Below are 144179 nucleotides of genomic sequence, written 5' to 3' on the forward strand. Positions count from 1 at the left end.
ATGTTTTATATCACTGTTTTTTCTTTTTTTTTTTCACCAATGAGAGTGGAATAGAGAAAAATATTTAAGTGGAATATATGTCTTAGTGGAACGTTTTTTTTCTGGGTTTTTTTATAACAATGCTTCCACTCCTGCAAGTTTTCGAACCTCTTTCGCGTAACTTACTTTTATAATCCTGTAAGCGTGTTTATATCAGACACATATATGTTATTTGATGTGTTTCAGTTGTCTCTTCCCTACCAATTAAATTGTTCTGATTACGAGCAGATTGAAAATCCCACAGTAAGTTTACTCTTGTGTTGGTCCAACAAGTTCCATGTGATTATGCAGTGTTGATTTCCGAAACAGTTTCTCAGAGGTGGTGAATTTTTTTTTTTTTTCACTCCGGGTGTTCCTGTTTGTGAATAATCCCATCTCCAAAGCCTGCAGCAACCATCAGTTTGCCTGCCAGTCTCACCCACTTGAGAAAGAAAAAATGCAAACACCAATTCAAAGCTGTTGTTTATTAGAAGCCAAGTTTGGACCACAAAACAAGCTTGAAGAATGAAGAGATTCCCGGTTGATGTGATTGTAAGAGGCTATGAATAACTTCAGTTCACACCTTGGCTTTGGATTGTTTGGAAAACGAGGGCGCAAATAGCTGATCTCTCTCTAAGTGACCAAATATAACCACAGTATCTTGGCTGATTGCTGTTGTGGTGCAGGATTCACACTCTGTGGGAAGTTAGCAGGAGGAAGAGGAGGAGATTTGGGCATGTTGTGTAAAAGTCTGTTTCAGTTTTTCTTAAAATGAAAGAATTTTAAACGTTTGACTTCAGAAATGTGACTGATAATGTTTTTGGGGGGGGATTTCAGAGGGATGCACATAGAAAACGGAGAAGGTTGCAGCGCCTGCAGCTAACATCTCACGTCTGTCATAGCAGGGCAGTAGACTCTACCTGTGAGAGTCTGTGTATTATATTTCATTCATTTTTAGCAATCTAATTGCCATGTTATTCTATGTGTTCATATTTGATTGCTTCACCCCCAACGCACCAAACCGTCCACACCACCTCCTAACCCTGTGCAGATGTTTAGACCAGATCAGAACAGTGAGAGGAAGTAATGATGCTGATCTCCGATCTGCATCCTGGTTTGACTAATAGAAGGATTATGTTTGAGTCCGCCGAAGGCCAGAACTGCCAGGATTGATTCTGTTGTTTTTCTTGGGTATCTCCTGGGTTTCATTATGTGAGTGGCATTAACAGATGTGCAAATGTAAACATCGTCCAGGGAGACAATGTGGAGGAGGACAGATGCGTTTATAGGAAGAAAAAAAAGAAACTCGTCCTGGGAGTGCTCAAATCATTTCCGTACATCGAAACCAAAGTGGCGAGAACAGTTCCAATTTATTGATGTGGAAAATTTTTCACTCATGAATAAACCTGGTGATTTGCAAGGTGCCGAACGTTAATCTGCTTAGCATACATAAATTGTTGAGTAGCTTCCTTTGCTTATGGGAATCTTGAAATTCAAGTCAGGGAATCAGCAAATTGTCTACTCATTCACACACTGGAGACGAACCTGAGCTTGAAATGTAAAAATGAAATGTAAAAAAAAAAAATTGCCATTCTGTTTAAGCACAAGCAGTAGGATATGGGTGAGAAAGGTCATGGTAACAACAGCTGGAAGTGAATTTTAATCATACAGCAAACAAATGAAGGTACAGCACATTAAAAATGCCTTTAATGCCTTTTGGAAATGAACAATGCAGAGAGAAATGAAGCTGGGTCAGAGTGCAACCTCTGGTATGAATGTGCTTTCATAACACCAAGCTTGTGTTCACTCAGCAAAACATCTGCATATATTGGGATTCCTTGTCCCTTACTTTACTATTTATCACTGTTGATTTATTGTTATTCATGACCGTATTTATCTGCCAGCGCAACAGGAACCGACCGACGACCTTCAGGTCACAGCTTCTACACTTGGATTTGTGAACATGGTCTATTCATATTCTGTGTCCCCACCCTCCTTTGGAAATGAGAGAAATGAGTTAAAGATCACTCTAACACGTCCTCTGCCATCTATTGCCAGCTCACCTGCGTCACGTGTTTGGTTTGACCTTTTCTGTCTAGGAGCCGCCTATATCACCAACCCAAGTCATTACCAGTTGGTTGAAAGCTCTGCCCTTTTCTTCACCCAAGTATCCAAACTGATGCGATTTCAAAATGCTATTACAAAGTGCAACAACTGGCTCAAGGTTGCCAAGTACACTTCTGAACCTCTTTTTTGCTAGTCCATGCTGTTTATTAGATATTCTGTGCCTTGGACAGAACTCCTTTAACAAGTTTTATTTTATTTATTTTTTTTCTTTTCAAAATAATTCGCTGTGTCTTTATATTGACAAACTAAAAGTGAATGTATGAACAGCAACCAATTCCACAATCTCACCTTGTTGTTAAATATTCCCTGCATATGAGTGTCTTAAAACTGGGAAGAAAACAAACATGTGTGATAAATATGTTTCACCTCTGAGTCAACAAAATAGTCCAGGGACGACATTACATTACATTACATTAACTCTTCATTATAACTGAAGAGTTAATGTAGTGGTACCAAAGGGTATCACACCAAAATAGACCAGCCCTGCCCCAGTGTTCCTCCTTTCCTCCCACTCTGTTCCTCTCCAGCTGTTTTGAAGAATCAACCATCCATCACCAGCTGTTTGTGCAGTCGTTGTTTCTGTTTGTGTGTATGGATGCCAAGTGAACAGCCAGTGTCTGTTCTTTGTGTTTGTGTGTCAACCAGGTGACACATCACATCTCATCATCCCAGTGACTCGCATTTTGCTCTGGGCGGTCCGATACAGCAGTCCTAGAACATTCAAGATATCAAAAATGTTTAACTCTCCATTATTTAACTCCATTAAATCCAAACATAGGTTTGCTTTGGCAAGAGTGAAAGTATACATTTCCTCGGCCTGATCACATTAGCCCATCAAAGCGCATGCTTCGGAAAGACTGCAGTGTAATAATCCAGTGCAGGTGCACCCGTGATTAACTAGCTGGGTGTTATGAAAGGAAGCGGAACAATCAAAAAAAGAAAGGTCATAACACTGTTGGGAACAAGGCTCCGGTCCCCCCGGTGCTCCAGTTGAGCTCTACCGGAGTCTCAGTTTTGTTCTGGTGTGAGCTGGTGGCCCTGCAGGCTGACTTAAATGGGTCGGAGAGAGCCTGCAGAGCCCTAATCATTCTCAAGACCTGCAGCAGTTCTCTGCTGTCTAATCAGGTAAGAGGAATATGTTTTTTTAATTCACCATGGTTAATCTAGATTTTAAAATCTACTGATCTAATTAGAGTTATATATAGCTGCGGGTCAGTGTACTCTACCACTGAAGTGCAGTGTTTTGAATGTTTCTGTTTACATTCTGGATCCAAATGCTAATATGTAACTGTGCAGCCAGCCCAATGACTTCTTCACGTGTTAACCAAAATTTTAAATGTTCAGATGTTAAACTTTGGGTCAGGGCACCACACACGTCTTGCCAGGTTCAGACAGCAGCTGGAACACCGAGGCTGAGAAGTGAGGAAAAATATATGGTTCTGCGTCCTCCACCTCCAACACCACCAGCCTTACAAGAACAGCACAGTAATCAATTCCATTTAGTACAAGTCCAATGCACTTAAACTTCCAGCACGAATAACCAGAGGCTGCAGAGCAGAGGTACATTTATCGATAAAGCAATTAATTTAAACCCCTCCTCATCCACTGCTCAACCTGTCTGAGCAAAAGGGACAGTCTGGTAAACCCTGATAAAAACAAAGCAAAACTTTTATAGTTGTATAAATAAAAAAAAGAGACATGTATTTACTTATGTTGCTCAATTTATTTTGCAATAAGTTCTTATAAAGTTGTCTTGTGTCCAATTTCTGGATTTGGCAAAGCCAAATATGACCCCAAAAAACATAATGTAGAGAAGTTTTAAACATTAGGATGGCTGAAGAACAAAGCTAGGACGTTTCAGTTCTTGAGAAAACTTCAGCCAAAGTCCATCACAAAAGAAAAAACCTCTCAGGTTGTGTCCAAGATGTGCGACCTCAGTTCTGGAGCATTTTGTGGAATAGATTTTGTGTTTCTGCTCTGGCCTTCGTTCCTGGTGTGAAAATGGAGGAGGGAGAAAGGCTTATGTAGGAGAGTAAAAAAATGGAGACATTAAATTTACAAAAGTGAACATATTTATGTTAGATTTTACTTCTAGGCACAGGATATACTTTTACATTTCTACTGAAGTATTTAACCTCCAGAGCTTGGAAATAGCTATTTCGGAGTGGTGAGGAAGTTTTTCATTTTAACCATATGTAATGTCTGGTGATAACGACATTTATATCTCTGTAAAAACCAATATATATTCTCTTTAAAACAAGAAAGGTCGTAACAGTAACACCTCTGGGGATGTTTTGAGTATCGTCGAGAAGAATCCACGGTGAGATAATGGCGAATGGTTTTATATCTCTCAGTGAAAAATGTTCTTTCATCTACTTCTGTACTTATTGCTCTGACAGGTAAGGGCTTTCTTACATTCCGCTATGGCCGCATCAGCTATAAGTTAGTTTCGTAAGAGGTTGGTCCTGTGTTATCTAATTAGGCTATAGCTGCCATAATCTTAGTCTGAAATTGGTTAACTTTTAAATCAACCAAAATGAGAAAATACAAAGAAAGCATGCTTTTAATTTGCAAAAGATGTTTTTCACCAAAAACTTGCACTTTGTCTTCTCAAGGACTGTATTAACAAGTCAACTCTAATTCAGATTGACAACATGACACGAACTTGGCAATTTTAGACAGAAAATTGCTAACTTTTTTTCTCATTAGAAATACTAAATTATATTCCTGTGCTGTTCAATACTAAGCACGCGATGTACTTTGGTTTTTAACCATCACATTGCATAAGTTTGGCGATATTCAGCCGTCAGGGGCTGTTCCTCTTTTAGTTAATTGGGCTAGCTGCCGCCATCTTGGAGACGAACTGAGTAACTTGGTCTCCAGAAAGAAAATGCAGCCAACATCAGAGAGTAAAAAACTTACTTCAAAATGTGTGTGATATTCGCTGACTATACATCAGATTATTACGTCGAGCTTTTGCGGCTTTTATTCATTCGGTGTGGACATAACAGAGGTAACGCCATTTATGACTACACAATGCTGACTTGGCCGGCCGTTACAATTTTAATAGGGCCGGGGGGTTAAGCTCCCCCTTATCCGGAGAGGAGGGTGACAGGGTGTATGAGGAGGAGGGACCTCCACAGCATCCCCTGCTTGTTCCGCCAAGCTGGACAGTCAAAGCCAGAAAGCGCCCGGAACTGTCGACCTCTTCAACGTTAAAAGCGGCACTTCAGCGGACATCGGCTCTGTGAGTACGAGGCTAAAAACTTGAAAATATATCTAAATAAAAAACACTCCCTGGATATAATAAGTGTATTCATTGCTTACGTACTTAATTTTCTATAGTTTAATAGTAAAAACGAGACGTTTGTAGGACATTTCTGAGCACATTGGGGTTTATTTTGAAGGTGTCAACCGGAAGTGGTGCGTTAACGTCTGCGGGATTTACGCGCTCTCTCTCTCCTCCCGGCGCTCTCTCTGAGCGCGGAACAGTGGGTTCGCAGAAACACAGCAGGATGCCACGGGGAGCACTCCGACTCTCGGCGCCCGTTCCACCGCCTCCAGACGTCTCGCGTCGGTCACGGCCACTCTGATGGGCGTTTTTGCCCCCTTCTTGTCGCCCTCGACGCTTGGACGTTTTCAGAAGCCGCGAAATGAAGCGAATGAACGTGAGCAACAAGAAGTGCATCCTTGCTGTTGTGCCTGTCTCCAGCATCACTAGTAGAGATCACCACTCTCTGTGGATGCGGTGCCTCTGTGCTCTCACTATTCTGAGTCCTTGTATTTGAGGATTTAATGTAGACTTGGACTACTTGATTTCTTCTTTTCTTTCTTTCTTTTTTTATTACTGTTGTCTTTTTCTCGAGGTTTTCCGTCTGTGAAACAAAAAAGATTTCAAGATAGGCTACAGAAACTCCGGAAAACCAGCGACCACCTCACTTGGCATCTGGAATAACCTTTCTTAGCGGTTATTCGCCTCCACAAGCATCTTCTTTCTCTGGGGTGGGGAGCCCGACTGATGCTTGCCTTTTGCCCGTCTGTTCGACTTCTGTCTCGTCTCGTTCTGTTTGTCTGTTTGTCCCCACAGTGGCATGACAATTCATGAATGCGTCCAAGGACATGTTTGCACATTACGCATGCACCGTGGCGGTATAGTAGGCTGTGCGTAAGCTCCTTTTATTTTTATTTATTTATTTTTATGAATGCCTCAACAGATTCATTCAGTAGCTATCGTTGCTGTGTTTCAGGATAGATTTGGCAGATTCATTCTAACTTGGCGGACGTGTTTGTGCGTGGTGCGTGCGTGTTAGTGGGAGTTGCATCTGTGGCATATCGCATTGTTTCACCAATAGGTTTTATTTAAAAAAATAAAAAAAGAATAAAAAAATTACAGCATTGTAATTTGAATTGTTTCCAAAAAAGTTCAATAACATGAGATGTGAGGTTTGCCACGTTTCAACGCCCCGTGAAATGTGTGTGCGTGGATGGGTCAGAGGGGATCTGCGCGCAAATGTATGTTAAATATTAGAAACTAAATTTTTTTAAAAAATACTGGCTGCGTTAACACGATCCCCTTCATGCGTGTGTCTGTGTGTCTGCAGCCACGCTGGAAGTCTCCTCCCATGTGGCCATCGGGAGTGGGGAGCAGGCAGACGTGCCCGCGGGACTCGGCGCTGCGCAGGGCGGCCATCAGCGGCAATATCAACGCCCTGCCGCCGCACCATGTTCCTACCGGGCGCAGCGTCCGGGTCTTCATCTGCGCCAACCCCGATGGTAAGACTTGAGAGCGTGACGCCTGCTTGACACAGAGCTCAACCCCGTGGAGTCCACAGCCCAGGGTCATCACCCACAGTGTCTTGCAAAGCTGTTCAGACTTCCTGAAGGCACAGGCATGAACGTTTTGAGCAGTTAGTGCTTAATGCAAAGTGAAATATGAAAAGACGACCGAGCTCCCCGAAAACACCCTCCTTACATCATGTAGAGTGAAGATTACAACAGACACATCAGTGGTAAGAAAGAGATAAGCTTAAAACAGGGTTAGATCATGCAGCAATAGCCAAAGCTGAAATAATATCACAAGTTTTTAATATATCACAGAGAGCTGTCCAGGCCTTCCAGGCAAAGAAAAAGATACAAAGTTCAAATGTCTGTGACAACTACAAAAATATAGCATCAATGGAAGACAATTATTGTTCAAAAGAAGTTCAAAGAAGTACTGTTTGCCTCAAATCCCAAAACGTTTGATGAAGGTTTGGGTTAAGATGCAGATGATACTTTTGGTCTACACACAAAACACAGTGTGTGGCAGAAAACCAGCATTGCACTTCATCCTGAATACACCGTCCTGAAGCATCACCGAAGCATGGTGATGGTGGCATTATGCTGTGTGGATGCTTCAGGAGGGACAGGGAAGCTGAGGGGGAAATGGATGGAGGTTAGTAGCTGGAGAAGACTTGAGACCGTTTCCAGCAGAGAGAAAACACCAGAATGAGCTGGTTTGAGTCGAGACTCTGTGGCAAGACTTGAAAATTGATGTTTTTACAAACAATCTTCAACCGGTCTCACCCACTTGCTCCACTTTTCAAATGATCATTTCTAAAATATAGTGAAAACCATGCAGACTTGTCTTTCTAATTCACAAATATGCATCACCTTGCCTTTACTCTCTATTTTCAAGGCACTTTTTTTCGCAAAGGTTTGCGGAGCTTTGAGGAGCCTTTGCGGTGTGTCATCAAATGTCAAAGCAACTAGATCCCGAGCGCGTGTATACGCTTTTATTTCCTGCACATATCACAAATGAGGAGACATTATCACCACATTCCCAGCATTTATGTCTTTGGCTTGCTGCTACAAATGTGGCTCTTTGATTTACATGGCACTGAGGTGTTCACTTACCCACTTATTCTAATTGTAGCTCAGCAAAGGAAGCTGGGAAGGAAAAAAAAAACGTGAGCCTTTTCCAATAAAGCATGTGACACAACAGATTGCTTTCAGCACAGATTGCATGGTGCGAGCAGAGTGTAAGACAGTCGGGTCGCAGAGGAGACACCCAGTTGCAGCTCTGGATTTGAATATGCCCTTTGGGCGAGGGTGTAAAAATAGTCTCGGTAAAACTGGAGTAAACAAGCCAGGAGAAGCAGAGTAAGAGAGATGAGAGAGAGCGACGGACAGAACGGAAGGATGGTGGTCGCTGTCATCGATGTGTCTCCGCCACTTCCTTTCTTTCCTCTGGTCAGAACGAAGCCTGCGTCGAAGGAACACGTGGGCTCGCCTTAGATTATTGGACTGTAAAGAGCCGGCTATTGTTTGGCCACCTGTGGCCCGCTCAGTCGGGGGCAGCTTCCTGTGTCGACGGGGATTTTAACGCTCCCGTCTGCGCGTGGATGGAAAAAACGATGAGAGGACATGCGAGCCGTGCTCGGAGCGAATCTTTAAACAGCATCAGCACAAATGGAAAGATACACATGTCCATCGAAAACACAAAGACCTCTAATTACAAACCTCTGTTTTCAGAGAGGTGAGGCGCAAGTAACCAGTGCAACACGCTGGTGTATTCAATCACCAGGTAGCAGATTCTACTGTAATTTTAACTATTTACCTGCAAGCTAATGCTCATGGCATTAACTTTGATTGTATTATTCACTCCCTCAGTTAGATAAAAACTCCCCAGAGAGCTTTACTAAGCAACAAATCTGCCTTGTTGGTAGTAGATTTAATTGATATCCAACAAAGACCTTCATCCCTGATTAATAAAATAACCTTTCTTTGACCATGAGCCCTGCTGCAGAGCGAGCTTCTTTATGTTCACTAGAGGGGGCTATCCATGCACTTATTTAGCACGGTACAGTACGTCTCAGTGAAAAGATGCTCCAATCTAAGGTCAGTGACCTGAATCAGAGGAATCGGTTCACATTCTGAGCAGCTCAGCCTCTTTTCTCCTCATTACTGCGATTCAAATCCCAAAAGCAACAAAAAAGCTATTGATTGTAAAAGTCCTTCATGACAAACAAATCTGAAGTTATACTATAAAACAAATATTTGAAATATTTTCCTGAATGATTGAGAGTTGGACGCAATCACGAGCAGTGTTCAAGCACATTGGAGCGAAAGAGATCCCCTTATGCATACATATGTTTATGTATTTTAAACAAATGTTAAAAAATTAGGCAGCGTTTTCCGTCAGCTGCTCACTTACGCCCAAATTGTGTTGATTTGTCACATAACGTTGCAAACTGTGGTTTCTGTTTGTGATACAAAATGGGAACATTTTTGATGCGCGTTGCTACAAAGGAGTTTATACGCATGTGTGTGCGACCACAGCTGATCATTTAGAAACCCATTAGGTTTTGTTGCTACAGTACCCAGACAGCAGTAACAAACCAGAAAAAAAATCCTCGTGTGATTTGTTTTGGCACGTATCAGTGGATAGATTTTACAGCTCGTCGAATCGGTCGATTATCTGCGTGTGCCCACGGATCCGTACGGAGGCAGCCGCAGCACCCAGCTCAAGTCACCTCTGGGGATCTGGCGCCGAAGCCGTAGCCTGCTTTCAAACGGTGAGATGTCTCTTAAATTTGGTAAAAGCAAGAGACCTCAGAGGCAAGACGCATGAAATCCAGCCTCCAACGCGCCACAATCATTCCCACAGTTTTAATTTACTTTTTTTATTGTCATAAGGCTACTTCCCCAGAATTTCTTTTCAACTTTCTCAAGCTTCTTGGTTATCTGTTTCTTTCCATTGAGTCTGAGGGAAAACTATGTCAAATTGTGGCTGCTTTTTTATAAAAGAGCTTCATTGAGATGGTGCTGAATGTTGGACTTGTGGGGCTTTGCACGTCCCCATTCTGTGCTACCAAAATGTCAGTGTTTTCCGGATGATTTCTTCTCTCCTGAGGCTTCTTGCCTCTTCTTGCTCCCTGAAGGGACAGAGGAGGTTCCTTTGATAAGTCTGGCAGCAGCTCCTACTGACCTCTCCCCTAGTTTTGCAAAGCATCGCTACACAATCAGGAACTCGGAAGAGTTGGTCTTTGGTTCTAACTATGAGACTTTGAGGCTAAAAATGGAACAAGTTAAATTAAAAATATTTAATTAGAGTCAGATGGTGCTGCTTTTTGCAAATAATGACGGCCCAATTTTGGATAATCGGAAGACAATGCACTGTCTGTAAAAGGTGATAGTCATGATTACCTCCAGTTATATGTGTAAAAAAAGAAAACTCAGAAGTGCTAATATGAATATTTGGATTCATTCAGAAATCTGTCAATTGGGTTCATTTGTCGCTCATGTTACATCCGGTGTATCCTCTTTCTATTTAATTTTACATACTAAATTATTAGACGTAATAATTTAATATGCTAATTTAATTAAGCACCAATAATCTGGTGCATACTTTCTCAAACTTAACAATTGCCATCCAACAGTTTCAGTCACGTTTCCAGCCCCAACACAGTGAACAAATCATCAAATGATCAACAGATGTAATCTTACTCCTTGCTTCTTGATCAGAGACCTGCCTTTATTGCAGTTTCTCATTAAATTCTCCTCAGGAGATTCAAATCTTTTACCATCAGTGGCATCTCACAAATTCTGTCTTCCAGATCATAATTAATATGTACAGTGACAACATTTCAGGTTCACCATTTGTCACTTGATGTTCCCCAAGGTGCTGTTCAATTTCCCCTTCTTTTTATTTATTATTCTTCTGTACCTTTTGGTCTAAGTATTTTTTTAAAATAAGGCAGGGTTTATTTTTTGTCTTATGTCGATGTCATATTGGGGGAATTTGATTCTAGCCCATATGCAGAACACAACACTAGGATACGGTGGGTGAAAATATAGTGAATTTATTTGAGAAAGAAACGGAACACAGTGGCAGGGAATGAAAACTCTGGTCTGGTCCACGGGAAGGGAAGGATCAGGAAGCGATCGGCTCACTAGGAGTACAGAGCAGGAAAGGTGAGTTCGAAGGCTGTGGGAAAGTGGAGTGTCGATAACACTGGACAGATCTTACTTGAGTAGAGCAGGGAAAAGCTAGCGGCGGGTGGCTGCAGGGTCCAGGGTCCGGTCTCTCTGGGGGTTTGGGTGGGGCGTGTGCGCGCTGGAGGGCAGACAGGTAGGCTCGGGATCCGCGAGGAGCGAGAAACGGCGCGTCTTCCAGTCGAGGAAATCCAAGGGGACTGCGGAGGTGAGTAGACAAAGGAATCACTGATGGCTCAGACAGCGAGAAAAACACAGAGTACAACTCGAGGTAGCTAGGAGGTACCAAAACTGGGCAACACTCAGGCGCCGAAGGACTGGTAGACCGCTCCTCAAAACCTGTCGCTGATGAGCTAATCCGAGGCCGGTGTGGGAGATGACGTCATCCACGCCCTCCGTCAAACTGATGGTGCCATCTGGTGAGGAAACAAAGGTGGTGCATGCACCCAAAACCCCTACAGCGAGAACCTAACAACCCTGGATCCTGACAGTACCCCCCCCCCTAATGGCCGCCACCTGGCGGCCTAGACGAGCTGGAGGGAAGCGACGCACGATAATTCGAGACAAGTGACGGGTCCAATATAAATGAACCCGGAACCCAAGAACGGTCCTCCGGACCGTAGCCCTCCCAGTCAACAAGATATTGCCAACCCCGACCTCGTCGACGGGAGTCCACGATCCGGCGGACGGAATAGGCGGGATGACCAGCAATGTCACGGGGAGGCGGAGGGGGTTCGGCTGGAGGGCAGAGCGGGCTGGTCCGGACGGGCTTTATCCGAGAGACGTGGAAGGTGGGATGGACGCGGAGGGAAGTGGGTAGACGGAGGCGAACAGCGGATGGGTTGATTATAGTTTCAATTTCAAAAGGGCCAATGTAACGGGGAGAGAGCTTCTTAGACACAGATTTGAGCGGGATGTCCTGGGACGACAACCAGACTTGTTGACCGGGTGAGTAAACAGGGGCAGGACGCCTCTTACGATCCGCCTGCCGCTTGATTTGTTCTGTGGTGAGGTTAAGATTGTGGATGGTGGAATTCCAAACCTTGTGGCAGCGACGGATGTGGTGACGGACAGAAGTGACTGAGATGTCTTCCTCATCGGACGGCAACAGGGGTGGTTGGTAGCCAATGGATGCTTCGAATGGCGATAAGCCTGTGGAGGATGAGACGTGATAATTGTGAGCATACTCTACCCAAGGAAGACTGGAACCAGTCGGAAGGATTGGAGGATGTGAAACAGCGGAGAGTGGCTTCAAGGTCCTGATTGAGGCGTTCAGTCTGCCCATTGGACTGGGGATGAAAACCTGAAGTTAGTGAAACCCTTGCATTTAATGCTGAACAAAAATTGCGCCAAACCTGAGAGGTGAATTGTGGACCTCTGTCTGACAGTATGTCCACCGGGATGCCATGAAGCCGGAATACATGTTTCACTAGAAGTTGAGCCGTTTGGAAGGCAGAAGGAAGTTTGTGAAGAGGAACGAGATGGCAGGCCTTGGAGAACCGGTCGACTATGGAGAGGATGGCTGTCATGCCCTTGGATGGAGGTAACCCAGTAACAAAGTCTATGGCGATGTGGGACCAGGGGCGTTTAGGAATGGGAAGAGGTTGGAGGAGACCAGGCGGAGGTTGATGGGAGGACTTGTTGCGTGAGCAGGTAGTGCAGGCCAGGACATACTCACGGACATCCTTGTGGACTGACGGCCACCAGAACCTTCTGTTGACTAAGGCGATAGTCCGGCTCACTCCAGGGTGTCCTGAAAATTTGGAGGCGTGGATCCATTGAAGAAAGCGGTGCGTACGGAGGACGGAACAAATATCTTGTTGGGTGGACAGGAGTCTGGTGTCAGTTCGTTTTGTTGTGCTTGCTTGATGATATCCTCAATCTCCCAAGTTACAGTTCCCACGGTACAGGGTGGCAGAATGGGGGCAGGAAGGTTGTCGGAATCATCGGAAGAATAGAGACGTGACAGGGCATCCGGTTTTATATTTCGGGAACCAGGACGATAGGATATGGACAGGTTGAAACGAGAGAAGAAAGACCAGCGTGACTGTCGGGCATTTAACCTTTTGGCTGACTGCAGATAGGAAAGGTTCTTGTGATCGGACCAGACCAGCACGGGGAGTTCCGCCCCCTCCAGCCAATGTCTCCATTCCTCCAAGGCCAGCTTTATGGCGAGCAGCTCTCGGTCCCCCACATCGTAGTTTCTCTCGGGGGGAGTTAACCTACGTGAAAAAAAGGCACAGGGGTGAGTTTTATTGTCGAGAGGTGAAATCTGAGACAAGACTGCTCCTACTCCCATATCTGATGCGTCGACCTCCACGATGAATTGTCTGGCTGGATCCGGCTGAATGAGAACTGGTGCATTTGCAAAGAGGTGCTTCAGACGAGTAAACGCGGCCTCTGCGTCAGAGGTCCAACGAAACGAGATCTTAGAAGAGGTCAGGGCTGTAAGGGGTGCAGCAGTCTGACTATAATTTCGAATGAATCTCCGGTAAAAGTTGGCAAAACCAAGAAAGCGCTGTAACTGCTTGCGGGTCTCAGGAGTCGGCCATTCCAGAACCGCCCGGATCTTCTCCTCCGTAGGCCTCACCTGTCCGCCCCCTAATATGAATCCGAGAAATGACACAGAGGTCTGATGAAAAGCACATTTCTCAGCCTTAACATATAATCTGTTCTCGAGCAGCCGCTGCAGCACTTGCCGGACATGATGTCTGTGTTCTTCTAAGGACTTGGAAAAAATCAAAATGTCATCGAGGTAAACAAACACAAACACATTCAAGAAATCTCGGAGAACATCATTGACCAGGGCCTGAAAAAAGCGGGGGCGTTAGACAGTCCGAATGGCATCACTAGATATTCAAAATGGCCAATAGGCGTTTTGAAAGCAGTCTTCCACTCATCTCCCTCACGGATGCGAAGCAGATGGTAGGCATTCCTTAAGTCCAACTTAGAAAAGATGGTGGCCTCATGAACGGGTTCGAACGCTGATGATAGTAAGGGCAACGGGTATTTGTTTTTCACAGTGATGTTGTTTAAGCCTCGGTAATCAATACAGGGCCTAAGGGACCCGTCCCTCTTTCCAACAAAGAAAAAACCCGCTCCTAAGGGTGATGAAGACGGGCGAATTATTCCAGCAGCCAAGGATTCTTTAATATATCTTTCCATGGCCTCTCTCTCCGGACGGGAAATGTTGTAAAGGCGACTGGACGGCAAAGGAGCTCCGGGGAGCAGATCGATGGAGCAATCGTAGGGACGGTGCGGTGGTAAAGAGAGCGCCTTAGACTTACTGAAAACGGCCGAAAGGTCATGGTAATCGGTAGGTATGGTAGACAGGTCTACGGGGTCAACCTCCTGCTGCTGAACGGGTGGTGGTCCTGGAGGTAGCGCTGAATGGAGACAAGAAGAGTGGCAACGGACGGACCAGGAGGTGATGCGCTTAGCTGACCAATCAATCTGAGGGTTGTGTTGCTGAAGCCACTGAAAACCGAGAACCATTGGAGAGTTGGAGGTGGGGAACACAAAAAATGAAATAAATTCAGTGTGATTGCCGGATATTATTAGGTGGATAGGTTTGGTCTGGTGAGTTATGGATTGTAAGGTTTTCCCATCCAAGGCGGTGACCTTGAACGGAACCGGCAACGGCACGGTTTCCACCCCCATTTGTTTGATTAAGGCCTCGTCCAATAAATTTTGTTCGCAACCTGAGTCAACTAGGGCAGATACGGAGAAAGACTGAGTCGCATATCTTAAAGTGGCAGGCAGTAAAAGCTGAGGAAGATTCTCACTATTCTGGTGGTCCGCCAGCTTCCTCACTTCTGCTGGCGGACCTGGGAGTTTAAACGGAGGGGACACGACGCACGGAAATGACCGGGGGAACCACAGTAAATGCAGAGTCGAGCAGAGAAACGGCGTTGTCGCTCCTCCGGTGTGAGCCGCGTTCCCCCTAACTGCATGGGCTCCGGTGCCGGAGGAGCACGAAGAGGAGGGGCGACCCGGCGATGCTAGCGCCACCCATTGTCTCTCTCCGGTGAGCTGCGTCGATCTCTGATTCTGGCTCGGGAGCGGAGACGGTTGTCGAGTCTGATCGCCAGGTTAATTAGCTCTTCTAGAGTCCCTGGTTCGTCCCGGTGGCTAGTTCGTCTTTTAGCGACTCATTAAGTGCATGGTAGAATGCGCTTTTTAACGCTGCTGTATTCCACTCTGTAGCAGCCGCTTTAATACGGAACTCTATGGCAAAGTCTGCCGCCGTCTGCTTGCCTTGCTTTAAGTCCCATATCTCTCGTGAGTTATGAGCCTTGTCGGAGTCAAGGCTAAAACCAGCTTAAACTCCTTGATGAAACTCTCGAAGGAACAACCATAATCAGTGGGATTAGGAAACGAGTCTCTGCCCATAATAAGGCCTGACCAGATAACTGAGACAGGACGTAAGATATTTTTAGCGCCATCGTGTGTAAAACTTTGCGGGGAATGATTGAATATTATTGAACATTGCAGGAGGAAACCATTGCATTTATTCCGGTCACCTGAAAATCTCTCCGGCCCAGGAAGTCGGACGTCGGAAAACACGGGCTGAACTGAGGGTGCCGGAGCCGGAGCGGGAGAGGGAGCAGGAGCTGTAGCCGGGATCTGCGGTAGAGAGTTTTGAAGGAAAGTTGTTAGATCTGCCAGACGCTGGTTGGTTTCTGTTTGTAGGGTGTGGAGTTGTCGTATTGCAGACTCGTGTGTTTGGATTACAGACTGCTGCTCTGTCAGCGTTTTCCGTATTGCGTCTGCGGGCTGAGTGGTTGGCCTGAGTGTTCTGTCATATTGGGGGAATTTGATTCTAGCCCATATGCAGAACACAACACTAGGATACGGTGGGTGAAAATATAGTGAATTTATTTGAGAAAGAAACGGAACACAGTGGCAGGGAATGAAACTCTGGTCTGGTCCACGGGAAGGGAAGGATCAGGAAGCGATCGGCTCACTAGGAGTACAGAGCAGGAAAGGTGAGTTCGAAGGCTGTGGGAAAGTGGAGTGTCGATAACACTGGACAGATCTTACTTGAGTAGAGCAGGGAAAAGCTAGCGGCGGGTGGCTGCAGGGTCCAGGGTCCGGTCTCTCTGGGGGTTTGGGTGGGGCGTGTGCGCGCTGGAGGGCAGACAGGTAGGCTCGGGATCCGCGAGGAGCGAGAAACGGCGCGTCTTCCAGTCGAGGAAATCCAAGGGGAGACTGCGGAGAGGTGAGTAGACAAAAGGAATCACTGATGGCTCAGACAGCGAGAAAAACACAGAGTACAAAACTCGAGGTAGCTAGGAGGTACCAAAACTGGGCAACACTCAGGCGCCGAAGGACTGGTAGACCGCTCCTCAAAACCTGTCGCTGATGAGCTAATCCGAGGCCGGTGTGGGATGACGTCATCCACGCCCTCCGTCAAACTGATGGTGCCATCTGGTGAGGAAACAAAGGTGGTGCATGCACCCAAAACCCCTACAGCGAGAACCTAACAACCCTGGATCCTGACAGTCGATGATACCCAGCTTTAGATATCTAAAAATAAAATAAAATAACAAAAACAATTCCATACTCCCAGCTTCTTTCTGATTGACCGTCAATCCAAAATTAAATCATGGTTATCTGCTAACTTTATTAACATAACCCAAATTTGTGAGGGATAATTTTCTTTCTGTTAAGAACGGTTTTTTTATGATATGCATCCACTTTGATTCAGTTCAACTCGGTTTATTTAATTTGTTACAATTTACATCAAATGCTGTCTCAGAGCACTTCACAAAAACCTGTAAACAGAAACACAACATGCATTTTATCCATTCATACAGACAGATTCAATATTAGTTTAATGTATTTCTATCCAATCCTAGTCAATGCGGTCAAGTTCAATTAATTATTGCAACTGATAAGAGTTTGTAAGAAAAGCCAGCTGACTGCAATGAGTCTTTGACTTTGCAGCAGTTAAGCCTATAACTTATGGCCAACTCTACTCCCATTTTTGTCTGTTTTCTGCCTTACTTTTACCCTATAACAATAAAATCGATGTTTTTCTTTGTTTACCAAAGGCCGTGTGTGTAAAATCTGTAGGATGCCCCTGATTTTTTTCATTTAGCTTGTAGTTAGCCAGATTTCCTAGTAAAAATTAAACTGGTCCTCATCGATAGTTCTTAAGTTGTTTTTTTGGTCTCAAAGTGGTTCTATGAAATTCGACTGCTTTTTCAAAGTTTGTTTCTCTCTGACATTTTGATCACATCTGTTCACAATTTGGGGGAATTGAGGTGTTTCCTTCAGTTTTGACAGTTTTAAAATGGAAAGCACTTTTTTGGCATATAAACTGATCATGCTATGACCTTTTATTACACCAGAGGCAGCTGCTGGAACATATGCATATTTCTGTCTAATCAAATATGAGGTCAATGGCCGTGAAGCAGGGGAAACTTCCACAATTATCCTCGACGCTGATCAAGCTGACGCAGGTAGTCTCACTGTAAGCTCCAGTGGGTTTTCTCCATCCTCATTAAATCTTGTTTACATAAGCTCTAAGGTCTCCTCATGATCGTTTAATGCAAGAACAACTCATCCTTTTGACTTCTCCGGGTCACTTGTTATTGATCACCATTCTGTTGACATGTTTCGGTTCAGTTCAGTGGAAGGGGTTGAACGCTACATTAACCCCTTTTGGTGAAGCAGCAAGTTCTTTCTCACAAGTTAAGTATGTGTGTTGATTATGGGGCTGTCATGCACAGTGTATGTTTTGGGGAAATAGTTGGAAAGTGTGTGACTTGAGACTGGACAGGTAAAGAACGAGTTACTTCTCAGTGGTGTCGACGCATGCTTTTAGTTTCTCAGGTATTTGGTTATTACCCGTCATGCTGTTGGTTTCTTTCAGTGATGTTCTCTGGATGTATATCATTTGTCATGCTTCATTTTGCAATGACAGGTGAAGTGACCGTCTTCATTGTTCATCTTAGCACTTTGTATTGCCTTGCTGCTGAAAATGAGCTATATATATATAAAATTACCTTTACTTTTACCTTAGCTCCATTTTTGTTTTGTTTTGTTTTACTTGAGCAGGTGCACAGCATCTCACGACAAGGACACTTTATATTTCCATTCCCATTAACCAACCAACCATCCTGGGCTGAATGCTCAATTATCCATCCATCCATTTTCTTATACCCTTGCCCCTAATGGTGTTAGGAGGAGTGCTGGACATTTTGGGCGAGAGGCGGGGTACACCCTGGATGGGTCGCCAGTCCATCACAGGGCAACACAGAGACAACCATCCACACACATACTCACACCTAAGGAGAATATAGAGAGACCAATTAACCTAACAGTCATGTATTTGGACTGTGGGAGGAAGCCGGAGTACCCGGAGAGAACCCACACATGCTCAGGGAGAGCTCCAATATCAGTACATTGTATATGAGCTCCCCCTAGTGGTCAAATAATGAGTAGCTGAGTAACTCAGCCAAAAGAGCAAGCTGCTTTCAGATAAGTTTGTCACTCTTCACTTTTACAGACAGAAGAATTTCTCTTTGTAGAATAAAATAGTTTAAAGTTATTACTATGGCTCTATTAAATAATTATTTGTTGCAAAGGAATACATGTTAGGCAGGATATTTGTATTATGGTACGCTAAAAATTTGTGTCAGCCTGCTGTCTTGTTTACGTCAGCTCTTTATGAGAGCTGATTCTGTAAAAATGTAACTGAATATTTGTCCTCTGGATTGTTTTGTCAGTAACTTTATAAGAAGACTTGCATAACAATGGAATTACTTCTTCTATAATACTTTTTAGCCAAATAGGAGAATAGTAGTTTTTAAAAAAATCTAGGCGTATTCTTAGACTCTTGGAGATCTCAGACTATTTTTGGATTTTAGTCCAAAAATAGTGACTCGGAAGGAAATTGTTAGGGACATGTGACTTATTTCTGCGTGCGTCCATTTCTTCTCCAGAATGAGGAGAAAGAAAGAGATGAAAATAAAGACTGTGACAGCATGAATAAAAAGGCCTGACAGCACATATAAGAATGGTGTATTGTTCATAGCTAGTCAAACAAAACAAATAGAAAAACTGAAGAGATGGACACACAGGGAGACGAAGCGGGCGGGTGTAGGATCCAGTCTTTGTTCTTCTGCATGCTGCTGTGCGGATGACGGACCACACATACGTCAGGTTGCCGTAACTCATCATCATCCCACCGAAAGAAAAGAGACAGTTCCTTGTTATGAGCACAACACAAATAACAACACAGTGGAGTGTGTTGAGACAGAGAAGAGCTCCAAACATCCCAAATGCCTTAACGGGGACAATCTGATTCCACAAACACTGTCACTTTTTGCAGATACATTCTCATTTCTGTCACCGAAATGTTTTGTTTATTGTACTAATGGGATGGGATGAGAGCACCCCCGATGCAACACCTGCTATATAACTCATGTGCATACAGTTACATGCATTTGGTTTCGGTTTGACATTTTGCCAGGGCTGCTGCGGGCAGATATCTGCTCTGTCACAGCCCCAAAGCCTTACTAAAGATAGACGAGAGATAGATACGCCAGAGTGGATTTCTGGACTCGTCCACTCACGCTGCGTATGACACGGTCAAGCAGCTGAAGGGCTGTTTGCTGCTCGCATATGTGTGAGCTTCTCTGCCACACAGGGCAGTCTCTGTGGGGCATGTTCTGTTTTTAACTTTCCATCCACACCCATCGCAGACAGACAGAGAGAAACCAAGACTGGGCCTGTCCAAATTCATCACAATAACCATTTGGAAGATAGTTAAAAAAAAAAAAAAAAAGTTGGGAAACGGAAAGTGGGACACATAAATAAGCAGTGGAGTTCCCACTCTGTAACATGGTAGGTAATGAACACTGTACGATATAAATGTACATATATGACACTGGTGCTGAGATATCATGATTTTATTTTCAGACATAAAATTCCAATTGTAAAAAATAGATTTAAGAAAAAAAATTGAATGAAGCAATTGTGCTTGCTGGTTACAATTTAGAAATTTAAAGAGAAGTTTTGGATTTTTTATGTGTTGACTGTGGCTGGTATAGCTTGTAATTGGAAGATTGTAGGTTTGATTCCAGCTCCTTCCTGTCACATGTTGTTGTGCTGTTGGGCAACACACATCAACAAGATGCCTACTGATCTGCATGTTGCTGTATAAATGCATGGATGGGTGAATGTTGCTCTATTGCAAAGTGTTTTGGATGGTCAAAATGACTGGAAAAGTCCATTCACCATTCATTTCTCTAATTTACCTGGTGTGATGATGAGTAATACTTTGTTTGTTTTAGTCACAAGCAAAATATTGTGATTTTTTTTTTTTTATCTCGTACAAACATACCAACATACCTCTAAAACCTCTAGGGCTGTTTTAATGTTTGCTGCTGAAACTCTACGGAGTCTTAAATTAGATTTTTCATAAATGCGCCTCTCACTGTGAAGCTTCATGTCTCGATTTTCCCTTTACTCACTTTTATCTTCAATTGTCGCGGCAATCAACGTCCTCTGAAGCCATTGGTGTAACTTATGCATTAACTCATCCCTTGCTAATTCTGCCCTGGAAATTGAGAGAACTCTGCATCAACTATTAAATCACAACCCTCCAGTGTACAGTTCCACCTCGCTGTCTCTACTGTTTGCATCAAGTGGCCAGGAAGTTCAATTTCCCCTTACAGTTACAGCAGACACCCACACCCAACTCTTCTGCAAAGACACAGGAGGAAGAGAGTGATAGGTGTCAGGAAGTAGGGAAGAGAGCATGACGAAAGGGGAAGAAATTGGATTTATCCGCTGCTTCAGAATTCACAAAGAATTTTTCCAACAGATGGGTTTTCTGCAATACTCTGCTTAAAGCGGCACAATAAAAAGATGGAAAGACTAAATATTTGACTTACCATGCGAAAAAAGTAAATGTAACTTAGTCCTTATTAGTCCATGATGCTTTAGATTATTAAAACGTTTATGATTAATCCAATTTTCTGATCTTTTCTTTGAAATGAAAAACATGTGAGTACATGCCACTAAAATAAGGCAGACATGTGTTGTACGCTGACATACTGAGTTTGCTGAAGAACTTGTAATGTTTTCTGTGTTACAGACACAGAAGCAGAGAGGAATGCACTGAAAGAGCATGTCTACCCTAAACTGCGAGACTTCTGCAGGGAGAACTATGGGATTGAATTCCAGGTAAGAGGCCGTCTTTGTCCTTTTTATAGTTTTTGCCTCCAAAGAATGAGAGCATTCAGGTTTTTTTTTCTCCAAGGTGCCTGCAAAGCTATGCGTACATTATGTCTTTTAGAGCTGTTTGGAGGAGTTACAGTTCCCCTCAGGCTGCAAGCGCAAGTTGGTTTCTTGTCAAGCGGACACAGAAGGGTAGCAGAGATAAGGCTCCCATTGGTGAAGTTTGGCACCATGTAGATGTGGATAAGGCAGTGCTATGCGAGGGCTTTCCTTTTGTTGTTGCTGTCGACAGAGAGCAGCCACGTCCTCTTTGCGGCATCCACTGATCCTGATCATTTGCATTTCAAATCAATGGATGCAAAGAGATGGCTATCAGAGTTTGTTTAGCAAATCCAGGAGAGTCCTGGAGGCACAGAAAGGGGGGAGATTTCCACCGTTTGGTAATTGGATCCTTGACAGCGTCGTGGCATTTCTGACGAAAGGGGAACCTCTGACTTGTTTCTGACGACAGTGATCACCTGATTCTCCTCTTAATGAGGTTGTTTGGATCAGGAGCCAAAGCTCGGCTCAGAGTGGCATATGGTTGTTGTGGCTCCTTACCTTACAGTTTGTAATAGTTGCAGCATCCAGTTTTACGCCCTGCATGTGCTATTTAATTGCCAATTCCAAAAACCTGTTGAGTGAAACGTTCAGCGAGTGTATTAATAAGCAAATTACAGATTGACTTAATCCAGCTGGTTTGCAATCGGAGCAATTGATTCATCCTGATTGTTTTGTTTCAGAGCATCTTCGTTGTAACGTTCACACTCTGCCCTGAGAGGCAGATTAACCTGTGGCTTTATCCGTTTGTCAGCCTCTCGTGATGCCACACACGTCACACATACATGAACAGAAGCGTGTGCAATAAAAGAAGATAACAGAAGACTCTGGGCCACGTGTCTGTCTGGTGATTCAGCTCCCTGCCATGAAGCGTGAGCTGAAATGATTATGCAGAAGGGCTGGAAGTTAATACCGTGACTCACTTGCATTGCTCTTCCCCCCCCTCCCCCTTCTTCTTCTTCTCCTCCTCCTCATCCTCACCTTCTCCATATGAGAGTCACCTCCTTGGCTGGAATCACCTTTTCACTGGAGCTCGCTGATGAAGCGTGCCAATATGTGTGACCACATTTGGCTCACGAATCATTTGCCGTGTGAAATTCTTTAAGATTTCTTTTTTTTCTCAGTTCCGTGTTGTGGATTTATTTGCCGAATTGAACTTGTTTTTTTTTTTTTTTTTTTTTTTGTTGGGGGGGATTTGTAATTTACGATCAGTCCTGCCTCCTCCTTCACATCCACTCTCTCCTCTTCCCTCCCCACATTACTCCCACACGCCCGTGCACATCCGTTGACACACACATGCCAAAGCTGCTGCCGAAAACCAATTCTCCCAAGTCCCTCATCGTTTGACTCAGTTTTCTTACGGAGCACTCCCCAAACAGGATGGAACAGGATTGTGGGAAATGGGCCACAGAAATCCAGCCCAGAGGCCGAGGGTCGCGTCCTCATTCAGTCAGCGCACAGCTTCCTCAGCCCTCTTTAGCAAATTTATTCCTCTGCATCCTGCTCCTCTTTCTCTTTTTAAACAGTCTCTTGCATCCTTACTCTTCTCATTCAATATTAAAAACCAAACCAAAGCGAGAAAATAAGTGGTTACAGTACAGATGTTCCTGAAACACAACTGTCTGACAAGGCGCATGTGAATTCTTGAAGAAAAACTTAAATGGACACCAAGAAAAACCTTCATATTCCGTATGAGAACTAACGAGGGTCCCATCAAATTGCCACCAATTGAGCTGATAGTGAGACACAAGCTGCGTTTACATCATCTCAGGAGAAAAAGAAGTGTTTTTGACCCCACACAGAGACTGCGAGCTGTTATTTGCAGGGCCAGATTACAAGCATTACTGTCTGTTTCCTCCACGACTGCTTGTTATTTTGGAATGAAGCCTAATTGTCGGTCCAGTTTGCTGTCCAACTGTTTAGATCAGATCTTGATTTGTTTCAATATTTACAAATTTGTAGGGGAAATTAAGAAACAGGAAGCAGCTTAATAAAAACTAAACTATTAAATATAGATTATTAAATTAGCGATTTATCAAAAGACTTGCAGTTGTTATTGCTGCAAGTCTATAAAGACTTAGGTGAGCTACATAAAAACACAAACCATATTTTGTTCTGGTAAAAAATAATGAGATGCTGATTCAATTTTCAATTCAATTTTCTTCCCACTTCTAAGTAATGTTGTACTTTCTGTTGATTTCTTTAAGATTGAAAATATTTTCAGCAAGTTGAAAATATTTTCAAAAAATTACCTGATAAAACAAGAAAAATCAACTAGTCACAGATTATATGAGACCAGGGCATGCATCTAATGTGAGAATGCAGTTGCTGTCATCTGATATTGACAAAAAAGAACCTTGATTTTCTTACTTTTAATTTGGCTGCAGGACAAAATTAACTCCTCCCTTAACAATGAGTTCAATACTGCTGCCGGCGTCCTGTTAATACAGTATACAGTGTTCAGCCATTTGTCACTTTTGTGAATTTAATGCTTGCAAAACAAGTGGGACATTTAAAAATGAACGTAAAACAAAGCTTTCTTAATATATTCCATTTTGCCTGTATTTAAAGGGAGGGAACTGCCTGTCACTGCTTAGTATGAAGGCCGGATTTCTTTTACAAAAACACACAAAAAAAACACCCACTCTTATGGCTACAAAATCTATTTTTCATCTATTTGGGATGAAACTGAAGAGTCAAATTTAATCATATTTTAGAGCTAGAAAACCTAAATATTATGTTATAAAACAGAACATTTTTTAGACCTGAGAAGTAATTTTAAACAGTACTTTTCTGTAGCCTTTGAGCTACATCTTTTGAAAGACGACCAATTATTTGGAGGATAACATGCTGTCGGGAACAGCAGGGGACAAGTGCCTGTTTTTAACAGGAAACAGATCTGTCTAGTATCAAATGGGGGTGTAGCTGCTTATTTGCAACAAGAAAAAGGATGGAGTTACATCGCTTACTCTTCTCAAAAACCCTTTGTAAAAGAATTGATGATTCTTTAATGCGGTGAAAATCACGACTTCGGATGACCAGCTTAGATACCAATAAAATGTGAGTAAACTAAGTTCAGACATATTTGCTGGATGGCTTGAGAGAAGGTGCCCTAAGAAAGATGTTTTCACACTTAGATTACTGGGTGTGAAAACCTAGTATTTGACCTATATTAATGCATTTTGTACCACTGAGATCCAAGACCTCATTTACAGGTGAGATCTGTTTTGATAAAACAACCAAAATTACAAACAAAGCAATAAAATAAGAAAATTAGAAATTTGATAACCTAAAACTTAAAATAAATAACCTAAATAAACGTGAGCTCAGTCTAGATTGTTCTTTTTTGTCTTATAAGAAAATTTGAATTGTCTCAGTGAAAGCCTTTTGAGTAAAACACAGATTGATTATTTGTAGAAATGTGAGACTTTCATCTGCTTCTATTCACTACTGCTACGTTTTATACAGTCTCTACAAGTCTCACTAATGTATTAGTTACCAACACATTTATGTTTGTTAGGTTTTCCAACCTCTCTGGGAAGCTTTAAAATCCCTGAACATGGTTTGCTGCTCCACAATGACTGCATTTCTCTTAGATTATTTTTCTCATTAATGGAAGAAGCGGCATATAAAAGAATTCACGCTGGAACTGGATACTTATCTATCACTACCTTCTTTCTACCTGGACATTGTCTTACCCTTACTCAATCAAAACGAAAAGGGTTTTGACCAACAATTTTCCATAGATTGTTTAAACTTGGGTGTGCCATCCTAATTGTCATCGGGCTCAAATTATAGAGAAAGAAATCTAATGCACTTGTAGTTCCTCCATCTGTTTACCTGGACTTTATAATTCTCATTTTGTGTCTCACTCTTCTCTCAGTCTGCTGCTTTCCGTCTCTGGCAGCCGGCCATCATCTCTATTCACCGCATGTTTCCTCTGTTTAGTCCCTATTCAGAAAAGCCAGCTGCCTTCTCATAAAAAGATGCTGACAATCGGCAGAGATAATCAAAAGTCAAATATGAAACATGCGTGGGGCTTCACTGGCGCTGTATTTATAGATAACCCATGGGAGAGTTATTCATTTGGTAGAGGATGTCTCACTTGTCATGTCAGATTGTTTCTGTAAAATCCGGCGAACGTATGCACCTTCGGAAACAACAACTGAAAAGACATGGCTCTACAACTACAGATTTAAGTAGATTTTCCGAGTGACTACATAAATATAAACATATGTGGATCAAATGTGCTCTCCAAATGCCCCTCCAGTAACACCTACACTCTCTCCCACACTTTTTACCCTCAAGCAAGTTGATGCTACCTCAGCTTTCTTCCAGTCAGCGGCCAGTCTGACTAAGAGACAACTTTCTGCTCTGCACTTTACACTTAACCGGTTGTTGGGAAAGTCTGATGATACCCAATGGATCCATTGCTACCAAAGTTTTTCTGAGTAGAGAATTAAATGGACTTTGAGTACAGGCAACATCATGTGTGCCCTGGGACAAATATATATATATATATATATATATATATATATATATATATATATATATATATATATATATATATATATATATATATATATATATATATATATATATATATATATATATATATATATATTAAAATGCTTCTCATATAGAAAAAAAAAGATATTGGTGTCTAGAGAAATGTATATTTTGACTCAACAATTTCTAAGAGATGAAAACAGATCTTTCACTGTACATGTTTGGCCCAATTCATTTGAAGAATCAATAGCTATCCTCCACACATAACCAAAGTGTAATGGTAGAGTTCTTACAGAAATCTGTGCAGAAGTGGAGCTGTTTTGTAATCTTTAGATGTTTATAAAAGTTATAAAATTCATCCACAGCTTAATTTTCCTGTTTTAATACTTTTAATTGTCTTTATAATGGCGAGTCTTCGATGTTTACACAGTTCTTTGGGGGACTTAATCAGTGCCTGCTCATGCATAGCTCTGAATTATCTCCATAAACAGGAAATCCCAAAAACAGCAAATTTCCATGAACTGACACCCTGTTCCAAAAGACGTATTACTTTTTTTTAATGTCAAACAAATGAAATGACAACAGAAATCTTCAGTTTCCTTAGAAAAGCAATAAGAAAAGTGAAAATTGAAGAAATTTGACCACAACACATCTTTCAGAATGTCAAAAAGAAAACTGTAGCAAATCAGCCAATGATTCAGAGTATCCACTCCTAATCTCTACATCCAATGAAGTACGATATCACTACGATGTCACTCATTGTCATTTTTGTTAGCGTTCGGATACAGTCTAGAAAATTCTGGGAACTTATGTAGCTTAATTTAAGTAAAGTTAGCCTTAATATTATCAATTTCCCTGGAAGGAATGGATCATATTCCTACCAGAGAGCAATTTTTATTACTCTAGTAATTTTACTAACATTTTTCTTCTCACTTGAGCAATTTATGACTCTTCACCATAGAAACAAATGGTTTGTTTTTCTTCCTTCTATCCTTCATCACTTTCTGCAGGTTTCATTTAGACCTGTGGTATTATTACATGTCCTCAACTCTGAAAACGACGCCATTTTGATGGAAATAAGTTGTGTAGGATTCGCGAGAATTCATTATGTCTTCATTTTCTAACAACCACTTGACCCAAGTAGATGGAAAAACAACAAAACGAGCATAACACACGTTATTAAATGTTTTAAACCTGTTCATTGTTGGTACAAATGGTTGAATTTATAATCTCTGAATGCAGAATGGGGTCTGCAAAGCAATTGAAGAATCAAAAGCCATTCAAAATGGCTGAATTCAATGGCGCTGGTTGTTGTGCAAAACATGTTTGCGGAGTAACACTGGGTCCCTGATAAATTAAAGGTAGACAGCTGATTACATGTAGCAATATAATTCTAATTCACATCATTTCTTACTACTGTCAGATTCAAAACCGTGGTATCTCAAAAGAGCTACGGATGGATGTTTTGTTATTGCTGCCACTCTATCATTTGGCTTCGGAAAAAATGTCCAAGAAGACACGTTAACCCATAAATAGCAAACATAAAAGCACACAAAGGGATATCATGTGACTCACCGAAAAAAAAAAAAAAAAAGACCGAACGAGTACTAGACATTGTAAGAAGAGTCATGAAGCCCAACAGCCTTAAATCATTTCTCGTAAAAACGATTAGCATTACCTGTGGAAAAAAGGTCATTAGAAACGTTTAAAGATTCTCCGTCTTATTTGTTTCATATGTAAGGAAAAATAAATTTTCCAATGTATTTGTTGGTAACACCTCATTATTTAACAAACAACATGCGTTTAATAAAACTGCTGGCAGTACTGAGCTTAAATAATGTCGGAGCTGCGTCTATTTTTACTCGTCTCTTGCCTTTGAGTCTTTCTGATGTTGGGCTTTTTCCCGCCTGATTTCATGCCCTTTCTTCCTGGGCATCTTGGGCTGAATCCCAAACTCTAATAGTGTAACATTCAATAAATAAAAAATAAAAAAAACAACATTAAAAACCTCTTCTCCTGCACTTGACCTGGATGGGCAAATGCCTCGCAAGGGCATCGGAAAGCCGCTTAGCGGAAGCTGCTTCATTGGTTACGTAAGCAACAGCACCCCCGCGACTGTATTTGAGCAGGAAACGTTGGGGAAAAGGAAGTTACCAGAGAGAGGAGCAGGAAAGTTGCCTGGAAGAAAAACAGAGGAGGAGGAGGGAGGGAGAAGAGACCTGAAGAAACAAATCCAGTCCCGCGGGAGTCCTCTCCTTTGTCAAAGACGCTCTGAACGTTTCCCTCCTTTTTGCTTCTCTTTGTCCTTCTCTCCTTCGTCGGTCTCTCCATCCAAGCCTGGCAGGTGAGCGCGCGATATTTAATCAAAATATCCTCGCCCCATGCGCGCAGCGAGTAGGAATGAGTAATGTCTTCATTTAGCTTTTAATTACTGTGCATCCTCCCAATCACCTGCTGCAACCTTTCTGCAATCAGGGGGGCACTCATCTCACTTCATTCCTCTCCCCCCCGGTCCTTGTCAACACAAGTCCCATCACGGCCACCAACACATGCGCTCTGGAAGTAGATTAGTGACACTGATACAGTGTGACGGATGTGCCAAGCAATGAGGTTTTCACAATAAGCCAGTATGAGGGATGTTTATCAAGTGTGCACACAACTGAGTGGGAGATTTTTTTTCTTCTTCTTCTTCTTCTTTTCAAAGTGCCATAACAGTCTTCTGGTGGGGGAGGATAAGAAGTGTATTTAATCAACCAAAGTGTCGTTTTGATCCCACACTCTCATGAATTACGTTCCTGCTGGCTGTGCCAAAGCAATTTGCTCTTTACCAAAAAGTTAATTGCAAACCATTCTTACTAAAATTACAAAGACATGATTTGTCTTTGTAATACGGAGCGTGTTTGGTCTAAACTTAGCCACAGTCCCAGCACTTTGAGTTTTTTTTTTTTTATTTGTCACTATAGTACACTTAAAAATACACTATTCATTGTATTTTAAGCAGGAAAGTGGCAGAAAACCTGCAACAAAGGTCCTGAGTTTCAGAGTGGAACCTCACAGTACGCCCTGAAAAATTTATTCTTAAAGTAACTCTAGCATTTGTGTAATTGTATATTTTTATATCCATAATCAGTGGTAGCATCTTTATTTGCAGTACAACAACCAAAGCCTGTCACGCCCAGGCACGGATGGACACAGGGACTGAACAGTGAATACCAAACCAGACGTTTATTGGGAAATTGCTTATTCTTGGTCAGACAGGCCAGGGTCAGAACCGGGAATCCAAATCGGGATCAGGCAGTCTCAGGGTCAGACAGACGGGGGGTCGAAGCCAGGAGGTCCTTAACCAGGGGGGAGAGTCAGGGATCGGGGACAGGAGAGGAATCTAGGTAGAGACAGACAGGTTAGATACTGTGCAGTTAGCTCCAGTTACTACAGCAGGCCTGAAGGTGTTACCGCTGAGGGTTTCACAACAATCTGACGCCGTGCAGGAGGAGTTCCGTCCTAATATGGCAGCAGCTGAGGATCAGGCGGATGCCGATCAGGTGCGAGTGGTCACAGCTCAGCGGCAGCTGTGACAGGTCCCCCCCCTCAAGGCGCCCCTCAGGACAGCCGACGGTCTCCCCGACGACGGTAGAAATCCCGGACGAGCTGGGGGTCCAGGATAGCAGAACGCGCCACCCAGCTTCGCTCTTCAGGACCATAACCTTCCCAGTCCACCAGGAACTGGAGACCACGCCCCCGACGGCGCACATCCAGGAGACGGCGAACAGTGTAAGCAGGACCACCATCAACAATCCTAGGAGGAGGGGGCGAGGGTACGGGAGGACACAGGACTAGAGACGACAGGTTTAATCTGAGACACATGGAACGAGGGGTGGACCTTCATAGTGCGAGGCAGGGCAAGGCGAACAGTGACTGGATTGATGACCCTAGTAATGGTGAACGGGCCAATAAAACGAGGCGAGAGTTTCTTACAGTCTGTTTTTAGAGGTATGTCCCTTGTGGACAACCAAACCTCCTGACCCGGTTGGTAACTGGGAGCGGAGGCTCTGCGACGATTGGCCAGGAGGCGATTGCGTTCAGCTGTCCGGGAGAGGGCCGCACGGGTCTGTCGCCACAAACGATGACACCGGCGAAGGTGATGCTGCACAGCTGGTACTGAGAGTTCTGATTCCTGAGAGGGAAACAGAGATGGCTGATAGCCCAAGGACACCTCAAAAGGGGACATACCTGTGGCTGTACTGGTCAGGGAGTTGTGGGCGTACTCCACCCAAGGTAGAAACCGAGACCAAGAGGCAGGATCGTTACCGACAACACAGCGAAGGGCCGCCTCCAATTCCTGGTTAACCCTCTCAGTCTGGCCATTGGTTTGAGGGTGGAACCCTGATGAAAGGCTCACTGTGGCTCCTAAGGCTCGACAAAAGGCATGCCAGACCCGGGATGTGAATTGGGGCCCCCGGTCCGTAACAATGTCCACAGGGATGCCATGAAGACGAACCACATGGTGCACCAGGAGATTGGCTGTTTCCATGGCAGAAGGCAACTTGGGCAGTGCTACAAAATGGGCAGACTTGGAAAACCGGTCAACAATGGTTAAAATAACAGAGTTACCTTCAGATGGGGGAAGCCCCGTAACAAAATCCATCGAAATGTGTGACCAGGGTCGTCCTGGGACCGGCAGAGGGCACAAGTAACCAGCGGGTTGTTTGTTGCTGGACTTACCCCGATTACAAATGGTGCAGGCGGAAACGTACTGACGGGTGTCTTGAGCCATAGAGGACCACCAGAAATGACTCTGCAATAAGGTAAGTGTTCGATGGACCCCAGGATGGCAGGCAAACTTGGAAGCATGGATCCACTGGAGGACCTCAGGACGAACACTTTCAGGGACAAACAAACGGTTCGGGGGACAGTCCGCTGGAGCGGGTTGGACCTGCTGAGCTTTCCTCACCAACTGTTCAATTTCCCAGGAGAGAGTAGCCACCACACATGAAGCCGGTAAGACACTTTCTGGTGCACTTTCCAGAGCCTCAGGTTCAAATTGACGAGAAAGTGCATCGGGTTTGCAGTTCTTGGAACCAGGTCTGTATGTTAAGACAAAGTTGAACCTTGAGAAAAACAATGACCATCTGGCATGGCGTGGAGTTAACCTTTTAGCAGACTGAATGTAAGATAGATTTTTGTGATCAGTCCAGACAATAAACGGTTGTGAGGACCCCTCCAGCCAGTGGCGCCACTCTTCCAGAGCCAGCTTAACAGCTAGCAGCTCTCTGTCCCCCACGCTGTAGTTGAGTTCAGGAGGGCTGAGTCTCCTAGAAAAAAAAGCACAAGGTAGCAGCTTGTGAGCAGAGCCAGAATGCTGGGACAGAACTGCCCCTACCCCAGTGGCCGATGCATCCACTTCCACGACAAACTGTTTCTCAGGATCCGGGTGAATGAGGACTGGTGGGGAGGAAAACAGTTGTTTGAGTTCCTTGAAGGCCATTGCTGCTTCCGGTGGCCATGTGAAGGGCTGCTTAGTTGAGGTGAGGCGAGTCAGTGGCTGGGCAACAACGCTGTAGTTCTTAATGAACTTACGATAGAAGTTCGAAAAACCCAGGAAGCGCTGGAGTTGTTTACGAGTATTGGGTTCTGGCCACTCCACAACTGCTTTGGTTTTGGCAGGATCAGCTCTGATCTGTCCCTCCTCAATGACAAACCCCAGGAAGGTGATGGAGGAAAAATGAAAACTGCATTTCTCAGCTTTAACAAACAATTTGTTCTCCAGCAGCCTCTGGAGGACCTGACGAACATGACCAACATGCTCCTCCTTCGTCCTAGAGAAGATAAGTATGTCATCCAAATAGACGAACACAAAATGATTAAGGAAATCCCTCAGAACGTCATTAACAAAGGCCTGGAAGACAGCAGGGGCATTAGTTAGGCCAAAAGGCCTCACCAAGTATTCAAAATGCCCTATGGATGTTTTAAAAGCGGTCTTCCATTCATCTCCCTCACGTATCCTGACTAGATGGTAGGCATTACGTAAATCCAATTTGGAGAAGATGCTTGCCCCCTGCAGCAATTCGAATGCCGTGGACATAAGAGGTAATGGGTATTTGTTCCTAACCGTGATCTTATTTAATCCCCGATAGTCAATGCAAGGGCGTAATGTTCCATCTTTCTTCCCTACAAAAAAGAAGCTGGCACTCAGTGGGGATGACGAGCGGCGGATGACACCAGCAGCCACTGAGTCATTGATATAGGTCTCCATGGCTTCCTGTTCCTGCCTGGACAGACTGTACAAGCGACTGTTAGGCAGCGGAGCATCAGGCAGGAGCTCTATCGCGCAGTCATATGGTCGGTGAGGGGGGAGCGAGAGGGCTCGGGACTTACTGAAAACGGCAGCTAGGTTGTGATACTCGGGAGGAACCAATGACAGGTCGAGGGATCTGGACTGTCACAAAAACTCCCACAATCAGGCTGAGCAGCACGAAGACAATTATCAGAACAGGACAGGCTCCAACTAACTATCCTACCTGCGACCCAATCAATATGGGGATTATGAAGTCTCAGCCACGGATGACCCAGCACCATGGGAAAACCGGAGGAAGGGATTACTTTAAATCTGAGAACCTCCCTGTGGTTCCCTGATGTTATCAACAGGGGAAGTGTCTGACATGTGACAGAAAACAAGAGAGAACCATTCAGACCCTTAGCAGATAATGGTGAACTGAGGGGTTCAATGGGGATGTTAAGTTTCTTAGATAAGTCTTCGTCAATAAAGTTATCCTCAGCTCCAGAATCAATTAAGGCTGTTAATGAGTGGGAAGTTGACTGGTGGCAAAGCTTAACATCAATAAGCAGGCGGCTGGTAGAGAGTTGGGGTTTGCCCGTGCTGCTCACTAGAGTCCCCACCTCTAATGAGCCTTGTCTTTTGGCCGTACAGGGCAGCTGGAAATTCTGTGCCCAGGTTTACCACAGTAGAGGCAGTCTCCTGATTGAAGACGCCTCTGTCTTTCTGTGGCTGTCAGGTGCGTTCTACCTATTTGCATGGGTTCGTCGTCAGGGGGCGCTGGAGCCTGTGACTGGGCCGGCGGGAAAACAGGGGTGGCGCTGTTGCGCTCCACCGCAGGTGGAAACAGCCGAGGAAGCGCTGAGGCAGACTGGCCGGGTCGCTCCCGGCGTCGCTCACGAAGCCTGTTGTCCAAACGGATAGACATTGTGATTAGTGAGTTCAAGTCTTTGGCCTCATCACTGACGGACAAACCGTCTTTTAAGGCCTCAGTTAAGGCTTGATAATATACTCCTTTGAGCGCCTCATCGTTCCATTTAGTGTCAGCAGCCAGTGTGCGAAACTCCACCGAGAACTCGGCTGCACTACGGGAGCCTTGGCGCAGCTTCAGCAAGCGTTTTGAGGCATCCCCAACATGATCCGGGTGATCAAACACCGTGCTGAGTTCTTCAGTGAACTGTTTAAAGGTAAGGGAGGTTAACGGTGTGGTGGAGTCAAACGCTAGCGCCCAGGCTAAAGCCTGATCCCTCAGCAGTCCCATGACATAATATATTTTGGATAAATCGGAGGCAAAGGCCATTGGTTGCTGATTAAAAACCATCCGACATTGTAACAGAAAACCCCGACATTTTGACAGTTCACCTGAGAATGGCGGGGGATCGGGAACATACGGACCCCGTGAACTTGCCGGAGTGGGGAGAGCAGGAGGATCGGCTGGTAAGGAGGCGGGTGGAGGAGCAGCTGCAGCAACAGCAGCTGACGCGCCTGACGGTCCTGGACTTGAGGAAAGCGCAGAGGTTAGTTTTTCTACCTGTGAGGCCAGCTGAACGATTTCCTGATGGAGAGATTGGCTGGCCGCTTCTAGTCCAGCGAGCCGATGAACGCTTTGCCCAAGCACGACTCCTTGTCGGCTTATGATGTCCCTCAGGGCGGCAGGGGGTTGCTGTTCAGTCTGGTCCATGTGTTTAATTGGTCAGATTGTTCTGTCACGCCCAGGCACGGATGGACACAGGGACTGAACAGTGAATACCAAACCAGACGTTTATTGGGAAATTGCTTATTCTTGGTCAGACAGGCCAGGGTCAGAACCGGGAATCCAAATCGGGATCAGGCAGTCTCAGGGTCAGACAGACGGGGGGTGGAAGCCAGGAGGTCCTTAACCAGGGGGGAGAGTCAGGGATCGGGGACAGGAGAGGAATCTAGGTAGAGACAGACAGGTTAGATACTGTGCAGTTAGCTCCAGTTACTACAGCAGGCCTGAAGGTGTTACCGCTGAGGGTTTCACAACAATCTGACGCCGTGCAGGAGGAGTTCCGTCCTAATATGGCAGCAGCTGAGGATCAGGCGGATGCCGATCAGGTGCGAGTGGTCACAGCTCAGCGGCAGCTGTGACAAAGCCTTCTTTGGATATTTCCACAGGTTTATCTGAGTAACCCTCCGACTATCTCAAGTTCCCTCCATAAAACCTCAAGTCAAAAATCAAGTGGTGCTTGGACACCACAAAATGTTAGTATTCAGAAGACGTTTGTTAGTATATTTCAAACATTAATTTTAGCATAAACAAGCCTGGAGTCTGAATAACTTCAAGCTCAACTGAAGTAAGTAAAAATAAGACATAGGAAAGTATCGATAAATTCAGTTTAGAACAAAATATTTATAAGAAAACTAATATACCTTTTGTTTTTAATTTCAAACGGAAGAAAATTTATTAACTGTTATTTTTGTTTTACGTGTGTCATCACAAAGAAAACAGACATTTAATGAATCATATATTCTGTTTGCCTGCATTGTGACGCAGCAAACCCTTTATCATCTACAAAATATATCTGTAATTTGTTATCTGTCCCTGTTATCTTTCATTCAACCACTGGAGGATCCTTGCATGAGGCAAGGTGATCTTCATCAGTGCACACTGAACACCTGCATAGAGCAGCATGAAAGTGATTGATGGTTATTAAGATAACATTTACATAAATAAAAGACATAGCACTGACTAGTTTGTGCAGTATATGTTAAGTTGTTTCATGTACATAATACATCAGATATAAAACGTCATTTTTGGAGTATTATTTCCAGTGTATCGTTGTATGCAGGCGTAGCTATGCAATTGTGTCTGCGTTGTCATTTTGAAACTTGTAAAGTGTGACTTTTTAAAATGTCACCTCATTATTGTTTTTCTCCACCAATAATCTATAAGTTAATTTCTCTCCCATCTCGACAGTTGATTGTGCTATTCAACATATTACCATGAGTAACGGTGGAGAAAACATTGTTTTTACAAGCAGACACATGGAGGCTCCGGTTGAGGTTGCGATAGGTCTTCACTTGTTTTGTGGTTGCATCTAAACTAAGTTTTAAACACTAAACTTTCTAAGTTGAGTTTAGTTTTCCCCCCGAAGACGACATGAAGGCTGTGTCTAGACTCAACTTTCAAATTGCATCTACTGCTTCCCATGAGGAAACCTCCGGAGAGTCGACAGCTGTCTCCCTTTGGCAGTAGCACATCTGCTCGCAGGTGCATGACAACAATCAAGTATATGAGCAGAGGTGTATTTCCAGCCCTGTGCCAATAATGGCAGAGGCGAGAGTTTCCCTGCCTGTCAAAGTTGAGTCACGCATTCAATTTCTGGGTAAAGTGGCCTGCCAGTCATCCTCTCCACTAAAACCGGCAGATGTGCCACTCACTTTGCTGGGCTGGAGTCATTTCAAATGGCTTTTCTTTTGAGCAGACGAGCATAAAGATATGCGCCGGGATCCCATTAAAGGAAGGAGGAGAAACATGTGACGTGATCATGAGGCGCACCCGTTTTTGGACTTGCGTCCTTTATCTTCTTCTCCTTGAAAACTGCAAGGCCATCAGGAATAATGCTGTGAGCCACACATCAGAACCGGCAGGATTGAAGTTGTCAGAGAGCCAGGAAGCTGCAGCAGGAGGGCTTGTTGTCTCGTTCGATGCCGCTTCACCGTGGCGTTGGCCACACACACACACACACACACGCATTCACAGGCATTTCGTCACGATTCTGTCCTCCAGCGGGAGAATCCCCCTGTCAGAATTGTGTTAACCGCCAGAACTTTGTGATGAATGAGTTGAGAGAGGACACTTGTGAGTGTGTGTCCCTGCTCCAATCTGGGAATGATGTGTGTGTGAGTGTGAGGATGTTTCTAGGGAATGAAGCAGGTTATATGTGTTTCTGTGGTAGAGGTTACGATTGGTTTTGGCTCCAAACCTGCTTATTCCAGTTCGATCTGCAAACTTTAGGGATGATTTCTTTTGTTTATCTGATTCTTAACATTGTTTTTTTATTGGAGATATAATCACTTATTGTCAGCTGGTTGATTTTTAGGATTACCACCAACACCGGTGGTAATTATCACGTATTTACTGGTGAATACATTTAAATTACAAACACCAAACATCTATCAGATTCTCTCCTGCTTTGGTGGTCACTGTTTATCTGTCTTTTTTATTTTAAACATTCTTAGTCTAGCAAAAGTATTAATTGACCTTTGAACCACAAACTTTAGTCTAGTGAGATTATATGCAACAGACCAATGCTGTGAGTCCTGGAAAAGTGAAAAGTTTGAAGGGTGTGAATACTCTTTCTAGACAAACTAGAGGAAATTAGTCTTAATTGGACTAACAGTTTGGCTATGTTTGCATATGTCCAGGTGGTGGACCTGTACTGGGGAGTTGATCCAGAGGAGTGGGACAATCCAGACCTGCAGAGACTCCGAATGAAACTTCTGGAAGAATGTCTGAAGACATCAGCCGGGCCATGCTTTGTTGTGAGTATTGCAAGCTTCCAAGGTACAATTAGACAAACTGAAAAGGATTCTGATTGTTCTGTTTTGCCTCGTGAGCAAACGAGTCTTTTATTGCAGTTCCACGTTGACAAAATTGTAAAATTATGGAGGGGGAAGAAACAACATAATAAAGTTGTTTTTACAAAATCAGTGTTGCCAAACTTTCTGGCTATTCCTTTAAAATAAAACAGTGGTGAAGCTTTTATTTTTGTTTACGCTTTAACTCTTTATGTTGCGCAGAATATCAAGGAATTTTATTTTGCACAATTCATCAGCCAGTTTGTGTTGATTCTCATAAGTTGTATGAATCAGCCTTTTTGAACGTTGCCTTTCTCCTTGGTTCTCTGGCTGTTTTTGATCTGACACTTCTTGGCTTGATATCACAAGGGCTGTGGTGAACTCTTTCAAACTCTCCTGTTCTTACTCTGCGAGTAAGAACAGGATCTGGAGTGAAGACTTTGAAAAAAAAAACTTTTTATGCCAGTTTTAAAAATGTCCACCAAAGTTTGTCTCTTCAGAAGTAAACCATGAAGGGCTGAGTGGTGCCTCTAAAGTCTTACATTTTGCTTTTTATCTCTGGTCGGATGTGACTTTGAAGTCTTTTGTCTCAGTTTGCTTTGGTTCCACTTATGTTTAAAAAGAAAAATACAAAATGCAGGTCACTACCGCTGCGGGTAATTTTCTCCATTTGGAATACAAAAACGTTCACAAAACCATTCGGAACATCCCTTAAACTAAAAAAGGAAAAATGCTGAAGTATTCTAATTTATAAAAACCTAATGGTGCATTTAATCTGTACTTCAGGCTTTGAGATCGTTTCTAGCTTTGTTGGAAGTAATAAAACAGGGTCAGTGAGGGTGTACAGAGGAAGAGAACAAGAGAGGGGAAGTGATTGTGAATTATTCAGATGGAACAGATTGAGTGTAAAGGTTGAGACAGAAGTGAGAGTTCACAGGTAAGGCATTATAGGTACAAGAGGAGCTCAATTTCAAAGACATAACCCCTTCTTCTCAGAATGAGTTTAGAATCTCGTCGTCTTCTTGCACGCACCGCCTCCACATGCTGCTTTCAGTCAGAAGTTGCCTTGAACAATTACATGGGGGGGAAAAAATGATAATTATTATGTCATTTATTTATGCCTCATATTAAGCAGCTGAATCTCCGTCGGAAACAAAGACTGCTCAGCATCGTGTTGTAATCTGGCCTCTAGCACAAGCTAAATTGATAACAAAAATTATGATTTTTTTTTCTCTGCAGCTGCCAGAAAAAATCCTAAATTAGCTTCAATTACACTTAGTACCAATGTGCAAAGATAATGTTTTGTGATTTAAGTGGGTGAACTGAAACGATTGAATGTGAAATCAAATAAAGACACCTGCTCCTTTTCTTTTGCTGGCATCTTCTAAATGTGAAGCATTTTCATACTTTCTCCACAGTCTCTCTTTGCTCTGGTGTTGCTGCAGTTTCACCAAACCCCCCCTCTACTGACCCCCAGCTGCATCACACTGATGGGTCAAACCCACACATTATCTCAGGTTTTCTGCTCAGTTCATTTTTCTTTATCGTGCCTTCAAACACAACCTCTGCTTTGTGACATTCAGAGTCTGTTGGAAGATACACACACAGATCCATGATGCATGTCTTCCCCATCTGACCGGTTTAATGTTTAATGGCATATTCTAGTGCTCCTACTTCAGTAGTGAATGGGGATGGGGGGGTGACTTTATGTCGAGGGTCTCAAGATAGCTGCGCAGTCTCATTCAGACATGTCAAAGCCAGCTGCTGCTGTCCCCGGAGCCTCTCGGCGAGGCTCCCCGACAGCCAGTCGACCCCGTTTTCAGAACCAGGAAGCTCAAAGCCGGCAGCAGCGACGGCACTAGTGGTTCCTCTGATCAGATTCTGACAGTTCTAGGTTGTCTAAGGCATCTCTGGAGAGTGGATGTTTATTTTTATTTTTTATTTTTTATTGGGTGGTAGCTCTAGATTTGCATGTAAGTACAAGAGAAATTGTCAGAATAATGTATTTCTTCTCTGGGTAAGTGGTTGTGCGTTGGGCTGTCGCCTACAGTTCAGGGAATCCTCGCATTTGCGTGCGTTCTCCTAATTCCTCTGATGAAAACACACTCCCAGTCTCTCATTACCGTCTGCTTCACCCACTCAGGTGTCACCTCCACACACACACACACACACACACACATGCACATGCACACGCACACGCAAGATCCAGACGACTTTCGCACAGCGTGGGTCAGACAACGGAATAGGAATGAGCAGATGAAAAGAACACAAGATAAAGTGAGGACACACTTTGGAAAGCCAAATTACTATCGATTTCCCCCCACATAGGCACACTGCAGAGAGAGAAAGAGAACACAGGGAACGGTGACTGACATGTGCGCTGCAGGGCTGTTTTGTTGCTGCCACAGAAGATGTGTGCAACAACTGGAAACGTCTCTAATCTCCGTGCCACACGTAAACTGCCCCTCATTCTCGACTCTGCAGAGCCGTCCTGCAGGACCAGAACGAGAGCGTTCCAGGGGAAAATGTTGATGCAGTTTTATTTCTGTTTTCACACCTCTTTTGTCCGGACGTCTCTGTCTCGAGAAAATCATTTTACTCCTCAAAATGACCGCCTTGGAAAATCTAGTTTGAGAGCTTTTGGAGGTTTTCTTTACACCCTGATATGATAATCTCCTCTTTGCGTAAATTTGTTGCATAAATACCAAACCACACCTTGGCCAGACCGGCTTTTCTCCGTACCGTTGATTCGGGAAAAGCTGGTTTCCATGGCGATAGCGAGGGTTGGCATGGTGATAGTGTCATTGACCCGAAGATTAAGCATGACAATGAGCCATGACTTCTTTTCTCTTTCTTTCTCCAACAGCTTCAAATTCCCTCGTGGGAGAAAAAAAAAAAAAAAAAAGAACCTGAAAATCCGATAAATGCCTGAAGGATTCATTTCAGCAGAAAATTTCAAGCTTCCAGATGTCTGCTCTATTAAAGTAAAAGATTCTGCTTCCTGTCTTTTACCTCCTTTTTATCTCCTGTCACATTAATAATGCACCTCATTAGGATGTATCCCTATATATAAATAAACTACTCTTAGACTAGATTTGTTTGCATGTTGCTGATGTCTTCGTCTGAGCGTCATACAGGGACTGAGGTGACAATTAGAACCATGCTGTAAATGTTTTCCACGCAGATGTGGAAATAAAAAATTGCACTTGTCATGTCAAATCTTGTAAGACGCTGTTTCTTTCAAGCGTAATTTTGTGCAACGTTTGTCTTGCTGACAGACAATAATGAACAAAACTAATTCCTCGTCCACACGGGAACGTTTCCTTTTTGCCTAAAATGGGTCAGTTTTGAAAATGTTTTTAAGAGCCAAGAACCCATTTTTAGAAAAAGTGCCTGGGCAGTTGTCAAGCATGTTGCTGCTCGCACCATGTTTTGTGGTCATGTCCTGTTTTTCGAAGCAGTTCTGCTATCTAAACATTGGCCTGCAGGAAAGAAGCAATCAACTGTAAGAGGTGAATCAGTTTCACATTTCAATAAATTTAGTCGTTTCATTTATTAAATACAGTGTATATTTTAAAAATTCTGATCCTCCTGTTCTGTTTGGAAACATCATGTTTGCCTCTCCTCTGCTGCAGACATCTACCCAGCTGACTGTGGGCATTGTGGATTAATTGACTGCATGACTGATTGATTTGTTAATTCATACTGTGGCTGTGCGCAATCTTAGCTGCCTCTCTCCCTGCTGGTTCATCAGATAAAGTGCACTTAGCCGGAGTATAAAACCCGGTCCAAGGATGGGGGGAGGGGGAGGTCCTGAGGAAAGAAGAAGGGACGAAGAGGAGCGCAATGAACGCTGAAATTGCGTTTGTCCCCTCTGTTATCTTCCCTTTACCCTCTTGTGTTTCTCACATCTTCCTCTCCTCTGAGGAGGAATAAGAGCTCCACAAATCCCTCTTAAACGTCAGACACGCACGTACTGTACATGGACTGAGACATAAAAGAGTGAAGCTGCAGCATGAGTTAATCCGTTTAAGATGGTTTTAGCTCTCCAGCTAAGACAGATGTGTTAAAGCTCCTAAAAATCAGGACGTCGGGGCATTTTCTTTTAACATCTCTGGCCTTTCTGAAAGTCAGCAGGGTGATCGGCAAACGTTTTTCCGGGAGAGCTGGGTTGACAGGTGTGAGCACACCCACTTATGTTAGCATTTTTAGACCTGTGTTGTGATTTGAAAAGAAAACTTTGGTTTCCACACAGCTATCACCCACTCCATTCGTCCTGCTGTAGCACTATAAGACAAACTGACAGAAACCTTGTCAGCAGCACGGAGAGTGACTGTGCCCTCTGTTCTCTCCAGTATTGCAGTCGTTTAGCCCAGTGCCTCCATCATTTACTGACACGCCGCTGCAGAGCCGTGAGTCAGAAGCATGATGTGACCTGCAGGGCAGCTCAGTGCTACAAAAGGCCTTTGGTGGTTTGAAAGTACCACTGATACGGTACAGTGTTGTGAAAAGTTTTAATCCTGCTTCAGTCGTCTGTCCAAGCATCCACAAGTCTCAAATTTATTTTTAAAAATCTAAGCTATATATGTTAATTAAAGGTATGTCATAGAAAGACAACTTAATCTTTTGCATTCTCATATATGCAGGCTTTCTGTTTGAAAGTCACACAAAAATCTTTTGTGATTTTAGACAGTTGACCCTGTCTAAAACTTTTTTCATGTATCAGGGGTAAGAGTAAATTTATTGCCAAGTAACTGAAAGATGCCTCTGACTCATATCTGTTGACGTCCCTTGTGAGGCACAAAAAAACTTTTACATGTGGCACAAAGAGTCGCGAACAGACCCCAGAAATTTCACCGTGGTTGCTCTGATTGATTGTAAAGCAGCAGGATTCACTAATCATCCCCCATAATTATTGTTTTCAATTCCATTCAAGGTGGCACTGAAGCTCTTTAAAAGTCTTAAGTTTGACTCGCTGAGGCTCCCAGATACCCTGTTCATAAGCAAAATGCAAGCAAGCAAAAAGGATTGTCTTTGTCCAGGAGTTCATTTACCATCCAGCTTCCTGTGTTTCATTTGGTGGCTTCCTCCTCGGCCTTTCAGCCTCTGTTGGAATATGAGGAGCATCTTAACTTTTTCTCTTTATTTTATCTTATGTTTCTTTTTGCTATAACATTGCTACACCAACTCGGTTTTGGACATTTAGATGAACATCTCCATTTAGACTTCATCTCAGTGTTTTTTCCTCACCATCTTTCAGTTTAATGTTATGTAATACAAAAATGTTTATTGTATCCAAAGTACACTATTAATTTCTGGAGGCGTCCTTTCAAAAACAGGGGTGTCACTGATTCCCTTAATGGGAAAGAATCTTCGCCGCCCAAATCAACCTTGGCCACTTTGGGCTAGTTGGACAGAGAAGTGCCCAAATGCTAATGAATCTCCAGCGGACATTTGTGGGCTTTAAGAGTAGGCCATCCGACAGACGATGCGGCGTGCCGTCATTAGATTTCTGCTTCTTCTCTGCATCTGTTCCCACTGAGAATGCCAAGGGAGTGAGGACTCCAGCGTAGAGTGGCTTTGAAGCGTCATTGCCGGGGGGGCAAGCCGTCGTTTTCCTGCTCATTGGACCTCACTGTCATTTGGCTCGTCTCCTGCTCGGGCTTTGCCTCCTCCCAAAGGAGTGGCTTAAGGTGCACGAGAGTTATGGCACATGGAGTCAAAAGGAAATCATCCACTCATGTCACTGTGGCTTTTTTTTTTTTTTTTTTTTTGGGCCTTTTTTCTGCTCACAAATGAGTGGCAGACAATGTTAGACAATAGGGAAACAAACTGTCCTGATTATTTCCAGTGATATTGGATCTACTGTCACTCATATCCATGGATTAGCAACCGGTTGGAAAGGCTACAGCTTGATTTTATGATGTCTCAATGTGCTCATTCAGACTGCAAATGTCATTTCAATAACCCAAACTTGTAGCTCAGCAAACCCCATGAAAATCAGATTTCACAGCTAACCTACAAATCCACATACATCCCTCTAAAGTCTTATTTTCCTTTCTCTCCCACAAACAGCCCCATCTGTTGGATATAAAAAGAAAATTTGCTCGTTTTCTTAATGCCACTGATTACTGGGAATTATAAAATTTGGCCGAGTCTGCATCTTTTTACGTAACAGTGTGCTATTCAAAAACATTTGCCATGTAGCAGCAGAACAAATCTGCTGCATTCACCAGAACAAGGGTTATTTACAAGGCAGGAATAGCGGGGAGTGAGCTTCCTGTTGTTCTTCTGCTTTGGGGCAAATTTATTTATCCTGTGGACAGAGTAAATGTGGCAGAAAATTTTGGAAAAAAAAAACAAACTTTTTTTGCTTTCTTTCAGAGCAAATGTGTTTCATAGCGTATATAGTCTGATAAAACAGATCTAGAAAGAAAACTCCAAATTATTCAGGTTTTTAAATAAACATGTTACATAGGAACTACTTAATTTGTTATGTAATACTAATATTGAAATGATTTTTATTCAAATTCAGCACCAAATCTGGATTTTAGTGAATCCTGCCATTTTAAAATGATTCACTTTTCTGAATAGAACCGTTTTAAAAAGGTCACTTTGGTCACTCTGGTGTCTTTCTGTTTGTTTCACTGTTACGTGTCGCGGTCCAACTTACTGGTTATTGAAAGAGATATGGACTGTGGCTGTATGGCAGAGTAGTTGTCTTGCGATTGGAGGGTTGTAGGTTCGATTCCAGCTTCCTCCTGCCACATGTTGATGTGCCTCTGGGCAAGGCACTTAACTCCAAATTAAGTGGGGTTAAGGGCACGAATGTGTGCGCGTTTGTGAGTGCGACTGGGTGAATGTGACTCTAGTGTAAAGCGCTTTGAGTGGTCAAAATGACTGGAAAACGCCATATAAGTTCAGTCCATTTACCATTTATACATCCCCTTGCAAGATTTTGCTCATGAGGCTTCACTTTTCTCTTCATCAGGCTGCAAACTTTTCAGATGAAGACTCCTTCTCTCTTTTCTCTACAGATAAGTGAGAAGTATTAAGAAAATCCTCCTTAGAAACTGTGGATTATAATTAACCCTCTGTTATACCTGCAGGCACAAAAAAAAAACAGATCTTCTCAGTTCGCTGAAATCTGCATTTAAGATGTGACAGTAATCTTTGGTAGTTCTTTGCATTGCTCTCTGGATTATTTCACTAAAGTTTTCTAGATTTCCCTCCTTACACTCTGAAGATCTAGGATTTACTTTACCAGATAATATTTTGTGTTTTATTCAATGGAGAATCTTAACAAATTTAATTGGATCATTTTCAATATGGTTATGAACGCCTCTGTGCCATCACCCTAATTTCTGCTTAGATTCAAGTCAGGACTGAAATTACTGTCAATCAGAGGAAACTTGTTAAAATGAAAAGATCAATTTATTGCCAGAGAGATTGATCAGTTTAAAAACTTGGGTTGAACAGAACAAAGGCCAGAAAAATATTCAGAAGAAAACTAATTTGAAGTTTGACTGATTTGGGATAAAGTTTATACTTCTGCTAATCAAAGCTGTCGTATAAAGAAATCGCCTCAAGGAATGAACTATGTCCACACAGTGTGGGGGTTTCTCACGGCCCACCTGCACCACAGTAACAGAGCTATTGCACAGAGCCACATTAACTCTGCTCATCTTCTGTCGTCTCCGTCTCCATCCTTCCGTCCTCAGGGTCTGGTGGGGGAAAAGTACGGCAGCATCCGAGTGCCGGGCGAGGTGGAGTCAGCGGAGTTTGAGATGATCCTGGACGCGGCTGTGGAGGCCGGGCTGGACACCCACATTTTGGAGGAGTGGTACTGCAGGGATGAAAACTCTGTGCCACCCGCATACTACCTCAAACCAAAAGCCCAAATGCTCAAGAACTACCAGAACTCTGTGAGTCCTATCCGCTGGCCCGGGTCTGATTACGATGCCTTCCTGTCTGTACGCAAACATATGCAAACCTATTGGATTATTATTTCATTTTCCCTCTACTTCACTATTTACCACTGCTCTGAAAAGCAATAAAGTTTGTGGTTGCGATGTGAAAGCTTACAGGGAAGTTCAAGGGGGATGAACGGTTCAGTTCCACTGAACTTTGGGGGGAAATTGAAGCTTTGTTTTCTGCTGTTATCTTGTAGATCCACAAACAGAATTTGTAAGAATTTTATGGGCTTGTCCTGATTGTAGATTTGTGTTCTTATATCCGTGTTATGAAACACCCCAGCTCTGCCTGATGAACACATTTTATCTGCTGCTGCAGAAGGGAGGCTTTGCATCAAGTTTGCGAGTGCAGTTGTTTTTGTTCAGGCAGCTCTTAAACCCTTTTCATGTTTTCTCCTTTAATGTTTTCCCAGCCGGAAACTGGCCCCATAAAACCTTTTAAAAGCAGTTTTGTTGTTTTTTTTGGCAGCGAGGTGTATGCTGAAAAACCTTCTTTAAGGTTGTATGTTATGTTTTTGAGAGTGAAACTAAATAAGTGGTTGAGTTTACTTTAAAACACAAGAATATTTTGCATTTATGCTAATGTTAAAGACTCAGATTTGGAGAACGCTCTGAAAACAGATCAGAAACAGATCAGAAACAGACCAATACAAATTTCAATAACACAGACCCCCCCCTACCCCTTCTTATTGTTCAGATTTGCTCAGTACTCAGACAAGAATGGCAGCTTTCCTTCAGTACATGACGAGCGTTACAGTCAGTCTTTCCTAGTGGATGTACAATAATGCAGAATCATCCCTTTTTAGATAGAGTCAAGCAGCGCAGCAAAGACCAAGAATGACAAGGCCTGGAGGAATGTGTCAGAGGAGATCAAGAGGATCTTCCGGACGGCGGTGCTGCAGCTGCAAGAGAAAGGAACCATGAAGAGCGCAGACGCCAACAAATTCCTTTGCTCTGGTGAGATTCGGGCCTTCTGTTTCCTTTTTTTTTTTTTTAGATTTCAGGACAAATGTTTTGAATTATTCCTGTTAAGCTTATTAATTTCTGCTTATTAAAGTCAGAGGTGAGGCTTATTTTTTTATATAAATTGTGCATAATAAATCTATTTTATTTTGAAATTAAGATATTTTTTCCAATGTTTTTCATATTCAATAAGTACTAAAACAAGTACCGTGCGATAAAATGTGTTTTTAATTATTCTTTCCCATAATAGGGTCCTATTATGGCAAACAGTCTTTGTCATTTTTAAAGCAGAGAGAGAATTGGAGAGAATTGCTAAACATTGGCCCATTTCTACTGACAGAGAAGCAGTAACTTTATGCACAGTGGCAATAAATGAGTCACTATAGAAACTTCAGAAAGATTGAAACATAAATGAGTTGTAATGGTCTCTGCAAGTTGAAGCAGCAGCAAAAATAGTCACTTGCTAGTCGATTTTCTGTCTTACAACATTTTAACTGAGTCTGAAGTAAAAAAATGTTGAAAATATGTCCAGTTGTTCTCAGACTGGGAAGCTAATTTAAGCGGTAGTCACACTTTTATGCTGATCGGTATTATGTGTTATAGCTGTAGAAGCCCTGAGCAGGGCTTTTTCCAGCAGATATAAATTTTTTATTTTCTTTCATTTCTATTTCATTTGGACTGTAAAACATAAACAGGAAGAGATTATTCTACCAGATCTAATCCCTATTAATTACAAAATATGTTCTGGACCTTTATTTTGTCTTTAATGAACTCATAGAAGAACTTCAATGAATTAAAAAAAAGAAGATAAAGAGAAAATGTCTTATTGAGCCCTTATTGACTGATTGTTTCATCTCTTGTCATGGTTCTTACACCAAAGTGTTTTTTCGCATCTAAAAAACCTTGAAAACTCCCATTTTTTTGTCACTGCAGCTTTGGAGGATGAATTGGACTTTGCCCTTGGGAAACAAACACCCGCCTTCCTCAGGAAATGCGTCTGCTACATACGCAAGATCTCCAACTTCGACCGCTTCGCCAAGCTCCCCGAGATGGCCCGCTACATGGACATCGTGGTGAGCGCCGACCGCATCATGCGCAACCAGGAGGCCTACGAGCGGCTCTTGAAAGTGCGCGACGAGTTCATCCCCACCATCGTGGCCGCCTCCAACCTCCGCGTCTACTCCTCGGTCACTCACTGCGACATGAAGCTGGGCTACTCCCAGGAGGTGGAGAGCCACTACGTGGAAGGTCTCTGCAAGCAGTTCTACGAGGACATGGTGGACATCATCCAGGCCACCGTGCAGCAGAACTTTGACACAGAGACCGACCCACTGTATGATGAAATTTTGCAGCACCTGTCCCTGTGTAAGACCTACGCGACCCTCTATAAGTACAAGTCGGAGACTCTGGATTACGTGCAGGAGTACCTCATGCCGTCTAAAGGGAGCAGGATGAGCCCTCTGGTGGTGTACGGAGGGCCCTGCACCGGAAAGACGCTGCTGCTGTCCGAAGTGGCCAAGCAGGTGAGGCGTAAGCAAAAGGATGTCCTCCCTGGCACTTTTTACTCCTCAGTTATCTCAGTTTGTTCACGCTTGCTTCCGTCTGTCTGTCTGATCTCAGCATGTGTCCATCTTTGTAAAACAAAGCATGAGGGGGCGTGCAACTGTTCATCTTCTCGCAAGCGCTTGCTTGCTTGGCCATCTGTGCATCTGCCAAGAGGCACTCCATCGCCGTGCATGCATGTGTCGTTCATTTCCCGTGAAACCAAGCAAGTTGATAGGCGTTTTTTTTTTTTTTTTTTTTTACAACTCTGCTCTTTACTTTTTGTCCATGTGCCAACGTTGGCAGGAACACTTTTTATGTTGTACTTTTTATTATTACTGATATTTTTATTGTTATTCTCATCTTTCACCCTTTGCTTGTGTGGCTGCCATCTGCCTGCCCAGCCACATAAAGATCACTGCACAGATGTCCTCGATCTGTTCCTCCAGAGTCGCAAGTTAGCTTTATGCAGGTTCAGGTTAAAGAGACAAATAACATGATTAATGTCAACATTTAACGTAGTATCTCAATGGCAACCGCATTCTTTGAGCATTAAATGAAAAAAGGAATTAAATATACAGTTTTAAACTTTAGAGTGATATAAAATATCCACACATGCATGTAAAGGTAACTTAGTGGATTTCAGCGGGACAGAAAGTTATCCATTACAATGATGTGGAGGAAAATGAAAACAAAGTTCTCTATTTTTATTTTATATAAATATCCGAAATGTTTCTGTCTTTCATCTAGGAAATGAATCTTTAGTTATTGAGTTCATTCTTTGGAATCACAATAATGTTGATGGTGATGATAGTTTTCATTTGTAAAATCGGTACCAGAAGTACTGATAGTTGTATGGTTTTCACGATTGCCTTCCAGGATAAGTAATTCAGAAAAAAGCCTTATATTTACTTGGCTACTTTCTTTTTCTAATCAACTTTTCAGTAATTTAATCTTAGATTAAATCAGCAGTTCTGTGAAGGTCTCAAATGTTGATTAGTGAACAAAATCCATATCCACAAGCGGCTTGTGGATATGGATTCTCTCATTATATCTAAAATAATCCCTTCACAAATCTGGCTTTTTTTTGAAAGAAAGACAAAAAGATAGCCATTTTTTTAGGACAAAAGCCATAAGAAGTCTTATTTACAGCTTGCAGAAACATCTGCAAAGGTGGAAGAGCCTGGTTAGATTTGAGTAAAGTTGAGCTTTATGTCCTACATGCAAAATGCCGCAACAAGCAGAAAACTACAGTCACCCTGAGCAAACCAACCCTGTAGTGAAACACGGTAATAGCCACATCATGCTGAAGGGATACATTAGTTCAAGATTTACCTGAACTGAATTTTATTTAGAGGTAGCTGAGTGGTTGGGAACTAAAACAAAAGTGTGCTTTTTTTTTATTTATTGTTTTTTAAGTGAAAATTTGGTATAATTTTTCTTCCATTTTATAAATATCCACCACTTTGTTTTGGTTTGTCACATAAATCCCAATAAAGTGCATAACATTAATATTTAAGATGCAACAAAATGTTGAAAACATCTGTTAGAATACAGATAACAGATACATTTAATTATTGCTTTAGTGTAAGTGGATGAGAATAATTTTTTTCTATCCTGATTTTTGATACCAGCTGTACCGAGACAGAGTAATATTTGAATGTTGTGCACGGCGAACTTGAGAGAGAAAAGTGCTCTGAGGTCACTGAGCTTCCACTATAGTCCCAGAGGAGGTAATTTACACTTGATTTGCTTAATCTAAGCCTGCAGAGTGTGGTGTAACATAAGAGGGCAGCTAAATTCTTCCAAGTGATCTGAGCTGTGCATTAAACTGCTATTAGAGCAACATCCAGCTATTTTCTATGCGCATGAAAAAGACTGATTTTCCCAATGTAGATAATTGGTCGTCGCACTTTTAGTCGCAAATATTTGGCTATATGCTGGACTTTTATCATTAAAGCAAAAGTCCTTTCATCTTTCTTTGCCGTTCTCCTTTTTATGAGGAAAGTGAGAAAATGAACCTGCGATAGTGACCATGTTTATTTATAAATTCATATGATAAATTTGCTGTCTCAAAAAGAGTGTTGCCTTAAAAACACTCCACTATTGAGACTAGAAGTAGGAAGTACTCTGGTGTTTTATAGTGCCAGGACATGTTCTAACCAGATAACATATTTTTCTATTCCACCAGGAAAAGTGTTCAGCCTTTATACACAGCTTGCTGACAGCTCACAAGTCGTGCCTTCACTACCCTTTGTTGTACTCAGGCAGAATAAAATACCTACTCTCTGTAGTGTTTTTAATTCCATGACTTTTAAAAATTAAACATTAAACACGAAATAGAATGTAGCTCCTGAATAGGTCTAACATCAGGAAAGTTTTATTTTGAAGAATAATTTCGAAGCAAATTTACAATTATATACAATTAAATGCTGAATGAATTTACTGAAAATATTCTTACAAATTAGATATATGTGCATGTTTACGAATAATTTATTAATTAGTCTTTGAAATTCTGGTATATTACACCAATCAGCTGGAATGCTTTGGTTCACCTCTAGTAGTTTCCCATTTTGCCTTCAAGAATCTTCCATTTTATCCCGTCACTGCTAAATACAACTCTTTGAAATACATTTTCTGTTGGGGTTTTTAATTCATAATCAGAACTTTTGCTCTTTTATTTTTTGAAATCCATATATGTGGATGAAACTGCATTTTTATTTTTCCAGAAAAAAAACCCTGAGAATTTCAATGTAAGAGTAGGAACTCTTCTACATCATATTTAAACTGTAAATTATCTCCAAACAGAATATATGTTTCTGGGTTTTTTTCTGCCTCCGTCAAACACAAAGCTTAAAATGGAAAGCAGAGTCATCTGGGTTGCTCTAAAAATGTCAGATAGCATTAAAATTCTTGCTGAAACTCTCAACTGGGCCATTTAATGAATTTATGAATGGAATTAGGAAATAATACTAGTCTCAATATTAGAGCAGTTCTCTGTACATGTCTCTCATGAAACAAAAAAGAAATTACAATACCGCAATGTGCAGAATATAAGCAAATAATAAGGCTAGGGTGAACAAAGTTATGTGAATTAGAATATTGAATTTCTCCTTTTTACTGTGATAGAAACCTCTTCTAGAAAAGTGTTTAATTAAATTCATGTTTCAGTTTTGGTTTCAGTTTCGATTAAGATAAATTCTAAAAGGACCTCTCAATGTCAGAAAAGGTTCAACTTTCAGCCGATTTGGTGTTTACCTTTGCATGTAGATTTCTTTTATGAAACCATTTTGACTATGTTTGCGCTATTCCTTATTTTCCCAGGCCTACACATGGCTTCAAAAAGAGATGGGTCCAGAAACAGATCCAGTGGTCATCGTCCGATTTATTGGCTCCAGCCAACTCTCCACTGACCTACGAACTCTTCTCCAGAGCATCTGTGAGCAGATTGCAATAAACTACCGCTGCCTGATTCACTTCTTGCCTAACAAGATTCAGGAGATGAGGGAGCTTCTAATCAACCTCCTTGGGGAGTCATCCTTCCACAGGCCCCTGGTCATTGTCCTGGATGCCATGGAGCAACTTTCTGATGCTGACGAGGCCCGTAAGTTGTGGTGGCTTCCTGTACACCTGCCTCGCACCGTCCGCATAGTTGTATCAACACTGCCCAACAAACATGGTATTCTGCAGAAGCTGCGTCATCTCATTCATGACGAGAGGTACTATGTGGAGTTAATACAACGAGACCGAAAGGTCTGCAGCCAAATGTTAAAACAGCAGCTGCTTGGGGTGAAGAGGAAAGTAACGTCAGGGCAACAGATCTATGTCAATGAGGCACTTGCCAAATGTACTTTGCCCATGTTTGTCAACCTCATCTACAGAGAAGTAGTTCATTGGAGGTCTCACAAGGATGTCGATGATAAATCTCTGTGCTCAACAGTACACGAAAGCATTGAGCAACTCTTCTACTCTGTGGAGAACAAGCTAGGCCAACGATTTGTCTTCAGGGCATTAGGATATGTCACCATGGCAAAGGCAGGGCTAACGGAGGTTGAGTTAGAAGATATCCTATCTCTTGATAACATTGTTCTTGGAGACGTCATAGTACCAAGTTACCTTAAAAATCCACTAAGGATCTCCTACGATCTAGTTGCTAAACTCAAAGAAGAGCTGGAAGGCTATCTGGTTGAGCGGCAGGTAAGAAATGTCACACTGATGGTTTGGGCCAACAGGCACCTCCATCTCATTGCCCAGAAGCTCTACCTCAGCAATGAGGAGGATGTTCATCAAATGCACAGCCTCTTGGCTGAGTACTTCCTTGGAGCATGGTCAGGAGGCAGGAAGAAGATCTTTACCTATGACAATAACCATTTCACTTCCCTGAATATTTCACATCACAAAAACCCTCATCATCAGCAGTCACATGAAAAAACATCCTCTGATAAATACTCATACGACAGACAGACTCCTGAACAGCCTTGGGTGTTCCAGTGCAACCTGCTGGAGCCTGACATCTTCTTTGTCAATCACAGAAAGATGACAGAACTGGTGTACCACCTGACCAGGAGTGGCCGGACAGACGATCTCATGTTTGGTGTCATTATGAACTTCAGCTGGCTTTACACAATGATCAAGATTGGTCAATTTGATAAAGCTATTACAGATATTGATCTTGCTTACACTTGCAGCCAAGAAAAGGAGCTAAAATTTCTGGCCACGACTCTCCGTGGCATTAAGGTGAAAGTGCTAAAGAATCCTGCATCACTGTCTGCAGAACTGCAGCAAAGGCTTCTACCAGTTGTCACCTCCCTGCCTAAACTCAGACACCTTCTTCTGGAGTGTGACAAAGATGGTCCCAAGTACTGCTCCATTGTGCCTCTCCACTCCTCCATGGATGTAACTTACAGTCCAGAGAGACTTCCTCTTTGCTCCAGTTACATACAGATTGTGGAGATTTTACCCACTCTAGCCCCAAACATAGTCCTTGTGGCACTGGAAGATGGATCTATCAGCACCTGGGATGTAGAAAGCAGGCAACTCCTTCGACAGATTGACACAGCCAGATCTGTTGTGCTGGGAATCAGGCTAACCACAGATGAGAAGTACCTGGTGGTTGCCACAACCAAAAATACTCTGCTCATCTATGATAATCACAAATCCTGCCTCTTATCAGAGGTTGAAATTAAAGGGTCAAAGCACAGTGGTGTTGCTGGAGGAGTTGCTTTCATAAACGGTTTTACTCTTTCTACCCACCATGCACTTGCGTGGCTTGAGGCTAGTAAGGATGTCAGTGTTATTGACCTTGTGTACGGATGGCCCCTCTATCAGTTCCATTGCTGGTATGAAGTAACCTGTGTCCAATGCTCACCAGATGGCATGTATGCCTTTTGTGGCCAGTACCTGAACACAACATCGGTCTTTCATCTAGGAAATGGAGAAAAGTTGTCCACTGTGACGTCAGAGTTCTCTGGGGGGTTTGTCAAGTCTATCCTAGTACTGGACACTCTTAACCAAATGGTAATGATTGACAATGAGGGAAGTCTGTCAGTGTGGAACACCAAAGAGATAACCAACCCAAAGCTGATGGAGGATTATGATTGCAGGGGGGATGAAAGTGAAGTTGTGGGTATTGAATTATCTGAAGATCAGCGTTCTATTCTCATTTGCAAGGCCAGTAGTATTGAGGTTCTGGATACAAAAGTATGGAAAATGCTGGAGAAATTCAAAGCTAAGCGTAGTGAGCGATTTGTTGCTGCTGTTCTCTCCAAAAATGGACAAAGCATTGTTGCCTCAATGGAGAATACTTCGTCTATTTTTGTCTGGAGGAGAGACAGCGGGCAGTGCATGGCCAGCCTGATTGAGATCTCAGGAGCTATTGTAAAACTCATAAAATCAGCCCACCACAACCTGCTTCTTTCTGTAGCCAGCAGTGGCGTTTTGTCTGTCTGGGACATTGATATAATCACAGCCATGTCCAACATCGATAAAACAGGCAAGAAGATCCAGACGTTACAGCTGACTGGGCGAGAAGACTACGTATTTACAATGGACGGCTCAGAGGCAGTCCACAAGTGGAACTTTAGCACTGGGTTTATTGAGACGGTCTTCAAACACGAGGGCATGGTGGAGAACTGTGTCCTAACCTCCTCAGGGGATCTCATGGTGACTTCAGACGACAAGTCCAGTCAGTACATCTGGCAAACCAACACCGGAGAAAACATCTTCCGCATAAACGGACAGAGAATCTCACAGCTCTTGATCACCCACAATGACCAGTTTGTGGTTTCTCTCTGTGAGCAGAATGCCTCAAGAGTCTGGAGACTGGCTACTGGGCACAAAGTCTGCAACATTTTAGTCAGCCTCCAGAATGCACTTATCACTACAGCAAACACTTTCCTGGTGGGCACTTCCAAGAATAAACTGCTTGCTGTGAGTCTGTGGTCAGGCAGTGTATCAAAGAAATTTGTCTGTGATGACGGCATTACCATTGTCAACTTCAAGCTCATTCCAGACTGTCCAGATTGTGTGGTCTTTATTACGTCCACAGAAACAGTCTTCATCTGGAGTGTGGCAGATGAGTCAGTTTGCAGGAGAGTCCAGTTGCCGGCCAACTTTCTTAAAAATCTTGAAGATTTTCAAGTCTCACCCAATGGAAAGTTGGGAATAGTCTCCAAAGGTGATGAGAACATTAATGTCCTGGATCTTCACAGTGGAAAGCTAAGGCTTGTCCATGCAGCCGGTATTATCTGGCGTCAGAAATTATCAAGAGATGGCCGTTACCTTGTGTATGTTTGTTTCCGCAACTGTGATGAGGATGACGAGGCCGGGGTGGTGTCTAATTTGATCGTAATGCGTCTTGCCGACGGCAAGAGCATCGGCACATGCTCACTTTACAAAACTCCCACCTTCCTGTCCCTGTCCCAACGTGCACTGAACATCATCATCGGCTTCGAGGACGGTAGCATTGGCACATACACGGTTGTGGACCGCGTGGACGCCGCCCTTAAGATAAAGATAGCCACCTCCAACAGCCGACAGATTGTCAACAATGCGTCGCAGAAGGTGCGCCCCAAATGTGGCAACCATTCATTCAAGACTGTTGCCGACTGTATCTGGAGGGAATCGACGGAAGTTTTCTCAAGAGACAGCCCCATCAACGTGTCGGACTCAGGAGAAGGGGAGTCGACCACACCTACAAAGAAGACTGAACTGCTGCAGTGAAAACTTGGGGGGAAGTTAAGACAAGAGACAGGGGGATAGAGCTAGGAATCTCTGGGTTTGCAGTTGATTCTTGTTTACAGCCACGTGATTCAGCTGCAGATGTCAGCCCTGTGGGTAGTTATTGGGTTGACAACTTTAACGCTGCACTCAAATGATGTATTACTTACTTCCAACATATGATACACTTTCTGTTAGTTTCAAACATGAAGACTGTTAGAAAATGTTCTGTTCTACAATACAAAAAAGTATATCCTGTATTAGTTTGCCATTATGTGTCCTTTTGCATTTGAAGAACAAAATTCGTATCAAAATGTCTCGTTTAACCATTTTCCGATCCAGTGATCTTTTGTATCCACTGTTTGTCAGCCACCTTTTTTATTTTATTTTCTTCATAAACATTAAGCCATAATGTTGTTCCTAAAAGAGCATATACATGTTTGTATTAATATCAGGTGGTACTGTACAAAAAGGATGAACAAATGTACAGAACATATCTCATTTTGGCTGCTGCAATTTGTGCAACTCCTTAAAAATGTTACGTTGTGCTTAATGCAATCAAAGTGAGTGCCTGGAAATAAAAAAAAATGCTCATCACGTGCAGATCACAAAATTAATGAAAGTGCAGGGACTTTGTAAACATAGTACACACACTGTTGTATATTAATTGTATCTGATGCCGATTCTACTGAAACCCAGTCAACATCAGGAGAGAACCGCGGCGCAACTCTGAAGATTGATTGCTTTATAATTTTTGGAACTGTTTACATAGATTTTAATATAGGTTTACCTGCTGTTCCATCAGTTCGCGTGCAGGTCGTTTTTATGGGGAACACCACTATTGAGCATACAGTGTAGCATAGCACCACGCACATCAACGCCTTAACCTGTGTACTTGCTTTAGGTTCTGTGGAGTCTGTTTGTCCATTATAAAAGGACAGAATGAGTTTTACATTAAAAACTTGGCCAAGTGAGCATATTTAGAGGTTTAGTCAATAGGTGGATGCACTTTAGGAGTGGTTTGTGAGACATATTTAGATTTATTCAGCAGAAATATTTGAATTACAAAAAAAGATTTAGATTTTTCTTTTAAAACAATTATTGGCTGAGTTTACAGATGTATATAGATCACAATATTACAGAAGAATACCTAAAGAATGGAAGATGGAGACATCAAAACAAGCTTTTTGAGATTGAATCTCCTTTGTAATATAATTTTGCAAATGTGGGGGGGGGGGCTTTAGTCCTAGCAAAAAAAAATGTGTTTGTGAACATCGGAGCACAGATTAGTACATGTTTAATGAATTGCCTAGACCTATTACTCCTAGTTCAAAAATAAAGAAATCTTCACAGCTTTACAAAATGTTGCACAGGCTTCATAGTTCTTGAAAAACATCTAAAACTTCATAATAACAGGATATGTCAGTTTGTTCTGAAATAGATTCCAATTTTTATGTTGTGTCTAGGCATGGGCCGGTCTCTCATTTTAAGGAACGTCATTTTAAAGACCTTTCCTTTTCAGTTAGGTCCAATCTCGTAGCTCACAATAGTTAGTTATATTTCTATATTTGAAATTGAGAAATATGTAAAATAGTATGTTAAAAAATAGCACAAGGCAGAGAAGAATGCCACAGAAAGTTACCTAATAATAACTCTAGGAATGCCAAACTCAAACACCAATCTACTGGTGTTCACAGCTTTGCATCAACATGTTCTTCCCTAAAACTTTGATCAGAATAGTCTACTGTAAATTAGCAAGTCATACAGCAATAGTGGAGGTCTACTTCCCTCCAAATATTGAGTCAGTGTTTCACCTACACTACAGTTACATAAATGTATTAACAGAGGATACTTAAAAAAGACACTTAAAAAAAAGGCCTTATCTTATTTGATAAACTTTATATTCACAAAAACATCTGTGATAGGCTTAATGGTCTGGCTGTTTACTCCCTGCTTAAGCTATCTGCTGGACCTGTGGCATGAGCTGTGTTGTGTTGTCCTCCCTCAGGTTTGGGTTTTTTCCCCCGTTATTGTGAAACAATTGAAATATGGGAATCCATGATTTTCACTGTGTCACGTTTAAGGCTGGTTTTCAGCCAGCTCACTTCTATGGAGCTCATCCATGTTTGCTACATGGATGATCTTGTTAGCAAATGTATACGGCCATCGTTATTTTTCTGTGTTGCTTATAAGGTGCCATTTTTATTCATGCTTTCAGTGTTAAAAATGAGCAGTTAAGATATCATAGTTATATCATAAAAATTTTTGTTTTCCAGTGACTATATTATGATTTTGGAAAACCCTTGACTTGGGAAGTGAACATTTCATCATGCAGTGTTTTCTCTTATGTTTGACCAACTAATGACTAAGAAAAGGAAACCTTAAAACTTCAACTCTTGCTAAAATATGGCTCCCACCACTCTAATAAACTTTAGGAATTACCTTGTACATCAGTGAAATAACCCACATACCGTGAAGCCGGTAACATTACTTTACAAAAAGCCAAAGATAAAATATACCCATTTATCGCAACAACTACATTTTTTGCAAATTCATGTAACATTTTAGCTTCTTTGCCGTTTATAATTTTTTTTACAAATACTTCAGAACTGGCTTAGCTCCTTAATGTTTAACGCGACACAAAGATAAATTGAATGCTTGAGATTCAATTTGAATTTGAAACTAACATTCAAAACTGAAATATACAAATATTAATAAAAAATGAATATATATAAATTGGTTGTAAATTACGGTAATGACCTAATTACTCTAAAGACACTCTTTCTTAAACTATGTGTTCATCAAAATATTTGATTTATTGAAAGACTAATATAGCATTTTCATACTTAAGGTGTGCTTTAAAATTAAAGTCAGATTAGATCAGACATTTTTATGAATTTGTTTTGAGCATTAGTTCTAATCCCATGTGTTAAGTATTTCTGCCCGAGTAAATTGCACCGTCAGATTCTCACACCGGCCCATGCCGACTATAACTGCGTCCTGCACCGTACTTAAGAGCCAGTAAAACACAAAGTGCGCGCTTTGTTATGAAAAGAAACATGAACAAATGTGTCTTATACACGCTGCTGTTTATATGCTCAAAGGTATGTCAAACAATAGCACATGTACGGAGCATGTAGTGTGTACATTTGGACATTCTGGTCGGTCGGTAGAGCCGATACAGGCTGAAATAAAAGATCTGCAGACAATCTACACAGTTTGGGGATTTCTGAGGAGATTACATATCCTGAAATGAGATTTTATTTTTAGCAGTTTTGATCTCTGGTTAATCAAATATTCCTTTATTACAAAAAAAACCCACACAATTTCAACCACTTACAACCACACTGTAAGGGCTATACCATCTTAATATACGTTTACCAGTTTTGAATGGCCCTTGGGAAAATTTCAAACGGGGTAGAAGCACCGAGCTTTAACATTTCCTGCTAACTCAAGAGTTAAAAAAAAACAAACAAAGAGATTCAGTTATGGACTTGCCAAAGTTTTAATTATTGGTTATTTTATTTCATGACTGTCTCACTTATTTTATCAGGCTTGTACTGTAATTATATTGTTACCAAACTGTTGAAGTGTTCGACTGTGGTTATGTTAAGAGAAAATGTGCTATCTTTGCTAAAAAGTCTAAAAGAGTCCTCCTACAAAAAAATATATCGGAATGCCAGTTTAAGAGTATATTTGAATGTGTCCATATGGAAGCCAGTAAATGGTATTATTATGTATTATGTTATGTAACTTGAATGACTTTTAACAACTTACATGTTTGCAACTTATAGTTGACATACTGGTAATGAATGTTTCTATGGTGTTCTTTTTATTGTCAGGACTCATGTACCTGTTTAGAGATTTATATTTTCATAAATGTTGTACTTACATTTTGTTACAGAGTTGTTTAACTGTAAATAAAACAGAAAAGAAACTTATGTCTGAAGCAATATGAACCTAGTGTGTATGCATTGTTTGTATGAAACATTTTACTGTAATAAAATGGTTCACTTTTTGCCTCCACACCGCTCTTGCACATTTCTTTTCTACAATTTGGTATGGAATATTCTAATTTTCATTTGATCCCAGAGGAATTACAGCACATAAATGTATCATTGTTTTGTTAAAATGTGCTAGTTGTGAGCTAAAAGGAGATCAGGTATAAGTTAGTTTATGTTAAAAGGCGTTAATTGGAGTTACTGAGTCAGAAAATCCCCCATTGTTAGGACAGAACTATTTCGTTTGATGGCTCGATACAAAAGAACGTTAACAAAGTCAAACAGGCAGAAAATAGTATTTCGACACAAACAAATCAACCTCCAGTGAGGTATTAGCTGACAACTTGCCGATGATTCATTTCTCTTGTCCTGTGTCAGGACGGTGAATCCCTGTATTCTTGTTTCTCAAAGACTTTCAGACACTTTATCTGCTGCTGAAGTTTCATTAATCTTCCTCTTGTCCCCTGCACACACTTTACAACATACTACCAATGTTAGAAGTTCGAAACGACTTCAGAGATCTGGGTGAGATTGATCCACACCACTTTAATAGGTCTGACTGCGCTGAAGCCAAGTGGCAATGAGAAAACACAAAACGCTGTCAACACCTTTGAGCAGACAAAACAGAGCTGCAAAATGATTTGATGGGCCAGTAATTGCCCTCCTGCGCTCGGTACCCAATGCCAGACAACTGTGGTGAATAGTCCTGCAACGCCGGCTGACGGCGTCATAATAATTAGGTGATGCATGAGCTGCACACCTTAACGCTGACCTGCAGCGGGCACACAAGTAAAGACACCGACGTTCCAGCTACGATCGGCCGACGGGACCCTGTGGCTTTGTGGCTTTAATTTCCCAGCGGTGGCACTCTAATGCTCGCGAGCGTCTGTGCTCTGTTGCCACCACAGCCGCAGGTTGGCTGCAGGCCCGGGCTCCGCCACGCCTCTCGCTGTACCGATGGTGAGCTCACGTCTGTCGCGGGCGGCAGGAGCTTCACTGTGGCAAGCACATTCCACCTGCAGAGCCACACAGCCATGTAATTACACCAGTTGTTTGTCCAACACGGGTCAGACACTTTGTACAGCGCGACGTTATTTACCCAGGCTTAAAATAGCCGCGTTCTTGTCAGCGACATTAATTCCATGAGCCAGAAGCTTTTGTAGTCATTGTGCTCACCTGTGACCCGTATTTTGGGTTATGAGAAAGACTGACTCACCCTTATTTACCTTTCGCCCTCCATATCTGGCTCAACGAATCCACCAGGCATGATTAGGCGTTTTCAGCCTCGCAGCTATGTGTGCCGAAGAAGTGTAATATTACGAAGCGTGAATATTCCATCTGTGAAAGCCAGGACTGATTCCATCCCTGTTATCTCATCTTCCTACACCCCGCGCACCCCACTGCATCAACGCCAGACCTCAGAAAAAGATAACCACCCGCGGGTCTTGACCTAATTCCTATGAAATATGCTGGGAGGAGAGACGCTTGTGTTTGGAAGATCTCTTAGTTTCAGGTAAAAAGTTGTTCATTAAAAGAGTCTTTTCCTCGTTTGTTCACATTTAAATTCATACTTGACTCAACTTTCACCTGTCCTGTTTGAGTCCGTTTTCCCCTGCGCTTGACTGTCCAGTGGTTACCCGGCCTCTTACCCACGGGAAAATTCAACCTTTCTCCTCCAACCCTGCAATTCATAAAATACGTCAAATAAAACTACATTTATGCTCGTTAAAGCTGGCCAAACACTTGCTGTATGATGAGTCACAGGAGAGCGCCTCCTGACCAACCTTAAGCTAATATTAGTGCACAGACTTCCTGATATTCAGCAAACAGGTATGACCTATATTATCCTTTCCTGCTTTCCTGCTTTCCATTCATCTCTGTCCTATTTCCATTCTTCACAGGTTACGTTTTGCAAAAAAACTGAAAGCCTTCTAAAAAAAACCCCAGAAAAGGCCGAAGTCACCGGGTCGCCACGCCGTCGTTTAAAAGTTGCCTCTGCTTCACATTTCATATTCCACGATGTCATATTTCTCGTCTCTGACTGGATGTTGGCTGCCTTTCTGTCAGAGGCGAAAAGATGTGCTTTAAATGACAATGTGGATCTGGAAAAAAAATTTAAAAATGTAATTCAGTCATCACCACACTTAAAACAAACCTACGGGACGAATTCTCTGAAACTAAAAGACGATGAAAGCTGGTGATCATTGTCAGCCTGCATGCGATCGTGTTTGTTTCTGCTGATGTTAGGGCGATATCACATGGTTCATGTGTAAATAAACCAGTTTTTTCAGAACTGTGTCAAGCTCAGACCGACTTCTTGTCTGGCACCTCACAGAAGACGACTCCGACGTCTGCACTGTAAATAACATTTTTATTAGTGTCACGTAGTCCTTAGTTCTGATAGAACTATCAGATCTAATTAAAATTGAGATTTGATCATTTTAATTATTTTTGCCGTTGCATTTACTGTTTAATCTTTTAAAAATACTTAATTTTTGAGCCCTGATTCTCCCTGAGTTTTCTTTCTCCTTTCTTTTCCAGCTTCATGCTAACTCCCACGGGTTCAAATATATTTTGTTGAATCTTGTCACGAAATGCAGCGAAGGTGGTGAGGAATGAGGGAAAAGATTATTTTAATGACAATGAAATCCAAAATCCAGGCGGCACAGATGAGCAGAAACTGGTACCAACTGGTAACAATGGACATGTGACAAAAGACGTGACAGCAAAGACAACTTGACACACCAGATTCAACACAGGTGGGTTTAAATACACAGGGAGACGATCAGGAGAAACAAGAATCAAAGGGCAGCCAGGACAACACAAAGACTCAACAAAACACAGGAACCTAAATAAACCCAAAAACCCAAATCACTACACACCTGTGTTCCTTTGTCACAAAAATAGCAGTTTTTAGGTTTGCCAGAGAAATGTTGAGAGTCAATGTTTTTTTCTTCATTTGTTTTTACAAATGCCACAATTAACTTCGGTCACACATTAAAAAAAAAAGACAATTTTAATGTCATATAATCACAAATTTTCTTTTTTTTTTCTTTTTATCTGTGCGACGTTGAAATTATAAACAAAAATTCCTTCCCATGTTTGCAAATTGGTTTGTTTACAGTGTATTAAAGTTTCTTCACTGAAAAAAAACAGCTAAATGAGATTACAATAATGTAAAATGTATGGACAGGTAAAAAAGAAAAAACAAAGTGAAATTAAATTGCAGTGGTATTGTTATAAAAAGTGTATTTTTCACTGATACTCAGTGGCACCAAAAGTCCAAAACGGAGGCTAATTGCTCTATTTGGTTTCAGAGACAAACAAAAAGATTTGGAAAATCTGTGTTAGAAAAAGAGAAAATTCCCCTTAAAGTGCACAAACTGGCCACATTTTACTGAAGTTACATGGTTTTTTTTAAAACAACATTTTGAAATAGTGCAGGTATAGGCCAAGGAGAGCTGACTATGGCGAGCAAGTTGTAGAGAGTTATTTTTCCTCTTTAATCACAGCTGAGTCATATGATCCACTGTGGTGACTGAAGGAAAGGAGGCTCAGGTTAAGCTGCGTCATGCTGGACGAGGGGTTATGAGGTCAAACAGGAAGTCCTGTGCAGTTTGGGTATTAGTCAGGACTGAGGTAGGGCGAGATTAGAGCGATGTGGGCGAATGAGCTGCATTCACACAATGTCACTTGGACCATCAGATCAAAAGACTTCTTGCATCAGGATTTAAAAAAACAAAACAAAGAAACTCTAATGGAAATTCAAAACCAGGTCTGCCTAGAAGAGATTCTACTTTTCAATGGATCTACTCAGTTGATAACATATTTGTATTGATAACGCCAGAAACAAACTTCATTTACTTCTCCTTTTACATTTTGCTGCCAGACTCTGAGTTTTGTGAAGAAGTTTTCACCATTTTATTTTCGATTCATTCCTAGACATCTTTCTGCTTCACAAAACTCTCAATTGTTTTCTTAGAGGGACGTCCAAAGGCCAGAAACCTGGAAAACAGAGTCTTGATCAAAAACTCAAACCTCATCTGACTCCCTGGAAAGCAAAAGTGGTGATAATAGATTGTGTCGCTCCATTTCTAAAGGTCAGCATATCCACTTTAAGGAGTTAGTTCATTTAAATTATTTGCATCCATTAAGACTTTTGACCTTTTGTTATTCCAGAGCCAAATTATTTCATTAACAAATTTAGTTTATGAAATATTTATCCATGTAGTGTCGATAAATGCCAACAAATTCTGAAGAAAGAAGCATTAAGAGGACAAGACAAATCATTATAATACATTATTGTATTTTTTTTCCCATGAATAAAGTTTGAATCTCCAGAAATATTGAATTTAGTACTAAAGTTGGTAAAATAGCTTCTGAAACTATAAAGTTAGATTCCCCTGCTATAGAACACAACAATAAACTCAACAAGTAAATAAATACAAATAAATTTGAAATATTTTTTATTTCTTAAACAGAAGTGGAAGAGAATTAGGCCAACTAAAAAAAAAAGCACAAAATTCTGACTTCAATTTGATTATTTTCTTAAAATTCGGGGTTTAATTTAAGAATATTCATGATAAAATCAGAATTATTATTCCTCGAGTCCCTGAATCCCTTCTGCACATACAATCTGTTTCTAACATATTTTATTCAACAGTGAAGAAGAAAAAAAAAAAGCTGTGTCTTAATTTGAAAGGCACAACCGGAAACCACCGTGTTGCCGCACATTGAGCTTCACTGCCCTCCACTAGTTCCACAGACTAACTAACTAACCAACCCATCAGCAGACCGAGTCCACGCAGGGAACATGGGACTGCCGAGTCACCGAGGGGGGGAACTCTGCTCAGCGACCCAGCACAGTGACTCCGACCGTCCTGGAAAACAAACCTCCATCTTCTCTTCACCTGGTTTTTAGACTTTTTCACTCGGCAGAAGGACCGGAAGAGAGAGGGAGACGTTCAATGACAGCCGAGCGTTTCTGACACCTGAGGCAAATTGAAGTGCCACACCTTCACTTCGGACGACAGGTAGGCTCCAGCTCTGCTTAATTTTTACTTAAAAAAAAAATAACAATGATAAAAACTGACGTTTAAATGCGCCTCGTGGTGAAAGTTGGAGGTAGAAAGAGAAGTCAAAGAGGAGTTATTAGACATTACTTAACGCAGCGTCGACAGGTGGGCGCTGTTAGCCATATGGCAGAAAGCAGCATCACTTCCCAGCGAGATGTAATAAAACACTGAAGCAACAATAAAGGCTGACATTTACTGCAGGAAACTTATCCACGGTGAGCTTTGCTTCAGAGGTGTCGGTATACACCTGTTGCGCATCATGAATATTTATAAAAGCCTTACAAAATACTAAATATGTGCGTTTTTGTAAGTAAAGGCGTCACACAAAAAAAGTAAATAGGCTACGTGCGACATTCATAGATAACTGTGTGTAAACTTTACCACAATCTAATTCCTGATTTTATATGTATCTATTTATATATAAAATGACACATTTTGATTTTTATACTTAGTTTTGGTGTTATCCTCCTCCGTGGGGAGTCAGGGACATAAAAACGTCCATAACAGAGGGCTGCTGTGGAGGTGAAGTTAATGAGTGAATGCAGGGCTGTTGTTTGGTTGCTCCTGATAGGTGGAGGTGGGGAAGGAGGAGGTGGCCCTGCACACATGCATGGCCTTGGCCTGTGTTTGTTCCTCTAACATGAGGCTGAACCCTGGACCAGAACAAACTGATGTGCTGCAGCGGTGTAGTGCATCACTTGGCGTCCTGAATTTGCAGTGGCAGGTTTTTCTGAGCCCCTCTCATTGTTTTTTGTTGGTGCTTAAAACAAAGTATTAAAAGTGGATGCAAATGAATCTGCTCTGTGATTCTTTGTTGCTGCTGAGCTCGGGACAACACCTGCAGCAGGATGTGAACCTGAGCTCTGCGCTGTTGTTTACATTGTGTGCAGATATCGTGTTGCACAAACGGTGTGCTGGAGATGAGGGAGGCGTTGTTCTGTAACAGTGGGAAAACCAGTTTCCTTTTTATAAAAAACCAAAAAACAAAACTGTATTCCAGCACATACAAAACTACAAACATTCAAAGTTCAGAAGAAGTGAACAGCTCTGAGAAAGTGATTTTTTTTTCCGTCTTTGACTTTTCCACATTTTGTGAAGTTAGTTTATATTGACATTTTTCTGATACGCCAACATAAAAAAAAAAGCAGAAAATTTTGAAGAGGAATGAAGCCAAACATGGGTTCACATTTTCTTTTTCACAAAGACAATCTGAAAGGTGTGGTGTCAAATCTGATGGGCAGTTGGACTTCGACCAAGACATTATAACACCTGTAAAAATTTCAAATACCTTCAAATAGTATCAAGTTAATAGTCTAAGCTTCATTGTTTTTTTTTTATTAAAAAAAAACAAATGATCTGTAAGAAGCATCATGCAAATATCTGAAGTTTTTGTCATGTCCATTCCAGTGGACGTGGATTCAGAAGGGGTTTTGTGGCTCTACCATGTAAAACACAAATAAAATACATTGAAGTTTGTGGCTGCAGTTTGACAAAATCTGGAAAGTTTCAAGATGTCTGATAACTTTTGCATGGCCGTGTAAGATTTCAGTTTCAAATTCATTTTGGTTGAAGGTCAGAATCATTTTGAGGAAACGTTCATGCTCGTTGTCTTGGAGATTTTCAGCAAGGCTGTGAAATTAACTGGAAAATACAAGCAGCAGCAGCAATTTTCACAATCAGTATAATCACTGTAATTGTTGTTTATCGAACAAAAGCAGTAAGTTGCCTCCTTCAGCTTTTCAGGCAAAAGATGCTTTACATCGTTACAGATGTTTGGTAAAAATGTTCCCAAAAGCACAATTCATTTCAAATGTCAAAGTCTGGGGAAAAACAACAACTCTATTTTAAAAAATATAATATCAATATCATTTGATATCAAACAATATCAAATGATTACCGTCATGGAAAAAGACAGTGAAGGATCTTATCAATGATATCTGTGTCGTAGATAACAAAGCATTCAGTGTTTTACAATGCCACATTTTCCTTTAACTTCAAGAATCAGTGACTTTACAGTTTGTTGTTTTTGAATGCTGGAAAAAAGCTGGACTTTTCAAAGTTAACGCTTTTAATGAACAAGGTTCATTTACACCTGTCAGAAACATTTCCACAAACCAGAAAACAAACATGAATGGTGGATATAGTTTGTAAATTTGTCTTTCACAAGTTGCATTGTGAATTATTAAAAAAAAAAAGCTGTTAACTTTACTACATATTAACAAGTATGTCAGCGACAACTTGCATGTATTTTTAGTCAAATTGTGTCATCTTTTATTTTGTTAGGGTTTCAAAAAAAACTGCTTATCTCTATATTTGCTCTTAGTTGAAATAATATTTGGTTGGATAGTCATATGGTAAACGTTTAAAATTTGACAATCCATCTGTTTTATCTCCATTTAACATAATTTGTGTAGAGATTGTGTTTTTTTTCATAACGCATTTTATTGGACTTTCAAACAATAGACCAACATGAAGGATTGCATGATTGTAAACTGGGAGGAAAATGTGAAGTGTTTTTCAAATACTGTGCAAGTAAAAATATGGCGAGTGGTAAAGGTGCTAAAGTAAAAATGAACACTGCACATCATCACCCGAAAAACGAAAAAGACCCAGACATTAAAATCCTCCGAGGTCGAACTTGAAAACTGGACGTTATGCTGCTAACACTTAGCATTCATCAGCAACTCAGGTGGAAGTGAAAGCTCTGCACAACACAAGTGAAAACCGGGCCAGAACACATTGCACTAAATAATAAAATATAACTTAACGAAGCTTTGAGGCCGATAAGTTTTCCTTGAGGAATTTTAATAATCGAGATACTCGAATCACTCGAGGAATTGTTTCAGCCCTAGTGGCAGCATCATGCTGTGGGATTACTTTCTCCAGCAGGACCAGGCAGATTCAGTAGCACTGAATTCATACGCATGGAAACTTTTCTGATTATCATTTACAACAAAAAAGAGTACAACTTGTTTCTACTTCACAATTCTGCAATGCTTCACATAAAATCCTCGTGAAGTAAATTAAAATCTGTGATGATTGTAATAACTTGTGCCCGGTAGCCACTAAGAATACAGTGATCTTCACTTTCTACTGACCTGAGTTTTACTAACCATGCATTATTTATAGCGGCTCTGCAGACTTGTTTTCCTTCTGAAGAAGAGTTCAGGGCTCCTGGGCTAGGAGGAAAACAAGCAGCAGGCCTGTTTGCACTGTAACACAGAACAGGGCAGAGCTATTGATAAGTGTGGGCTGCTGGGTAATGCAGAAGAGACGGGACTTGTTTACAGCAGACTGCAGCCCGGGGCCGTGTGAGGGAGGCGTGTTAGGAGACGGCACATCACATTACACCCACTGAAAGACACCAGCAGAGACAGTCGGCTTCACCGTCTCTGAAATCTGTAAACGGGTTGTAATGTTTTCTCAACGCGAGCTTTGTAGAAATTTATCTTCCATATGACTCGCCCTGAATGCTCTTCCCTAATCACATCCGGCCTATTCAAATCAGCCACCTGAAGGTCACACGGCTGAACACACCTGTCAAACACTTAGACCTAAAGCTGCCTTCTCGTTCCGACCGAGCTTCGACTTCTTTCCATTCCATGACACACGTTTAATAGTTTTCCTGGGCTTTTCTGTGCCAGCTATAATTGAAAAAGTGACACACTAAAACGAATCAGATGAAAAGCTGCAGCTCCTTTATGGGAAGCGTTATCGGGTCAGGAGCGGGTATCTCATCATATGCTACGATAAGTTATGAAAAGCAGTACAAAGCTGTGGCTGAGGCTGCGTCATTTTTCTGTCACTACAAAGACTTTGAAATACAGTGTTGACATCTTAGCTTGGACCTAAAAGCCTTCCAGCTGATAAGACGTTTTAAAATGAAGCATCTTATCAAAACGCTGCGGTTTGCTTTCAGCTGAGAGTCACACCAGCAGCAGGCGGCAGGGAAATGCTGTCAATAAGGGAATTGTTCTCGGAATTGCTGCAAGACTTGAAGTTTGTCACTTAAATGATAGAAAAATCCAGTTGAAGCCAGCAAAAAACTAAAAGCTTGCTCAAATCTGTCAGAAGGTTTGGTGGATTGTTAAACAAATCTTTTAATTTGAGCGATCGCTCACACAAATTAAAATATTCTTCACACACCAGATGAGTCTTAAAGCTACAGCTTGATGCCTGTCTCATGTGAGATTACATGTTCTCTGCCAAACTATAGTTGGTGGCGACTTTTGGCAACTGGGGAATAAACCTGTAAAGAGTTTTTGGATGTATTTGTACACAGTGAACAGTGAGAGAAACTTTAAAATGCTTACAACGATCTGTTTTGATAATTCAAACACCACATATGGTTCTTTGGATATTTTCCAAAGTGTAAGGTGTTTTGTTGGTCTTGAAAAGACAGGCCTCAGACCGTGAAGAAGAAGGAGTTGCATTATGACTGCATGGAGTCTATCAAATCTTTCCGATACAGGAGAAAAACCTGGCTGTCCCACTTACACTTTGGAAATCCAGAGTTTCTAAGTTTACTATTAAATTATAAGTATCTCTTTTGTCTTTTGTTACAAATGTCAGACTTTATAATCTCAGGAACTGTTTTTCTGTAGTAAATCAAAAAAATTCTTGCAAACTTCTGACTTCACAATGCAATATAATCTTATATATGAAATCATAAATGTATGATTAAATTAAAAAAAATTTGCCTTTTGTTTTTGCAAATTTCCAGCCTTTAGACATCAGAGAAGATTCAGGCTTTCTCGTGTAAATATGGAAAATTAATCTAGATGTTTCTTATTTGGCAGAAAATTAGTTTACCATGGCATCTTTATTAATTTTTCTTCATTTGTAATTCTTGTATTACTCATTTTTATAAAGCTAGCTGGGAAATGTAAGCTATGTAATACAATTGGTGAATGTTAAGATTTTTCTTCTGATAAACAAACCAATAATCAAAAGTTTTACTATGTTATTGACATAGAACCCAGATAATAAGTAGCCTGTACAGCTACTGGAAAAAAATTCAGTAAAATTCATATTTCCATCACAAAATTAAAGTTTTATTGAAAAAGTTTCTTCTAGCTAAAGTCTGAGGTATTTGCATTTATAAAATGTAGTGACATCTTTTGTGGTCAAAAATATATATAAATATATATATTTATATATATATATATATTGTCTCAACCTTAGGAGATACTATAGAAATTCTGTCTAAGGTTCTTATTATAAAAGGTGTCACAGGAAGTTATTTCTCCCTTAATTAACACTGTCAGGAAGATGAAGAGCACAGGGAAATAGCTACGCGCTACATTTCCACCAATTATAATAGGTTTACAGCCATTCATAACTCTAGGTCATAGTTGCAAAACATGTTTGACAGCAATGAAATTAAATTAACATGAAGTATCTTGATCCAAAGGCAACAATGAGTTTAAAATTCACCCTGCTTTGCATTAGACTAGCATAACGAGTTGGAGCAGATGACTTATTGTATCCCTGTCTCCCTCTGGGCTTTTGCTTTCTTTTGCAATGTTGAGACAGAGAAATAATCTTCAAAGTGCCGTTGCTCAAGACTTTTTGAAAATCTAAAACACAGTCATACAGCAGATTGGACTCTTTCAAAAGGCTTTAAAAGAAAACTCAACGGCTCGTCACTGTTCCTACAAACCTTAAGCATGTACTGGACCATCAACTTCAAATAGTTTATGGTAAAACTAATGAGAACATTTTCTGGTGCTCTCTGCTCGATAAAAAATTAGAGCCTGAATGGTTGATGCTTTGTTAAGGCCACAGACTGTATTTAGTTGCTGGCAGATATTCTGTAATACATGAGACATTGTATGCATGAGTGATGAACTGTTGAAAATACTATTGCTACAACAGCTCAACTTAAAAACATCTCCTGCTGATCCTCCTCTTTATATGCACTCCTTGGTGTCCAAAATTTGAAAGAAATTAGTTTAACACTAATACAGAAGAATCTTTGCCTCCAAGGATGAAAGATAATACTTAAATACAATAAAAACTTGCCAGTTGCCAATGTTTTCTGTCCACGCCAACTAAATTATATTATTATAAAGCTGGCAGGAAGTACAGTTCTTCTCTACCACGTTAAAGATTGAAGCTTGAGAGATAAGGTGGTAAAATGGCCACTTTTATCTCTTTGTCACACTCCTACTACAACCGCCAAACCGTCGATGACACCGCAGTCACAGTTGTCACTACCAGTCCGTCTCACAACAGCAAGGCGGCACCTCGCTCCTCGCGCCTTGAATCCCACTGGGATCTCACCCTGGCGCATTTGTAAGGAAAGACCATGCAGGGGAAAAAAATAGTGCATCTGATGCAGCGCCTACAAAGACGACATGTTAATGGAGAAGCAGCTTCGGTGTGCCATCTGTCCCTGCAGAGGAGGTGATCAGAAAAGCCAAACAAAGCCATGAGCATCTAAAGCAGAAGGAAGGTTTACCTCGAGTATAAAACATCATGTGTGTATCGGCTTAATCCAAGTATTTGAAGGAGCTTAAATACTTTGTTCTATGGACATCTGCAGCCAGTTTCTCCTGTTATATAAAACTGGGATGCTGTAATGTGATCCAGAATAATAAATATTGGGATTCTGGTAGAAGTTAGCCTAAATGAGGCTGACAATTATTATTCTGTTCTGTTTTTTTCTTCGCTTGAAAAGTCTGTCTATTAAATCCCAGCCTGACATCATTGAACTACAGGTTTAAAAAAAAAAAGAGGAAAATTTCCTAATTAAATGGGATGATAAAGTGACTATAACCCTCTTGATCACCAGTTGTCTGGACTCTGAAGGTCTTTTAATAGTTTTCTTAAGACTTCAGCTACTTTTTCACCAACTTCCTGTCCTGTTCTCACGGCCGGCCACAAAAAGTCGGAAACTATCCACAGACATTTGTGTGTGAATGTGTATCAAAGTTTTAAAGTTGTATGGTATCAAATCACAAAAAATTTCCATCATATCCATCACTTGCTCTGTGTCACGTTTTCGATATAGCCAGTTCCCAGCTGGTTCTATAAAAGAACCAGTTTCCACAACCCAGCCTCACGTCATTATGACACTAAATGTTTCATCTAGTCAGTGTTTGATCCTCCCTTTATTCTTCTGAGGTTTGACGGAGACATGTGAAGAGTTTCCACCATCACATTTTGTTGATGCTCTTTTAAAAAGCAAACATTGTTTACGAACGCTTCATTTTCCCTTCAGCCAGTCCCTTTTCAGCTCATTAGTGGCAGCATTGAAAAATGAAACACTAATCTTACCTTTTGTTTATCCTGATGCTTTGTGTCTTCAGGATGAGCAAAATTAAGCAGATCAAAAACACATTTAGGAGTTTTAAATAAGGGGCCAACAACGTTTTGATTGGTTGCTGGCGTGCAGTAGTCCACCAGTAACCGCTGATGAAGGGCGTTCATCTCTCTGGCTCATTTTGGGAATCACCTTGCTGCTCCTAAACCACTGTATGCTGTTTGTCAACTGTAATCTTTGGTATTTTCAAATGATTCTACTAAAAATGATGTCTTTTGTGGGGAAATATTAAGTTTGAACTTGTTCTTTTATATTGTTATGTATAAAGGCAACAATGATTCATCCTTTGAGCTTGTGAACCTTTCTTTTGCTTGCATTATTCATAAATCAGTTTTAACAAAAAAATCCAAAAATGAGTTCAAATGTTTAACATTTTAGCACTCAAAGTGCAAAGGAAAACAGAATGCTTTTTCAAATGTGACGATAACTCATTCAGGAAGTAAGAATAAAGTCTGTTTGCTTGAGAGGAAGGTCAAGAAACGAAAGATGACTCAAGACTTTTGACACGACTGTATTTCACATAAATATGTTATGAAGTTTCCCGGCGCTGCACCCATCCGCCACACTAACATTCAGCATACATGACCACCTCTTCTGGCTTGCAGGAAAATTTCCACTGTATATCCAAAGAGGTCTGGAGAAAAAAATAGAAGCACTGAAAAATCTGAGGATGAAAGATCTGGGGTTGCTTTTGGCTATTTATTCACCTATAAAATGTTCCAAAACTGTCACGGCTGATTCTGAGTTAAACTCACAAATCCCCCTTCTGATAAAGAGCAAGAAACTTAAACAACAGACAGTGAGGGGGATGTCATACCAGTTTTCCTTCTTTTTTGTTACCACACCCTTCCCATATGAATATGATCTCCCTTCTCACTGTCCTGTCAAACACATACATACTGTATGCTGTGTGATGAGCCCCAGGTTAGTAGCTATGTCTAAAATATGACTTTATAATGTGTCGCAGACCTAACATAAGCTAAATGTTCCCAATCTCAGATAACCTGACTATGGAAGACCAACAGGTCCTTCTCTGAATGGGACTGCTTCTTTGTTCACTCTGAGACCTACTTTGGAGAAATTACCTGCACAGCCCAGGAAGTTCAATGAAGTTTTGACTGAAGCAGGTTATTTAAGCTCCCTGTATTTGTTTCCCTGCCTCATCTACCTGTATTTTGGTCTTTAGTGATGGTTTGTGTCATGTTTAGACCAGCAACTGAGCCTCTGAGCTAAACAGAATTGCTTATGGATGGATTTCAGTCTTGCAAAAGCGCAACAAGAACAAATGGTATCAGATGTGCAAGACTGAAAAGAGGCCACTACAGGGCAGTGGAGCAGGAATGTTTTGTGGTTAAAATCTGGAAATCAAATCTGCAAAGTGACATTCATGAGTTCTGGTCAATTAACCATGTGAAAGTTTACCAGAGTTTGAGTCTTTTTCTCCAAAAGGAGCTGTCATCATAGGACGTCTCAAACGAACCAGGAGCCAGTTTGTACTACTGCAATAAATATTATATCAACCACAAGCAAGTCACTCGTAGATCTTTTAGGTTCATCAGGAAATATGGTTTGTTTATTGGTCCAAACAGACTTTTGTTCTGAACATTTCATGATCTCCATAATTTATTTTACCATACTTAACTAATAAGTATGGTGAAACAAATACTAAATAAAAAGGTAAAGTTCTGAAGAGTCCTTAAAAGAACTAATTCTTTTAAGGACAAGATAAGACTTTATTTTGTATTTAATCTGGGTTTATTCTATTGTTTTTATGTGGCCGACGGACAGAAATGAAAATCTCTAATATTCTTTTTGTCTCTATCCTTTTCTCTATATCTTCATCTGTACCCTAAGACTATGAAAATAAAATGTATTTAAAAAAATGTAATTTGGGGATTTAGTTATAAATATGGTGGAGTCAATGATTAAAAAGCAGCAGCTTCACCACAGCCTCGTCCCCATGCAAACTTTATTATCATAGCACAGGTTTCACATTAAGTCTTAACCTGAAGTCTGGCACTCAATAACCCTTTCTACACATAAAAAGTTGTCCTGTTAAACTCTGATATTCAAATGAAACTTGGGAGATTTTCAGCTGCTTCCATTCACTGTTGCTAGATCATGTGTGGCTGTTCTGTGTCCTTTCTGCTGGCCTTGAGTAACTGCACTTCAGTGGGTCCTCAAAGCCGTTCTGTGAAATCAAAATCACTTTAAAAGATGCTCTGCATTAAACAAAGTGTTAATGCTGTTCATAGGAAACTATTGACATGTTTCTTTGTAGTTTAGGATTTTCTCATTCCTTTTCTAATTTATATTGAGGAAGATGGTTTTAAGTACTTGACATACTCTAAGACACCAATCAGTGACTGTTCCGCAGAAAAATGATTGCTCTCATATCAGGGGATTGTGCCTGTCATGCATCAAATACATCATCATTTTAATTTTATTCATTTTATTGTATTGTTTTCTTTTCAATGCAGCAGCTTCATAAAACGTCTGAACTATTCCCTCACACAGTGTTGTTACATTTTTAACTGTTTCATTCACAGACAGTAAAATCTTCCATTTATTGGAGCACAAAAAATTCCCGTTTATGAATAAGAAAGATGAAACTGGAAGGACTATTCTCAGCCTCGTCTTTCCAGGAGAGATTTTCCTGCCGTAGCGACAGCTCATGAATGTCCCTGACTGCCAATTCTGCAGGTATTCCTTCAATCTCAATCCATACCACATTTCAGAGACACTCTACAGCAATCTCGATTTTATTGCACCTGCTTCTCCGAGATGAAACGTTTCAATTTCCCCTGCAGGAAGCCCACAAAGTGAAGAAATGGAGGCCGGGCCAAGCTGCTGGCCTTGAAATATCTTTCCTCTTCAGTAATCGTCCCCCGATCTTCCCCATCATAAAAAAAACACACAAAAAAAACAGGAACAATATATTGAATGACACAGGCAGCAGATAAGGCACTATTATTGCCAACCAACAATGGCCAATAGCTGCATGAATGATGGTCATTTGATGCACAGATTGAAACTGTGATCTCATTATGAGTTTGAAAAGTCTCCAGGAAGGCTACATGATTGGTTATTTGGATGTTCAGATGTGAGTTTCAGCCAGCAGAGACCTGCTGCTGCTGCTGCTTATTGTGAAAACCTGCAGGGGGTTGGAAAGCTTGGTATTACTGATGGGTCTGCAGAGTTGTTTCGAAATTGACTTATAACCCTTCCCAGATTGAGGGACAATAATTTCTTATGTAAGACCATTGCTGATGTGTTTCTTCAAGGCATTGTCGGTGTGACCACCTCTATAAGACCAGAATACGATGTGAATGATGCGGAGAAAATCATATCATCCTTTACCTCACACATTAAAAAGAAAGCTCTTCTGTTTTCCAACGGAAAGCTTCAGTGATTATTTTTACCCAACCATCCTCCTCGCTGTGTGTGATGGGAAGATAAACTTGGGTCTTCATCCACGCTGTAACAAATGGCTGTAAAAAACTACATCATGAAAATACAATGAGGTGGCTGGGTTTTTTTTTTTTTTCCAATTGCCGTGTTTCTGTTAAATAAGAAAAGCAGTTAAAATCACATGTGAATAAGTCTGTTAAAGTAATAAGTTGTTAATAATCACGGCAGCAACGAATGTAAGCAGTCAGACAAGATACATTTATATTTCAGCCAGTGAGCTAACGCTCATTCTCAGCCATCAGCGTAGACATCAGTGTCTTATTGCAGCATCGGAGACACAAGCTGTAACGGCATACACGTAGGAGACATTTTTGGAAAACCGTTGTCTGCAATTTTTCAAAAGAGCTATGGATTCAACAGTTTTGAATGATGAACTTTGATGGCCTGTGCAATGCTGTCAGACCTCTGGTGGATCCAGCTACAGCTAGCATGACTCGTTGTGCAAAAAGTTGATTCCATTACATAGAGAGTTTAGATCTGCGAAGACAAGATGTGTGAAGTCATCATTGTGTAATAGTTACGATTACTTACAGTTTATGGCTATGTTTTTTATTTATTTATTTGTTTATCTTATTTAAAACTTTTTTTTTTCAAAACACCACTTGTGTACCTTCAACTAAGTTTTGCAGCAAATGTAATGTTGGCTGTTGATTAGGTACAGATTTCTTCTGTTTTTCCTTCTTTGCCATATATTTCTTCAGACCACCAAGCCGTATATATTTTGCTGCAGTGAGACCTTAAGGTTCTGCATGAAGTGTAGAATATTTCACTACATTAACAGCAGAGTCATCTGACTCTCTCGGTGTCGAAGCTTTTCCAGCATGGATGACCTTCAGCGACATTTCTCAGTAGTCCAGTTCCCATCATCCCCCACCTAATGAAGTATTTATCCCGACATGTTTGTCAGGTCACGTTTAGGTCACTTTAACCTTAAAGTACACAAATTCATGAGCCAAGTTATTTGTGGAACAAGTAGCTTCAAAACCTGAAAGCACTGAGCTCTGTTGTATAAAGCCAGTTTGTTTGGATTTATTGTTTGCTGAGTTGTAGATATTATTTACTCTGTAACCATTTCCTCCATTTGTCATTTAACAGAAAGACTTTCTTGCTTTTGTCTGGAATTTGAAACTACAAATCAAATTCTTTGTTAAACTGACAAAAACAATCACTTTAGAGAAGATCCTAAAGCTGCCAATTGTTGCGCTTCAGCAGAAAAAAAGTATTTCTGTCTTCTGGTCTTCTATCATCTTAATCAGCAAACACAGTGTGGCAGCTACAAGTAGACACTCTGGAGCCTGAACATACCTTTTTTTTTGTCTTTGACTTTAAAAGCGAACACTCTCTCCGCTATAACTGGGAGCCTTTTTTTTTTAGGTGGCTTTGTTGCCATTCCTGGCCTGCAGGACGAGTTCTCCTCCGAGGGTACTTTTTTGCTGAGCGGGAGCAGGATGGTTAGCCCGAGGCAGGCAACGCCACAATCACATTGTCAGCACTCAAACAGCCCAGAGACTCTTTTTGCCTTGCAAATGTGCAACTCAACCCAGCTCCGATGCAAACCGGCTTTTTCCGACCCAGTGAGGCAGCCATTAATCATCCTGTCTGGCATGTTTGCTCTCAGTGGACGTTGAAGTCATTCTCTTCACTTTAGTCGAATATGCGCATTGTTGCTAACCATAGTTTCTATCACTGTGTGCTCAACAAAATGAGGTATTTCACATTTTTATTGCTGAATTACCTTTTCAGGAGACTGAATTTAATTAATCATTTGCTGCATTTTTAAGAATATTTTTTAAAGTGTCATTTTATCAGAGTTTGTGTACCGGAGGAGCGATTCTGAAATGTTTCTTGATGTAGTAAAATGTTTATCATTTTGTATGTAAAGTACAGGGACTCTTAATGCTGATATCTGTACTATGGTTCCAATAATAGATCAGGGCCATAATTTGTAAAACATAAAGATTAGCAGTCAACAAATCAACAAAAGAACATGTAAAATGAGAATATTTATAACAGATTCAGTGGTCTTTGTGATATGAAAAGCTGAGATTATGAGTCTTTTATTTGTTCACATACAATGTGAAGTTTATTTTTTACTGTTGTAATATGATGGACTCCCGCCGCAACAAGCAGTAAATCAATTAATCACATGATCATTTCCATTCTGATGATTTTATATTTTTTGATCAGTAATTTTGTTTACGGAGATGTTTGTCATTTGTTTACATAGTTCATTTTATTTATAGTTTCAGGTGTGTGTTGTTGTTTTTTTATTTTGTTTTATTGGTCTTTTTTTGTCCGTTTGTTGGATATTTAAAGTATCTTCTAAAGTTAAGCATTGAAAGTTTATTGATCTTCGAGTAGACGGACTTACATTATTGTGCTGGTATCATTATATTACTTGGAAATGGTCTCAGAACAACAATATTATCATTAACAATATAATAACATGTAATTTTAACCAGGTTTGAGCCAAAATTTATAGATTTACAAATATGAAGCATAAGATTTGAGTTTCTTTTTGCACATTTCTTTGTTATTCATTGCTGCAATTCATAAAACTTGTGATGAAAAGGAACTACACCTTTCAGGTCTTAGATATGTTGTACACATTTAAGCTACATTTAGTCAGATTTAAATCATTTTAGAACTTAGTAAACACCTGGTTGTTTCTTTTTTAAAGCCCCTGGAGCTGATAGAGGGCATATCTGCTTTCTTTTTGCCATCACTGTGTATTTGGCAGGACGGTGGGCCGTGGATGCTTCCCAAATTAATCCAAGCAGCCTGGAAGACTTTGAGGCAGGCACATTAAAAACACCCCTGAGAGCAGAAAGCAGCAAACACATATCAGTGAAATATGGGATATACATAATGCACCAGAAAAGAAATGCCACTGCAAAACAATAAAACAAGAGACGGAGGGAGAAATCTGCACATCCAGCAGTCTGAGGGGACGAAGAGGTGGAGCTCTTCGGAGGATTATTGACCTGCTGGAACGTGAACTGTAATTGTAAAAGTCGCCTGATTGTGACTGCAGTGTTCTCTCAGGACCAAAACGACGCCGCATGGATGTGACGCTTCTGGAAGCCCTCAGGGGAAATAAGCTCCTCTCCTGCTCCACTCCTGGAAGATAAGGGGCCCTCCAGCTGGGTGGGTGCCCTGCAGAGCAGCAGCGTATGAAACAGGGTCCGCTATTTAAAGTGCAGCCTGTCGCAGCATCCGGCCCCGGCGGCGACTCGAAATTGCACTTGCGTGAACGTGCCGATGAATATGAAGCGGGGGGGATTGCTGCTGGCGGGTTACGGTCAAGCCCAACTCAAATCACAAGGGTCCATTTGGACGAGGAGAATACGAGGCACTTGGAGATGAGAGGATCGTCATCATGATGATGAGTCTTTTTTTTTTCTGTAGCCTGAATGCTGACGTCCACTTCTGCCTCTAAACTCAGCCGCAGACCTGCAGGAGGATTATTAGGTATCTCGGGAAAGCTAAGCCAGATTCTGCTGCTTTTCAACAAATATAAAGGGCCTCCACCTAAAGAAGGCCTTGTTTGTGATGAAACCTGTGCAACCTGCTATTACATGAATAACCCAACCGACCTTGCAGCTGTTTAATCAATGCTAACATATAGATCCGTGTCTTTGATACCAGCTGGAGGTCGGGCACTTTCTTACATTCCTAAATCTGGCTGCTTTCAGCAGGGATGCTTAACCCCAACAAATTTCATATAATGACGCAACAGCTGCCACAGATGGATCTCAAGTTAGCAAGAAATCCTGAAAACGTATCACTGAGCCGCACTGATTCTGCTTCATAGTTCAGGTTTTAGCCCACAAAATTAAAGCTCCAAGTTTTATTGGACTTCAAACTGAAATATCAGGAGACTGTCATAAAGTGAGTCCTCAAAGGAGTGCTATGGTACACCAACATTTGCTTTTAATAGCCTAATGAAAAACTGCTTCATTTCAGATGTGCTTAACATCGTCTTCCTCCATACATTAGGGATGGTGATCTTGAGGCACTAAACGGTTCAATTTCATTCTGATTCAGAAAGCTTAGATGCAATTACTGAAATGAAATCAGACTAGTATAACGCTGCTTCCTTTTTTCTTCCGTTCTTCAGCATCAAGTAATGTAAATGCAAGCCGCTTTGCAGACGCCAGCCAATAGCATGTCGAGTAGCTCTGCCACAGGCATTTCAGCTTTCCAAGCTGCAATATTCCTTCAAATATTTTAGATATGCGCTACAAAAAAACCCCCAAAAGTAGATGGATAACTTAGGGTTACATTCCCCCGTAAAAATCTACCAATAGGTGAATCTGCAAATAAACGGAGGCCCACTGTGAAAGTCAAATATTTGACAGGAAAGTCTGGAGAAGAGCGAAACACTGAAATTCGTGTTTGTGGCATGCCGGCCATGACTGATGGATTTCTGCATGTCTGTAAATGAAAGAGATGTCAGCGATTTGTGACAGAAAAATATCCGCAAGAGTGACGAGAACATCTTACGTGACATTAGCGAGACACGCTCTGATGCGTAGTTTATAGATGGTGAAAATAACATAAGAACAAAGCTGAAGACTTAAGCTGCAGTCCTATAGGATCAGTGTCTCTTCGCGTTTATTCTTCATTAAAAGACACTGTGTCCTCTCCCTCTGTCAGTCTCTGTTCCTCCTTCACTTGGAGACAAACTTATTCAAAAGTCACTGATTAATTATTTACCCTGGCAATGAAATGCCACAGCCTGGTGAAGCACACCACCAGGAGAGAAAAGGTCATTCCCATCCTGAACGTTGTTACACGATCTTTCACACCCACGCGCAAACGCACACACACCCACCCGCGCGTGCGGGCAGACACAGACACGCAGGTGATCGATGGCAATAACAACTTTATCAGCGCTTCAGGCGAGCACAGCTCCCATCGTCGTGACCAAACACCAATCAAACCGAGAGCAAAGCTAAGTCATCAGGTGTAATCTCTAGGAAAAAGCTTTCATTAAAAAGCCGTTCACATGTCAAAAGCGATCAATAACGCTCCCTGATTATCAATCTGAACCCGCTCTCGATCAGCTCAAATCTGACGTCCTGCCTCTGGGTTGAGTTGCTCTGTTCTTGGTGCTGCGCCATTTACTTCCAAGAATGTGCGGCTGCTTAATGTTTTATTGGTTTGTTAATGTGTCTCTGCAGCAACACGACACACCTGGCCAAATGGGGTGCCAATGCTGCCGGATGGTGAAAAGGTAAGATATTATTCTGACTTTATTCTGTGTTTTTGTATCAGTTTGACTTTGCTTTCTTCTCCAATATATTGTGAAGACTTAAGGAAAAAAAATCTTAATTCTAACAGTTTTCAGATTTATTTTAATTGGGAACAAACGGAGGATTTTCTATAGACAACCAAAACATGAAGATAAAATGTATGAAAATTATTCTCACTCACCAGGATGTGAGAAAAAAAAATGCATATTATGCTCTTCAAGAAATGTCACTGTCTGAACTTTAGTTGTCTGGAAGGAGACAAATAAGTCAACAAATAAAAACTGGAACAATGCAGAAGATAAATTATTGAAATAACTAATCACTATTGCTACTAGTTAGATTTATATTAGGCTAATATTTAGCACTTTAAAGTATATTTTGATTATGAAAATCAAACAAAATCAATGTGAACAGTGCAAAGGGTTTTAGCTCTACCATAAAAGCTGGTATCATCAGAAATATCAACACTATTTTGGTTCTTTCTGTTGTTTCCTTCGTTCTTGTTTTTCTGCCATATTCATATTAAAGCCCACAGCCCAATGTAGTGTCACAGTTTAATGATACATTTATGTATGAATTTGCTATTTCTTGTTTTAAAGCCTGTCTCACCAGATGAAGTTCTGACTGTCAGGGGAGGCAGCAGCTCCACTGCAGCTAAAGCAACAGGAAGAACAAGTTTCCTGGTGTTGCTTTGAGCTGCACTTCTCTGACTGAGGGGAAAAAATACCTTCTAATAACCACATGACTACAGAGTTGAGGCACTTTGGGAACAGTGACTGCACTGCTGCAGGACCATGTGTGCACAAATGGAGTCCACAGTGTAGAGTGTGAAAACACTTTTGAATCTGATTGTTTTTAAGGAAAAACACGCGGAAATCTTGTGTTAAATTGTTTTAAATTCAAAGAAACATTTGCGTGTTTAACCCCCGGTGACCCAGATCTAATGGCAGCTGGACCTCTGAATGTTTTCATCCTCTCACTGTTAGTTTCCTCCTCGGTGCCGTTTCCAGCTCTTTGCTTATCCACTATAATGATTTCTTGTCTTGTCTCCTGTAGACAGAGAGAGCTCCATTTATAACACGTCTGCACGGTGAGCCTCACGTGGACTTTTAGTACGAACCGTGAGTCGATATGTCAATAGCCAGTGCCCTTGGCTACTGTATTTCTCTCCAGGTCTGTCTGCTCATTAGAAGCATACAATGTGTCGTTGTGAAGGCTCGACGTCGCCGCGCTTTCCGGGGCGCAGAGCGCGGCTAGGAAACGACTTTCCGATTGGAGATTAATGAAGGGCCTCAATGTGCTTCGCATACCAGCGCAGTAATCCCTCCACCCCCCCACACACCTCTTTCTTTCACACTTTTTCTTATGTCAAACACACACATGCGAATGCTTGTGACACAAGCACATACCTCCGTAATTGTGTGGAGTGTCACATTTCTGGGATTAGCAGAGTTTGAGGCTTTGGGTTACTGGGTCAGCGATGAGGACTCGTCCTCCACCCAGTAAAAATAGAAAGTATTTAACTCTGCTGATCTGATAAATGAGCAATTAATTAGCAGCATACACCTGAATTTTCTGATACATTTCTTTGGATTTGTGTTAAAGCTGCCTTCTTTCCTGCATGGTGGACAGGAAACATCCAGGGGCTGCAGAAGCACAGCTCTAAACATCAATGTATTTTGTTTTTTTGTTGCTTTTTTTATCACTTTGCAACACAAATTGAGACATATTTGCAAGGGCGGGGTGGAATCCATCCTGACCTGGCCTGTGTTGAATCACCCATCCTCTGATCAGCTTCCCTATCCCTGCCTAACCTCACAGCTTGAGTCTGCCTTTATTGTGTTTTACTGTGGAGATGGTGTGCCAAATCTCTGACACAGATAATATTTTATACAGATAGAAAAGGCACATGTTGGTCCCCTGCATAGTTGCTTTGGGTTTTTTTTTTCTTCTTTTTTTCACCTTAAAAGGATGTTCTGCTTTGTATTTCTTGTAGTAAACATTGGAGGACTGGAATTGCAGATCCCGGACTTTGAACTAGTGTCAATATCAATTTGCCTAAGATTTTATGTGGGGTACAGGAAGCGCGTTTTTCAGTCTTACATCTTATTGATCACATAAATTCAGGAGTTTCCTTCTAAATAAGCACAAACTAATAAATATGCAGGGTTACAGTAAATAATTCGGAGCAAGAGTCAACAACCTTTACAATCCTAAGAACAATATTTCCCTTCAGACCGACTAAAAAAGATTTGTTTAGAGCCACAAATGACACTTAAAAAAATTAAATCTAAAACAATATTGCTCGTATTTTTGATTCCGTCATGGAAAATCTATTTATTCCATTAAAAACCTGCATTTGTGGAAAAACTGCAAAACATTAACTTATTTAAGTGGAGCTCTGGAGCCACAAGTTTCAGACCCCAGATCTAAACTCCACATGAAAATCTGCGAGTAGGCAGAGGATCACAGTGAGACGGTGACAATCAGCACCATACTGCCAGTGTTTGTGGTCAGCAGACGTTGTCAATTGGACCTCAACGAGTGACAATGCTGCATAGCTCAGTTTTTATCACTGATAGATAAAAATAACCCAAAATAGACACTGTGTGTGACACCGGCTTTTTGTCACACATAGGCATCTGTGATTCTGACATCACCTCCATTTCCAAGAGAGAAGCTGACCCACTCTTATGTAGGCTTGAAATATGTTCCAGGTATAAAAATAAACGCCTTATTCCTTGTTCTGTTTGTCCACTAGGCAGGAAGCAATAAGAGAAAATCACAACAACAGGCCATGTGTTTGTTTGGCTCTGTGAAAATTGCTTCGAGATGAACTGGATGGACGCCTGTTGTTGATGAAAATACAGTTTCATTCTCCTGCCAGGCTTTCTCATCCCCCCTCTTAAGTATTATTGGTCGTTTCTTTTTTCCTTAGTTAAGCACAAGGAGAGCCTCTCGCCTCTCTGAGAACATGCTTAAGATTTCACCTTTGGCAGAGGACACAGCAGCAGAGCTGAGGAAATGGAAAACATTCATTTTCTCTGCATTCTGCAGAGAGAAGATGAGGGTGGGAAAAAAGAGAAGCGCAGGGTCGGTAAGAGGTGCTTAAGTCAGAGGGGTGAGGATGTGTGTGGGCGGCTGGAAGAGGACGGAGAAACTCGAATCGGTCGATGCGTTTGAAAACGATCTCCTTAATTCTCCGAACTTGGGCTCTTTGCTCAGAGGACGCTCGGCTGGAGAAGCGTAAAGTTACAGCAGGTTAGAGTCGCAGCTGCATCACAGTGACATTGAAGGAGACAGAAGGATGCGAGCAAGCAGCACCTTAAGAGACGTGAGCTGGAAGCGGCTCAGCTGGAGTCAAGAACATGGTGATGAGACGGAGAAAACAAATGAAAAGGTTGTCATGAAAACAAGAGGCGCTCACAGTGGGCGACGTCTGACAGCGTCTTGCAGGAAAGACTTTGCGCTCTCAGTGGTAGAGTCGAAGTGTGAACGAGTCAGCCTGGTCTGTCCTTGAATGAAAATCCATCAGAGTTGGGGGGGAGGGGAGCTAGTAAACACAGTTTACAAAGGAAGTGAGAATTAATCATCAAAATCTTTGTCAGAATCAGTTCTGCAGACATCAACAATCGGAGGATTTTCTGCTAAAGACAAAATGTTTTTTTATTCACTCAATATGGATTAAATCATCATTTTTTTAATCCAGCCACTCGTTATCCAACTGGTTATATAGCAAGGGAAAATGAGGTGGTGTTTTCATCATTATTTTTGCACATTATTATAAATCTGTGCTGTCTCACAGATGAAGTCAGACCTACTTTTTTACCCGGTGCTAATGAACATCATCATTCTGTGAGTCTCATCTTTTTATAAAGCCCTGTTCATGTTTATGTCTCAGTGCAGTGGTAGCTCCTAGGTAAATCCCGCCATGGACAAGCCCCGCCTTCTGCTATGTTCTAACCAATCAAAATACAGGAGAGCTATATTCTTGGAAGGTCAAATTGTCTTCCTAAGGGTTGCCAACATCCCACTTAGCCTGGGTTCACACTACCCCTTGAAGTGACCCAATTCCAATTTTTTGACGTAACGCGACCTGCGTATGTTCTGTTCATGACAGTCTGAACAACAGGTCGGATTCTTTGCATATCCACTTGCAAATCCGATACGTATCTGATTCAAATGCGACCTGACGTGCAGGTCGCATTCATCCGAACTGAACGTCACTGACACTCAACAAATCTCACTACTCTGTGTCATAATGCGCGCAAGCGGGAAGAATAACGACAACCATGAAGGCCTATAATGAGGATCAAGTTGTTGATATGCTGCTCCGGTTGAACAACAACTTCCAATATGTAAGCTATGCTCCACCGTTAGCCTCCATGTTTCCATCTGCAAACACTGAGCACTTCTTCTTTTTATGGCAGTTGGCAGAACTCTGAGAACGCTGACGCTATCATGGCCTCTACTGCGCATGTGAGACACTTTCAGGTTGTTCGCCCGTTCAGACTGCAGAACACATGCAGGTCGCAGTGTGAACGGCCCTGGCAAAAAATCCAATTTGACGAAAAAAGTCGCAATTGGGTCACTTCAGGCTGCAGTGTGAGCGCAGCCCAACTGGCAGGAATAAAAAGGTTTTTCAAAATGCAAACAACTAGGGGTGGAAATTTATTGCATTGTTTATTGTTATCGCAATAGTAACACAAAAGTCACCCACTCCCACAACTGACCGATGTAGGTCCCTGCAGCATCTCCCCCACCCAACTCAAGAGCTGTTCTACTGCCGCCCTGGGCAACTGCACATGTCAAAAACCCCATCCGTCTCTCTGATTTACATGTCTGTGTCTTGACTTCCCCGCAGCTACATCTACGACCCCTCAACGGCGGTGGATGGGCAGAAAAGCGACTCTGCGGCCAGCTCCCTCTACCAGGGCCAGCACCATGTGGGCGGTGACCCCGGCCGCAACCCGCAGGGCGACCACGTCAAGCAGAAGCAGGGGTTCCACAACCTGGGCTACAGCAAGTCCAACAACAGCACACTCAAACTGGAGCATGACAACAACCAGGTCAATCACAGGCTTCACTCGGCGCCGTCACTTGCAAAGGAGATGCACCAGCAGGCGAGCTCGCCTCCCGCAGGTGGCGGGCTGTACATCATTGAGCCAGAGGCCGTAGGGCGACGATGGATGGACATCGATGCAAGCCAGGTGCCTATTTACCCCAACGTACAGCAGTATGAAGACCACAGGAGCTACAGCGAGCCGCAGCACGAGGCTATGACGAACGGGTGGGACGGCTCCATCACCGCCTGCAGCATGGCAGGCGGGAGCCCGTCGGTGGACGAGATCGACGAGGGAGTCGGGGGGACGCCGGAGCACCTGTGGGACACCGGGGACGAGGGCAGCGTCTTGTCCGTGGACGTCCACACTAGCACCACCAGCTTATCCTCCGGCGGCACGAGGGACGAGCTGCCGAAGACTGCGGACGTTTCCACTGAGGAGAGCGGTGTCTCTGTGACGAAGAGCGAGGATGATGAGGAGGACGTGAGGAAAGAGCAGGTGGAGGTGCAGAGCGTCACAGACTCCATGGTGGCGGAGGCTCTTGCTGCTTTGGAGGCCGCCACCGCCGGGGAGGATTCCGATTGAAAAACGAACCCTTAAAGCTACAGTATGCAACTTTTACAAAAAATGTGATTTTTAAATATTTGTGGAAACTGTCACAATTTTGTGCCGATATTGTGAGACAGATAATCTGTGAAAAGATCAAGATCTTCCTCCTTCTCTCTGAGTTACTATGGCTGTCCGGTCAAAACGAACCAATCAGAGCTGGGAGAAGGTCTTAGCGCTGTCAATTACTCTTGTGTACTCTCTGCTAAATGCACTGATGGTGAAGAATCATCTTACCACTCCTGGAAAATTGTTTGTGATCATGTTAACTAGCCTTCACATTCATGACAGCCTCTGTTGTGGTGGACCTGCAGTAGCGTAGCAGAGCAAATGGGGAGGGTATGAGCAGCGCATACATGAGAGTGATTACATACTATCTGTCTCATATTAAACTGTCATGACATAGTGACAGCTTTAACAAATATATATAAAAAAAAGTTTTCTTTTTTTTTAAATAAAAGTTACCGAATGCTGCTTCACAGCAACTTGACAGAACTATCAGAACCGCCATAAAACTTTGCCAAAGTTCTGAACAATGGACTTTTTAATCTATGGACGTAAAACAAATGAAGGAAAAACTCTTTGCTGGACACAGATTTATTTTTGAAGTTGTGGACGATCTTTCCTGTGACGGAGGGATAATATGTGCCTTGTGAAGGAGGCTTCATTTTCAAAGCTGCAACTAAAGAGACTCCAGTTCCTGGACCGAAAGCCGCCTGCATCTGGATCCTGGTGCACCCGACACTCCACGCTCCGAATACGCCGCAGGTACGCCGACACGGACACGACATCAGCTGGATATTTTAATGACGTTGGTTTCATTATTATTTCTTTAGCAAACACAGGCCCTGCTTGCAACCTCTTTGGGAATCCATCCATTTAAAGTGCCATGCATACTTTGAAACAACCACAAGCTCCAGTGTGTTTTATTGATATTTTATGTGATCAGCCGAGACAAAACAGTTTCTAATTTTAAAGTGGGGAAAAAAATCTGTTTGTTTTTTTTGTTGTTGTTGTTTTTTTAATGAATATGTGAATAGTTGGAAATGCAAGGTTGAAGTAAATTCTTCATATAATCGTCTTCGATTACACATCTCTAAGTTGGGTTCAGGTTGGGACTTTGACTGGGCCACTATTACACACAGTTAATTGATCTAAAGCATGTTATTTAATATATTCCCTTGTGTTGATAAAAGGGATGAATATAAATGTACACTTTTTATTCTTTTTATTCATTTTTGGTAACGGTTTGAACCTTACTATTCTGCTTCACTATTACACAATCTTTGTTGTGGTCCAACATAAAATATCAATGAAATACATAAATGTTTGGGATTGCAACGTGACAAAATGGAACAAATTTCAAAGGGAAGGAATGCTTTTATGACACTAAGAGAGGCGGAAAGGTCATGAAATCCCTTTTTACAGGCGATTTATTGTTAGTGTAACTGTATTGCGTTTTGGTGTTATTTATAAAGTCTTCATCTTTATCTCACATAGAAACTGGGAGTATTTAACGGCCAGAAAAGAGCAGAGTCAGCCTTTATTTATAGCTTTTCTTATTTTATGTCCTCACTAATTTCAGAATAGCACAAGAAATATAAAATCTGGCTGCACTTATAAAGAGAAAGCAATGGAAATATGATTCATGCACATAATTAATCTCAATTTCTTTTTCAATTTTAAGAAATGTGTCTTGTTTTTGCCTTCATTTCCTAGCTTTTACAGCCAAGGTTAACAAGCCAAGCAAAGGTCAATTAGCCTCAGTGCACAACTCAACCAGCCTGCTAACTTCTTGTTGTTTTTTCCAGTTTTAAAGGTCAAGCTTTGGATTTGTTGTCCAGTCTGTGACATCCGTTCAGCTCGTGTGCCTGAAAACGAGCTAATTAAGGCTGACTGATTCCTGAAGACGTAATCCGGGTGAAATGAAGGAGAATCCCCATTTTAATCATTTGCCTGCCAAATCATTTCCCCTCATCGCATTTGTACCGTAAAACAAAATCAGTGTAATAAAGGCTTTGTGAAATAATTTACTGTGGTTCCCATTTTTGTAGACGCACAAAATATTGCCTCTAATGACTTTTAATGGGCTTGACAACAATAATATATTTATTTGTTCAAGAACAAAAACAAATCACATTAACAATCTGTAAATATTCCCGAGGTGTCATAGATAAACACGCTAGACATTTCTAATATGCTTGGAGATTTTGTCTTTCTATTTTTATGATTTTTCTTAAAGTAAGTCATCAGCTTTATGATACAATTGATATCATTTTTACTTAGGATGGTTGTAAACCTGAGCTCTTAGGGTTGGGTTTCCAGGACTTGATATTCAAACCTACTGTTAGAAGGCTTGCTAATTAGCCTACTAGCAGTAGTTGACCTTTGTTTGATAAATACATTAAAAACTAAATACAATAGCAGTTAACGTTTATGAAGCCATCATTAAAAAACTTTTTACATGGACAGTCGTATTTTTTTTTTATTTTCGATGGGGTACGTTTGAATTTGTGAACGTAGCTAGCTTGCTGGTTCGCTTGCTAATAATAAACTATAAAAAATAATGACTTTTTTTTTATTTTTTTAAACTGAATGGGCTGCTTGTGTAAACCATTATAGGAAACTTATTACATTTTTAAAAATATACTTACTAACTTCTCATTTCTTAAACATTGAGGAAAGTTTGCGGCTTTAGTCGTTAAGAGTGTGCCGCTAGCTAATTAGCTTGCTAAAATTAAACTAGCTAACAGTCGTAGCCTGAAGAAACACATTTTTAAGTTAGCTTAGGACCTGGGTCTTGTAGATAGTTTGGTAATTAGCTTGTTAACCAAGAATTAATTATGGTAAACTGAATTAAAAGCAGCACCCGACATATGTGAGATTACTTTGTTTTATAATAATAATTTAAGCCAATTTTTAAATTAGCCACTGTATTGAGAATTAATTAGGGAGAAACGTGTGGCGACAACAGGAGAAAGAGAGGCAGGCCAAATAAAACTTGCAATAAGCTCTCAAAGACAGGGAAGGAAGAGAGATCTGAAACATAAACAATATTTTACAAAATATCACCGCTATGATTCTGCACAGCAGCAAATGTTTGGGATTTATTTATGTTTTTCTTTCTTGTTCTGTGTAACTAATAGCGATCTGTGTGGGTGGTAGTTGTTTAAACTTCGCTGTTGCAGCAGTTAGGGCCTCAGCAGGCGTCATCCGTGGCCCCCGGGAGCCTGGCTAATGAACACCTTTGGGGCTTTGCGGCACGCAGCGAGCCATGGTGACTTCCACAGTCGCCTGGAATAACGATAACGACGAGAACGGAGATCTGCTGACTTTCAACTTGCTCACATTGAGAGAGCATGAGGCTATCTGCGGCTGTCTCAGATGGAAACAGATGATACGCCAGAATAGCTTTCTTTCTTTTTATTTATTCATGCAACCAACTTCTTTTTATTTTTTTTTATCTTCATCAGTCTTCCTCTTCTCACGAGATTCTCCATTTTTAACTCTTTTTTTATGTTAATAAAAAGAGTTTGAAATTCCACTTTTTTTTTATTTGTATTGCAGATCATTTTAACCACCCGGCTGTATTGTTAAACTATAAACCTTCAATTATCTTTTCACGACAAAACTTCCTTTTTCGGCTTCTTTCTGGAAGCTGCATCTTTTTCCTATTTACTCCACAAACAAACCGTTGGATCCCTGAAGATGTTTGCCTCAACTTTGAATTTGAAGCGTCACAGCAAAGTCACATGAAAGCTGTCATATATAGCATTCTCTCTCTCACAGACACACACTCACACATACACACACACACAGACAGATTCTGAACGTGTGTGTGTGTGAACGCAGCCGCGGTTTATCCCGAGCTCTGATGGAAAACGACTGGGAGCGCTGTGACTACAGAGGTGGCGTTTTTGGTTGTTTTGTCGTCGTTTTTTTTAATGTATTTTAGCAATAAATCGAAGCTGCTGCTCATTACTTAGTGTCTAAAGAGCGTTTTGTCCCCTAACAGATTTCTTCTTCAAAAAATGGTTTAAGATTAAATCAATTTTAACATTGAACAAAAATAACCTGAGTAAATGCAAAATACAACATTGTATTTTAATGGGAAAAAATATACAGTTTTATACAACTTTTTATACAAATATATGCAATTTATTATTTATTATTATTATTATTATTTAGTCACATTGGAGATTTTTCCTGTTGGAGATGATGCTCTATTTTATCCAATGCCCCCACACTTCGGTTGGACTTAAGGCCGGACTTTGACTAGGCCACTTCAAAACCTTTACTTTGCAGTGATTGTTCTGGTGCCTCAAACTGACAAAAAATAAATAAATAAAAACATTCACAGATCAGCACTACTATCTCCACCCGCAGCACAGAAAGAAAGAAACCCACTTAAGAGCTAAAACTTAATTCTGCTTGACGCTTTTTGAACAGATTTTAGGGGGTTTAAGGAAAACCTACCACCTTGCAGAAGGCAAGGCTGAGAAATCATGGCACTGGAACAACCGTCGTGCTCGTCCTCATGGTAGTTCAAAGGTCGAAACTCGCATGCAAATTCACAGCAGCAAAGGTAAAATCAGTACATGAAGCATGAAGCAACTAGCAGCCAATAAGGAGACACCGAAGGAGCATGACTGCGACTGAACCATCACCAAAGTAACATCAGGGAAGGAGATGAATCGGTTCCGGCCCGGCAGTGAATTGGGACGCCGCAGAGCAAATGGGGGGGAAATTTGGATTTGGGAGGATGGACGGACAGTCAGTGAATATTTTATGGCAAAAGTAATTAATTAGCCAGGCCACTGTTTTAAAAAAACAAAAATACTTCACTCTGAGGCAAATCCAGTGAAACGCTCCCTCTCCTCTTGGGCTGGTTTCAAGTGGGAACGTTGAGATTGCTGCTGTTCGTTGGTTTACGGCCAAATTTAGATGCTTTCCTTTGATTCATGTTTTAATAATCTGTGCTCCGATTTTGCGCTTTCTTCAGTAATGTCATTTGACTTTGTAAAGACTTTGTTCCTTGTGCACAGAGACTTCTTCTCATGGTGCCCTGAATATTTGAATATTTAATTATACACAGTATAGTGCGGAGAAAAATAAAAGCTCGACCAGATTCACGCGAGCGTTCTCAAAAGAAACGACGTCTATCATGAACAGCAAAACAATAAGTGATCATCAATAACATCCTCAAGATGCAGTTGTTTCGTTTGACGTCACAGAGGCCTGTCAGCCTGTTTCATTAGTCCCACATTCCCATCTGCTGTACTTTTTCCATGACACATTTCAGCATCGTTCAACTTTCCAGCGCCTTGCGACAGGCTCCTTTTGAGCCGACCCTGCTGTGGACGGATGACACGAGAGCAAATGAGGAGCTTTGCATGTCGGATTCCTTCATGTTGTTTTTATCGGGTCCATTAGGCAGCTGGTTGCAGAGTCCCTGAGGTGTGTGTGTGTGTGTGTGTGTGTGTGTGTGTGTGTGTGTGTGTGTGTGTGTGTGTGTGTGTGTGTGTGCTCCATTAACGTGTTTGTTTTTCTCAGAGCTCTGTTGACGTTAATGATGTCACCCTTAATTGCTGCAGAGAGACACACTTCCACTGGCCCTCAGAGGAACAGGCAGGTTAGTCAGTCGACTTAAACGTGGCGTCTCCATGAGGGTCGCCTTCGCCCTGGTTGGCGTAAACTGCGACGGATGTCACGGACGACAAACGTCTTCTGCCTTTAAATACGCAAAAGAGAAAAAGAAATCAACTGAAGCCAATTCAAGCTGGAGTCAGTGAGAGAAAACCTGAACGTAATGCTGTTACATTTGTTTCATCTGTTATCATGAATGGACTCGCTCACTGTTTAAACACCTCAAGGTAGGGCTCCAAATAGACCTCCTGTCGTTGGAGCGGAACCGACATCTTCAGAGACGGGCTAATGTTTGACCGTGGTTAACGATTAGGCCGTCTCCCTGGAAACCGCATTAGGGTTTTTTTTCCTCCTAACAGGATATTTATTCCACGTAATGTTTGCCGTTGCGACATCCAGGTGAAGGTTGTTGTTGCTGGTCGAAACAGCGGCCGCCCCGCCTTCCCACGAATGACCGGAGGGCAGTTTTGGGTGAAGAGGACTCGGAGGGAGGGAGGGAGGGGGAGGAAGGGTGAGTCGCTCCAGAAGGTCACGGATCTGCTTTGGGTCAGAGGTCAATCGGCTTCCTCTCCGTTTTGCTAAATTCCCGTCACAGAAGAGAGAGCGTCGCTTCGAGTCAGACGGGGTTCCTGCGCATTCATGAAAAAGCAAAATAGAAAACTTTTCCAAACTCAGACAACCAGAGAACTCGGTGTGAATGCAGGAGTCGCTCAGGATGAAAGGAAGAAACATTGAGGAGGAAAGGAAGGATGGCAACATGAAAGGAAGGAAGAATGAAGGAAAGGACTGATGGTTGAAAGAAAAGATGGAAGGATGAAACAACATAAGGTGGAAGGAAGACAATAGGTGCTTGGACTGTTCCTCTCTGGACTCCAGTCCTCCGTCCAACCAGCCACCATGGGAACCTGTGGCCTGAATAATTCAGCGCCTGAGATAAATTTACAGCCTGTGAAGTCCTGCAGAAGACAGATCAGAGCTGGACCCGCACACTTTTATAAGCCTGATGGAGGGATTTGTTCCGCTGTGGTTTCACAGGCCGGACCCAGGAGAGGTGGACGCCCTTCGGTTCCATGTCCCGCTGCGAGCTAAAGTAAACACGCGCGTGTACCAGCAGTCAATATTTGCCGCCGCCTCCTCTGCTGCCTTCCTCATGTTCCACGCTGTCGTCCGGCAGCTTTACCACAGCTTCCACCACCCGGCGACCAACCTTTGAGTCACCTCCTGTGACCTTTTTGACTAAAAAGAAACGTCCTCGTCAACCGCCATGAAAGTCAGTCCTCCGCGTTGTTAATAATTTAGTGGAGTGACCATCCAAATTGACCGCTTTCTCCTCACTCTATTCAGGCTTCTGTCTCGAAGCCCGCGTCCTTCACCGAGAAGGTCAACGGAGACGGAACAAGAAAAACAAAAGAAGGGGGGGCAAAAAAAAAAAAGGTCAAGGCTTGTTAATCCTCCGTCTTGTGCTCCAAACACACCTCGTCTCTATTATCTGGAAATAACATGGTCGAGAGCCGAAGGTCGGCTTACTCGAGATGAGCAAGACAAATCATCTTTTCATTAGAGCGCGAAGCAGAGCGGGGAAGAGAGGAGTCCCTCCGAGGGTGGAGAAGGTGGAGGGTGAAATGAGACGGAATGGAAAATGAAGACGGATGGCTCCGTCGGATCAGAGGGAAAAAGGTAGCCTGCAGGTGAACGGACACAGATCTTAGGAACGTCGTTTGCTTCTCTTCTTTATCCGCAGCTTTAAGACGGATGAGAATGTGTGCGTTAAACACGAGGCAAAGTGAAGTGACATTTGCAGAGAGAAATACGCAAGAACACGGGAGTCTGAGTTATGACTCACTTCTTAAATTATGACTCAGATGGTTTCTTATCACAGTTAGAGGTGGAAAAAAGTTTTTATTTTACTTTTATGGACCACAAATAGATCTTCTCTGGTGACTAATAATCGCTACTAAACACACTTGCAGTTCCTGTCAGAACATCACGTCCACTCAATTTCAGATCTATGTTGGCTTTTCAAGATTTATTTCTGCATCTTTAATTTTTTTATGATGGAGTGATGATTCCTTAAAACCCTAATTTTGACCCTCCTTCCAACCCTAATTGTATATGAGACAATACTTTAGACAAAGTGTATTGCACTTTTAAAAACAAATGAATTTTTCATCAGGAAAAGGCAGATTTATAAAAAATGACTTTGTTGGAAGGCCGGAGATCTCTGGGTCAAAGGTCAAAGAAAGACTGTCCCAGTAAAGGTAACCCTGATATTAAATTAGCATTTTAGTCAATTTGTATATGAAGGCTTAATTCTAGCATTTTGAAAGTTGCTAGTTAAGACACTACCGACGGTTATAGACTTGCAACACTTGCTTTTAAGCTACTTTACCCAACAGCAAATGTCTTAACTGAATAGTGAATTAATGTTGGCCAGACTAACAATTACCTGTTCAGGTAGAAATAGCATGTTAGCTTACAAGCTATGGTTTCCATGCTAGGAGCACATTGTCAATATTGTAGTGATGGTTCTTTTGGTAGTCAATCTTAAGAGAACATGCTAATGATAGCATTTATCTAACATTGGCTTTTGTTAGACATTGCTGCCATCACACTAGACGGAACAATGCAATGTTATGAAACATGGTAGTGCTCCACAGTCATAATCTATAAGCTTTAGCTAATTTCAACATACATGCTACTCTGCGCTAAAGCTAAAAATAATTATTCTGAAAGAATAGTGCAGACCATTTCTGCTCATTACATTTATTGGGGTTTTTTTCCCATACTGCATGGAATATGTTACTCTAGGTCAAGATGCTAGTCCTAACGTAGGGGCCATTTGTATTTCAACTAGCTTTACCTCTCTAGCCAATTTTAGCTTAGAACTGGTTGTGACCTTAGTGTAGATCTGTAAACTGTTCTACTCAGTTTTTTAATATTCTAGGTGGGATTTTTGCATTAAATGGATGTTTTCATTGTACAGTTTTTCTAGTAGCATTTTGCAGGCTTTTTGCTTAATTCTGTTGCCTCTGCCCATTTCCTATATTTCTGCAGTCGACTTCAAATGCATCTGCCATATACACTAAGAATATTCAGCTTGTGGCGTTCACACTGCATTTTTGTAGGAATTGTAATTTTTCTCTAGTTTGACAGTTCTTTATTGAGACAAGACAGAACACACAAAAAAAACAATAATTATATTTAAAAAAAGAAAAACTGTAAAACCTTGATGAAAGATGGTAAAAAGCACTTTGAGTTCATGTAACGGTTTTACAGGAGACGACGTATCCGGTGGCGCTGACCTGGTGGATCTCCTTGTGCTGCATCAGTTTGCTCCAGCTTCCTGTTTCAGAACAAGAGCTCCGTCTCTGCCTGCTTCTCGGTGTCTTTTATCATTTAAATTGACATAACACACAACGATGCTATATTTTATTATTCTACATATAAAAACATAAATATATACATCCGTCACGGAGCACTTTGGTGTGTTGTCTTAGCTACCGAAAGCCCAGGTTCAGACTCAGCTCATAGCATCAGGCTGCTGTCCCACCTCTGAGCCAGGCACTGCAGGACCTCTACTCCAGGAAGGAAGAAAACATGCAAATTCTCTTCCTCTTTTGTCCAGCAGGTTGTCAGCAGCAGATTCCACTACTGGTGGAGCAATGATAGGACAAGAACCCTTCTGGATCTATTCGTCCCTCTGAAGTATGAAGAATAAAATAACCTAAAGTGCCGAGATATTGGTCCTGCTCTCCATGTGGAAAACTAGGAGGGAAAGTTGTGACACATTAACATACTAAAAATATGCTCAAGAAAAAAAAAAAAAAAATGAATTTACCTGAACTCCTATCTCTCCTCCTCCTCGAACTCTCCCGACTCTTCCTGTCAGAAAAACAGAAAAGAACAAAATTATTTTCTTTTTTTATCATTACTGTCACTGTGCAGGTTTTATTTCTCATCCTGGGAATTTTTCCTTTTTTCCTACAGCATCAGCATGACAGAGCTAAAAGTTAACAGCAGGGCTTACGGTACGGAACTGAGCAAACACGGATGTTAGTGAGCACAACGTTTCCCCCCCACTAAAACAAATTTGGCTAAGGTGTTGATTCAGTCTGATGGATCTAAATCAGGTTGTTCTAAATCCTCAGACGGTGCCTCTCAGATTAGACGCTCTCAGCGTCCGGATTAAACTAAAGAACAGAAACAAACACTGAGGTCCTGCTCAACAGAGCAGACGTTTTACATATCTGAACCATGTCACACCTGACACAGTTCAGGTGTGACATGGTTCCCTCCACATTTACAAACAGAGAGAGGAGAAGTAAAAATCCCCTAAATTTACTGCAGCAGCACATCCTCAAACTGAAACATGTAGAAAAATTCAACCTTTAATTGTTCTCACAAAATTATTGGTTGATCGGAGTGTTGGGGAAACTTGATTACTGGTTTACATCGGGGAGCACAACGCCACTCTTCAAAAAGGCATAGTCAAAACTAGCCACTCTTCAGCCAATGAAGGAAATTAATGCAAAATTTATTTTATACATTTCACGCAGCATCCATTACTGTGGGTAGAGCTAAACATTTCCACCTCAGATGTCACTTTGCAACATAAAAGCTGAATTTCTGGGGGTTATTCTGCAAGTGTTTCTATCACAGATAAATAATCATAATTAAGCTATCAGAAAAATCTCCAGAACAGCTCTATGCTCCAGACGTATCCTGCCATCTTCTCTTAATTCATTTGGCACCAATTCTTTTTCCTCACAAAACCCAGATTTTGTGTCCAAAAACCTTAATGTGGTTGTTATAGAGACATGGTAATCTCAAGATTTGCACCTTCTTCACCTTCCTTCCTATGGCGTATGAAGAGCAGATAAACATGGATCCATATCACACCTTGCTTGCAAGTATGATTTAAACTTTTCAGTTATTGTTGTGACTGTAGTTGAGGCCAAGTTTAACAATTGGTATGATCTTTTGCCTCTCCTATTTTGAAGAACAGGTTAACAGGAAGTAATGGAGAACCAATTAAAACGCCCTGATCAACTTATGAATATAATTTCTTTCCAGAAAAAGTATGATCCGTTAGAGCCCAGCATCAGTTATTTTGCTAAAAAGTATTCAATAGTAGGTCCCCCCCCCTCCTCTATTTATAGATTTGTAACATATCCACATGATACTGGAAGAAGAGAAGCACAACAGAGTTTGACAGACGGTTAAAGTTTTCAAGGGAACCCACCTTTAGGGGCTCCGCCAACGCAAAGCTGGGGTGGGGGGTGTCTGTCGCCGACTGGAAGCTGGCTTCAGAGTCCCAAGGGGTTAATTCCCTTCCTGATCTGTCACACTTCGTCACACGAAACCTGAAGAAGAAAAGAACGTTAACATTTGCCAAGATTTACAGTTTGTGGCCTGAATGAGAATGTCATTAGAACCCAGCTTCAGCACTCACTTCACACGAAAGGCTTTCAAAGAGTACAGTTTCTTGACGTTTAAGAACGAATTGATTAAAAGAGTCAAAACAACCCAAAACAGACTTCCTGTAGATTTTGTGACGTGTTAGTAATGCGATGCTACCGAGAATCCGCAGAAAATGAGGCTGGAATCAACACTATGCATGATAAACTCTGTAGTCACAACGACTTCCATCTATTAGAGAAAGAAGCCGAATCAATCGTCAGTTCTTACAAAGCCAATAAGTAACGTTACACTTCTGTCAAAGATAATTGGAAAAAGATGGTTCATCACCAAATTTACATGTGTTATTAAAACGTACGCAACCTGTTTCTGACCACTCCACATCAAGGTCAAGAGGTACACCAGAACTTCAGTTATGTTCAATTTTCATAAGTAAAAATGTTGAAAACCCATCATTTATTTTCACTTGTACACCACAGAAAAAAATGCAGTTTTTGTATATGTATTCATATTAATCAAAATGTGCAATATTCTGATTTTAGATAAAGGCAAATGGGTAGTTTTATGTTTCAAGAAAATCCATCACTAAAGTTCTTTTACGAGTTTAGGAGTTTACCCACCTGCCCACAGAGAGGACCGTGACTTGACTAGGACGGCGCCTCAACGACTTTCGTTGCGAGAACCTTCTCATCGGCAGCCCTTTGCTCTCGACGGCGACGGTAGGCTGCTGATCGAACGGGAGCTTGGCTGCTGCTGCAGGCGACACCGGTGATGCGGGGGTGAGCGGTGGAGACACTGCACTGAAAAACAGACAGTAAGGATTTATAAAGGAAATGCACATACTTCAAACTAAACTAACATCCCGGTACTTCGGAAATTTATCACGGTCCATGATTTATGTTGCAGTGAAAATCCCATTTGTTTAAACGCCTCTTCCTTATCGCCTCTCTTTGATTCAGTGCCGCTTTCCTGTCTATTAGTCAAACGTCCGACATTGAAAACTCTCCGTGAACCGTTTACGTTTCTAAAGGTTTCCTCACCTGGTAAACAACCGGCACAGAGCGGGGAGAGGAGGAGTGATGCATTCAAGAGCACCAGGAGAAAGATGAGGACATGCAGCGGTTGCTATTTTAATTCATACATGAATAGTCAGAATATTGTCATTTTAGACATCTTACATGGACCAATGCACAATAAAGCAAATACATTTGACACGGTGACCAGCACGGCATTTCAAACCCTTCAGTGGTGTCGCTTTAGTCCAGCCACCCCCAGAACAATAATTATTAAAAAAGATCAATTTTAAAAGCTCCATTTTCAGTACAGATACTGAAAAGGCTTCATGAAAGGAAAACACCGACACAGGCAGCTTTGAGAAATTTCCCCAAACTAACCAACAACTTGCTTTCAATTAGTCTTACAGAGACAATTAAAGCTTATTCAGTAGAGCGGCGCTTCCTCTATTAAAACCCATCGCCACTGAATGACACATTAATATTTCATACCTCTAAGCAATTACTGACAAGCTCCCTGTGAACCAGCCCTCATTGATTTTCTATAAGGCGCAAAAAAGAGGCAAGTTTTTCTTTGCAGCAGAAAAACTGTATCACGACATGTGTTGTTTTTGTAGTTTGTTTTTTTCTCTTCAATTTTTTCCCCTTTCAATTTAAAATTTATCTCTGGATTCCAGAAAGAGGAGCTAATTAAGGCCGTGTTTCTCATCTTTCTGTTCTCCTACATGTTGTTGTCTTTTGTGACCCTGGAGAGCAGCGTTTGCACACGACTGTGGCAGAAACACAGCAGCAGCAGCCTGATGGAAATAAGCAAAGCGGAGATGGTTTGCTACTAATGCGGAGACTTGATTATTTTGAGCCCACTTCCCTTTCACTGAAAGACAAACAACCCAACACTGAAGGGCTGGGGAAAAAGGAGGCGAACATGCTTAGCAGGATTTGGTTGATGGGTTGATGAATTAGGTTTATTAGCTTTTTTTTAAATTGCAAAAACATAAAGGGCCAGGGACAGATTGTTTTATGCAAATACCCAGTTATATAATACAACTTTTTACAAGTCAAAAGTATGCCCTCAATAGGTATCCCTAAAAACTTAAGAACTTCAAACCTACAGTTCTCCGCAAATCAACCAATTTAAAATCAACATTGATAAAACTTTTTTTTTTTATTTTAAGAAGAATTTGCTTCTTTTAATCTCACTTTGCCACATTCACGTGTCCCACTTTCAGTCATAAAAATTGAGAATTTCTGCCCAATTAATGCCATTCATATGAGGAGAAAACATCATAACATTTTGGAATAAATTCAACAAACTCAAGACTTCTTTTCAAATATTTTTAAGGAAAATAAACACTCAGAAACCAGGACAGACTTTAGATTTTGTCTACTAGCTTTAGTATAACAGACATTTACTGACAAAATAAAAACCTGTATACAGCTCAGAAGTTGAAATCTTGTTAAATGCTAAAAGTCATTTTTTGGCACTTGAAGTCTTTCTAAAAACAGGCTGCCTTTGATTTTATTGGGAACTTGTAAAATATGCTCAATGTCTCCACAGGTAGCAGTTTGCTGATATGTTTCATGAAGTACCTGCGAGTGCAACACTCTAGGGGGGAGGAAAAAAACAAGACATTCGCCATCCAGTAGATTTGTTCTGTTTTTGACAAACTTTAAATGGTTCAATGGACATTAAAGACCATTATAACCAGAGTAAAAACAAAAAAACAAGTGCTTTTTTTTTTTTTAAGTCATGATTTGGTTTTCTGTTACCCAAATAGGAATTTTCACCCGGATTTGTGAAAATTCTTGCAGAATTATTTAGGGATGTAACGATTTCTCGAATGATTCAGTTGCCTCAATTATTAAAATTCCTTGAGGAAAATGTATCTGCCCCGAGGTGTTGGTAAATTATGTTTTATTATTTAGTGCAGTGTAATCCGGCCCGCTCATTATTTGTGTTGGGCAGCGCTCTCACTTCTGCCTATGAGTTGTTGCTAAGTGCTAGCAGGATAACATCCAATTTTCTGGGATTTTATTGTTTACCTGAGGACAGAACATGGAGCAGATATTCGGAAGATGGCCGAAGGGGAAAGCCAACAACAAGTGAATCTGTTTGACGAGGAAGGGAGATCACGAAGAGAAAACGTCTGGATATACAATGTGTCAGAGGGAGTGGAAGGTTCATCGATGAGAGATTTTGTGGATAAATTAATTAAAGGCACCCTGGAGATCGAACCAAATATGGAATTGGGCACGCTGAGCACTGGCTTTGCCACTAGCACTGGACAGAAACAACAGGCCATGATCCATTGTTAAATTTCTCCAAAGCAGAACCAAGGAAGAGGTTTTACAAAAAGCATGGGGGAAGAAAGACATGCTTCTACACAGCAAATTGACATATTTTGATTATCCCCCAAAGTGCTGCAGAAACGTAAAGAAAGATTCGCTTCCGGGCTCCATTCCCCACTAAACGAGTGTTTTATGAGCGGGAAACTCGGTTTTACCAGACAGCGGCAGAAGCAACGAAAGACATGAAGGAGCGTGGTTTGCCTGTCCCTCTCATCTAGCCGCTTGGAAGAGCTCCTCCTTTCACTAAAACGGAGTCTGAAAATGCTCAACCATCACCGAGCTGGAGGAGGCAATAATCTCAGTAATAGATAAAGAAGGCAGAGATAAACTGGATTGCGGATCAAAGCAGCTGATATCTGTTTTAAATAGAAAATTTTTCTTTAAACTAAAATGAAGGATTTTAGTTTACTGAAGGACATACCTCCATTCTATAGGTCTGCCTACAATTCTGTACAAAAACAGAATTTTTGTGCAAAACTAGAGAAAATATTTTTTGTGCAGGTGTATAGTTAGGATGTACACCTCCACAGGAGAGAAAAAAATAATATGACGAGGTGAAAGCTGATGGAGACTGACGGATGCAGGCAGCTGGTGAAGGAAAGTTAAGAAGCAAATATGGGAAGGAAGATAGCACAGCCTGGCCGCACTACAGTCACTCTCCTGCTCGTGGTTTCCCTCTACCCCTCTTTTCCTCTTCTTCCAAGTCTCTGTTTTTCTCTCCGTCACCCTACGCCTGTGTATCCTATAAATCAACCCAAACCAAAACCCTTTCTTCCCCTACCCTCCATCTCTAAGTGATCCGTTGGAAGGCTGCCCAACCTGGCAGAGAGAAACAGAAAGATATGGATTGTAACTGCCAGTGAAGGAAGGGGCCACTACAGAGAGCAATTTGGACAGTAGGAAGCAAGTGAATGGGAGAACAAGGACTGGAAATATGTGAATCAAGATATCTGGAGGGAGAACTGAAGAAGGCAAAACCCATGAAAGTAGCTTGGCGGAGAAAAGAGTGATGAATAAATAAGACTTTTGCAGGGCTAATGCTCCTGCCATTTATTCACCAAATCAAAGAAAGACTTTCTCCTCCAAAACAGGTTTCCTCTACAACAATATAAAAGGAAGATAAAAGCAGAGGACAGATGGGGGGAGGAAGGGGGTCTATACTTCCCCAATTTGATTTACAGCTTCTACTGTCACCACCATCATCTCTTCTTCCAGTGTGTCGATTTTCTCATTTCCCTTCGTCTCTTGTTAGCATTTACAGATTCAAGAAGACGACCAAAAAATGTTTGATCCGAGTCATTTCCTTCCATCAGCTCCTCTTCTTATAATTAAGGATCATCTTGTACTAACAAGCAGAAAGCCTTTTATTTAAAATGCCAATGTCAAAATGACCCCCATTACGGTCTGGATCAGAGCATGAACATTGGATAGTTTAATTATAATAATCTGAAGGAAGTAAAATACAAATACAAATCCATGTAGATAAACATTTAACTGTGATTTCTTAGTAAAATAAATAAATAAAAAATCTGCTACTTTGAATTGATAATACACAAAAAATAATCATGCAAACACTCCCAATTAAATCAGCATTTCATTAATCCACTATGTCTAAAGTAATGGATGCTGCAGATGTTTAAGGCCCTTTAAAATGTTAATTTTGTTCTCCTTTTTATCTATTTAAATTCCCAGGCCCACAATGCATTCTGGCTGGAAACACAGCCAGAACAGCTGCATGCATGGTTTAATAATCCCACAACGCACTGCTGTGGGACACTACTGCATTTTGGGAATATTCTCAGGCTACTTGGCCTCTATCAAACTCTGCCAATCTGGAAAAGAATCAAGAAAATAAATATGGCCCGATTACTTTGAGAATTCTTGTGCTGCTCATAAATGTGATGGTTGACTTAGAAAGGTTTAAAAGGAGGCATGTAGTGCCACCTGGTGGAGGAATCCATTTAAAGCAAGAAACCTCAGCCTTTAGGACTTGAAGGATTTTTTTGTAAACATGATATACTTACATATCTGAATCAACACTGGTGTGGGTAACCATGGCGTTCAGAGCATCAGAATTTGCTAAGAAGGAACACAGACAGTCATTAGAAAACACATAGAAACACATGCAGCAGCATGTACAATGTACAGTATCTTCAATGGCTTCTTCAAAGTAAATGCATTAAAACAGAAAATGGCAGTCATGCAATAACTGCTGTAAAAACCTTGACTTCTGTGGAAAGCAGAAAAATTAGCTCTGGAAAATAACATTTCAATTTCACACAATTCAGACCAAAAATCAAGTTCTTACTGGTAGAGCTGACAACTCAGATTTAGATTTACACATCTTGGCCCTAGGCACACATTTCTACCTGCCAGGCCATGATGTTTACGCCACATTTATCATAAGCATGCAACATCATCATTGAACCAAAAGCTTAAAAAGAGATTGGAAAAATAAGATATGACTTGGTAAGAATTTATGAAAATCTGTAGTGATGTCTGACTCAAAGTGCTGGCCTTTGTTTTCTCTGTGAGCCATCCTCCTGTCATAAAACTACCAGGGGCTGTTTTGTTTGGTTAGTCAGTGGTGGGAGGGGTAGTTGTAGTAGCATAAAAGTACAATTTAAGGTCACTTTGGGGCCTTTGAAAGAAACAGAAAAATTCTTTTTATTTGTGAATTGTATCATGAAACAGACAAAAAAAGGTAAAACTCGGTGGGAAAGCACTTAAAATAAAAATTGTCCTTGTGCATTTATTACAATTTTGTTATATACAAAGTATAACTTATCAAGGTGAGGAAAAAAAAATATCAGGAATAAAATGAACAGCAAGGGAACATGCTACAGTCAAACATGGAGGTGGAGTGATGGTCTGTTTGCTGCTTCAGGACCTGGACGACGTATCGCAACTGATGGAACCATGAAATCTACCTTCTACTGGAAAGTGACGGAAAATGTCTGGTCATTAGATCTTAAGTTCAAGCACGCTCCGATTGGCCCCCAACACATTAACATTTTAACAGGTTTCAGAGTGGATTCAAGCCCACATTTGAATCCAATTTAGATGTGATGTTAAACATGCCGTTAATAACTCACTGCTTTTCTCAAATGTTTAACTGCAGTAAGATATTAGTTATAAGGCGCAATTACTTTTTAAATAGAGCGAGGTTGTTTTGATAATACATAAATAATTTGATTTGTCTGATATTAAAACCCACTTCATGGCCTGAAACACAAACAAAAGAAAGAAAAAAAATGAAACCTATAAGGAGGCATTATGTATTCTCCTATACATAAACTAAGAAATCTCCGAAATTGATGCCTCGCACTAATGAATCAATGTGTGGTAGAGAAAAAGGCAGCTAGAAACAGAAGAGCAACTCATCCTGGAATAGGTGGAACATCTGTTTTATAAACTTCAGAGACCATTGATTGCTATGGTGGCTCACTCACATATTTGCACTAAAGCAAGGAGTTCAATGTTAAAGCCTGCTGTGTGTGTGAATCGCCTGTAGAGGGCAGCATTTCCCTTTGATTTGGATACCACAGAATGCCGTATATTCCAGGTTGTTCCTTTTCAAAAATGTGTTGTGGATATAAATAGTGTCAAGGACTATTCAGCTTTCCACTTCCTTTAATAATAATTTTAAAAAAGACTTGGAGTGTGTGAGTTTTTTTTAAATAGTCCATGTATTCATATGCAAAGATGTCAAAGAGTCCAAGGAAACCCGATTCCCCGAATGTGAACAATGACACAATGAGTCACCGTTAAAGGAGTCCAGCACTCGTGGACCTGATGAGTCATTTTGTGAAACCACTAAAGTCAACGTAAAACTCGGGACTACTAAAAGAGGAGACAATAACGCCTTTTTTGTGTCATGTGTTATGTTAGTCACTGAGACAGAGAAAAGTTCAAAGTTCAGGGCAATTTATTTTATAGTACATTTTAAAAGGAAAATAAAAAATAATTTTAAGCATCTTTAAAACAGGTTGAAAACCAGGCAACAGTTTATGACTTTATTTATCAAATAATGCAGAGTAGACTTGAGCCAGAAGATGCAAGTGGTCTAGAAAGTTGATATAATAACAGGTCTTGAATATATTTTGATACTAAGCAAAAGTACATAAGGGACCCAGTATAAGGACTTTAGGGTAATGTGCTCCATCTTCCTGGGTTCAGTGAGAACACGAGCAGCAGTATTCTGGGTTTTAGGCAGATCTGTGAGGAGACTATTGCGGCAATCAACTAAAGAAACGCGTATAGATGAGCTCAAGATCTTGTTGGGACACTAATACTTTAATATTTCTATTTTCTACAGGTAATAGAAGGAAAATTTGTCATTTTGTTCCAAAAATAAAAAACAGTTTTGAAACATTTGTCAGGCTGTGATGAATACTGACTTACAAAGAAACAGTACCCATTTTGTATCCAGTCACAGCACACATTTATTGTTTTGGACCCAGCTTGATGCTTTGTTCTCTGATTTAATCACAGGATGTGATGACAAAAATATTGATACAGACAAACATATAATAGCTGTATCTTCAAACACTGTTATAATCAGCTTCTTACAAAGATTATCCATCTGTTAAATGCTATGTGTTTGAAAAAGTAATACATTTGCTCTGCCCTCTGAATACTCTGGGTAAAGTATGTCTTAAATTAATCTTCCCCACTGACACATTAAAACATTTTTTCCCTTATTATTTGACCGCTGTGTGCTTGTACTGATAAGTCAGACAACTTTGTCAGAAGTTAAGTTCCTCCAGGTAAGAGGAGTTCACTTCGGGACAAAATGCAACCAATGCAACTGACTCAAGACCGTCAAAACCCATTCCATTTATACTATGCTCTGAGTGGGTCAGTTTCTGACAAACCCCCTGGATTGATTGACAGGAAGCATCATGCAAAGTATTGGCATCCTGAACAATTCTTATAAAACAAACTGATTCACTTAAAAAAAATAAAGCATAAAAATTCTTCCGAGTTTCAGGGAACTGAATTTGTAATCGCTCACTTCCTGTTGGCATTGGATTTCAATACAACAGGATGAAGAAAAGCATAAGTACTTGTGTTACTGAAAAAGACAGGAGTTTACTCAACTCTGTTATGGAAAAGCTGTGCAGTTGTCCCTGGTATAAATTTTCATAAGAAAAAAGAAAAAATGAAAACAGGATTAGTTAGGCTGCCTGCTGCCAGGTTGTCTGAACCCATAGCTACATGTCTGTAAAGCAAACGCTCAGTAAAGGTGACATTTTTCGTATTTCCTATTTAGTGTCAAGAGGAGGAAGAAGACGCATACCTTCATTTTTCATGATGCATTGGATAATATTTCCAACCGTGTCCTCATTTTCAGTCATGGTGTCACGCCGCTCTAGCAGAACATGTAAAGAGAAAATTAGAGATTTGAGTATCTGATTATATGTTAAAAAGACTTGAAATAAAAACAGCTAATATATAATAAAAAGTCACAAAAAACATCCCAGCCAAAAGTGGAGAGAAGAGAGAGAGTAAGTGAATATGTCAACATTATAAACCAACATTACTTCCTGAAATTTGTCTGATCAGCACTGCTTTCACCAATATCAACGTCTCAGTTTCTGGTATTATGGTGTATAATAAGGTTTCACTTTTTTTTTTGTTATAGTTCCAAGTACTTTTAATAGGGTCCCAGAAAAAAGTCCTGGAGGTTTTCTCAGCTGCTTGGAGCATAGAATGATACACGCTTCCTCTTTTCCACTTGTTGCTGCACATGGAAAGTGAGATGGCTGAAGATACCTGTGCTTTTCCTTCATGTCCCAGAAAAAAAAACTAAGATGCATAAAATTATAAACATGATAAATCATGATGGAAAAAGATTAAGGTGGTGAGATTTGTAGCTCTCATCAGCTTTCTGTTTTCTATCCAATTATGAAGCCTGAATAATTAGCCCACTTATAGTAGTGCGTCATAATTGTGTTACAATGCAGAGACCAAAATAGTATTTAAAATCTAATAACTGTAAAAGGGAATATATTTTAGTTGTAGGAGGAAAAACAGCTATGCTTTTCTGTTGTTTTAGTTTTGTCCTCAAGGTTATAGCAGCACATGGTTAACACAGAATGTTTTGACAGAATATTAAGTTATAACCTTCATAATCTAATGACAATTTAATCCATTCTAAAATGTACATGTTCAAACAGGTTGTGGAGTGAAATACAGAGACATCTGTGAGACTGGTTCTTCTCGAAATACAAAGCAAGCACTGACAATGCCAAGGAAATCCTCAACAAGAAAAAAGGATGTCTTTACAATCTAAATGCGGAAGAAAAAAAAAATATAGGAAATATTTTATGCTATCCTCTTAAAGTTTCTTTTAAGATGCTCTATGTTTCTGCATACTCACATTAAATATAAGAAGCCATCTGAAAAAGAGATCAGGAAGCCATAGCTACAACCAGTAGGCATTCTTGCTCATTACCAGTTCAGTGTGCTTTGACAAAAATTAGGAATGGGATGGTTAATGGCTGCCAGAGGAAGTGTTGTAGAGATCAGAGTTTTCACTGACTGGCTCAAGACCGTCACAACCCATTCCATTTATACTATGCTCTGTTTTCTATGTTTGAAAAAAGAAAACAGCAATAAATAATTCTAACCATAAAAGTCAATATTATATTGCGTTATCAATTTTTGAGCAAACACTTTGATAACCTAATGTTCTTGTGAAACTAAAGCAGTCCATGCCTAGTTCCACTCCTATAAATGCAGTGGTACACCTCAATTTATTGCTTCCTCAACAATAAAACATATTGTATAACTTTATGGAAGGACATATAAGTAGGAGACAAAAATATTGATGGTGTCTGTAAATGTCATCATGCTATCAGACAGATGACAAATTTTGTGTATTTTCTGCATTGAGTCAGTGATCAGATGAGGCAGTCTTTAAATATTAGTTCTCCTCAACTGGCATTTCCTGGATTCCTTTCTTGAAAACTTCCTCTCACTTTCCAGAATTATCATAACCAATTTCCTAGGCATTTCCTGGTGTGACATAATCCTTGCCAGGAATCTGCATTGTTCGCAAAAGATGCGTTTTCAGGCGAGGCATGTGGTGGAACAGAAGAAAAGCACCAAAACTGTGGGATAAGATCAGCTGAAGACAAAAGATATACGTCTGTTTCAACATGTCATGAAGATGGTGGGGCTTTCCAACAGAGATGCCAGGAATACAGAGAGAAACCCACTGGAACTACAGCAGAACAGACACCATTTACACATTTTTATGTCCAGCTAACATGATCCAGAGCTTCATTGTACGGAAATGCCCTCAACAGGCTCACAATAGGAAAATAGGTCAGTGAGAAGAAGCAGCACAGGATCTCAGAGTTGTGTCAAAACTGACTCCTTCTTACCACTTGTCTCACGTCTGTGATGAAGCCCAGATATACCCAGGTATTGACTTTAGTTTATTTTCCTTTTCTAGAACTAAGCGGGAAGCAAAGGCTTGTTTATGTTTACTGATGTACATCGGATTGCGTTTCTTTTTAAATCGAGGCAGATAACACTGTTCGGTAGAGAGTTTTTTTCCCATCCATCGACCTCACTGAACACTCCCAAGGGAGAGTCGGAGTATGTGTAATGTAACTGCCGACAGTCTTCCTGGTTCGTACCTTAAAGAAACAGACACCTTTTTTTTTTTTTTTTTATACCTCCAACATTGGAGAAAGACTAAATTTAGACAGCGCTCACAGCTAAAAAAAAAAAAAAAATCCTATAAAAAAATTGCAAAGTTCCTGACAGAGCTTTGCAACTGATTCACCACCACCAGGCTTCACATTTTACATAAAATCTCATTATGATCTACATGTGGAACCTCTAACTTGCATCAGTTTCACAAATGTAATTGAAGCTTGAGAGTAGTTGAGAAAACACCAAAGCATCGAGAACCTTGTTGTTTCATTTCTAACCCTGCTTGTCTCCACCACATGACTGGAAAGTGGAAAAGAAAACCTCATTCAAGAAAAGCTATAACTCATTTGGAAACTAAGGTTAAAAAAAAGAAGGAAAAAAAACACTCTGTACCGAGTACTTTTTGAACTTCAACATGAACTGGTGTATTACCATTTGTGTCCAGATGCAGTGCAAAAAGCAGGAGAAGAAAAAAGAAAAAAAAACAAGAACAGCAGTTAAACTAATAGCCAGTTTGTAAAGAAGGACAAAAGGAATAACCCTGATTAAATTCCATCTTACTGCTTAATAAGTATGCTTTGTAAAAAACATTGAATATATGACTGTTCCAGCACTGTACCAGAAGTAATAACGGAAATTTTCTTTATTTCTGTCACTGTTAGAAAGAATGCATTTATTGATCAACAGGTTTTGGCATAATAGACAGAGTATAGATGGCAGTAAGAAATAAAAATAATGCACAAGGCAAAATGACGAAAAACAGCTATTAAGAGGCCCCCCATTTGTAAACTGTATCACAAGTTTAATACAATAATTGTCAAGCTTTATTTTTTTAAGTTAAAGAAGTTTAATGTCTCATTGTACTTTGAACTTAAATGGTTAAAAGAAATCACTGAAAAAAATGTATAAAACCAAAAATACATTCAGACCTTTTCCAGCATATTTAGACATGTTGAGATGTTATAGCAATTTTACTAATAGTAGAAAAAAAGTATTATAAATAAGATGTAGCTCTTGTTTAGAATAGATAAATTATATCTATTATATCAGTTTTTTTTTTTTTTTATCTTTTGAAAACAGATTTATTCTAATCTAAAAATTTAAATCCCACAGGGGTGTACCCCAAACATACTTAGAACATAGTTGCTCAGCAATTTTAAAGGAACGTTGCCCTGTTTAAACCTCATATCTGTAGTTTGGTAAGTTCTTGATTGTTTAAGTGAGAACCACAGATTAGTCCAAGACCTTAAGATTTTAGCAGCGTAGGAATCTGGCAAGTCATTGAAATACATCTCAAAAGATTCAGAAATAATAATTTTAGCAAGACGGAAAAGTCTCCAAGTGGCATACATTTTAAAAAATTAAAGCAAATATCTGCAGCATGTCTATTATTCTGGGATCTCATCTTGTAGAAACCTCAAATTATAAAACCTACAACACTATAAATCACCATGCAAGAAAGTGTTGATTCTCCAACACTTTCGGAGTATTCTGACAGGAAGAGGTATGGCAGACTCAGACAAGCTATAGAGTAACATGTCAAGTTTCTGTACTCCCGGTCATCTTGACCTGCTTTTCCATTTTTCATGTGAGGACATGCAGCTCGTCTGTTCATGTGTAGTAGGAGTGCCCAGACGTCTGGCTCAAGGTCTTTAAGGCTCTAACCGTAAAAACCTGGAGCTAAAGCTCCTGGTTATACTAAAATCCACTTACTACTAAGATCTTTGAGTTGTTCTCACTAGCCCCACATTGCACATTTAACTTGGTTTTTGGTTCTGAATCTTGTCTTGGTACACTTTGTCAATTGATTCGGTTAGGCTTTTTCAGTCTCTGTCATGGGGATGCCGGTGTCCTCATGGACCCACTGACTTGTGTCTAAGGGTTGTCAGTTAAACATCCACACCTGTCAATACTAATGTTCACATTTTAAAAGGTCTTTTGGCCAATTGACTTTGACTGAACATAAGTTTGAGAAAATGCATCCAACTAACTACAAAAATGTGTGCATCTCTTCTTCTGTCATTACCTTACAGGCCTTTTTCTGTTTGGTCTGTCTTTTTGCCATTGTTTAAATAAAGCTCAAAATGGCATGGTGTGACAGTGTGTCCTACTAGTATTCAGACAGAGGAGGTTGTCAGTAATCAAGAACATTTTAGACTCTCGGAGAAAGTACTGTGTTGCTTACTATATTTACTCTGACAGATGCTGGGTGTTGCTGCTGTTTTTCCACATTTCTGGAAAAGATTAGTGTAGGCTGCTGTGCTACCACAGCACGAAGCATCAAGGCTCATTGGCATCCTTATCTTTTTCAGCTTTGCTGTTCATCTGCCCCATAGTTCAATACAAATGAACAATGTTTTTTGTTTTTCTATGAGTTTTTTTTTTTTTTTTTTTCTGTAGGCAACCGCCAACAGATTTGATTCTCAACCATCATTGTTCGGGTTACCAATAACATAAACGTCAAACTGGTTTTTACTGTAAAAGCGTCATAGGGAATGTAACACAACTTGTTGCGGTACAAAGCACAATGATGCAGCAATCTGACAAGGGATGCCAAAGTAAAATCAGTGAAGCATTTAAAGAATTATGACTATTTTTAGTTTTGCGAATACGAATCATAGGATGTTAACTTAGCCCACAGGGCAACTGCTTCTGAATATTCTAAAATCTCTTTGGTAATTATTCATATAAACTACTTTTAACAAAGAAGGCCATCAAAGCCAATTAAGCATTACAGAAAAACAGAAAGTGAAAATAAAGAAGAAAAAAAAACCCTGAAGCCGTTCAGACCATGTGCCACTACTCGTCACTTATGATGCCCTGTATTTGTTCGCCACTTTACTCTGCCTGTATAGTCAGACAATACGTCAGTAACTCCACTCATGTCAAAAGCAACATACATTTCAGAAATTCAGTAGCCTGATATATATTCAAACATCAGTGATTCAAAACGTAAGTAAGCTCAGACAGGAATGATGCAGACAATGGGGAACGAGTCAAAGTGCATGAAATAACACTGATTTTATTTCAAGAAACTATTACTTTTACACCAATGCCGTTTTAGAAAAAAATACTGATTTTTTTTCTTAGTTTTAATCATTTCTCAGAGAAGACAATGGGCATGGCTTTTTATGATCTAATCAAAATGATTGTGTCTGAACCACAGTGCCCGTTTAAATTATTTCAGTGATAGAAGTCAGACGATCTTTCTACAATAAGAGAGCTACTCGACACCAGGCATCCTCAAACAAAAGTCCAGTGCCCTAAAACTTTTAGATGCGTCCCTGGTCCAACACGCCTCAAATGCAAATGAATGAGTTACCTCAGTGCAGTCAAGTTCTACACAGTCCTGCGAGTTACCCAGTTGTTTGACTCGTGTGTTGAAGCAGAGATACATCTAAAACCTACAAGATACTGACATGCTTTTAGAAGTCAGAGACATATTAATATTTTTAAGCTCTAAAGTCATTTTTTGTTATGTTTGGTTTACATAGCGAAACAAGCTGTGTGCATAAAAGATGTAAATATAAATGTCGCTCTTACCTTGTTGCTTAGACAGCTTGTCCTCATCCTCAAACACATCATCATAATACTCTTCGTCTTCCTGGGAGGTGGTGAACCGGTAGCCCTTCTTCTTTAGCACGTGGCAGACCACCACCCCGCTAAGGCCCAAAAAGAAGAAAGCCAGCACTAAGGCAAAAGCTAAATAGTTTGAGCCACTTTCTCCACCCTCTTGAAAAGTATCTGTGGCGTTCGCTGTGAAAAAGTAGAGGAGTGGGGGAAAAAATTGGGGGATTTTAAAGCAGAGAATTACAAGACAAAGCAATCAGCAAGAAATATATGAATTCAACACATCTGGGAGAGATTTTACCTATAAGTTCAGGGTTGTTTTTTTTTTTTTTAATCCTTCAACTTTTCAAATCTTTACTGACAGTTAAAGACCTTAGGTCTCAAATCCAGTTTACATGAAGTAGGAATATTTATACAGTTGAAACCACATGTTTAAACATACTACATAAAAAGACAAGCTTTTCCCCCTCACCATCAGACATTATATCACACTAAAATTTGTTATTTAGGTCAGTTAGGATCACCAAAACTATTTCTATTAGCTGAAAACCAAAATTAGGGAAGGATTTTTTTCTATTAATTTTGGTAAATTCACAAGTTTACATACATTGTCTTAGTAAATGTAGAAAAGATTTTAATCTGTAAAGGTCTAGCTTCCCGTCACAGATTTTCTACAGTACTGAGATCAGAGCTTCATGGTAGCCATCCTAGTCTAGAGGCCATCTTGTAATTAATTTGGCTGGACGATTAGGGCCATTGTACATTTGGAAAATCTATTTGCACCAAATCTTCAACGTCCTAGCTGACTTTTGATACTTCAGCATCTTTTTGATATAGTTGGATGCTTTTTTTTTTTTTTTTTTGCAAAATACATTCCACAAATTAGAATAAATATTTTGGCTCTTATGTTCAGTAACCACAGTGTAGTCTGCAATCTGTATGCTGTGGCTCCTAAGGCATACGAGTCACGTGAGCAAAACCAGCAAAAACACACAAGGGGGGTTTTGTCTGCTTTCCTCTCCACATCAGTGAATGGATGGCATAGTCAGGGGAAATAATATTGGCACTCACAATTCAGACCAATATCAAATCCAATAATTGTAAGATCCTGACTGCATTTAATTTGATACGTGCCAGAGCACAACATTTAGATATTATACTGTCCCACTACCCACTCATGTGGCCTCTTCCATTGTCCCAGCCTCCTGCTGCATCAGACTGAACACATTGAACATTGTCTGCTCACTGACCGTCTTGTGACCAAATGGCTCCATGTGCTTTTGTGAAGAAATAAGTAGCTCACAGTATGCAGGCTGTTCAGGAACAGTCCTTAAAGTGCCTAACAATCACAGATCAGTTTGCACAGGTGTCCTGGAGGGCCACCGCCCTGCAACTTTTAGATGTGCCTCTGCTGCACCAGACCTGAATAGAATAATTAGGTCATTAGAGGGGTTCTGGAGAATTTATCTACACAAAAAGGAAGTTATTAAGCCATTTCAGTCCAATGTTTTGTACTTGTGGCACATCTAAAACCTGCAGGACAGTGGCCCTTGAGGCCTGGAGTTTGACACCCCTGATTAGAGCAATAAAACCACAACAGACATAGAACACTGGATGAGAAGGGTATTTTCAGAGGACTTAAAGCCAAGCCAAAATAAACCTAGACCCTGTGAGACAGCCAAAGCAGAAAAGATGACAGAAACACATCAAGATGACAGGTAGAGAATCATAAAATATTAACCTTGAGCTTCATACATTAAATTAAAGGATGTCCAACTCTGTGACATTTGACTTGTTTTTTTGCTTTCCAGAATGTATAATATCCAGATACACAAGTCAAATATTCTCCTTTAATGAAACTCCTTAAAAGACTAATAAGGTGATCTCATCACATTTAACTCAGCATTCATCATAAATATTTCATAATTTAAAATTTCTGAAATGAAAAACTTTAAATAAAATCTTCTTTCATCAGCTGTTTTTGACTAATACTGATGCAAAAACATTAGCCAGTGATCTGAGTCAACCAATATTTCTTTTATAATGTCTGATCAAGGAACTACTGAGAACATTTTATTTCCCTTGTTGCTTATTAAAAATACACAAAACTGTTCAACTCAGTCCAACAACTTCACTCTTTTAATGATGGAAGAAAATACTGAAGTCAATCTCCCAGAAATGCGTAAAAAGGGGATTTGCTGCACAAAATTACCGAAAATATTTTTTGTCTGCAAGTTGAAACGTATAAATCCAGAAAAAATCGGAAATCCCTTTTTCAAGCTGATGTCAGTAGAAAGACTTAGGACAGAAATGTCTCAACCCTGTGGGCTGCATGTTTCATAACAGCAGTGGCCAGAGAGTATCACATTTCTTTTGTGAAATATTTACAGGTATGTTTCTACATTAAGCATCCTGAGATTATATAGTAAAAGGGAGACTCAAAGACTTTAACCTCTGAGCTTCATTCAGTAATGCTGCTGCGTTTATTACTCCATCTGTAGAAGAGAGTAAACTCTTCAGCGTCAAGTTAAAAATCCATCACTTCCACTTTATAGCCATTTACAGAGCCTTCTAAATGTACTTACATCTCTTGAACGGTTTCAGATGTTACACCCACAAAACTTGGAGTGTTTTATTAGGATTTTTATGTGATGTGCTGAAACAAAGTAGTGTCTAATTGTGAAGTTGAAGGAAAATTATCGTTTTAAAATGTTTAAAAACACTGCCCTGTACCTCGAACACACCGTTCCCACGGTCAGAATACTGTGGATGGTTGTCTTCAGCAGTGACAGGAAAACTGGTTGACTGACAAATACAGAGGCTCCAAAGTGTAATTGGGAAATGTCTCCATTAACTTTTTTTTTTAAAACATATTCTTCACAAAACAGCTCAAGTTCATCCAGAAGACTGGATGGAGAGCACCTGAATATACATTTTTAAAATCCTACTAATCAGATTTAGGTCTGAACTTTGACTGGGCCAGTCTAATACATGATATGCACCCTTGCCACATTAGTGAGATGCTTCAAGTCTTTTCAGCCTTTAAGTGTTTCTCTCCGTTTAGCTCCATTCATTTTCCCCATCAACTCCAACCAGCTTCACTGTATCCCCACAGCATGATGCTGTCACCACTGTAATCTATAGCGTGATGAATATTGTCAGTTTGGTATGAATATTGTTCACATTCTTTTGAGATCTCCAGTCAAAACACAACCTCTGGTAGAGTTATTTTTATCTTTAAAGAGGCTTTTTTTATTATTTTACCCCAGATAAAGTAGTTTATACAAATCAGATTCAGCTAAATGAGGTTGAGCTCGATGAAGGTTTCTATAAATTATAAAATAGACATAAACTGGACGTAGAATAAAGATTAATTTTTTCTGGGAAAAAAAAAAACTAAGAAAAGCCAAAAAAAGAAAAAAAAAACTGGCGTCACCGTAACCATACACACATCAAGGTCAGCACAGGAACGGGATAAAAGACTCCATCCTAAAGTGGTTTTCTGTGTACCAGCGCTCAGGAAATTGCAAAAGTTTTAGGTACTGCAACAAAGCTTACCTGATTAGAAAAAAAAGCATAGTCATCACCCGCAATACATGGGGGATTTTTTGCATCTTGTTAGAGGGGTTTAAAACATTTTAAGAATAATCCCTGGCTTTAAATCTTACAGGTAGTTTGTCTTCTAGGAAGTCGTCTGAACCAGTCATTCTTTGCCTGTCTATGGTTCCCCCACAAACAAAATATCCATTTGTGAGAAATGAACAATATTGAGAAATCATGCAGTTGTGACATGATTTATAAATACTGCTGTGTTCACATTTCCTCAACAGTGATCTTCCTCATCCCTCATTACGATGCTTGCAATAATCTATTAAGTTTAGGGTCTAGGACCAAGGAAGTGATGGATTATTAGTTTAAAGTTTGTGATTACTAGTCTTAAAAAGGTTAGTATGAATTTTTTTTAAAATCTTAAGTTCACATTGAATTGCTATCACATAATTTAGTTCATTTGTGACCCAACTCAATAAAAGTAGTAAAAAAAAAATTCTGACATTTTTTGGGCCCAATTAGGCCTCCATAATAAAATAAATCAATCAATTTATGAGGATTTATACACCTTTAGTTGGACTTGCACGTTTTACAGGCCTTTCTTGGACAATAATTTGAAAAAATGAACTCCAGACATCACAGAGATATTCAGCTACAATCCTACTGGATAACAAAAAGCAGCAGGGCTTCAAATGGAAATCTTGATGTTGTTATTGTTTGGCATATTTGCTGAATGCATGAATGACAACGCAGCTGCCAAAAACTGAGCATGAACAGATTTTCCATCAGCTAAACAGCTCCAATCTACAAAATAGTTAGTTTGGAGTCAATAATTTTGCAGTTTTTCCCCCCTCAAAAAAACAAACAAAAAAAGGGATCCCATTATTGTATAATGAGAGAGAATGCAAATCTCTCTCGATGCAAATCCTCTGACGTTACAGTAAGAGTTAGAACTGAAGTTACTATTTAAAGGCTACATCAACAGCAGAAAATGTTACACCGACTTAATATAAAATATGTTGTATTTCGAGGGCTAACAGGCTGAACAATGACGAAATTTTCAATCAATGAGACTCAGCTGTTGTGTTCCTCATTATAAAAGTGAAACTGGCACTCGAGCAACTTTACTACACGCCGGTTTTTCTAGCAAAATATGTTGCAACGTCAACATAAAGACAAGATAGTACAACACAAGTGTTTTAGAAAACGTTTAAGGGAAATACGCCACAAATATCACATATTTGTGGCGTATTTCCCGAGTTTCATCCGCACACGAAACCGGGAAAGCGCGTAAACTTACTTGGGGCAGCGATAGCCATTAAAAGACCGAAGCTGGCCGTTAGGTTGGTGGGGATGCGACGGTTGGACGTCTCTCTCGGAACCAAACTCTGGACAAACTCAACCAAAGGCGGGACCGCTTACCCACACCAACATGTTTCCTGCTCTGTGCCGAGAGGATACGCCCTGTCTGAACTCGAACCGCCTCCCACAGAGAGAAGCACACGGCGAACAGAGCGAGAGGGCTCGCCCCCGCCACTCGGGTTTTCGTTTTATTTAAAATCCAGAAAAAAAATGGCGGCTTTTCTCGATTCCGAATACGCAGACTCGTACGGAGCCTGCGGCGCCCCCTAGGGGACATGTGGGAATTTATTTTTCTATTTGCGTTCCCTTGCAGTTTATGTGCAAATATATTCTGGTCTATTTGTGTACAGTCACAGTGATAGCAAATTCAAATTTAAAATTGCACATGAGTATACCTTAAAAGACACTCACAGGTATCTATTTATCCTTTCAAAAATAGTCCAAATAGCTTGGATATTTTTTTTGTTTCTTTCAAAAAGCTTCTGTTTATGTCTTAGAGAAGGGATGGAAAGCCACTGTTTTGCTTTTGCATTTTGTATGCAGGTGTGTGGTACATGTGTATCCTAAAGAAAAAGATGTAAAACTCCAGACATCTCGTAAAACGACTGGCACATCGGTGCAAGAAATCGCAAAACTGACCGCAACTCAAAAGTATTTAATTCCTATGCAAAATCTATTTCTCAGGAATGCAAAAGAACTTAGGAGGTAACTCAAAAGTATTGCGTGAGAATGCATTCTTGTGCAAGGCAATGTAATCTGTACAGAGACTGGCTGAGTCCATTTCAGAGGTTCTGTACAGTGTAAAAACTAATCTATAGAATTTACCTAAAAAATCTGAGGTAACAATTTGCATTGACTCTTTTGGGGTAAATTCAATTCCATATATTGAGTATAAAATAACTGAATAAAAAAATATATGAAATACTTAAAGAAATTGGGTAAAATTGACCTCATATTTATGTATATATTCAACAGCTACTTACTCAGTTGAATTAGGTAAAACTATATCTTGTTTGCTAGTAGGTAATATCTGATAATTACAAATAAAAGTTAATTAAAATCAGTTCACAACCATTACTTATTCAGAGAAGGTAAGATGTACCCCCAAAAAAGACATTCAGATCGTACTCCTTCTCAATGTTTTTAATCCATAAAGTCATCAAAACCAAAACACAGAATAAACTTCAAATAACATTTCAAATAATGAACCTGTGTTATAACCTAACAACTTCAAATGTTGTTTCAGTAATGTTGGACAATAAAACATATCTCTGTTTTAGGACATCCAGACTGCTCAGTAAGAAAGGAGTAGATCAGAGAAAAGGAGAAGTGAGGAGAGAAGAGAAAATGAAAGGAGAAGAGAGGTGATCAGGGCAGAGGTGCAAGGGATGCCCAATCACATGAAGATTTTCTTGTATCTAAACTCTGACTTGTGTTTCTTCAGCCTCACACCACAGTGACTGAGCAAATCTGCAATCTGCAAATCTGCATGTGTATTTATACACAACAAATAACTGATCTGCCTTGTTTATATGCAGCAATAATACACTAGCTTTTTTATATACATAAAAACACAAAATAGTTTTATATAAATTACAAAACTGAACATGCCCTTAGAGAAATGGATCTATCTGTCACATCATATCTAAACCCCAGGATGGTTTTACAGTAATTCCTATGTCACATCATTTCACAAAAATATGAATATATTTTAAAGTTGTTTTTGATTTTTACAGATCTTCACTGAAGGTACACCAATAATCATGTTGGCAAAATGCACAGTTATTGAGAGAGCAAGCAAACACCGCACATCGTTCTGTTCTTGTTTGTGTGCAGGCAGGGGAACAAACAGATGAACCGGCATGAGTCACTCGGGAGGCAGAAAACATAGCAACTCAGACACTGTGCTGCCGTTTCTTTCTGCTGTTGCTTTCAATGTTTGAGGGTGTGAATGAAATAACTTGAAAATGTTGAGTCACCGGCACGATTTAAAGAACAGCGTATTGTGTTTACGTGGCTTTTAATTTGAAGAATGCACAGGACAACAGGCCAGAAAGCGGGTGTTGATCAAAAACATGTTCTGTCGGTGCTGCAGTCAAAGCGCGCCAAGATCACAGATAACTACCTCTGATGAATTTTGTTCATTGAAGCTGTGCTGCTGCTAAAAGTGGCCTCTCCCCAATGAGCACCTGTTGTCTTTTCTTTAGCCACTGACCTTTAGCAAAGTCACAATCAAAAGTGCATGTTCTCCGTCAGGCTCGACACCAGCTAGAAAAAAGACTGAACATTCAGAAAGACAACCTGACACCTCAGAGTGCTGACACGGAAATAAAATCAAACCTTCATTTGGTTTTGCAGCTTTCCATTTCAGGATTTTAATAAAGGTCAACTACGACAACAGCCACATTCCATTAAAAAACGCCTGATCATAACAATAAGATTTCGTCAAACAACTACAAAACCAATTTTGCAGATTTTTTTTCATGTTTGTTTAGACAAATTGGAAATGAAAACGTGCAAAATAAATCCAATTGTTATTGTTCCAGAAAAAAAAAAAGCATTTACAGAGACACAACTTACACTTGTGACTCTATAAGTGTAGCCAGTGCTCTGTTTGAGTGTTCTCTTCAAATGGGCAGCATGTCTGAATCTATCACACACCCTTTGCATCGCCAACAGGACTGGGACACCGAGACTTCTTGATGTGAAATCGCAAAACACAGAAAATTCTGGGGGCCAAAACTAACATTTTATTCTCTCTTATGATTTAATGGGGAATCAAAGCTCCCAGTGAAGCATAGCATTTCAGTTGTTTCCAATTTAGTATTTGATTCAAATTTGGTGTTTTCCAGCCAGTGGATAGAATATGTTGCAATGCTGCCCTCTATTGGGCACATTTTCTGCAGATGTCACTGAACACCTATTATTTTGTTGTTGGAACTGGCAGCTCATTAAAACAATGCTTCATTTCCCCTGAAAATGATTTTATTTCAAAGCAAATGTCCATGCAATTCTGCGTCCCTTTGATTGTAGTAAACTACGTGTGGTTTGGTGGATGTTTTGCTGACAGATGCTAAAATATGGCATTACCTGCACTCCAATGGACAATGATAACTGTTTCATCGTAATTATATTCCAAGCTCAGCTTTTACTGCAGATGCCTTCCCACCATGTGCACTCAAGAGGAAATACGACTTCGGGTTGATCAGAAGGATCGTGTGGATCGTAGAAAATGATCCAAGAGAACAGTCAAAAGCATTCAAGCTTCTGAACAACCATTTTGAATCAATAATAGTCTCTATGGATGAAGACCCATTTGAGCTCCACAACTGTTAGAAAAACACACAAGATAAAATCACAAAATTACTTGTTGATAATCCCCAACACCTTCCGGAGAGCTTTCTTTGGACCGACAGGATAAAACTGAAGCTAATTGGCAAAGAAGACACATCAGCACTAGCAAAAAGTGCTGATGTGTGTATATATATGGAGCTTTCATGGAGAAGAACACAGCATTTCTGAAACACAGAGGGCTTTCTGGGTTTTGTTTTGATTCAGGAAACCTTGATTTTTGGCAAGATCTTTAACCAAGATTGTAATCCATGACCTCATATTTACATTTAAAAAAAAATGTCTAGGGCAAAAAACAAAAAACAAAAACACAACATATTGAACAATTTATACATCACCTTCTATGAACCTGGAATCTCAACCCCTTAAAACAGCCGTCACCTGGAAGAAGCTCCGTGGGAACTCCCACTTGCCAAATAAGAGTAAGGCGTTTCTCATCAGAGGAAAATTAACACGTTTGAAAAGGTTTCAGGTTTTTGCTGTGTCAGAGATTAATTTCAAATATCATACTTAAAGTACTAATTAATCTTTGCACATATCTATTTTAAAGCGCCACAAAAAAAACCTGAATGTTTATGCACAAGAGAATGTTTTGTTTTTAGTTTGTGTGCGTGTCATTTTTAGTGTCCTACATCTGCTCTGTTTACAGCGTCTCAGTAACCTCCTATTGGCCAAGTGTATGGGGTGAATGAGGGCGTGTAAGGGGCGGGGGACACATGATGTCATGATGGGAGCACGTTGAGATGTGCATGCCGGAGCTTTGGCGCAGCCGTAATAACGACGCGAAGCCGCATCCTAATTAGCGCTTCGTGGTTCTCTGCTCTGATGGTAGCATTTGCACTAGCCTGCAGCAAGATAGCAGTCATTCAGTGATGTAAAATAGTTTATGATATTTAAATAAACTGTTGATTTATTTATTTATTTTTTGGCCGGGTAAGACGACAAAAAAGATTCAAAATGTAAAGTAAAATATTTTTAATAGGAATAAATGGTTAAAGAGTAAAATATTACACACAAAAGCTAAACAAATAAAAATACAATGAAAAGATCCCAGGTTGATATGAAGTTTTTCAATAATCATCAATAGCAATAACACTAAAAAGTCTAAACACCCTTTATATTTATTTTCCAACTAATATTTTACTGACCTAATAAGAATTATATTTCTAACAAGAATAAAAGCAAAAGGCAAAAGAAAACTGTGAACAACAGTGCTGCCTAAAATACAAAGGAAAACTTTAAATGCAATGTGTGATACATGGATTATATAGCCAATCTGCCAATGACTAGGTTTTACAATACAGGAAGCTCATTTTTTCAAATGTCTTCCATACACATTGAACTTCATTCAGATAAAAAAAGAAGAAATATTTCCTCTTAGTCCTTTTGTTAAATTCCTGTTCTTCTTTTTCTTGAAATCTATTCTAATAATAATAATAATAATAATAATAATAATAATAATAATAATAATAATAATAATAGCGCTGGTAGTAAGATTGCTGTCGTTATAACATTGCCCTTCTTCACATTTCTGTTCCATGCTATTATCTCTATTACGGTATACTCTCCTGAAGTGGGAGGTCCGTCCTCTCGTGTTTCCACTGTTGTTTGGAAATTGACTGCAGTTCCAGTCACTGAACAACGTGACCGTGGAGCCTCGTGCCGATAGCCCCGCCCATCAAGACCAATCAAAAAACAGAGGGGTGTGTTTTGGGAGGGGCCATGGTCTGCTCCTGTCCAATCAGTGCTGCTGTTTCGACATCACTTGCCAAGGCATGAACTGCCACACGTGTATCCGTGCGTGTGAACTACATTCGCGGAGAGCTCTGAAATGCATGCAGAGGCAACATAGGAGCGACACTGCGAATTCACTCGACATTGACTGGATTTCTATTTTTCTTTCGGAATAAGTTTGTGTTATTTAAGGGGAGGCATCATATCAGCTGTGGTTCCGTTTGAACAGAGATAAGGTAAGCTTGCTTGGGATTTTATTAGCTTACTTTAACCGTTGTTGGGTTTTTTTGCCATCATGCTAGCTGTCATAGCTCTAAGCTGCTGACAAACAGCTCAATGTTGTAGTTAGTTGTGAAATATCTCCATAGTTCTACAAGCATTCCAGTAAAGGGCCAGTTTACGCATAGATTTTGCACTATGACACAAACCATAGCCACACAAACCGATGTGATTCTGAAGATAACTGTGCTTTGAACTCCTGCCAACTAACCAGTGTTAATACTAACGTAGTCGTTAGGCTTGGAAAATAGTACCTCTTCTTCATGTTTTTGTGTATTGTTTTCGTTTTCCCTTTTTGTTTTATGGATACATTGCACCTGTGAAGTAGCAGGCGTGTAAAAAATCATTTTGTGTTAGATCCATACTAACTAAGATATGTTGTGGCAGCCAATCAAAGTCGGGCATTCAGATGTACAGACAGACAAATGGCTCATCACAGGTTCTTCCCTTCTTAGAGGATGTGGAATGAACATTTGAGAAATTTAATTTGGAAGATTTTGGAAAAACATTAGAACTTTAAATAAATAATTAAGCCAGCTAACCCGTGCGATGTCAGCTTTTAAGTGGTTTATTACACCACTGAAAATAGCCATCATTTTTATCATTTTGACCAAGTGTAGGGTTGCCGCTAATGTAGGGTTGAGTCTTTTACATTGAGAGATGTCTGCAGGTTGTTGCACTTGTTGTTCATATTGTTGTGACTGTTTGTTGTCTTGGGAAATGAAACGTTTGCTCATTCACTGGGAAAAATCAACTGATAATGAAGATTTCTGAACAAGTGTTATTCTTATGGAACTGATAACAGAAGTTTTTTCTTCTCTTTCCAACCGAAACTCCTTAGAACCAGGTTTGATTTAGGGACAGAGGTACCAAATGACCAGAGATGGGAGAAACTTAAGAGAAACTCCCTACAGAAATGGGTGGAAGGCACCAAGTATGTGACTGATAAGATATAGAAGGAGAATTGTGTTAAGTTTAACTTCTTCTGCTTCCTTTTTCTCTCTGGCTTTTCTTTTCTGAGACCCTGATATTTACTCCGATTTTCTAAATAAAATGTCTAAAGACAAATGCGAATTTCTCTGATTGATTCAGTGTATTGCTCACTCCCAAAACAATTTTTTTTTTCCTGAACATGTTCTTTGCAGCAATTTTTGTACCTTTCCTCTATCATCAACAAGCTGCATCTGCAGCATCCACACATTTATCTTTTTGGAGTTTTATAAACCCAGTTTTGCACCAATTGCCAAGCCGGGTTTGCAATTGGTGCAAACAATTATTTATAATTTTTTTTTAAACTAGTCCTCTGTAAATTATAAAGCTTTGAGAGAAGGGCTTGAGTGCGAACACATGCACCTGTACTGTTTTTTTTTTCATTTTTCATTTATAATGTGCAAATGCCTGTGTAGGCAAGAGATTAAAAACATCATGATTGTGGCTGCACAGTTTCAAGATGGCATGTCCAGTTTGCGTGTAAACAAGTCTGGCCAAACCAGCAAGCCCGCTGTGGGGTGGTAAGGGCGTTGGCAGAAGCGCTGTTTTCTACATTTTGAACTATTTAGGCACATGTGAACCAGCGACTCTTTACATTCAAACATTTCACGAGATTTCCATCACACTGAGTCTTCACAGGGTGAGAAATCTCTCTTGTCAGTCTGCAAGATGCCTGTACTTACTCCTTTAATGGCTGGGGAAATTAGACTATCTTCTAATAAATTTATGTTGCCTGGTGAACAATGCTAAGAAAAGACACAGAGTGATAGTTAGTAAGGGAAGGTGTGTATACGTTGTGTGTTCTCAGAAAGGTTGAGGGCTGCTGGAAAGTGAACAACCGATCTTTCTTTAAAGTGCCAAAATTGATTAAGTTTCTGTCATGTTTGTGTGACCTGACCTGTGACACCCAGTCTTGGGATAACATCTACGTTGCAAAGATGTCAACATACTTGTAGTGCATTAGACCTGTTTTGGTTGCTTCATTTTACTAGGGGTGTATGTGGATCAGTGTTACTGGCAGGCTTATCAGAATAGCTTTTTCCTAGTAAACTGACAATGTTATTAAATATACTTTGGATCTACAGTAGTTATGTGATTATGTAGTCATGTGAGAGCTGGGTAACTTTAAAATAGCTTAAAAGAAGGAGATACTCAATATTTAATAGACTCAGGATGTTACAGGGTTTATAAGAGACGGTTCGCTTTGAAGGTTGACATTTTGTTTCAACGACTGATTACAAGAACAAAGGTTCACTCTTTTTGAAGACCTTTAAACTCTTCATTCATACCATTTAAACTCATTTGACTGAACTGGAAGAGGGACCAGAGTCAGTAGTGGTGCTTGATATGGGCAGATACCCAGGGCATTGTCAGAAAGGGGCGGGATGCCCAATGTCAAGAAAATAAAGTATTATCTTATGTGTCAGTTGTGCCTTGAACAAGTTTGCTATTACTTGTATACATGTGCAGTGGAGTAGGTTTTTTTGCTTTCTCCTGGGTAATGTAAGACTTGGTTATCCGCTTTCTGGTAGGGAAACAATTCTGATAATTGGTTGCATTTTAGTTGGTTAGGGGCAGCAGCAGGAGGAGTAACGCCACACTCTCCCCTCTCCAGCTTCTCCACGCTGCTCTCAAGAAACATCAAATTGGTGAGAAGTACAAGTAAAACAGCCATCATGAAGAGTCCAACATGTTGCAGCACTGCAGTTTTAACCCATTAAAATGTGTTGTCATTACAGTTTTGAAGTACTTTTAAATGACGTTATAGAGAAACTACTGGAGTTATCTCAATCAATTTGCAGCATGAAATAAAACGGTTATCTCTCCCCTAATTGTTGCTGCTCATCGCAATCAGCTGGCTATAAAACGGGCTCTATTTCTGCTCTTTTGAGAAAGATACATTTGGCGATACATAATTAATATGTTATATATTTTAGCAGATGGATAGACAATAGATTTTGTGTGAATAAAATGATGCAGAGGTATTTTTAGCCAAGGCTATCATACTGTGGAAATGTCACACTGATCCATGCCTTCTGTCGATGTAATTTTACTTTCAGCACCAGGGATGGTTACAGTAATGAACTGTCGCATCGCAATTCTGTTCATCTTGGATTCTATCCTAACAGTCTATAAAGATCGTATTCATTGGAGATGCTTATTTTGATTCAACCCCATGTGTAGCAGATGACTGGAGAGTTTCCACTTGCCTGAGAAATGTGCAGACACTGTAGATGGATATCATGATGCATTATGACACGCTGTTGTATGTGGTCTGGTAGATGAGCCGTCAGCCACCCACTGACACTCATTTTACAACTTGTTGGGGGATAACCAACCAGCCTACTTGACTCAGGTTTCCTTTAAATCAAGCCACAACAATTGAGAAATGACACGAATAATAATAGCAGTAAAGAAGAGTTGATCTTCAACCCATTTTATACGTCAGAGCTTTTTCGGACTGTCTTTAATGTTGATTAATTATTATTATCTGGAAGAGAATATGCGTGATCTGATAATGTATCGTAAAAAAAACAACACTTTAACCCCTCCAAAAATAAATACCTCACTGTTTCCCTCATTATGTGGGGTTTTGTGTCATTTAACGCTGATCTAGATTCAGTTCAGTGTGCTGCAGATCACACACACAGGCCTCTGGTCGCAGCTGTGCCTGGTGTCTGGCACGCCGTCTCCCTTCATCCCTTCTCAGCACTGCGCGCTCTCTCATTGGTCCAGCCAGACGACCAATCAGCACGCCGCGAGGCTCGCGGAGAACACCGCCGCGGACACGTGCTCGTCGTGTGTGTAAGCAAGACAGAATAGCGATCCAGCTGCTGAGGTGCGCGCGTCAGATGCGCAGAGAGCCTAGCGAAATAACAACGCGACGTCTCTTCTTCGTTTTTTATTTTCTTCTATGTTTGTGCTGTTGCGTGGTTTTGGTGGCCTGCACGGATCCGTAGACAGGAACGTATGTTTCCTTGAATTTCACACTCGTCCACGCACGGACCGCGTCTTTCTTTAGTCAATGTGTTATCTGCAGAGGGAAGTATTCTCAAGTTACGCCAGGTTTCACTTCAGGTGATTGTTTTGGTACAAGCAATTAACTGCTGCGTGTCTTGCATTGATTGCTCCTTATTGATTATGAGAGTCCTGCAGATTAGGTCTTTATTTTACTGTTGCATGATGCGTACAAACAGTGAATGCAAACTGTGCTATAAAGGTTATTGTTTTTTAAATTGGTGAATTTAAAAAACAATTCATCCTCCTCTTTCCTCCTATTAAGCTTTAATCTTTAACTCTTTGTGAGATTCTCAGAGTATGGTTTCCGTATGTAAACATATATATAAAAAGTTTATGATGTGATCAGATTTTTTTTTTAATGAAGGAACTGTTCCCAAAGAATATTGACGAATTCAGATATTGCATTATTTAGTCATAGAGTCAGAGGTAATGCAAACTATAACTACAAAACAATATATAAATTTTCTGTTTTAAATGCTGGTCAGTCATGCGACAAATAATCATCCGGGGAATGGTTGGCAGAACAAGCAGATAATGTCATGTAACCAGCTCTGAACATTCTGTTTTTGTTTTTCAGATGTGTTGTTGCTTTAACTCAAAGTTCGGCCTACAGGTTCAGTCTGTGCATGCCCAAATATAGCTGCTTGTCCTTGGTCTCCAGCTAATAGCACAGAGTTGCTCAAACTTGCATTATAAACTGTTAAGAGCACATTATTTCCATATTCCGTTCTACCTCGTCTTGTTTTATGCTTTGAGTTTTGCAACTTCAAGTTGAGGCTCTTTATTATACACGGCCGTTTGCTGTTTATTACATTGTAATTATCATCTCAACAGTCATTTACTTGTCTGTTTGTAATCTTGTTTGTGAGAGATGAGCAGATTTATTTGGCCAACTGTTAGAGCAGACCGTGGCAACTTCTGGGGGAGTTGTTCTCTTTCATCTACAGCTTTGTTCTGCTCATTGAAGCTTCATGTGAAGATTTTGGTGACATTTCTAGAACCTGAAGACTATGAGGTCTAATTAGTTTTTGTTTTATGTCTGAGAATAAACAATAATACGTGCTTCATGGTGTTTTGCAATATTGTAGCTGGTGAGAACTGTTTCGAAATGATCTAGTCAGAAAAAGTGACTGAATTGAAATTGATATCATCATTGCTACTTTCTTCTACTGCATCCCAATCGCATGTTTACCTGAAGCATGGGGAAACCTGTGGGAACAGACAGGAAATTTAAGTTGTTTTTAAAAGCTTGCTAACCTTGATTCCAGCAACTGGCTGATGCCTGGTAAATATGTGTGGTTATTTGAAACTGCTACCTTGGAAACAGATGGCTGTGTTTCATTTCGAAGCCAAAACATGCTCACTGGTTTGAGTTGGAGAAAGTCAGGAGGAAATGTGGAATTGACTTCTTCACTACCTTAAATCTTGTTAAGCTCATCAGTTCAGATGAACTGATGGGTTGACAGATGTTTACAGATGTAGACACACAAAGGGCTGCAGATTTACGTTATGCAGAAAGGAGGTAATACAAGAGCATTGACCTTGACAGAGTAAAACGATGAAAACCTGAAAAGGAGCTTTTATTCAGTTATTCACATTGAGCTGTGACTAACTGCTCAATAACATTGAGCTGGTTCGACTCCCCAGTTACCCTGTTGAACAGTGTAGATCAAGTGCAGTACTTGGCTGAAGTGTCAATCTTTTTTCATGAAGAAAACAGTGTTGCAGGAGCACAAAGTAGTGTTTTATATCATGCCATGCTCCTTCCCACGCTAACATAGACAGTACCTTGCATAATCAGAGACCGATTCCACAGAAGAGGAGAGGGCGGACATAAATTTAGATCTCATCCCGCAGAGTTACCAGTGTATAGTTTTCCACTTCTCCCAGTGTTTGTGTCCTATAGATCAAACACATCTTCTTGTTATGAAGAGGCGTCACTGTTAGCATCTTAGCTCCCTGATTTGCACCCGGAACTAACTCCTGCAAAGAGCCTTTGAAGAGCGTTACTGCTGCAGATAGCACTTATTTTATCAATCATTTATTCTGTCAAATATTCTGATGACTATTAATCATTTAATTGAATGGAAAAAAATGTTAACATTCTGCAGATTTTCCATTTAAGCTTATTTTATACAATAATATAAATACTTTTTGGAATGACCGATTTAATAACTGGACAGAAAAAGGTGCTTATTTAGATTTTTCTTTTTTTTTTTACAGAATCTAGACCAGATGAAGCTAAAACTAACTCAGTCACTTAAAGAGTGGATGAAACATATTTACACACATAAATAAAGTTTGTTTTTTTATGTCTTAAATGCAAAATAAATATATTTTTTGTACAGTTTTTGGTTAATTACTGCTGTTCTTTCAGCAACTGTCCTTTTTTAGAGTGTACACTCCAGTTAACAACTGATCGATTTACTAAACTAATTGATGATTATTTCAATTATCGATTTTTTGCGATTAATCACAATTAATTGTTTCATCCCCAAAGAGTGGCCATTCTTTTTCACTTTTCCACATGTCATATAAAGCCAAAACAAAGCGGTCTGTAAATGTATAGGTGAAGTAAAAATGATACACATGAGCTTTCATTTTTAAGTCTTACCAAATTGTCTGGGCTTTGACTAGACCATTCGGACCCTTTTAAAGGGTGTCGTATGTGTCAACGTGATGGCGGTGTTTTAATGGGGATGTGTCTTGAAGACTGTAGTTATTATCTCAGAAAAGGAACATTAACACTTTATCATCACCACCACCTCACTTGTGAATCTTTTTCTTCTGTGCACGGACGCCAGCTCGCATCTCATCCGTCCTGCTTATTTCTCCTCCTCCCGCCCAGTTCGGCCACGGCTCACACATTGTGCCATGTGCAGAGCGTGTATCATCCATATGACTAATCACAATGCTATTTAGCAATTTAATGAAGAGCACCCAGTGCACCGAGAACTACTGAACTCATTCAACTTAATCACCTTGATTTGGGATATTTATGACCTGCGGTCGTCACTGGTTGCCCACACCTGTTACCTTCTCATAATCTTGTTTCTGCGTCAGGGCAGAGAGCTTTTTTGTCTGAGCTGCCGCTCTGGGAGTGGAGGGAGAATAGCAGGGGGGGTGTTTTTATACACCAGCTCCGTAGAGGAGCATCACTGCATACCTGCCAGTTTCGGAAGCTTCTTTTTGAGCACCCAGGTGTATAAAATTGAAAGGATTGACGACTTAGCCTTGGCCTGCGTCGTCTTTCGGACGCATCTGTAACTCTAATAGGATTACCTGGTGGCCAATAAATAGAACCAGACTCCTACTTGCGTAGGTGACAGCTATTTATGAGCATATAGAGGCATTACCCCCAATTAAAGCCCTAATGAACGAGAGCTCTCCGATGCCCAGCATTATTTCCCGCTCTTGACGTAATGTTTATTTTGATCATCTTCTGGGTCAAAGTGGACTGTGCTGTGACGACTGGCTGTGTACTTTTTTGCTAAATTCAGCTTGAGTGCGTATGCAGTTGCACCATGTAACTGCATGTAACGGGAGCTGAAGATTATTGTCTTTCTGCACTTTTATTTTTGGCTAATCTGTGCAAAAAAGCCCATCAGCTGGAGCAAAGCAACACCCACACTATCTAACAAGCAGCCAGAGCGGAGCGGAGCACACATTTCAGGGCCGTGTTGGAGTTTTACCTTGGAGAGGGGGGATGTGATGAGCTCATATTATGGGATGTTTTTTGTTTGTCGTGTTTTTTTTTTGTTTTTTTTTTCTCAAACTTTCCCTACCACTCTGTGAGCACCTTCTCTGTTTTGTTTCAGGTGGCCTTTAAGCGGCTGGAGCGACTCGCCTCTCTACAGGAGTGCAGCAAATGCTTTTTTGTTTTTTTTTTGCTCTCACCAAGAGCTGTTTTTTTTTTTTTATCTTCCCACTCTGACTCCATCGCTCATCCCATCTGTTCGAGGACCAACGCCAGGGCTGTTTCATAACAAGAAATTCATCTGTTGTCTGCGCCGCGTTGAGTGACACTTCGAGCTTTTCTGCTCTCACAGAGGGCTTGAAGCCACCGAGGAAAAGCACTTTTTGGTTTTTAAACCTTCATTTTTTTTCTCTTAAGTCGACAACTATGATTCACTTGTGTTCACATAGTAGTCCCACTTAAATTTCAATTGCTCCATCTGAGCGATACAACTTCATTCTACACTATTATGAGTTATGACAGCTCCACGTCTGTGCCCAGCAGCAGCAGTCGGGGGCGAGGGTTGGGGTCCTGCAGCGAGGACCGGGAGGCAAAATCACTAGAGGGAAATGAGCAGAAAAGCACCTGCAGCCGCTCCCTTTCCAATGTCTCCGGCCAGGAACAGGGCGGCGCCTCCGCAGGAGGGCCCGGGAGCCCGCCCGGAGACCAGAGAGGGCAGCAGTCGGACGACATGGACGGCGTCTCAAGCGGGAACGACTCAGGGGAGAGGGAAAGCGAGGGTAGGAGGGGAAGGGATGGAGGGACCTCGTGTGGACACCAGTCGGCGCCCAGCTCCCACAGTCACAGCTCGTCCAATGGGAAGGACTCCGGCATGATTCTGGAAACCACAGAAAGCAACAAGAGGTAGGAAAACCTTTTCTTCTCATACTTCAGGTGCTCTTCTGAGTGTTCAGATAAGTCCTTCAAGTCCTATACATACAAACACATACTTTGATAGAGGTGTTTCCTTTGTACTTGTGGATTAGGATGGATAATACAACCTAATAACTTGGAGCTTGATAAGCGGTATCACTTGCTACAGAAAAACATCTGTCTGGAATCAGCATGAAAATATGCTGATTCCGTTATCAAAAGTATGATAATCTGAATTTTTGGAAATGGTAAATGGCCTTTTTCTCTCATTTCTATTTAAATGACCTTTTTCTCTTATTTGCTGTATCACAACTTGGTTTTTAGTTCATCTTATTAATCGTTTTGGTTTCAGAGTTATTTCCATAAAAGCACATTAATTCTGAGATCAAAAAGGAACATTTCACTTTGTTTGTTCACTCTTTTATTTCTGGGTTTTAACTGGATCTAGTTACCAAAACGGTATGGGATTCTACCACTGTTTAGAAACTGTATCTGCGTTTAATCGTTTAAGTATCCATTCCAGATTTGTCAGTTTTATAGATCTGAGCTGATGAAATGTGTTTGGATTTAAAGAAAATATCAACATAAACAGTTAAATAACCTTTTTATTCACTAATAAATCTGGAGCCAACCTCACCATTGTGTTATTTCAGGATTTGTTTAGGTCAGGGTGGATATGATCAAATCCTATACTGGATGAATGCTTTGTGCTAAAATGATGAATTGCTTTTGGAGATGAAATCATCTTCCATCTCTAACCAACCTACTTTTTGCAAGCATTTGCACCAAGACAAATCTTATGAAAGAATTCTTAGCAGCTGAGTAAACAATCAGTTCAGATTGCATGATGTGAGATGGCATCTTTTAAATTCTCAAAAATTCTTCTAAAACTCCCTTGCAATATTGCCTTTCACTACATTTCAAACTAAAATTGTCTTCCTCAAAGTGACGTAAAAACCTCAGAGTCCAGTTTTTAGAAGTGAGAACCATTCTAAAAACCTGAAGATGCTTATCAGTCAATTCCAAGAAATCTACATCCGTTCTTCGTCGAACTCATCAGACGCACGTTTATGTGCACATTTTCTGCCTCGTGGACCAAGATCTCACACATTCAGAAAAAAATACCAAAAGACTACAGGAATTTTTAAATATATATATTGATAGACAAAAGTGGAAGGAAAAGGATTTGTGTATTTATACAGTTTTGCGAGGAAAAAAAAAATTGTGGTTTGCATTTCTAGTCAGCCCGCTTTACTCTGATAACTGTAAATAAAATCTATTAAACTAAAACTGATTACATGATAAAACACCGTGTGTGACGTGAAACTAGTAATATAAATCATCATGTCAACAGTGAAAGATGTCAGTGGTTGTATCATTTTGTGGAGATTTATTTTTTGTGCTGGTAAAGACAGATACACCAAAACATCAGCAGCAAAAATATAGTTGTCAAAAACTGTTTAAAAGCATCTAATTTTCACTCTTTGTGTTGATCAGTCAGATATTTAATATGACCTCTTTAAAAGACACTTAATATTTTTGTAAAAAAACAAACAAACCAAAAAAAAAAAAAGTACTGCTAAATTAAATTTTTCAAATCTTCCTCATCACCCAGCTCCAACTTCCACAGTCTGTCTCCTCCCAACGGCTCTCTGGCCTACAGCCTGCTGTCCAACAGCTCGGAGCACGACCCCCCGTCCACCTCCGGCTGGAGCAGCGACCAGTCGGCCAGGATGCAGACGCAGAAGGAACTAATGAAGGCCATCAAGGAGCTGAAGCTCCGCCTTCCCACTGAGCGCAAAGCCAAGGGCCACTCCAGCACCCTGAGTGCTCTCAAATACGCCCTGCAGTGTGTCAGGCAGGTCCGAGGTGAGCGGCTGCTTTTGTTGGGTTGACTTTGTTTCAGACCGGAACATTTAAATGATGGTCGCGGTGATCAGTATGCAATCAGTCACCAGATGAGCAAGAATATAGTTATTTGCATGAATTGAATGTTTTTTAAAATATAATAGACTTACTTTAGTTCTTAGAAAACTGCACCAACGAGTGACGTTTCACTAAAAGAGTTTGACAGGGTTTCGAAAGCAAGTCAATACATTTTACTGCAATGAAAAGATTTCAACACATTTTACCAGAGATTTAATAAATTCTTGTGTATTTCAGCCAACAAAGAGTACTACCACCAGTGGAGTGTGGAGGAGTGTCATGGCTGCAGTCTGGACTTGTCGACCTTCACAGTAGAGGAGCTCGACAACATCTCTTCAGAATACACCCTGAAAAACACAGTGAGTTCATACTCCTATTTATTTCTGTTGTGAGTTCTTGACCAAAAAAGAGTGAAGAAGACATTTGGCCTCGAATATTTTCAGTCTCACCTACTGCGCTCCATGAATCTGCAACACCAATTCGTCTTGCTGAATTCCTGCTGTCTGTTTTCCAGGACACGTTCTCTATGGCGGTGTCCTTCCTGTCAGGGAAGGTCGTGTACGTGTCCCCTCAGTGTTCGGCCCTGTTGCGCTGCAAGCCAGAGTGTCTCCAGGGAATCATGTTCTCTGAGCTCCTGGCCCCGCAGGACGTCAGCACCTTCTACAGCAGCACGGCGCCCTGCCGCCTGCCGTCCTGGGCCTCCTGCATTGGCTCAGGTTCGCTCATGTCAAGCCCTAAAAATCCTTAAAATCAAGATTGCAATCCCGTGCTGACTGACTCTGCCCTCCCTGCAGCTTCTCCTCCCGTCGACTGCACCCAAGAGAAGTCCATGTTCTGCCGGATCAGCGCCGACCGGGCCCAGGGGGGCGAGATGCGCTACCACCCATTCCGCCTGACCCCCTACCAGCTCACTCTCAGAGACTCAGACGCTGCAGAACCGCAGCCCTGCTGCCTGCTCATCGCTGAGAAGGTCCACTCCGGATACGAAGGTGTCTAGTTGGCCGCACTCTCACTTACTCTCTCCTGACTTAACAAGAAAGTCTGCATTATGGTGTTAATAAGGCTTAATAATGATAAACGTATGTAGGTGAAGGGATTCAGAGGAAGACAAAACAGAGTTTACAGTCAAAACAAAATGAAGGAGTCTGGTTTTAGGACTCAGGCAGGTGCAAAGTTTATGTAAACACAAAGCAAGCGCTGCAGTTTCAGCGATTCAGTTCACAGTGTCTACATGTCTTCCTGATGTCTGAAGAATGACAGAGATGGACAGACTGTGTTTCGCTATTTATCTTTGTAATGCCAAATACCTCTGAATATGGATTACGTGCACAGAAAGCGACTGCATGTGTGCTGTAGAAATGAGCCGTTTACATATATTCACGCTGAGAGAGGGAAATATTCATCTTTTCTCTCTGTTCCTTTCAGCTCCCCGGATCCCTCCAGACAAGAGGATTTTCACCACCAGTCACACTCCCAGCTGCCTCTTCCAGGAAGTTGATGAGAGGTCAGTGACCTCATTGTGGTTGCTGTTGTGCCGGCAGTGTTTTGAGCCCGCCAAAGCATTGTGACATCAACTAACAGATTCAGGTTTTCAGTCAATTCAGTCGCAGATATACAGTAGTTTTCTCTGAATAACCTCCTATTTACTTCCCCAACATTGACGTGGTTTACTAATAAAGCCATATGCTGGGGACTTCCCAATCAGTATTTGTTTTGTGAAGATGCGGGTCTTTGTAAGTTCACACTTGAAACCAGGAGATATGACAAGTCCTTCCTGTGTATGCTTGAAAACTGAGAAATGTCAAAATTTCATGAGTGCTACTTTTAAATCCTTCACTTTAAAACATGTTCTTGACTTTTCAGTGTTTGCTTTTGTTGTCAGCAACAAGTATTTTGTCCCAACTAAATTTTCTGCAACTTTGCAACTTTTACAAATTCAAACATAAAATGTCACACCACTGTTCAAAGTGTTTGGCAAATTAAAAATGATTTGTTCTCATGATCTGATTGTGTGCTTTCAGGGCAGTACCGCTTTTAGGCTACCTGCCCCAGGATATGGTGGGAACCCCCATCCTGCTCTACATCCATCCGGAGGACAGGCCAACGATGGTGGCCATTCATGAGAAAAGTGAGGCTATTTGAGTCTCTGCTATTTTGCTTGTTTTTGTGGTCTTGATCAATTATTATTCAGACTTTTTGAATCTTTTGTGCTCTTATAAAAGTATTTTACCTACTGTAAATACTGTAGATCTGAACATGGTTGTCAGTCATATCAGGCTGCTTTTCTGATGCTTCGATACTTTGTTTTCTAGTGAATGTGTCTAATCAGCCTTTCATGCTTGTTTATATTCCATCTAAACTTGTCCCGTGGTTCGCTTTCAGTCTTTCAGTTTGCAGGACAGCCGTTCGACTACTCGCCCATGCGGATGTGCGCCCGCAGTGGAGAGTACGTCACCATCGACACCAGCTGGTCCTCCTTCGTCAACCCTTGGAGCAGGAAGGTGGCGTTTGTTGTCGGACGTCACAAAGTTAGAACGTAAGCACTTCTAAAAAAAAAAAGTATAAACTTGTGTTACCTTTGAAGCAAAGCAGAAGTCTCACACTTCTACCTCTCTCGCTTACAGGAGCCCGCTGAACGAGGATGTGTTCACCCAGGCGCTGGGCGGGGAGAGTCGAGTCACCACGCCCGATGTCGTCCAGCTGAGTGAGCAGATCCACCGACTGCTTGTCCAGCCGGTCCACAGTGGCAGCTCTCAGGGCTACAGCTCACTGGGGTCCAGCGGCTCCCGGGGGTCCCGCCATTCCCACCAGCAGCACCCCAGTGCCTCGGCCGGCTCGTCTAGCGACAGCAACGGCCCCGCCATGGACAAAGTCGCCGTGGCAGCAACGCACAAACCAGTGAGTCTGAGACGTCGTTATTTTTAAAAGCAAACACAGGCAATAAAACTATTCTATCCTGACAGCTGTCATTATTAAATCAAGTTTGCATGTTTGAGTTTTTATTGTTTTGCTTTTTTTTTTTAGATGACATTCCAGCAAATCTGCAAGGACGTCCACATGGTCAAGACCAACGGTCAGCAGATGTTCATTGAGTCCCGCAACCGTCCATTACCTAGAAGAAACACCAGTGCAGGTAACGTAAAAGCACAGCTGACTGATGAACGATCCAAGAAAGTTGATGATGATGATGATGATGATGATGATGATGATGATGATGATGATGGAGAAGAAGGGGGAACATAAGTGTCTGTTCCTCTCACGTTTGTCCAGGTGCAGCAGGGGTAAGAACCATCAACAGCGATCCAATCAGAGGCTTGATAGCGGAGATGACTCAACCTCCCAGTTCCTTGGTACCTGCGGCTCTTCTGCAGAAGGAGCCCTCAACCAGTTACTCCTACCAGCAGATCAACTGTCTGGACAGCATCATCAGGTTTGTGTGCAGGCTCAAAGCAGCTTTCTTCTTCTCTCTCTTCTTTGTTGTGCGCAATGCCCATCACTCGTCCTATATTCATCCTGCGCAGATATCTGGAGAGCTGTAACATTCCCAACACCGTAAAAAGGAAGTGCGGCTCCTCCTCCTGCACCGCCTCGTCCACGTCCGATGACGATAAACAGCCGGACGCCAGCGGCAACAACCAAGGTAACCAAACTCCGATATCTTCCACTTATTACCTAAAGGTCACTAGAAGCAGAATATATTCAATTATCCACATCTACAGTCTGAAACAGAAATGTGAGCGTGTCTCATGTCCTGAGTTGCTAACAAATCTGGCTCTCAATGTCTCTGTGCGTCTGAACTTCAACGCTGGTTTCTCTTCAGGTGGTTCAGTTAACCTCGTAAGTGAACCACCTCCTCTGCCTCCCCTGACCATGGCTTCGAAGGCAGAGAGTGTAGCCTCAGTTACGTCTCAGTGTAGCTTCAGCAGCACCATCGTCCATGTAGGAGACAAGAAACCTCCCGAGTCAGGTGGGCACTGTCTTCACTCTCACTCTCTGCAGGTTTCTAACGGAGAATGCCACGGGCCTTGAAGATCTTTTTTCCTCTTTCTTCACCTTTCCTTAATCTTGGTCTGCAGTAGACAATAACAAAGAACATTTTTACTAATTTGGAAGTTTAAAATAAGAGTTAATTTCTATGTCCTCAGTGTTTCTGATTAGATTAGGAATTTTTGTACATTCACTGTCTAATTATAGCTTTGCTAAAACTAGAGGATTGAAGATCTTGTAGTTGTGATTAATGCTTTTAGATTTATTAATGCATTAAAGCACTTAACAGCAATGGGAATCTACATCTCTTTCAACTGAAAATTGTTTTAAGCAAAAACCAATTTGAATTTTCTGCTAATTATTTGATTAATATTTTAATGTTTGGCCTTTATATATCTCTTTGTATCTTTGGAGCAATTTGTGTTTAATTTACAGACCGTCTTGCCTGATTGAAGCCATCCTAACATCTGGCCATTCCTTGAAAGTGCAGCGTTGGAAGTTTACCGTCTTCCAAAAACGAGCAGAATTTGACAACGGCAATGCACAGACGGCTAAAAGCCTCAAATCAGGCTCATCAAGTTTAGCAAAAAAATAAATCGGCATCTAGTCCAGATCTTTGGAATTATTTTATGCAGAATTGCAGATTTAGATGTTTAGATCACTGAGTTACAGCTGTTGCAGGAGTGTGATGTCCCAGTTATATTGAGTATAATGACTTCAAATTTGTTGCTGTTTTCTTCCCTGCTTTATTTTCCTCAAGACAGTGAAACTGTCTTTTCTAAGTCTTTTTGAAAGTCATACACAAGGTTTCCCCCAGAAAACTTGCTAAGCCCATTGGTTGGATGCTCGGCCAGTCACTCATCCAACAGCCTGTCGCGTTTTTGAGTTTAAAAATGACAGGAAATTTGAAAATATGACTTGATAATTACAAGTTATTGAAAGACTGGAAGACTAATACCTGAAGACCAACTATAAAGTCTTAAAAAATGCAAACATTTTAAAAAAAGACTTAAATAAATAAGCAATTCTTAGCCTGGTGGGGGCACAAGTGAAGCCTGGTGGCCCGCCAGGCTTATAACACACTGGGGGAAACCCTGATGCATATTTTTTTCTGTCTTATTTGACCAGACATAAACGCATATATGTGCTTGTGAGTTGTTTTATGTAATGTCATTTCAGCTAAAAAGTCTTTGGTTTTTAACATCTCATCATTCCTTGTCCCACGTCTCAGACATCGTTATGGAAGAGGCCCCTACAACTCCAACACTGGTCGCCCCCCCTGCGGCTACAACCCCAAAGCCTCCAGCTACCACCAGCTCGATTCCAGTTGCCCCCAGTAATCCAACTGTAGCCTTTTCTGCCCTTCCGCCGCCGCCTCCTCCACCTCCTCCGCCTCCTCAACCTCAGGCAAGTCAGCCGGAGAGAGACAGCTGGCGGAGCAGCAGCGTGGGAGGTGGGGCCGCGGGAGGGGGCGGAGCTCCCGGTCGGCTGGGCCTGACCAAGGAGGTGCTGTCGGCCCACACCCAGCAGGAGGAGCAGGCATTCCTCGACCGCTTCAGCGATCTAAGTAAGCTGCGGGTCCTCGATCAGACAGCGTCTTTGAACGTGCGCGGCCACGCCCCCGCTGCGCTGCCACGAGGTAAGATGTGAACATCACTTTCTCAAATTTTAAGCCACAAACTTAAATGTATTTTATCAGGATTTTATTGTGATAGACTGAACAAAGTAGCACATAATGTTTAGATTTCTGCGATGGGAATAAAAATCTGAAAGATGTGCTGCACATCTTAAAGTTGACAGCCCAAAATAAAAGCCAGCACAAGCAGCTTCATTTAAGATGCAAGATTTTTTTAAGATGTTTTTTTTGTTTTTTTGTATAGTTTTGTGTTATCCCATAAATCAATCTTAACAGAGAAGCTTAGTAGTGGCAGCATTGTGATTTTTTGATGGAAAATGTAAAAAATGTTGAAATGTTGCTGGATGCTATTCATAAACAATTTAGTTTGTGTTCACTGAAAAGGTAGCGTTTCATAACAGTATAAAGAGGAAATGTGTGTTTTCTTTCTTTAGGTTAGGAAATGCTCATACAATTTTTTTGTTTTTGTTTTGTTTATTCTCAGGCGTTCGCTGCTCCCGCGATTACCCAGCAGCTGGAGGCGGCACCGCTCACCGCCGGGGCCGCGGCGGTAAGAGACTGAAGCATCAGGAGTCCTCAGACCAGCTCAACTCGCAGCCTGTGAACCGACAGGACCCTCGAGTGAACGCAGCCCCTGTTCCTCTGAACGTGCCCCTTGCGCCCTCCACAAACTCCCCCTCGTGGCCCTCAGTGGGCTCCCAGGCCAGCATCCCCGCCTCTGCCTTCCCCACTGGTATGCTTCCAATGTTTCCCTTCTACCCGCAGTTGCCCCAGCCTTTGGCCGTACCCGATCCGACACGGTTCCCCTCCGCCCAGATAGTACCTCCCATGATGGCGTTCGTTTTGCCCAACTACATGTTCCCCCAGATGGGGCTCCCCATGTCTCAGCCCGGCGTCGCCCCAGGGCATTTCTACAACCCCAACTACGCTTTCACCGGGGTGCCCCCGCCCTCTCTCCCCTCTGTCGTCCACTCTGTGCCCATGGCGGGCACCTGCGCCCCGTCCCGCAGCAGCACCCCACTGTCTGCTGACCGCGAGGGGGCGGAGTCTCCCCTCTTCCAGTCAAGATGCTCCTCCCCTCTCAACTTGTTGCAGCTGGAGGAGACACCGAGCAACCGGTTAGAAGTCGCCACTGCTTTGGTAGCGTCGCAGCAAGCCTCACCCTCTGTCCAGGGCACAGCAGTTGGGGGGCAAAGTTCAAACAATCAGAGGAGCTCTGACAATCCATCCAAGGAGAATGAGAATGTAGGCATTTTCTTCTGCTCCATAATCCAACAATTTCGCCTGAGCTTTGAGAAACATCTTTAAGATGGTACAAAATGTTTTCTCGTCTGTTCAGGTTGAAGCTGTTGAGTCCAACCAGGACGCAATGTCCACTTCCAGTGACCTGCTGGACCTTCTGCTGCAGGAAGATTCTCGCTCGGGCACCGGCTCAGCCGCCTCCGGTTCAGGGTCCTCGGGCACGCGGTCCTCAGGGTCTGGAACCGGCTCCAATGGCTGCAGCTCCTCAGGAACCAGCGGCACCAGTGAGTAGATTTGGTCCAAAAGATACCACACTCTGCGAACATTTTAATCTTTCTTTGTCGCTTTTAAGACACAAAATTCACTGCTTACAGTTTTTGGAAACAAACCAACACAATTGGACTGAAATGGTTTTCCTATTTTTTTTCCAAAAAAACTATAAAGTAACTACCAGGTGATTCCAAAAAGGCAGTCATTGGATTTTATTTAGGGTATCAGAGTAAACGGGTCTGAACACAAATACTTTTGAAATGCCAAAATGTTCGTGGAGTGGGAAGACGTCTGCAAGGCTCTGCATGTAGACCGAGTCATTGAGCTGTCACCGTTTTGGTTAAAAGAGTTAAATGATTATGGAGGTCAAAGGTGAAGTGTTCAGGGTCAGAGAAAGTTCATCTTGATTCTGAATCCTTGACATGTTCTTATCTGGATAATGGATGCAAAGTGGTGCCTTAGTGAGGACTGGTGAAGTACACTTGCACTCAAAATGATAATCTCTGAGAAATAGTTTCTTAATTTGCTCTTATTCTGTGCTTGTCATAAGAACGTTACATAAACGATTACGTAAACTAGTGAAAGAGGAGCAAAATGTCTCTTCTTGTTTTGTTTTTGTTTTTTTCATTTTCAAGGCTTGAATCTGGTTTTATCTGGTGATGTTGTTTCTAAGCCATTTGTTTTTATTCGACTTGTCACTTTTTTTTGGTGATCCTCAGCCTCGATTGTGTTAAACACTAGCTCCCATTCATCATGTGAACCTTGATCATTTTCTCAGTTTGTAGTTTTAGATTTTACTGAACAAGCTAGTTTCAGTTTTTAGCTTAGAATAAAAAAATGTGTCATGCTCTCATCTTAAGGATGGAGATCAAATAGGTTAATTATCAATCACTCCTAACCTTCTCAATGTGAGTCATTAATTATTCACGTCAGGGGTAGAGGTGTGTGTGAGAGGGAATGAGTCAAAAAACAGGTTTTTGCTGTTAAAACAGGATTAAAGTGTTAAAATGTGATTAGTGATTAGCTTAATTAGCGCTGATGATTGCAGCCTCTAGATCCTTATCGTAACTTGCTGCAGACGTCTCCAAATCCAACATTTTCTGAGAGAGAGGGCGAAAGCTCCAAAAAGTGTAACAAAACAACTTTGCTGGTCTTCATTCAGCCTTTTTGTTATTTGCAGAAAGTCTCCATGTTCAAAGAGAGAATGAACAATAGCCGACATATCTTGGTAAAAAAAAAAAATGTTTCCTTCGTACATCTTTTTGTGCTTTCTCCCACGTCATTTTGATGCATTTCTGGACCTAAAAATTGCAAACTTTGTCCATCTGAAAGAGTATTTTGTTAGCAGTTAGTTGCTGTGTGTTCACTGACCAGAGAATCACCAGTTGAATTTCCAATCGTTGGTCACATACAAAGGGAGACAATCTCGGATGGCTTATAAGGTAATTTCCAAGTATTTGAAGTCAATCACTTTATGATTAGCAAAAATATTCATCGATTCCAATTTGTTCCTGGTGGACATTCCGGCAGTTTATTTCCAAGGGCAGAGAAATTGAAAACCTAAAGACTCAAACAGTCTCAGTTTGACGTGGAAGTAGAAAAACACAACATAAAGACAGCTAGAAATGAACGTTTGTGCATTTTCTTTGTCTCATCCCAGCATGAATTTAAACATTAGACTTTTAACAGTTATGCAGAATGCTCGTACATACAGTGAGAAAAGCAGCTTCGTATTAGTTTCGGCTTTTAGAGATCAATTTGTCTAATCAAGCAAACATGTTAGAGAAAACGGATAAAGGGTGAAAAGCAGCTGGTTGTCCTCTCACGGCCACTTCTCCCCGCTCCCCTGTCACTTCTGACCTTTCAAAGCAGTTTGCTTCTGTCACTTTCCTCTACTCGGCAGTTTCTGCTCTGTTATTAATTCAAGTTTTCTGGAACACCAAATCAGACGCGTTTCCTTTCATCTACTTTGCAGATGACTGGTTTAGTTTCACTATTTGTCGGCGCTGAGTCTGCGGTTTCGGCATCGCTTTGATCGTCACGTCTAATTACGTAGCCGTGGTGCAAAATCTCTTTGTATCTGGAAACAACGATGCAAGGGACGGGTGCACGTGTCTTCGTCTCTGTAGAGGAAATCAGACATGTGCAGCGTGCAATGTGGAATTCTGAATGGGCGGCATACACAGTCGCAGTTTTAGGATGGACGCCTAAAGAATACATGCTTTCTTCCTTTTGCTGGTGCTCATAGTTTGAGTCACGTCACCACGCAGAATTTTCTGGGCTTAGCCAAAGAAATTGTCGCATAATCTCGGTTGAAACCTCAAATTTTGAGAAATTTTCCACTGAAATCGTATTCAAAAAAGTTGGGCTCACTGAGCTCTCTTTGACGTAGATGTTGCAAACTTTTCAACTGACTCAGTGACATTTAACTTGCAACTGCTTTTTGTTTCGTTTCCCCCCCCAATCAGGCGGCAGCCACACCAGCAAGTACTTTGGCAGCATCGACTCCTCTGAGAATGACCGCTCCCGTAAGCAGCCAGCAGGGGGCGGCAGCAGCGCTGGAGGAGACGGTGGGGAGGATCAGTTCATCAAGTGTGTGCTGCAGGACCCCATCTGGCTGCTGATGGCAAACACTGACGACAAGGTCATGATGACGTACCAGCTGCCCGTCAGGTACCATGCGACTTCCTTACTCAGTCCTCTCATGTTTTCGCCGATTCTTGTGTTTTGTTTTAGTACGTCTTTTCACTATTTTATAATTGAAAAACTGTGTGGGGGGGGTTTCTTGTGGAAAAGTAGCCCTTTTTATCCTATTGCGTCATTCAACTTTTGCTGCGTCTGTGTATTTGTAAAAACCCGGCTGCTGAGGGGCAACAAATATCTCTTTAAAATGAATAAATACACAAATAATCACCTCCCTGTTCTGTTGTTGTGGACAGAAACATGGAGACAGTGCTGCAGGAGGACCGTGAAGCTCTGAGGAACCTGCAGAAACACCAGCCTCGCTTCACGGACGAGCAGAAGAAGGAGCTGAGCCAGGTCCACCCCTGGATCCGTACGGGGCGCCTGCCGCGGGCCATCAACATCTCCGTAAGCTCCCCAGCTCCGCCCGCGTCCCCAGCAAGAGCTGCGCGCACCCACAGGAATGTAAATGAAACGTGCGTCTCCTTGTGGTTTCAGGGCTGCACGGGGTGCAAGTGTCCCCCCACGGTGCCTCCCGCCACGCCGTTCGACGTGGAGATCCACGAGATGGAGCTGTGCACCGTGCTGAAAACCCAGGAGTGCAGCGGCAAGGACGGGAAGGCTCTCGCCGAGGCGGCCATGGACGACGCCCAGGCAGAAGACGAGGAGGACGAGACGCAGAGGAAAGACGCCAGAACGGAAGAAAATGCAGAAGAGAAGGAGAGACTGGCAGCAGAAACTGTGAAAGACAAAGAAGAGACTTAAAATCTAAATGAGAAGCGATTGAGTTTTGTCACGTTTCTGCTGATCTGCAGAAGAAAAAAATCACGCACCTTCCAGGACATGTAGAGCTCCACGTTGCACGCTCTTTTGGGATGGTGAGGTGCACATTAATCTACAACACTGCCATTTACTGCTGGACCGGTCAGACTGAACTGCTCTAAATGTCTGACTGTGATCACACAGCATCAGGCATGTTGTATGTGACTGCAGGAGAACGGCCTTGAAAACCACCAGATACTCCCACTCAGTTTTAGAGAGTGACGTCTATTTCCTTCTTTCCTTTTTTTGTTCTCTTTTGTTCCTGAATGCATATTTATTTAAGCTGTAAAGTTTATAGAGGACGAAGGGTGAATGTGTTTGAAATAAAGACCGATGAGCCACATTACAGAGTTGTAGCTTGAGAAGACAGAGGGACGTCTCCTCTGTTAATGTTCTTCATATTGAATGTTTCTTGGAACACTGCTTTTTTTTTTTCTCCTTTTTTATTTTTACTTTGAGTATATTTTTGTACTTTAAGCCCGTATAGCTACAGAAGACAAAAATACCCCAAGACGAGTAAATCATGTTGTAAAAATGTCTGAATTGCTGTCAGAAAAGAAAAAGAAAGAAGTTTTTCAATCACTTTGGTTAGAGCTGCCCCTCGTGGCACGGTGGCAATCAGCAGAAAACTGACTGGCACTTTAACTGACTCTCCAGTTCAAGCTTTCATGCGGACGATGAATGATGCTGCTGTGACGGGCAGTATTCCTCCAAGTGGTGGTCGCTCTTCAGTTCATGTGTTCGCAGTGCTCACTCGTGGCTTGAAGTCGCTTTTCAAACAGATCAGTGCTTTTCTTCATGAACACCCTGACAGTTTCCCCCCTGCTTTCCCCACTCACTTCTCTCTTCCTCTGTCTCTCTGTGGCACCGTTCTGGTCACGTGATGTTCTGCTCTCCATGGCGTCAGTGGCATCTGCAGCAGTTTCTTAAACATTTTGTGAAGTTCTTTGTACAAAATGAAAATAAAATCCCTTCAAATGTCATTAAAACACAATCCTTTTAGACGTTTGATTTTTTCCCCCCCCCCCCTTTCTCCGGCAGTTAGTTTTATGTCCTTCGACTCTATTTTCGTCAGTGGGTGTTTTTCGACAGTTGGCCCGGGTACACAGATGTGTCCAGAAGGAGCCGGAGGCGGAGAGCAGATGAGGGCAGCTGCTTTTACCAACCCGGCCGCAGCCTCCTTCTATTCAAGCTGCGGTTTCCACCCAAAGTGTTCACCGCAGCCTAAAAAAGACAAAGGCACGTCCTCGCTCAGACAAACAATGTGGGAAAGTTGACTTCACTGCAACCCTTTATTACAGTGATGACAGTAATGACTTTTATTGTGTGTCGAACCAGTTATGAGAGAGTAGGTGCTGATCAATTAGCCGAAAGCTTTTCTAATTAGAAACTTTCTTTCTGTACCAAATGTGCTTGCGCTCCTGTAGGCCGACATTTAAAAACTAATTCTTTCTTTTCGGGGCTGGCTATTTAGCATTCTCTCCAGCGTTTTAATAATTTCTAACGATGCGCAAAGGAATTTAATCCTCGTGATCAACCTTAAACGATGCTTTTCTTGGCTCGTCAGCTTTAGTCTAAACTTGTGCTTGCTGCTGTGTCATGCAAAACAAAACCACAGTCAAGACGGCAACTTTTCAAGAGCGAGAAGGCTGTCGAAGAGCGTCCAACATGCCACATGTGAACCGTTTTTGTTTCTTGGCCAGGTGGAAATGAAAACTATTTTTATGCCTTTGCACCTTTCACAAAGCAGCAGCTTATAGAAGGACGGCTCGCAAAAAGCTAAAGGCAACATGTTAATTTTCCTCGCGTGGAA

General features: G+C 41.1%; 4 protein-coding genes and 2 long non-coding RNA genes across 13 annotated transcripts; 3 read left to right on the plus strand and 3 right to left on the minus strand.

The window, feature by feature from the left end:
* The first annotated feature begins 5651 nt into the window (after nt 1-5651).
* LOC129379433 (NACHT and WD repeat domain-containing protein 2) lies at nt 5652-58464 on the plus strand. Of its 2 annotated transcripts, none has more exons than XM_055060212.1 (8): nt 5652-6147; nt 6747-6918; nt 21233-21321; nt 36590-36706; nt 44464-44667; nt 45522-45672; nt 46612-47201; nt 50545-58464. In XM_055060212.1, the coding sequence occupies exons 2-8, from the start codon at nt 6768-6770 to the stop codon at nt 54439-54441; spliced, it is 5199 nt and encodes a 1732-aa protein (XP_054916187.1). In that variant the 5' UTR covers nt 5652-6147; nt 6747-6767; the 3' UTR covers nt 54442-58464. The 2 variants fall into 2 exon arrangements, with proteins under 2 accessions (XP_054916187.1, XP_054916186.1); XM_055060211.1 differs by having other exon boundaries at nt 5652-5813.
* LOC129379435 (uncharacterized) lies at nt 10973-11314 on the minus strand. The gene is made up of 2 exons (XR_008608176.1): nt 11156-11314; nt 10973-11078 (listed from the first exon to the last, which is right to left on the minus strand). It is a non-coding gene; the product is annotated as an uncharacterized LOC129379435 (long non-coding RNA).
* On the minus strand, nt 11396-16633 carry LOC129379434 (uncharacterized). 2 transcript variants are annotated; one of them, XR_008608175.1, is made up of 4 exons: nt 16424-16633; nt 16165-16332; nt 15645-15747; nt 11396-11537 (listed from the first exon to the last, which is right to left on the minus strand). It is a non-coding gene; the product is annotated as an uncharacterized LOC129379434 (long non-coding RNA). The 2 variants fall into 2 exon arrangements; XR_008608174.1 differs by lacking the exons at nt 11396-11537; nt 15645-15747 and adding an exon at nt 16040-16087.
* A 4740-nt stretch (nt 58465-63204) lies between the features above and the next one.
* zgc:194930 (uncharacterized protein LOC557813 homolog) lies at nt 63205-87268 on the plus strand. Of its 2 annotated transcripts, XR_008608186.1 has the most exons (4): nt 63205-63472; nt 79499-79551; nt 84435-86007; nt 87051-87268. XR_008608186.1 is itself a non-coding variant. In XM_055060292.1 (3 exons), the coding sequence occupies exons 2-3, from the start codon at nt 79520-79522 to the stop codon at nt 85216-85218; spliced, it is 816 nt and encodes a 271-aa protein (XP_054916267.1). In that variant the 5' UTR covers nt 63205-63472; nt 79499-79519; the 3' UTR covers nt 85219-87268. The 2 variants fall into 2 exon arrangements, 1 of the variants encoding a protein (XP_054916267.1); XM_055060292.1 differs by having other exon boundaries at nt 84435-87268.
* A 6543-nt stretch (nt 87269-93811) lies between these two features.
* On the minus strand, nt 93812-116039 carry rell1 (RELT like 1). 5 transcript variants are annotated; one of them, XR_008608195.1, is made up of 9 exons: nt 115756-116039; nt 110880-111092; nt 104968-105039; nt 101690-101744; nt 96924-97103; nt 96128-96248; nt 94724-94767; nt 94436-94650; nt 93812-94228 (listed from the first exon to the last, which is right to left on the minus strand). XR_008608195.1 is itself a non-coding variant. In XM_055060350.1 (8 exons), exons 1-7 carry the CDS (start codon nt 115772-115774, stop codon nt 94732-94734), a joined length of 696 nt encoding a protein of 231 aa, XP_054916325.1. In that variant the 5' UTR covers nt 115775-115870; the 3' UTR covers nt 93817-94650; nt 94724-94731. The 5 variants fall into 5 exon arrangements, 1 of the variants encoding a protein (XP_054916325.1); XR_008608194.1 differs by having other exon boundaries at nt 93816-94271; XR_008608193.1 differs by having other exon boundaries at nt 93816-94271; nt 94387-94650.
* A 4936-nt stretch (nt 116040-120975) lies between these two features.
* Nucleotides 120976-143360, plus strand: per1b (period circadian clock 1b). The gene is made up of 20 exons (XM_055060312.1): nt 120976-121138; nt 129011-129792; nt 131417-131670; nt 131965-132086; nt 132242-132443; nt 132522-132716; nt 133153-133231; nt 133749-133855; nt 134110-134263; nt 134352-134625; nt 134752-134860; nt 134998-135157; nt 135249-135367; nt 135548-135694; nt 136946-137353; nt 137835-138595; nt 138690-138876; nt 141331-141535; nt 141802-141952; nt 142043-143360. Exons 2-20 carry the CDS (start codon nt 129398-129400, stop codon nt 142307-142309), a joined length of 4296 nt encoding a protein of 1431 aa, XP_054916287.1. The 5' UTR covers nt 120976-121138; nt 129011-129397; the 3' UTR covers nt 142310-143360.
* Nucleotides 143361-144179: the final 819 nt, after the last annotated feature.

This window comes from Poeciliopsis prolifica, unplaced genomic scaffold, assembly GCF_027474105.1.
Source record: "Poeciliopsis prolifica strain line A6 unplaced genomic scaffold, Auburn_PproV2 SCAFFOLD058, whole genome shotgun sequence".
Taxonomy (NCBI): domain Eukaryota; kingdom Metazoa; phylum Chordata; class Actinopteri; order Cyprinodontiformes; family Poeciliidae; genus Poeciliopsis; species Poeciliopsis prolifica.

Bases quoted from the DNA above. Each gene is read 5' to 3' on its own strand.
- LOC129379433 (XM_055060211.1), top strand. The intron at 44,668-45,521 runs GTGAGTCCTATC...ATCCCTTTTTAG, and splicing joins TCAAGAACTACCAGAACTCT to ATAGAGTCAAGCAGCGCAGC. The intron at 47,202-50,544 runs GTGAGGCGTAAG...TTATTTTCCCAG, and splicing joins TGTCCGAAGTGGCCAAGCAG to GCCTACACATGGCTTCAAAA.
- zgc:194930 (XM_055060292.1), top strand. From the start codon at position 79,520: ATGGGGTGCCAATGCTGCCGGATGGTGAAAAG. The intron at 79,552-84,434 runs GTAAGATATTAT...ACTTCCCCGCAG, and splicing joins TGCTGCCGGATGGTGAAAAG to CTACATCTACGACCCCTCAA.
- rell1 (XM_055060350.1), bottom strand. The intron at 101,745-104,967 runs GTATGCGTCTTC...GTTCCTTCTTAG, and splicing joins ATGCATCATGAAAAATGAAG to CAAATTCTGATGCTCTGAAC. The intron at 94,768-96,127 runs GTGGGTTCCCTT...TTTTTCTGACAG, and splicing joins CGTTGGCGGAGCCCCTAAAG to GAAGAGTCGGGAGAGTTCGA.
- per1b (XM_055060312.1), top strand. From the start codon at position 129,398: ATGAGTTATGACAGCTCCACGTCTGTGCCCAGCAGCAGCAGTCGGGGG. The intron at 133,232-133,748 runs GTCAGTGACCTC...GTGTGCTTTCAG, and splicing joins TTCCAGGAAGTTGATGAGAG to GGCAGTACCGCTTTTAGGCT. The intron at 135,695-136,945 runs GTGGGCACTGTC...CCCACGTCTCAG, and splicing joins CAAGAAACCTCCCGAGTCAG to ACATCGTTATGGAAGAGGCC.